The 109748-nt window shown below is 42.6% G+C and overlaps 3 protein-coding genes across 5 annotated transcripts; 2 read left to right on the top strand and 1 right to left on the bottom strand.

Moving 5' to 3' along the window:
* Nucleotides 1-16727: 16727 nt before the first annotated feature.
* Nucleotides 16728-25091, top strand: cyp1b1 (cytochrome P450, family 1, subfamily B, polypeptide 1). The gene is made up of 3 exons (XM_076076797.1): nucleotides 16728-17095; nucleotides 17225-18250; nucleotides 18795-25091. Exons 1-3 carry the CDS (start codon nucleotides 17079-17081, stop codon nucleotides 19399-19401), a joined length of 1650 nt encoding a protein of 549 aa, XP_075932912.1. The 5' UTR covers nucleotides 16728-17078; the 3' UTR covers nucleotides 19402-25091.
* Nucleotides 24064-53141, bottom strand: rmdn2 (regulator of microtubule dynamics 2). Of its 3 annotated transcripts, none has more exons than XM_076076800.1 (11): nucleotides 53094-53141; nucleotides 51168-51625; nucleotides 42285-42462; nucleotides 42085-42187; nucleotides 40069-40129; nucleotides 31036-31111; nucleotides 30387-30464; nucleotides 28810-28908; nucleotides 27808-27861; nucleotides 27607-27687; nucleotides 24064-26482 (listed from the first exon to the last, which is right to left on the bottom strand). In XM_076076800.1, the coding sequence occupies exons 2-11, from the start codon at nucleotides 51614-51616 to the stop codon at nucleotides 26429-26431; spliced, it is 1233 nt and encodes a 410-aa protein (XP_075932915.1). In that variant the 5' UTR covers nucleotides 51617-51625; nucleotides 53094-53141; the 3' UTR covers nucleotides 24064-26428. The 3 variants fall into 3 exon arrangements, with proteins under 3 accessions (XP_075932915.1, XP_075932914.1, XP_075932913.1); XM_076076799.1 differs by having other exon boundaries at nucleotides 53077-53094; XM_076076798.1 differs by lacking the exon at nucleotides 53094-53141 and adding an exon at nucleotides 52349-52816.
* A 21480-nt stretch (nucleotides 53142-74621) lies between these two features.
* cdc42ep3 (CDC42 effector protein (Rho GTPase binding) 3) lies at nucleotides 74622-80669 on the top strand. The gene is made up of 2 exons (XM_076077232.1): nucleotides 74622-74884; nucleotides 78824-80669. Exon 2 carries the CDS (start codon nucleotides 79062-79064, stop codon nucleotides 80133-80135), a length of 1074 nt encoding a protein of 357 aa, XP_075933347.1. The 5' UTR covers nucleotides 74622-74884; nucleotides 78824-79061; the 3' UTR covers nucleotides 80136-80669.
* Nucleotides 80670-109748: the final 29079 nt, after the last annotated feature.

The following is a 109748-nucleotide window of genomic DNA, read 5'->3' as shown; positions in this document are numbered from 1 at the left end:
TGTTCAGTTTTTAGTTGCTTTTAACATCTAATTTCCCATCATTTCCCCTTGAATCTTATCATGAAAGAGATTCATAAGAATAGGAAAAGATCATCCTGACTTTGATCTGGAGACTGTGATCTCTGACAATCTCTCCCTGTGTTGTAATGTTGTAACCTGAGTGTACATAAAGTGATTTTGGGACTTAGATCATTTTCCATGACTAAGGAATGGTGAGTAAGCTCGTAATGATGTGTTGGGACTTGGGTTTGTGAGGGCTGGTATGGTGTGCTAGTATACACTAAAGAGGACCCAGACGATGGTTACATTCCTGGAATGGTGTTGATGACTCAAACTGGCTCTCAGGGGGAACAACGTGTTTGTTGCACAGATAATTGTCGGGTTTTATTGCCTAATTCTGCCACCGGATTACCTTTCTCATGACATGCGTTTGTGTGTTGTACGTAAATATGTGTGTCGTATCAGCCATGGCTTTCTTGCGCCATTACACCTGCAGTCTTATGAATGAAAAGACAGGTCTAACAGTATATCCAAGCTTTGTCTCTGACCAATTCCTACACCTATGGACACAGACACACAGACACACACTCCCCTTGTGCGTTTGACTTCAACAGTATTGTAAATTATGTGAAAGGTCAGTAAGAAGGTAGGGCAGAAGGGACTTTTTTCTCTCCCATCCCCCCTACATCCGAAACCAGGAAGCTGTAAATGGTTTGATAAAAAGAGACAGACAAAATGGCACCACATTGTTGTTTATTCTACCTGGCCTGACGGTTATTTTCCAAACAAACATCAGAGTCACATAACCGGGACAACTGTGCAAACACAATGGTAGCCACAAGCAAATGCATCAGTGTTAAAAATAGAAGCGTGGCAACATCACGTACGGCGTGGGTAGACAATCACTGTTTAGGATATGCAGACCGTGACACACATTGAGTTTCATTGTATCACCGTCGCCCAGGAGGTTTTTTCTCTCTCTTTCACACCAGGTTCCAGTTGAGGTGCATTGCTTTATTCCCCAGGGTGGGACAGAGGTCGCTTTAATACACCTAAATGCTTTTAAAAGCACTCTATTCATGGTGGTGACATTGTTGTATGGAGGTAGAGTCACGTCATACTTAAATGTGCTCTATTCAAACTTATTCGTTGTCAAGCTTTGCAATAAAATAATGTACAGCTATAGATCATGTCAAATTAAGTGTGCTTTTTGAGGATTAATTCTAAATGTATGACCTTTGACCTTTTGTGTCTTTTCTCTCAGGTGTTATATTTAATCTGCGGCGGGTGGAAGAAGGAAAGTAGCAGATGTTGACACCAATTAGCAACGAGTAAACAGACGAAAACAAAGGACTGTCACTAAGATCAGCGGAACGTGTTAAACTCAACACACACATGTCAACACCAAAAAAGGACTTGGCAGGGCTTACGCAACACAAAGGGAAGCTCTCAGTGCCACCAACAGTAGTCCGGTAATTACCGAACACTTATTTCAGTTTAGGGGGAGGCCTGGCTCGAGTACGGCTGAAAAGGCCTCAAACAGGTTACACTTAAGTGGTGGCTCTCAATGGAGCAGCACAAATCTTTAAATTTGGAAATGAAATGAGGACGGATTATGGTTAACAGGGAGGTAAACCCAGCAGGGAAATAACAGAAGTCAACAAATATGTTTCCCATGAAAACCAGTAAAGGCAGGTATGGCACTGTCTCCCGGAGGCATCATCAATCGCTTTCGTTGTGACTGATTCTGCAATCTGTCCTCTTTGCATGTGGTAAACAGGAAGTTGTTCATGTATGTTTGCACTCTATTTACCTTCATATTGTCTTTTGATTTCGTGTGATTTTACTATTGTTATATTGTTCTGTCTACACAGTTTTTTTGTGGAAGTTCCTAATTCAAATCAAGGGTCTATGGATAGAAGATGTGTTTTAAAATATCTTATGATTTTGAACTGTAAAACTACAATGGATTTGACTTTCCATTGACAACAACCCCAATCTTTCTGTAACCTCAAACAATGTAGTCTTAAAATGATGTATCCTGTCCTAAGGGTAAAAATGATCCGTCTTTGCTAATCCCCTAAAATAAAGCAGCTTAATTGAATTTTACATCAAATCTAATATGCACAAACGTAGTGCATATCTGGGTTTTCCCTCTTTACAGTTCAGGAAAACTGAAGGGAAACAATAACGCTTTTTTTGCAATATATATATATTAAAGGATGGATAAGAGAGGAAGATGGGGGAGAGTACAGTTGGGGCTCTGATCTGATGCTTTTGTTGGGGATCTCCAAAAACTGTTGGCTGGTTGCAAATCAGGGCTAAAATCGTGTAGTGTGCAGCTTAACCTTGTCTTATATTAATCTTTTTCAAAGATTTCAAAGACTAGTCTATTTTTGTCCTATCTCTGCTCTCTATTCTGATACTACTACATTTGGACTCATTAAGGCCATGGCAAGATTTGCCTTAAGCATATCACTTTAATACCTCAAATGTAAAGGAGGGAGAGAGACAGCTGTCTTTCATCTGTCAATCAGACAGATGGGATGAAGCCTTTGTTTTTAGGGGTGTGATTTAAAAAAAAAAACTCCTCACACACAGCGTTTCAGCGCCTAGAGGGCCTTTACAAACAGCTGTTGATGATTTAGCCAAGTTTCAAAATGTTGGGTTTGCCATTCACATCATCATGTAGCATGAGGTGTGTCTAGACTGTTTCATAAGATCCTCAGTATTGACTATCATGATATAAACAAGTGTCCTGCGAGACCTTTTGAATAAATAACAACAATCAAATGTTGCCACTTTTCCGCAGAGCTCAACACATTTTCCTCTGCAGGCCCTGTTGACTCTGATATGTGATGCTGCCTTGACATAAGCATTCATCTCAAGTTTCTGTTGTATTGTCACCCTCCCGAGTATGCCAGGAAAACCCATCCAGCTCCGTTCCGCTGAGCTTTCACCGCGATCTTGATACCCGCGCAAGCTCACCGTTTATCTGATGCAACAGACTCTAATAGCAACTTCTGAGAGATCCTTCATTAGATATTGCACTGCGCTAAGATTCCTCCCCTCCCTCGCTCAATCTGTTCGTGAGAAGACGGTGCAACAGAAAGCTGTCAGGGCAGAGCCGCCGCACGTGATGGTTGCGCTGCAACGATAACTCGTCGACAGCTCATCTTACCTCTGAACAACCTCATCTGCTCCTGTCTACTGAGCAGCCAAGGCCAAGTCCTGCTATTCATAAATCACACGGTTGGAAAAGGCAGCTCATAGTATTGACAAAAAAAAAAAGAAAAAAAATCAATGCAACATGAAAGCATTTTAGTCCTTGATCTTTGAAAAATTCCAACCCCCCAAAAATGTTTGCGTGCATACATGCGTGCCTGCAGGACTCTGAAGGTTGCAGAGCGTTGCGTGCTTCTGCCGCTACAACCTTGTCCATCCAGTTTGGTGTGTTCCATTCAGTCTGGCACACTCACACACACACACACACACACTCACACACTCACACTTGCGTAACAAACAGGAATGTAAATGACAAAGAATGTCATGCCAAGAAGAAAAAAAAAGACACACAGGGCAGACCACAGAGACTTTTATGAATGATAAAAGCCTTTCTCGCACGCCATTCATAAATCCAGCTGAATGTACCTGCATCATTTGCTTCGGAGCAAACTGCCTGCACAGAGGGAATAACACACCAAACTGCAATATGTTAAGGTGAGTTAACGCTGATCTTTTCCTCTCTGAAGCTAAAACATGCAGATAGCTCACACAGACAATAGGCTGAAGTTCCTGGAAAAATGTTGCAATGTACAAGTGTCCTGTCCATGGGAGCCAATCCAAACACAGAGAGGAAGCGTATGTTGCTCCAGCTTCTACCTGAGGCTGTCAGTGCACATCAAAGCCGTGCTGAGACACAAGTAATCCAGAGTGACAGGCCAGCCTCTCACCTCTCAGCCAGAGTACCAAAGCCATGACAGCACTTATTTTTCTCTCGACCTTAAATCGGAGAAACAAAACAAACCCACGCGATCCTGGCAGTGCTTTGTAGGCATTGTTAGCGCCCTGGCAACCAAGGGTGCCTGCCGTTAATGCTGGCAGTGGGTATGTAGTGACATATCATGGGAAGGCTGCAGATGGCTCCAAAAAGATGGAGTGTGTGTTTGAAGGCCTCGGCGAGAGAGAAGAATCACCAGAAGCTCTCGGCGGATGGACAATGATGCATCAGGGCCGTGAGAGTTGGCGGTCCCTCTGTCGATCCAGACAAGAGGGAAGGACTCGATCCAACCACATGGAGACAAACCAACGCTTAGATCTAATTAAGAGTTCAGTCTGAGTTATTAGAGCATGTCTGTCTTTGTGCCGTCGACCGTTAGACACACCCAAACAGTGGCTGAGGTCTGGCAACTACATTTGACCTCAATTAGACCTGTCAACATTTGTATCGTCGGTTCCTCAATGTAATGACAATCATAGACGTATATTCAAAATTAGCCCAAGATGGAGAGAAAATGATTCATATGGATTCTGTCTGAAACAGTTACAGTCACAAAAACAATACAATTGTGAGACTTGTGAAGTTAATTCAAAGGACTATTCGGTTAAAGCAGTATTAACCGATTTCTTTGGCCGCTTTGGGGCAACAAAACAAACACAACATTGATTGCCATCTTATAGTTAAGTTGTTATATACAAACACTTGCCTATTAACATATCTAGCAGACACAAAGCAATATTAGCATTCACTCCTTTGAGCTCTGTTTTGGTCTCCACCAGCTCACGAGAAAAAAACTTCGGGGTTTCAAGCTGCGAAATGCTTCTATGCTCACCAGCTAGTTGCTGAGTTTATCTGTCTGCTATTAGCAGAGTAGAGCGAGTTCGTCAAAGCTTTTTCACTAAACAGAGCTGCCGTTGCTGAAAACAAAGCCGGTGAGAGCGTGAGAGTGAACCAGAGTGTGCTGAGAGATGCTAAAACAGTTTGTAAGGTTGAGGGCATTATTCTATCTCATTTCCCATTACATGTACTCTTTTGATCAATGGTTAATACAAAAAAACATATTTAAAAGTGCTGCTTTAATGTTAGAATTATGAAATTTCTTTTCTCCAATTCAAATGAGAGACACCTCACAGTGTGGGGAGACTTTGTGAGGTGACCGTTGCTGCAGAACACCACTACCGGTGAAGAAATGGTTCACCGCCGCTTTTCAGATTGATTGTCCAAGTGTGCCTTTATGGGTTATTTATTTAGCGGGGGCCCTTTTGTCATGTAGGGGCCAAATTGCCACTGTTCTATTAACACATTAACTCCCACAGACATCTGGGGCCTAGTCTGAGTTTGAAATGTGCCAAATCAAATTGGATTTTGAACGACCGAAGCTCGAATTATTTAAGTCTCAGATAAAGTTTTGAAAAGACAAAGAAGTGGTTATAAAAAGCGCTTCAGTCATTGATGTTAATAATTAATAGTTGCTTATTTGTGACAGTTGGTGCTCGGAAGTCCCAACCTGCATCTTAAGACAGCTGGACAAGCACAAGTTCAACAGCTGCACCTTGTTCTGTGCCTTTCATTGTATTGCTAGTGATTATATTTCACTGCTTATTAGAGAACGTGTGTCATCCAAAGTAAACATGCATCTGTGTGCATGACGTCTGTCCTTCTCAATGGGATAAAAATAATAACTTTGGAGACAAGGTTGCTTCACACGGGACTTTTTAACAAACGTACAGCTCACACCCTCTAACCACTGTGACGGTAATGCATATTAAGAGAGATTTAATACTATCATCAACACTTATTAAACTAGTTCCAGTTGGAGCTAATATGTTTTAAAGCTATTTAATGATGAATTTAAAGGGCTGATTTTTGCACCAATATTTAAATCTAAGCATATCTTGTCTGTTTATTAATGAACTGTTCCCCTTGTAGATTGTTTTGATCTAATTAAGTAAATAAAAACAGATTAGAACATGCGCGTGTGTGCGCGTGTGCGTGCACAGTTGTTTTTCAGCTCAGATGATAAGGTATGTTTTGCTGTGTTGCTCTCTCTGTATCCCTCCACCCTTCCTTCTCTCAATAGAATCAGATCCGCTGGGACACTATTTCATTTCTGTACGGGGTTTTTAGTCTTTAGGGGGGGGAAGTTGGATGTGGGTGGAGAGGAAGTAGTTTGTTTCCACGGCAGGTTATTGCAACATATTACACACTGGTATTTATTGCTCTTCATGGCCTTTTCTTTTAGCACAAAGGACCACCCATCTCTCTCCTTCATTACTTTCATTTCTACAATTATTCAGATTTGTCTTCCTACGATATTGTATTTTACATCGACTAAAACATATGAAAGAATACGTAAGATTATGAAAACCTACGAGCGTCGGCTCAAATGAAAGCTGGAGGTTGAGATGAACCACATTTAACTTGAAGAAAAAGATGCCTTAACTGAGTTATTTGATTCATATTCCATTCATAACTATGTTTTTAGAATAAATTATAAATATTATGGCATCATTTTTGGTATTTAAACTTGTATGGAAATAAAAAACAAAACAATTGTTTGAGCATGTTTGTGCTTTTAACAGATGGTCTTCAAAGACTGACTTATTTTTACCATCACTGTCCATGATATCAGTATGATATATATATATATATATATATATTCCAGTGTGAGGAGATGCAATGAAAACAATGTGGCTAATAGACTGTATATACTTTTTCAAATGACAGAGGCTGTGTAATGTCTGCACGATGCCCAGAAGAAAAGCTCACATATTTAAAATCTATAGGTTTGAAACTATTTAGGTTTGATATCGAATGGGTCGAATGAGGAAAAGGGTCAAAGAACGTTCTCTTGATGATGAGAGGGGTCTGAGTTTAATCTCCTTTTTACCTTTTCCTAATCTTTTTGTTGTAGTTGAATGCTCAGAATGTTAAAAACAATGGACACCTTCAAAGAATTCTAGGTCATGTAAAAAATGTTTGCTACAATTTTGAGTTAGTAATTGTTACTTTATTATGATTAAGGAAAACACTGACGTATTCCTATTACTCAATTGTGTACATTGTGTAAAAATAATATATTGTCAAATAAACTACCATCTCCAAACTCCAAATGTTTGTACTTAGTTCATTACACTTTTGCACGAGAGAACAATTAGTAACTCATGCCCCCTCTTATCTTTCTTCTGCCCACAGACATTCAGAGCCATCAAATAGAAAAACAAAATGGCAAAAATGCGTTTACACAGCATTTATCTGATGCCAGAAGGAAACAACAACCTTATTTGACCTCCTCTGCTTCCATATGACTCTATCTGATGGACTATGAATTCCTTAACGGCAGCAACCACGGCCCGAAGGAAATACCAATCCCCCTGTGAAACAATAAGCTGAGGACGTACAGTTCAGAGCCCGAGCAGACGCTCATATGGGACGGTAAGGGAGGGATCTCACGGGGCTTCCTGCTGCGCGACACATTGCCATATGATGCCCTCGATGAACTGCACACAACCTCATTTTGTAGCTGAAAAATTACAGAATCATCCGTGATAAAACCTGGATAATGACTTGTAAAAGGACCGTAACGAAGGTTTTGCATGTTTTACCCCGTTGACTATGAATCACATAATGCTTTAAATGGCAGTGTGTTCAAATTTTGGATGAACATTTCCATTGATTTCATTTCATTTCTAAACAATATGAAAATCCCTTAAAACTTGCTTGAGTAAACTGACATTAAAAGTCTGCATTCATTTACTAGATGTTACGTTATCTGTACTCGGTAATACTGATAAAGGCAAAGTATATCATTTGTTTTTAAGGAGCTAAAACTCACAAAAAAACATGGGAAAGGTCCTTTAAAAAAGCAAATCAATGTTTCTTTGATCACCTTCCTCACCCATTTTACAGTCACAAACATGTGCTCATGCAACACCCTTCCAAAGAGGCATATGATCTACTTGATGACAGCAATCATAAAGATCCGTAAAGTTTCAACCAACGCCATCAAGCAAACATCTTCAAACACAGTCTTTGTCAAATTCAGTCTTACTTCCAACAGACATTTGTCCAGTGTTCCAGTATAATTGTCTGTAGAGGTGCGTTAATCCAAAACACCCAGGGTGAAGTCGATTCACTGTGCCTATCCTGTCCCCCCCCCCCCAATGTTTATATCCAGGATGTCTGGTAGAAGAAGAACCGTCAGAAAGAAACCACGTTGAGTGTAAGCATGCAGTCAGAAGAACAGCTGAAGATCCTATGAACCTCTGGAGGCAAGACTGATATCTGAAGAAACAGCTCAGAACACGATACGGTAGAAGACCTGCGAGTCGACCCTCTTATCAGACAAAAGAGTAAAAAAAACAAAAAAGTACAATCATCTCCGTGAAAACAAATGTGCAGCCTGCAACATTCACTTTCTTGGGCACTGGAATCAGATCATCCCACACTTGTGGCTGGGCATTTTATACACCCTTTGTTTTCACATGACTGGCAAAATAAGTCACAGTTTAATGCTTCAGAGGACTGATGCCGGATTTGTTTGGGGTTTTCCAGCCATGAAGACACAAACACACAAACATAAGACAACAATTTGTTATGTGATACAAAGGCCGAGCGCTTTTGCACAATTGGGAAATCCGAGAGTTGTTAGCCCGTGTAAACAGCTGTACGATGTCTTTCCAAAGCTTGAGGACAAGTCTGAGGACATAACCCTAATGATGTCATCAGGGTTATCTTTGCTTTGGCCAGAAAGCCTGTTCTACAAACAGGCGGGCGTGGACTTTGAAGGAAAGAAGGGCATTTATGAGGCACGGAAGGTATAACGAAGAGATGCTATTTTGTTGCATTATGGGAAATGTAGGATCCAGTGTTTTGGGGGCTTGACCCATACTAGGAACTAAAAGTATGAATATCTCAGCCTCTGCTGCTTTGATTATGACCATTATTATTTTTCAGTTTTGTCTCTTTTGAGCTCCCTAATTTTATGGAAGTAATATATCGCTGAAGTACCTCTTTACAGCAGTTTTTTAATAGTTTTTTCAAAAGTTGGTGTTATGCCAAAGTTTTTAACTTTAGAGTAAGCCTTTGTTTTTACTGCCTGTTGCAAGATAGACAGGTTGTATAATCTGAGGACTTCTCCTTCCTGAGGTCATGTTGCCCCTGAGCTCTCTGCTGGGCTAGTTACTTCTCATCATGCCTCCCTTCTATGTCTTCCAACGTTGCATGTTTCGCTTCATGCGGTGGATGGGAGCTCTGCCTGGGACGCGACGCAGCACCTCGCGTGACTTCCCCCTCTGCGGGCCGCGGTCCATCGCGCATGACTGTCCGTCATCATTAATTTCTTGTAAAAACACGGAAGACAGGCCCGGGGAGGGGGTCGCAGAGGAGAGGCCTCGCCTCCCTATGAGCGCTGCTTCACCTTTGACCTCTCACAGGGGGAGAGAGATAAACACAAGGGGGGAGACAACTAAGCTTCAGTGACTTTTAATGACAGACCTGGTTTGGGTTAGAATAGCAACACTGTCCTCATGCAGAGACCAAATAAGATTAGGGCTCATCAGGCAGGGGAAGGAGAAGCAACGGGCTCTGCTGCTCTGTTCGTCTGTGTGTGAGGTGTAAATTTGCATTTTCATATGCAAAGTGTGCACTAACATCAGATGTGAACGCAGCTCGGTTCAAAGGCTCCATTCTTAAGCACACCGCTGCAGCTTTTGCAAGATCTGCAGTTTGGGACTAAACTCACAAAGGGCAAAAATGTGTCTTCACCAACTTGTTCCCGATCACACTTGTCGTCGACATTCATTTCCACATAATCCTCGGTTCATTCCTTTGACACAGCAATCCGCAAAAAACAAAACACGTCCGCCTTCATCAAAAGCTCTTCACATTCTATTCACTGGTTATTTTCCATGGGCTTCCTGTCAGTCTCTGCAATTAGGCCAATAAAAACAAAGACCGATGACAACAGTCACAAGGAAAGAAGCAGGCAAGGCTTTTTTTAGTTGGCGTGGATTTGAAAAGCGCAGTCATGCGGCTGAACACGTAATAAGCCTCCCATTCTTTCCAAAGAAGTGCAAACAGTTCAACTGGACTCTACGGATCCCTGAAAAGGTTTTCCTCCAGAAAGACAAAACAACAATTCAACATGCACGCCGATTCAGAATTCAGGGGGAAAATGTCCTTTTAGTGTGAGAATGGAGGGGAGACGCCTTCACGGGCTGCTGACTACGCTTTGGCAAGGGCCTCCGTAGCACTTGGCTGGACAAAAAAAAAAAAAGACCCTACAGATAAAGGTACTTCAATGTGCAAGGCCATTAGGATCCTCGAAACACTCATTAGCATCATTCTCATGAACTTAAATGGAGGGCTGTTGTTGTTTTTTTTCAGCGTCGGTAAAGAAAAGAAAAACACAGGATTTGTGGACTTCTGGGAAATATAGTGGCGAGGGTCTGGGGGAGTTGTTATGGGACAGTTCGACATTTGGAGTCACTGGGGTCATTCAGTCGTAATGAGGCGCTCGCGGTCGGACCAAAGTAAAATGGTTTGCCCCAGCGCTCAACTCTCCCTGATTCACCGCCAAGCCAGATGACAGTTCGTTTTGGTGGTAGTCAGACCAATCACACGGCGGCAGGTTGATTCATCTCTAATGGAAAGCAATTAACAAGACGGGGCCAAACGCACAATCCTGATGTGTGTGTCTCTCTGTGTTTCTCCGTGTGTGTGTGTGTGTGTGCACTTGTCTATTTGTACATTTCCTGTCTGTTAAATGTTACAGATGGTAGAACCAGACGAACTGTAGACAAAATGAATGTAAACACCTCGTGATAAAGGACTTTATCCTTGAAGCACAGACTGCTGCAGTGACTGCCGAGCAGCACCATTTATCAACTCATTATGTACATATAGCGTTCATTTCACATCCCTGATCCTGAGTCTCCTTTTGTCTCTTTTTTGGCTACTTGCGGGCAGCTGAACAAAGAAGAACTTGTGCTGTTAGCTGTCTAGGATGGTGGAATGTTCCAGTTAGCAAGGTATGCTAACATATGCTATTTCAGGCAACTTTTGTGTACTTCAAAGCAGTATTATTGATTTTAGCCACTTGGGGGGAGCGGAACAACAACATTGACATATTGTCACCGTATAAAGTCTTTGTGATATATATGCATATAAATACAAATTAATACATTTAAAAAAAGACTGTTTACCTGCATGCAACCAAAGCCCGCTCATACGTGATTGGCCAATACTACTCAGATTACAAACGGAAAACCAGGAGGCGTCCGATGCCAAAATCTTGTCCTGTTACCTATTATGTATCTTTTTATATAAAATAGTTATATGATCCTATTTTTTTCTTCTTTTTTTTTATAAAAACAGTTACAATATATAGATACAGAGTTATGAGCAGTGAGACTAAATCAAGACGTAGCGGGCTGTAAAGCCAAAACAAACACAGATAAAAGATGGAAAGACAATTTGTATGAGGTTAATATTTGTTAATGTAAAATTATTGTGAAGCTTTAAATAATTTTGAATTTGTTTTGATCAATGCACCTGTCATTTTATGCAAATAGTCTGTCACTCTTATCGCTCTGAAAACTCAAAATAAAGCGTCGACTGACAAACGTTATTAGCTGATAACTCTCCTCGCGTCTTTACCCGTGAGTTAGTTAGTTAGGTAGTATTGTGTTGTGTATTGTATTTTTGTTATATCTACTCAAAATCCATAGCAAGTTGTTTGTAAAATACATATTACTCATAAACTTTGTTTGCCTATCTTGAAGCAATGGGATATAAATCATTGTTAATTTTAAAACCTGTCAGATGATTAGAAAAGGGTCATTGTTCCACTATATAATCATGCACACCCTATAATTCATGTTCGTCTTGCATTGGACTTTAGTGCATCCATAAATCAAAATTGCATCCGAAATCTCAACCTATTAAGCTAATTGAGGCTCATTTTTTGTGTTAAATTAAACGTTATATTTAATTTAAATTAAGTGACATATTTGTATTTTTCAATTTTTGTCTCCAAATTACCTTTTTCATCAGTAGTATTTGTCGAATCCTAAACTTCTCCTAATGCCTTATCAATGCCTTAACTTATGATAGCATATAAATATGACCACATTGTTTAGATGCATGCATATTTGAAAGAACCTCTCTGGCACGTCAGCATCTGCCTCGAAAGCTTAACCAAATCGAAGTGGGTTAGCAGCTCTATTCTGTGCCTAACCCTGACAAGCACACGGTGCTACACCTGTATTTAGTCAAGTTGTCAGTGGCTTTCCCTTCAGTTGTCACCCCTATGATGAAGCACATGTGCGTGACTGCTCGGCACCTTAAGAATAGCCTTGGGCTGTCCCCTCTGTTCCTCTGTTTTGCCCAGAAGTGCACAGCATTGATTCTAAGAATAAGATAAGCTCCATGAGTGCTGTAAAAGGCGTGCAGCTCTTCCGAGGTCCTGTGCATGCTTCCACTAATTACAGGCATAAATCAAAGTAATGCTTCATTTATCATTCCTGTTTGCAAGATGACGCAACTTCCTGATATGGCTCACTCTGATTTCCTCTGTGCAAAACTATGCTCTGAATGTGAGAAATGCTGTTGGAATCAGACGTGATCGCTGCCCCGCCGGGCTGGAACTTTACAATGTAACTGTACCTTTACTGTCTGAGCAAATCATCACCTGCACACACCTTCCTGAGCTCCTCCCTGACTTCCAGGCTCTCTCACACGCGATGAGCGTTTGAGCTGTCAGTCACGCAGAAACGGAAACTGGTGTCGAAACTGAACTTGGTAGCAGTGAGGAGCGTTGGGGGCCCGGTTGTTTTGCAGCTGAAGTCACATCACTGCACCTCTGAGGGGATTACCTACAAGGCTCAGCATCCAAACACAAACAAATGTCAGAAGTCATTAATATTTGCATTCTAACAAAAAGGAATTTCAAATGAAATCACGGCAGACATTTGTTCATCTCTTTCTATACAGCTCACAAATAGCGGGAAAAAAAGACAAAAAAGTGAAGAAAAAGAATATCTGAATTTCATTGGACAGAACTCTGTATGATGAGGACTATAGAGCACGACAGGAATGAGTCATCTATCCATTTATTATCCATAACCGCTTATCATATTCAGGGTTGTGGGAATGAGTTTTAAAAGCATTTAAAGCATTTTTGCACTTCCAGTTACCTCGTTTTTTTTGGATGGCTTTTTGGTTCGATGCCTGAAATAAGGTCTGTGGTTAACACAAGCTGAAGAGATTTTAACATTTTGTTCAAAAATTTAAAATACGTCAGTAAGAATTTTGAAGCTTTTAAGTGTATTTAAAGAGCCGGTTGCTAACAAGTGGCTAAATGAGACTATAAAACGGCATGATGCCGACTAATCCGCCTTACAGCCTCGTTGCGTATACGATATATGAGAAGCAGTTTTGAAGCCTTGTGTTCGGTATTTTGGCAATCGCCATCTTGGTTTTTGAAACCAGAAGTAACAACCGAATGCTGAATACTTTTAGGTGACCAGAAATGTTACAATTAACTTTCATGAACTGAAAATGCACTGTGAAAGAGTTGAAATTGTAAGAAGAAAACAAGGACAACTCCCAGACCGGACAACACAGCAATAGTCACCTGTCAATCACAATGCAGCCCCGCCCTAAAGCATACCCTGCTTTACAGTCTATTTGACTCGAAATGGACCATCATTTACTAGATGAACATCATGCTGTATTGAGGAAGACTATAGCGATTGAGACCATAAACTCATGTTCACAGTGTTTACTGAGGTAATAAATCAAGTGAGAATGAGAAGGAGTCATTTTCTCATACACTTCTATACAATCAGACTTTTTTTGCAACCAGAGGAGTCGCCCCCTGCTGGCCATTAGAAAGAATTCAGGGTTAAGGCACTTCCACATTGGCAGCACACTTTTTTACAGTATCAAGTTTAAAACGAGAATGTAATGAAAACTACAAATGGAGGAAGTTGTATTATTGTTCGAGTCAGTCTTTGAATTAGAAAGATGATTTAGGTATTTTCTGAGACAAAGCAGCATTTCCCCGTCTTGCCTTTTAACAATGCAACAAATCTACCTGAGCAGTAGTAAAACAATTAGGGTATTGGGCATAGGGGTATAGGGTATTGACCTGCAGGAGGAATAAAAAACCAAAACAGATTTCCAGCTGTTGTGGATTAAACTGTGGAGTAATTATCACCATTCAAGCACAGAGTATGTGGTCTTTGACAAAACGGAGTTAAACCATAGACTTACTGAGAGGCTAATGAAGGTCTTATGACCATGGGATGTTCAGGTTCATAGTTTGACTACTGACATACTGACCACACTCACACACACACACACACACACACACACACACACACACACACACACACACACACACACACGCACACACACAGACAGCAAGACAGTTTGTGTTTAAGATAAATGCAATAAATACAATTTTGTTCGCTGTTTCCCACCAGTCAATGAATTATCAGTCAGAGATAATTGTTTCAGTAATTACAGATTTCCAAAAGAAAATAAACAAAGTGGATTAAAAAGTTAGAGGGACCTGCTGGGGTTTGGTCTAATAACTGGAGCCAGCCAGTAAAGGAGGCTGGGAGTAGTTTTTATTCTCTAGTTTTTCCTCCACCCTCATGGATCCAGTGATGACTAAAGCTAGAACACATTGAGGGGAGGACAACTGGAGTCAAGACTCAGTAAGTGTCTTTACATTCATTTTACCTTAATCTGATTTACAATTTAAAACAGGGTAAAAATTCATCTTTAATTCTGTAATTAATAATGCATGCATAATATGGTTATATTTGAATTCAAATGCAAATTAGTTATAATATTCTAATGTCAATGCCAAGGCCAAATGCGACCGTTGGCATTTTGTAGAAGCAATAATGTATATTATTATGATTAAATGAGGGGTATATAAAATTGCATAAATTGTAGCAGTGTAATATGGGAAATAATACGTTGTTTGAATGTATTACCGTGCCAAAACGTAGCGCGCATTATTTCTATAGGTTGGGATATTATAGAAGTTAATAAATTATATTATGTACAATAAGATCGTTGTGTTCATGTTCATCATGCTGAGAGATTTTTTTTTAAACTTATTTATTTTTAACCAAAACCCATGAGCATCACCTGTGTCGATAGTTCGTGTTCAAACTTGAAGATGAGAAGGACATCACCGGGTTAATTTGAGCCGCTGTCCGCGGTGCTGAAGCAGGATCCCCGAATCGCATCCCAACCACACCAGACCTGAGCAGGGAGGCCCGAGCAGAGGACAGAGACCCAAATATCACCTGCAGAATGAGCGTAAAACGCATCCAAACGGACAGAAAAGCAAATAAACATGGTGTCTGTTTGCTAAAATGAGGAGGCAGGTCTGAACCCCGATAGCCGAGAGAGTAACAATCATTATTATCATCCAGCCTTGACCGGGGGCACACTGGATAACTATTGATACGATGGATTATAATTATTTCTATAATAGTAATAATAATAATATTAATAATAACAATAATAAGAAATAATAAGAAGTAAAATGTAATTAAATATAAAAATAATAATGTATGTAATGGAATAATGACTGTTCTGCAGGAACAGGTCTGACGATCAGTATGCTTGTTAATTGGGGGAATTAATTAATGAGTTACAGCACGGGGCTCGCCTCCTCCTGGTGGCTTGATAGGAAAGCGCACCCACAATTATAATTTCATTTGAAGCAACTCCAGACTGTCATCAGGGGAAATACAGCACACACACTGCAAGCGTGTGATTCGGCTCGTATTCCAGCAAATACATGCGTGTAGACGTGTAGAGACTTTTCTGTGTTTTTTAATATATATATATATAAATATATACACACAAACAAAATATAGGCATATATACTATATTTAAGCCTGTACAAAAAATAAGAAAATAAAAACTGTATTATGATTTTTTTACTTTTAAAAATCTGATGAGGTTACATTGCCATATTTAAAAAAATAATAATTGCGTCGTCAAACGTACGTCAAAGCAGCCGCTATAAATGGCTGTTTACATTGATCGAAGGTGATCATTTATAGCTTGAACTCCGTTGACTTGTCGGGTGTTACCTTCCCCCAGGCAGAGACGCACGTTGTTAAGCGCTTCGACTTCAAGCCTGGCTTTCTAACACTGCTGAAATCTGCATGTTGATATGGCGCATATGAATTATATGAATATTAATAATACAAATAATAGCCTGAAAACGATTATTATTATTATGTCTGTTTTAAAATGGTTAAGACAAGCAAGATGCACACATAGTACCGATACATATCACCACCATCAATAATACACCCCTCCAATAGTAATAATAATTCAAAATCATCATGATGAATAATAATAACAACAACAACAACAACACGTTGTTTATACTAACTATTAAAGCGTGTATTAACATTTAAAAACATTTTTAAAAGTTTAATTCTACCAGTATAACTGCAGTTGGAAAGTCCGATTGTTTTGTCTCATGAAACGAATATTCAACCACTTCAGTTAACTTGTTTTTCTCAACTTCAAATGCTCCCGTTTACAGGTCGGACAATATCGTCTGTTGCCTGTAGGTAACACACTAAGGGAGGGAGAGGTGGGTGGAGGAGGAGGAGATGATGGTGGGAGGGTGGGTTGACACCCTTTGCAACAAACCTGCCCACTGTAACAAAGCCAGGACACAACCAGACGCTGACGGTGTGACGTGATGCTGCGCTGTTTTTTGGGGGGGATAAATAACTTCACTTGTTGTAGTGGGGCTTCAAAGCATTGCCAGGCAGCGGACTGGGAGCAGGGGGTGCGCGCACGCACACTGCATTACGCACCAGGCTGCACTTGACTATTTGTATCAAGCTGGTTTTCTAGATCTGTTGAGTAAAGGAAACATATTTTAAGACTAAAAGACCTCATATTTTTAAGGTTACAAATGTAGTCCTTCCATTCAGTTCATGGATAAACACATTGAAGTTGGATCCGAAACAGAAACAGCAGTAAATATGTTGGATACGTTGTAAAGCCTGCTATTTCTTCGATGCACAAAGGACATAAGCAAGTATTTAATCACCTTTTGATTCAACTGAATTCATTTTTTTTCTTCACAGCCTACATCCTATACCTAAATATATTAAAAACTGAAATACTATGTGCGTTTAATATTACTGTCGTATCCTCCTGTAGGATCCCCATCATGGATGATACATTGGAGGGAATTAACGCGGCAAATGCAAGAGCTCTGTTACTGGCATGCGTGACTCTGCTGTTCTCCCTCCACCTGTGGCGCTGGCTGCAGCGGCAGCGCTCGAACCCCGGCCCGCCCGGCCCGCCCGGCCCGCCCGGTCCGCTCGCCTGGCCGTTCGTCGGCAACGCACCGCAACTTGGCAACGCGCCGCACCTGTATTTTGCGCGCATGGCGAAGAAATACGGCAACGTCTTCCAAATCAAACTGGGCACTCGGACCGTGGTGGTGCTGAACGGGGACTCCATCAAACAGGCGCTGGTCAAGCAGGGAGCCGAGTTCGCCGGCAGACCGGACTTCACCTCCTTCCAGTACATCGGCGGCGGGGACAGCCTCGCGTTCGGCACCAACACGGACTGGTGGAAGATGCACCGCCGGGTGGCCCAGTCCACCGTCCGCATGTTTTCCACCGGGAACCCGCAGACCAAGAAGGCGTTTGAGCACCACGTCCTCTGCGAGGTCAGGGAGCTGCTGCAGCTGTTTGTGGAGAAAACCAAGGCGCACCAGTACTTCCAGCCCATGACGAACCTCGTGGTGTCCACGGCCAACATCATGAGCGCGGTGTGCTTCGGCAAAAGGTACTCCAACGAGGACGAGGAGTTCCTGCAGGTGGTGGGCAGGAACGACCAGTTCACCAAAACGGTGGGGGCGGGGAGCATAGTGGACGTGATGCCCTGGCTCCAGTACTTCCCCAACCCCATCAAAACCATATTTGACGACTTTAAGTCGCTCAACCTGGAGTTCAACACGTTCATTAGAGACAAAGTCATGGAGCACAGGAAGAACTTCCAGTCGAGTGTCATCAGAGACATGACGGACGCCTTCATAGTGGCGATGGATGCGCTGAGGGATAAATCGGGGCTCGCGCCAAGGAAGGACTACGTGGCCCCCACAGTGGGGGACATATTTGGAGCGAGTCAGGACACCCTGTCGACCGCACTGCAGTGGATCATCCTCTTACTTGTCAAGTAAGCAACATTTTAACGCTCGTTTTTACAGAGCTTTTTAGACACAAGCAGGCAACACCAGATAATAATAAATCATACCGCTGCTGAGGCTGCACAGACTTTAGGAAGTTCAATAGCATGTGTGTTATGTAACAGCCAGGGGGGGGGGGGGGGCACAGGCAGGTATCGGCAGCGTGACATCAGCAGCTGAAACTGCACACCAGTGAAAGTGCCCAGTCAGCATTTTACCGTGCAAGTAGCGAGATACTTTGGCAGTTTATTTTAACTTTTTTTTACACAAGATCATTTTTCTGATCTCACGTGATTGTTCGATCACATTATGATGCCTTGATGTAGTCTTGAGCTATTATTTTTGGTTGTTGATCGCTGTGTGAAACGCTCAATAAATGTCCCCACGCATCACATCCTTACTGTGTTACTGAATGTCAGGCAGCTTTCTACACTTTCACTTATTAGGTCATGATGTAAAGTGAAACATAAATGAGTGTAACCTCCATCAGTGAGGGTGTCGCCATTAAACGTAGCTCTCCACCTGTGAACGCAGGTTCCCTGAGATGCAGGTGCATCTCCAGCGGGAGGTGGACAAGGTGGTGGACCGCAGCCGGCTGCCTTCCATCGAGGACCAGCCGCGGCTGCCGTACGTCACGGCCTTCATCTACGAGGTGATGCGCTACACCAGCTTCGTGCCGCTCACCATCCCCCACTCCACCACCGCGGACACCTCCATCATGGGCTACGCCATCCCGAAGAACACGGTCGTCTTCGTCAACCAGTGGTCCATCAACCACGACCCGGCCCGGTGGGACCATCCGGAGACCTTTGACCCCCAGCGCTTCCTGAGCCCGGACGGAGAGCTGAACAAGGACCTGGCCGGCGGCGTGCTCATCTTCTCCCTGGGCAAGCGGCGGTGCATCGGCGAGGAGCTGGCCAAGCTGCAGCTGTTCCTCTTCACGTCGCTCATCGCCCACCAGTGCCACATCACCGTGGACCCGGCCCGGCCCGTCAAAATGGACTTCAACTACGGCCTGACCCTGAAACCGCACCCTTACTCCATAGCAGTGACTCTGCGGGAAGATATGAGGCTGCTGAATGCGGCTACCAGGCAGGCCGTGCCCGAGGAGGCGGTCAGGGCCCATAAAACAGACTCATAAACAGAAAAACAAAAATAAACACTGTAATAAGCAAAACAAATGAAGGCTGGAACACAAAAGACTAATGAACTCTACCTCATGTTTGTGGGCTGAAAACTATATTTATAAGCTGAAATCTCAGGCAAAATTCTCATCACTGATTACTGACTCATTTTAGAGCATTATAGTGCCAGGAAGGAACAGATGTTGTGTCTGTTTTAGAGGAGACATGGCGTATAAGCCACGCCCCCCACAACCAGCAGTTCACCGTTACCATTTAGCAATTAGCATCTTCTTTTGATCCATCGAGGTGGAATCGATTGAAAAGCAGAAACCATCAAGCAAACATCGACGTCATAGTGTTAGCAGAGCTTTTCTATTAACATTTTCGCTGCCAAATTAAAAGAGACATCACCAAAATGTCAGCTTTTCAGGAATCCTTTCAATTTGGCCACCATTTTAATAATGTTCTTCTTTACAAGGGTCGCAATGTCCAACTTCACGAAATGTGTGTGATAGACAAAAGTAATGTGCCACTTAAGGTCAGACCGATGCAGTGATTCTGCGTGAACAGACGAATAAGCTCATGGAGTGCATCAGCCCTTTAGCCTAATGTCTACTAACATTAATATGTTTCATATATATATACATATATATAGTGTAAAAGCTTAGTTACTCAGGAATAAGGCCTATGAAATGTCGAACACTATTGGAACTGGAAGGCTTTTTATGGAACACATTCTGAATCTACTGTAGATGCCGTTTGAAAAAGGCAAAGGAGCGTCGGGGTACGCCAAGCAGGCCTTCTGCTCGTGTCTGTGAACTGTTGTCCAACGCAAGTATGAAAAGACTAATATTACTTCGGTGTTATTTAGTCATTTATTTCGCGCTTTGTGTTCATGTTAAGGATTTTGTTTAAGTTTGAATGTTGTAGAATGCTGCTCTATGGAAAAACCTTTTTCAACTCCGTAATTGAATGTCCACGCTCAAGATGCCAGTAACCCCGTTCTTTCCTCTTCTTTGTGTTGTTTTTATTCAACAGACATAGTCACACTGTCAGGTTGGGACACAGGGTAAATCATTTTATTGTAGACTCATGTAATCGCTGCTTCAGCATGAGAGACTAATGCACTGACAGTGAAGACTTGGATTTGTTGGCTTCCTGCCGAAGCATTTTGTGAATATTGTAATTCAGATGATTATTTGAAATAACTTTAAGCAAGTAACAGACCAGGTTTATGTATCTGTGTATATCCATCGATGGCCCTCAGTGTGACAACAACCCTGACGCACTGCTTTCTAGAGACAATTAAAAAAATGACAGTCTTGAATGATCGAGTGAAAACATAATCTTAGTGAAATTGCACCACTGATGGCAGAGTTCAGTCAGTAAGATCAGCAATGAATTGCATCAGCCGTGTTTCCTTTTTCCTCAATAAACCAAAAATGATACAATGTTATCTTCCACATACTGGTTTTGTCAAAAGTTTTACTGTAAAATAACAGAGCGATGGCCACCGCTGAAATGACATCATGGGTCAGCGTGGGTCAAAGAAAGTCCCGTCATGAAATACTCTACGTCATGTGTTGCACACCAGGGGCGGAGCCAGGCGTTGTAAACATTCGGGGCTCAGCCCAAACCTAGAGGGGGTCCAGGGGCATTCCCCCCCCCCCTCCCTGGGGAGATTCCCTTTTTTTTCTTTGGTGCCATTTACAACAGCTATATGCACTATTTTACAAGTTATTTCATAACAGAATGCCTAAAAATCATTTCAGAATATCATCAAATAGTAGAAAATCAAATAGTAGTACTAGTAGTAGCATAGAATATATGAGCCCGTCATGACAATGTTAGGGCGGACATAGATGGCGATATTTCACCAGTAATATAACTATTACTTCGTTCATTTGAGGGACTGAGGGCGAAATGACACAAGTTTAAGCTATATTAGTTTAAGATTTTTTTTTTTTTTTTTAAAGCTTCTTCAACCCGCTTGCCTGCACGTTGTTTTGAATGATATTGTACAGTTACATAATAAACAGACACGTGAACTATATCCTTGTTTTTTCACTGTTGTAGTTTTTTTATCTCACCCTGCCAGAACATCCTGTACTCGATCAGCTTGCACCCAGCCGGCCAGACAACTTTTCATGCGTGACAAATTCAGATAAAACTAGATGATTACCGATACGTCTCTGCTCCATTTATTTTCCTCTTTTGACATGTACAAAATAGAACCTGACGTCGAAGCAGAGCCAGTGAAGTCATGCGTGGCAATGCTCCAAGAACAATATTTTTGAGTCGGAAGCAAAACACCTCTGTAAGTTTGCTTCTGCGCCTCTCTGCTGAAATACGGACACATCAAAGACACACGAGCCTCAGATACGCTGACAATTTCACGGGTAATATGCCCGTATCAGCGGGATAATGACTTGAGTTATGATAGCAGACAATATCAGCCTCTAGGGGTTATTGCTTTTGTTGTGTTTCCCTCCTTACATTACAGGAAGCTGCAGGAGGAAGCAAATGTTCCTAATATACAGCACAGCCTGCAGAGCTGCGATATTCTGCACAACTTGGTACATAAACACAACAGAAAACATGAATATCTCAGGTATGTGCCGTTTAGAAAAGTCAGGTCTTACACGGCAAAGCAGGTGCTGCGGTGGGAAAAAAAAAAGCCGACTGAAAAGACGAAATATCGCACAAAGTGGTGGTAAGACGCATCCTTATGTCATTACAGCTTACACCTGTCAAATCTGCATTACAGCAAGATTAACGTGAATCTTTATATTTAAGCTTGAATCCTGCACTGGCCGAGGATAAAACGTGCACGCAGGAAGAGCCGACTGCGAGTTGTGTAACTTAAGACGAGCTTAGATTGGGAATGAGGGGATATATACGGAGACCTGAATGAATGTTTACGAGACTTTAGAGGTGTGGCGTTCAGAGTGGTCACAGGCTGTGGAGATCGACCGACAGGAGCTCAGGAACGGAGGAACAGTGGACTATCTCAGCTGACTCCTAAGCAAGAGCAGCTGTGGACAAGAAGACCTGCGCTACAGGGTACTGAAGATCAAGACGTGAACAGAAGTAATCGATGCACAGACTAGGCAGGCGACTGCCCTGTGGCCCCACAGCCTCAGGGGCCCCAAAGGCTCCGGGCTCACTGTCTGGCAATTAGTTTGTGGTAATTTGATACTTGGTATTTTTTTTCCTTTTGTGGTAATACTACATGCATGCAACGCTAAAGCACTATACAAAGTGAAATGAAAGGGTCTAAAGAGGACACCTGCATTATTTCAGTTCATCTTGTGTTTACATGGCACATGTACCCAGTTAAGTTTGTGGTTAATGAAGTTAGCACAAACTTATTACTAATGCTATCAAATACGCACAGCAAGAGGGAGAAACTGGTGGCCGGCCTCTGGCCTTTAAGAGGGTTAAAGGAACACATGATAAGTTTTGGGAAATATGTTTATTTACTTTCTGCTGGAGAGTAAAAGACTGACACCACTCTGCTATCTTTCTGTTGAATAATAAGGCTACAGCCAGCATCTAGTTAGCTGATGTTAGCATAAAGGCGGGAAACAGCTAGCTTAGCATAGTTTGGTTTTGAATTTCAAATTTTCAAAAAGTGGGAGAATTACAATTAGCCAGATTCCCCAGAACTAGTGAGAAACACAACCCCCCAATAAATCTAGAAAGCGTCTTAAAATGTTTTTTTTTACATTTCTAACTGTTTTCGCACATATTGAACGAATGAGATATACTGTTTAAATTAGTGAGCTTTAGAGGTGCTGGATGTTGTTTACACGGACAAAGCCAGGCTACTTGTTTCAACGGTTTCCGGTAATTGTGCTAAGCTAAGCTAACCCAACCCGCTGCGGCCTGGAATTTAATAAATGAAAGCTATTAGAGTGGTATCCATCTTCTCGTCTAATTCTGCCAGAAAGCTAACAAGTGAATTTGGTATCATGTGAAAGTGGCATTAAAAAAGACAAACTCAGGGGAAAGTGACCTTCTCTTTGGACATCACCAACAAGAAAATGTGAAAGCTGCAGCCTCTGAACTCTTGTGCAAAATCGAGACCTTGGTTTTTTAGGACGGCATGTACAGACATCAGGATCAGATGCAATCACTTACAAAGATATTTTACACGATGCCTGTGAATAAGTAGAAAACACGAATCCTGCAGCTGTTTCAACTGCGGCTTTTAAATGACGTGCGCAGGAGGCTCATGAAATCAGTCAGGGAGAGGTGAAGTTTATACGACTGTATAAACAAACACCTGTGCTCATTTAGAGTGGATCCACCATGATTAAAAAAATTAAAAAAAGAAGGCTACAACATGACTAGACTGGTGGCCTGAATCTGATCCAGTAGCAGATTCCAAATTGCCCTGGCACAAAATGTACGGTCTGGGGGAAAAGGGAAGGGATGCCAGAGAACTCCACAATCACTGGGAGTCATGCAGGAGCCTGCTTCTTACATTTTGACTTGTTTTTGGATTAAGATCAACGTAGTTTATAACCCCCCCAGTAAAAGTCACTGCGCATTTTAATTATAAGTTAGAGATTACAAAGCACAGAGCGAGAGAGCACTCTTAATGACCTGCAATAAAACTAACAATCACACAAACAAGCTCTTAAGCAAGCAACACACGTGACAAACTTGACACCTCGTATTGCACAGATTTTATTACAGACTGTTGTACCATTAATCATTCGGCCTATGACATTGTACAGTATATTCTCCATGTAGTGTATGAGATTTGAGGAATAGTGTACGTGTAATGGCAGTTGAAGGAAATCAAATACATTCGTAGTGCCGGTAGAAAAATCTGTAAAGTGACAAATAAACTTTTTTTTTTGGTTGTAATTTTCATTTCAATTCCCGTAACCTTAAAATACATTAAAAATAAATCACACGCTAAATCCATCTCTAAATGCGACCCCAACTAAACAAAGATGACGCCTCATGGTTTCACACAATGACGCTCCTCTAAAATGCATCACGCTTATCACATTATCCATGGTAACATAATTAGGACTGCATGAGACGGTAATAAAGGGAAACGTTTAAACATTACATCCGTCAGATCGGGTCATATTGTAGTTACCCGACCTGGAATGTAATCGTACAGTATGCACCATCACATCGTGCCTGCATCGTCTACTATAGTATTCCTAGAGAGCCATTGGTCCAACATTTCTGTTGCAGAGAGAAACACAGACGACAAAACCCAAAACGTGCCCCCCACTTTCTCAGTCAGAACTCCATTAACATGCTCACCAGTGACCTTAATGTGATATATGTTACGTGTTCTTCAGTGCGCTGATGAAGCATCTTTTGTCACTTTGTGGATGACAAATTGTGGCCTGTGTGTGTGTTTTTTTTTTTTTTTTTTTTTTACACCAATTGAAACCTGAGCAAAAACCTTAATGGAGCCTTGAGCGGGATAATTAGCTGCTGTGTACTGCGTATGTAGAGTAATCGCAGCCTTCTATAAATATTAAACCATTTGTTTTGCTTTTCTAACTTGGCATACCAAGTTTGGGTGTTGCCACTGTGGATGGCCTCTCCACTTTCTCTGGCATTGGAAAAGTTCACAATGAAACAGATGGCTCGAGGTTACGCCGATTTAAAAAACAATATAAGAACTATAATACACCTATAATGTGGAAAAGCAAAAGGATTCAGGAAGCCCCCCCCCCCCCAAAAGCAAGAGAAACCTCCCTGAAAGGTTGCAACAGGAACTGACTGAAAAAGGGGGAGTTTGTTCCAAAAACACCTCTACAGATGCTTCATATCACCCGTTAGTATGAGTTACAAATAAGGTTCTGTATATATAGTCTTTAAATGATTCATTACTTTCTATACATGCAAATGGAAGTCCCTCAGACTCTGATATATTCTCTTCTGAAAAGTCCCACGGAGAGTTCCCAGTAAAACAAGTCAGTGAGGGTTGTTGACGGGTCCGTATCAGAGGGGTCCGTATCAGAGGGGTCCTGTAAACATATTAAAAACCTACAGGGCTGCCTGAGACTGTACCTCGTCTTCATGCTGGATCGTTAACCGCAGTCATACTAGAGCGACATGACTGTCACAGGAGCTGCACTGTAGCAGGTGGTAACTGAATAATGAATGTCCTCAATGGGCAGATGCCAAAGTCAACAAAAGAAAAGACGCCATGAAATACCAGTGTTAGCGTTAACGGCACGATTAAATAAGAGTCCGCGTGTGGATGTGAGCCGGCAAGCACTGAAGCCGGTCTGAGCGGAGGCAGAGTGAAGAGGGCGACAGGTCGTCCCGTCGTGACCGCATTCCAAGACCGTTGTTTGAGGCGCGCCATTGTCTGGTGTGCTTTTGTTATTGGCACTCGAATGTGTGATGGGAGACGCAACAAAAAACAGGATGGAACAGCGAGTCCTGTGGGTCAATTCACAGAAAAGCGACAGGTCTTTGTTGTCAAGGAAACTTGGTATCCTTGAGACCCACCGGAGAGACTTTCGCTATCGGAGCAAAAGATCACATCGATAAAAAACACACACTAACAATCACACTAAATTTAACTCCAACACATCATCTCAACAACAAAAACCCTCATAGACGTAGTAGAGGAAGTGAAAACCAATTGTCTCACAGGTTTGGTACAACCAGGTGTGGATCATTTGTTTTCCACTATTAAAGAAGAAACATAATTAGAATACAAATCTGATTTTAAACGAGCTAGGATGGTTCTGATTGATGATTTAGTGTCACAGTACACCTCCATCCACTCACAGAGTGAATTAACATGATGGCCTCTCAATATACCCTACACACACACACACACACACACACACACACACACACACACACACACACACACACACACACACACACACACACACACACACACACACACACACACACACACACACACACACACACACACACACACACACACACACACACGCACGCACACACGCACGCACACACACACACACTCCGTAGCACTTGGAAGATACAGTTCCAGAAGAATGTGCTATGTGCATACTGTCGTCACACTCCAAGCGCTGGGCAGAGTAAGTCCAGCTCCTTCTGTGCCTCTTCATCCTGAGGAGAAAAACATTGTTCAAAATAAAATAAAAACAGAAAGGTGCCCTCAGTCCAGTGCAAAATCTCCGCCAGGTGTGTCTGCAACGACCACCGCCGCAACTGAACGAATACAACCCGCCACTGACCCTTCGCTAAGCCCCGCCCCACGCTGTCAGAGCTACAATGGACTGCATGAATATTATGTCGATTTCAGAGAGAAGCAGACAGAAGGGTCTACACACGGACACAGCAGTAAAAACAGGTTAGAAAGATGAAGATAGAAGTCTACAGATCACCTGGTGATGGAGACAGAAGACAACAACGCTGTTCCTGTAAAGCCGTGTTTGTCTTTATTCACGGTTACAATCATTAAAGCAGCGTGTGTATACATTCAGTAGCTAGCTAATAATAACAATAGCTGGCTACGCTATGATTGGCTGGTCTGCGATGGAAGGGCATGGCTTAGTTAAGGGTCAATTGACTAACCCCCCCCTAGACTGCAAGTGCATCAGACAAACGTGTTTTTCACTCGCACATCTCACACAACTAATCTCTCATTTTAATCTATGATGCAGATGTCTGCACCTGCTCCGTGCGTCTCAGCTCCGTCCCATGGGCATAACCGGGAATTGACGTGTTTATTTAGGCTTAAAGTCTACTGAGCAAACTGTTTAAGCTGTTAATATGCTTTTATTAAGTTTTAATATGTTTTCATGAGAGAAAGTCTCCATTTTCATTCCCAATATCTGGTCAGTTTATCCAAATAACGACCGTTTGTAAATGCGCTGCAACGTTTTCCGAGATGTGACAAAGCCGCTCACGGGGTTTCCTTCATACCGGCATACTTCAGTGTGAACAGTGAACTCAGCTGTGTGATCACTAGTGGCCCCTACCGGCAGGGAGCCGGTAAAGAGTCGTGAGTGAGGAGTCAGCAGTTAATCAATGGCCGTATATATCAAACAGGCAATAAAAAGGTACGCGGGCATTAGCCGTGGACGGACAGAGAGATGCGCACACTCTCACACACACACATGACCCATCTCATTATCTACTGGCGGAGATGATAATAAACTTGCAGATGGAATAACCGTGTGAGATGGCTATGAATGAAGTATTGCAATAGTAACAGCGATGAGGTCTACCTCTTTAGTCACAGTGTTCATTGAAGAAGCAGCTTCACACATCTGCCCCGCCTTGTCCCTCTGCCCCAGGTCTTTGTAGCACTGCCAGAGAACGGAAACACAAACTGTCAATGCATTGTTGAGTCTCAGCAGGATCCCCACAGAACAGTGCACAGACTAGTCCCAAAACACACAACGGCGATGGAGGTTTCTGGTACCGACCTTAGCTAGAAACACATAGTTGTTTTTGGAATATCCTGGCTGGATCTCCTCAACCTGAATTAAGAAAAAAGGTTTTTATTCAGCTTTTGAAAGACAGTTAATCTCTTCATAATGCACACGCAGGCACGGTCAACTGTCCTAACTGTATCATTACACTCCCCTCGACTCACTCACTTGCCTCTCTCTCTCTCTCCCCTGCAGCTCCTGCAGCCCAAACATCTCTCCCACAGTTAGTCATGTACAGATAACCACAGGTTAGAGGCCGGGGACCCGTGTAACCTTGCAGGATGTATTTGTTAAAGCTCAACAGCCTCACCTGTGCTCCGAGTCACGGGCGGCATGTTGTAACAGGGACCACTTAAATCAAAATGATGGGTGAGATACGCAAGACATGAGGAAGAGGCACCAACAGGAATATTGGCCAGGAGCATTTCTCTACTAGATAAACATTTGAAATGTGGGAACACGGATTAAGCCGTTCTAAATACGGACGGTTTGCTCGTTGAAAAGGTTAGAGTCAGTTCCCATTTTTCTTGTTAACTGTATTAATATACCTGGCAATGGAAGCATTCCTAAAAGGCACAAGTTAGCTTTAAACAAAGTGCCCATCGGATCGTCAAACAGCATCTGAAAGCCCCAAAACTTTATGAAAACATCGGAATTGAGCAAGTACATCCGACAATTATTGTAACTGTCTGAAACCAAAAGTCACGCCCAGTGTTTTTTTCAGGTGTGTGGAGGTGAGAAAAGAGGCAGGTTTTAAACTCTCAAGTGCCTGCATTAAACACCATGATTACCTCTGAATGCGTTTCACCCTCTCTATGACGCCGGGCTTTCCACACCACGTTTTTAATGTGAGGTGAAACAGCTATAAACACTTTTCACAATGTGAAGGACACCTCGCAAAGACAGTGTGTGTATTTAAGCAGACTCGCACCTTAAGGAGTCACACATATGTTAAATAAAAAGGAGAATGATTGCAGAGTGAATTTTCTAATGTACCTTTAGAAAATTCTTCAGTGCATCTTCGACCGTTGCACTCGGAGGCTCTCCAAATAACGTTGCAGCGACTTTCCTCTCAATCCACGACAACTGAGCCACCTGCAAAATAGTGAGAACACCTCAAAGTCAAAAGGCAACTCTGCACATTAGCTTATCGGTAACTTAACGGCAGGCTAAAAAGCAGTGCATCCCTGCCCTCTCTGGCTCCAATGCTGCCTGTGGCCGGGTGCGGTAAGTAGTGTGCTTTGCGTTTGTAACGACACCCAACGGGGACGTCACACTCGTACATCACTGAAGCAAGGCGGCAAGTGAAACAACTGGAGGTCAGGAAAAACAAGATATTCAGAGGATGTTAAATGACTCTTTAAGACATCACTAATGAGCTGTTGTCAATATGTGTGGCCATCGACTTAAAACACTTTTTAACTGATGCAATTACAAAAAAACTTCCAAAAAGGAATTCCCTCAGGTTTACTAAATAAAATCAACTACTTTTCAATTACATTCAAAGTTCTACAATCAAAATTTGTTGACATCTACGTTTAACATTTCAAAACTTAAAGAGAGTTTCTCATCAGATCTTCTTTGGGCGTATTACTGCTATCTATTGGGATACAAATATATTGTGGAGATTTCTCCTTTTTGCCAATCAAACGTAGTTACATGTGTGAGCAGTGAAAGACATGCATAACTTTAACAGTTAAATGGAAACAAAGCTAATGGATTTTGTGGGTATTCGTTTCCATAAATCTCCAGGCCGGTTTGGTAACATATCATTTTTCTTCACTATTCCAGGCTGGAAGCACACACACACTTTGCCGTCTGCGACTTCTCCAGTGTTTCCATGACCGCGGGTACTCTGTGCACGGATACTTTCCTCCTGACACTCTTCACAGAAGATGATAATGGCCAGGAGAAGTCTTGGTCAAACATGTAATGTTCCCGCCGCGCACCATTCATCAGATCGACGTCTAATTGCAGGTGTAGCGTTGCTGTGGCCTCGTCACGGGACTGAATACAAACAGTAGGTCATTGTTGAACACGAACGCACCGCAGACACCGTAAAACTCAATCCCCGGAAACATCAGGTGTTACCGCTCCGCTTAAATTCGCACAGTCCCTCACTCCTCAGTGTAGGTGAGTGTTATATCATTTAAGTCTGAGCGATCGCTGCAACACCTTCCTTCCTTTTCAGGCAGTTAGTTTGACAACTTCAAATTCACATTTTCACAACGGTGATTGACGGACGAGACGTCATAGAAACAACTACCCGCGCCGAAAAAACACGAGCTGAAAACGTCGCCCTGGTACAATCTGATTTAAAGCTAACAATGGCTGGTGTTAGCCTCCCCGTCACGCTTTCTGCGAATATTGCAGGGGGGAAAAAAACAAACCTCAGGGAAACCTAAACAGAGGGAATGAATGAGGGGAAACCGTGGGAGGGTTAGCAAAAAGGGAGGGGGGAGGGGGGGGGGGGGGGGGGGGTCCCGCAGACATGTCAGCCTCCATAAATTCACAGTTTGTGTATGTGCAGAGAGATATATGTGTTGCGCAGCGTGTCGGGAGGGGTCACATACAGCGTAGCACCAGCGGCCCAGCAGGTAGTAGGACATGGGGTCCTGCGGCTTCAGCTCGATGGCTTTATCCAGATGATCCTGGGAGGGGAAGGCACACAGACACAGAGACAGAGGGGTGAAGATCTGCACTGTTGATTCATGACACGGCTTTTTCATTTCCACCGCCTTCTGTTCTGACCTGATCTGTCCTGCTTCACCAACCCACAAGTATTTCACAAACACCTCTCACACACGCGATCTCGCACAGCGACCACACACTCCTGGCTGTCACACACCCTCCCTCTTCCTCTTTCCATTCTAACTCTCTCTCATTCTTTTTTTTTTTTTGTTGTTGTCATATCTTCCCTCTCCGGCGCTCCACGGCTCTTTCTTTCACCTGTCAAGAGTTTACAGGTACACGGTGTTTTGGGGGAAGCCGCTGACAGAAGATAAAACGCTACGTGCCGTTGTTCCACACTCGGTCATGTCTTATGCAACCGAGTGGGAGTGGCCATTCCCCTCTCCTCGGAGTACATTGGGAGAAGCAATGTTCAACACAGAAATGAGAAATGTACGCACAGAACAGTGCAAGAGTTTCACTAAGTAGTCACAACACGCTTCAGGGCCAGACACAAGATACGACTGGAGTACAGGCTGCTTCAAGACTTACCTTAAAGATGTATCCGTTCTTTATCTTGTTCTGCACTGTGTCGTATTCTGCCATAATTCCACACATGATGGCATACCTGAGGAGGGACAACAAGTATGTTGATCAGCTGTGTGTACAGGTTATACTGCTCATTGTTTTTGTTTTTTACACATTTATTAAAAGAGAAAAATGAAGTTTGAACAGATTTTATGTCCCCAGATCCCAAAATGTGTCCTTCTGCAAGATGGCAATGACCACCATAATTGGCAGTAAAATATATTCTCTTTTTAAGAGCACAACTGACAAAATCAATACATTCACAAGTGTGAGACACAAAGACAAGAAGGCGTTGGTAAACTTCAACCAAAGTGCTTGTTGGATGTTTGAACAGTGTCTGAAACCCCCCCGCTTCTCTGCGACGTGAGTGGACTTATTTCTGGACCTCTGGACCAAACTAATTTCCGCGTGTGGGATAAAAGTTGATCTGAATCTGAAGAAATCGATGGCAGACATATCAACATTAAAAGCTCAAATACTCCCAGCTGGGTGTTTTTAGAAGAGAGTCTGGCGTTTTCAGCTGGGGAAAAATGCTTTGGTGGACAAAGAACTTTATTACTCTTAGTCGATACTGTGCCTGTTCGTTAATGGAAAACCTGAGATCCGACTGGAGCAATATAACATGAATTCAAAGAATTACAATGATCGCAACCAGCACAGTTTTGGGTTTTCCAGTCCGGACCGACTACAGTACAGAAGTCAGGTAGTCAAGTTTTTGCATTTAGTGGGGAGGGCTTTTCAGTCACGCCACCTTTTCTCTGGGTCACTAACAACCAGAAGGACTGGAAAAAAAACACCAACATTCAACCCTCTTTAGCGAGACTCCTCATTAGGGCAACATCAGCAGAGATAAGCCGCTTCACCTTACTCCTTCACACACTAATTAATACGCTGATTTGGACCAGTGGGCAGGTGGAGGGCAAACAAAGAGCGATCTCAGCTTTGGGATCTGTAAGTCAGCATGACGCTGTGGGTTTGGAGAGGAGAGGAGAGAGCTGATCAAAGTCTTTTCACCGCGAGGCCGCTTTAATCCTGCTGGTATTCTGTCAAACACCACCGAGCGACATGAATACCTTTTCATATGAAGGATCGGAGTGTACAAAGGTCATCCGACAGTGTCGTCTGACATGGCGGTGCTGATGGTAGTTGGAATCTGCAACTGTGCGTGCGTGCACAGAGGTGTCTGACATCTGTGAATGGATTTTTTTTTAACAGGGCATGATTTGGCGGCGGGCTACTGTTCTCCGTTGTAGCTCTCACTATTTCTGTCTCGGTCTCTGGACTGTGATCAGCTCACAACAAAAAAATTTAAATTGTTCTACAAGATAGGTTGGTAATTACTAAATCAAGATAACGTTGGTACAGTAATTCAAGTAAGACAAACCGGGGATTTGACTTCAGTTGACAAAGTTCCAACCACGGAAAAAGAACAAAGAACATAACTAGTAGTTGTAATTGGGGGGAAAACATCATGCAAACATTAATCTTTGTGCTAACCATCATCACTCTTATTTAATGTGGGTGGTGTGGAAAATGAACAGTGATAAGACAAGTACTAACCACATCACGTCTGAGTGCCCAGAATACTCTTTGCAAAAGGAAACACAAGCAGATGAATTAACCAAAAAAAGATCGGTTCATCTTCTTACGGCAGCGCAGGGCGCGGCCAGGCTGCCACCGGTTGGCGCTGCATGAGTGGAGAGCTCCGCAACATCACAGGAGCACAGATGCTATCTGTCTGCAGTTGTGCTGCCGAGCCTTCCAATGAAAACAGACTGCTGGATGTGAAGGCTTTGAGCAAATCCATCAACCGGTGACTCAATATTTGCCGCGATGGAAACGGAGCCAGGACGGCAGCTGGTTTGCGCCTGGCCTCCACATTTTAATACGATTTTTCAGAGAGAGTGGTTCCCCGAAGCCACGGCTGGATATCATTTTAAAAAGGTGAGAAAACCAAAGCAACAGCGGCTCAGAATTTGTTCGGGAGAAGTGTGAACAATTGGAGCTGGAGTATTGGATGAACATTTATCAGAAATACACTCAACAGGTAGGGGACCGTTTGCTTGATTAAAAACGGTTTAGCCACGCTAGCTGTTAATAACTATTGGATGGATTGGCGCCGCCATCCGGACACACTTTCACTTTCACCAATACTTTGGTTTATGGCCAAATACTCTCAATGTTTACAGCTTTTAGTGTTTGTTTTACGGTGACTAACAAAGGGTAGCATGCTAACATGCTAAACTAAGATGCTGAACATGGTAAACTTAACCCACACATGAGCCTTACATAAACTTATTGTCTCGTTAATACTTGTAGTAATCCAGTAAATATAGATGAAATAATTAGTCGAATGAATGATTCGTCAATCAACAGAAAATCAATTTCAGAATTTTGGGCTGTTGACTGAACAAAACATGCAATGTGCACACGTCACTTAGGAATGTAGGACATTTTTTGGACACTGCTGATTAAGCTGCAAATGAAAAAGCGAATGAAAAAGAATCATTACTGACAGCCTTATGCAATATGCTGCTTTAATTATACGTAGATGAAAAGAAATCCTAACATATCCTTCCTGATTAGTGAAAAAAGAAGCAGTCCTCGCTTCTCTTACTGTAACAACACCCACAATGTTCTGTGAATCCAACTAGCCAATCCAGCATCACCCAGGTGAGGGCTGTGGGAGAGATTGCTCAACATCCAGGCTACCACAAGACATATTTCTGCTTCCCTTTGATTGGCTAGCTCTCACAGTATTCAGCGTGTAGCAATTCTGGCAGTGTTTGCTGAGAAATATGCGTACCGGAGCGTGCCAATGGCAGATCTGCTCATAATTGCGACGGCATTTGCTAATGTTGGCTCATCTCGGCACCTGGTTTTCCCCCTGTGGAGTTTTGCCTTTGTAATTGTTGTCAAAGTTACTCCTCGGCCCGCGCTTCTATCTTCAATATGAATAATATCCCAAAATGCACCATGCGGGAGGTCGCTTTTGGTCTTACGCAACACCTATTGTCATTGTGTGAAACAGCACCAGGCCTTCAGTGCGAGAGGCGGAGAGAAGTGAGCGTATAAGAAGTGTGGAGGTGTAGAGAGGCGTGCCTATATATATTCCAGTCTTCACCGAGGTGAAATACTATATCTCTACCCGTCCAGAAAAGGAAATATCAAGATAAGGCAGCAAAACATGACGGGGGGGGGGAGAGATGAGAGGAGGACAGAACACTTAATTGCGCAAGGTTAGTCCATGTTTGTACCGCAGCTCATTGAAATCCCCGTCTCTACTGGGCGAAAACAAAAGGGCCTAAGTGTCAGCTGCTCGGGCGGAAACAGCAGATTGATTTCAGCCTTCAAGTTTTAGGTTTCCACGGCTACTGGGAGCACAACGCTGCCACGGTGACACTAACGGTGGCCGCGGCAAACAGAGGCACGTGTTTCAAATTAAAGTTGTCTTTGTGGAGGTCAAAGTGACCCCTGTCCTCCCCCGCCAACAGCCCCCCCCCCCCCCCCGGACTGGCACTGCCACAGGCTCCCTGCTTAATCCGCGGGTCTTTGTACCCTCAGAGAGGCCCTATAGCCAGGGATTTACATGGGCTGAATTCACACGGTGGGATCATTGGAAACGCACCTATAAACAAAGCCGGCGATTCAAGAATGCAATCACATCGTCAGACTGCCGAGATTATACAAATAGGCTTCACACTCACTGTCACGAAAGCACCCCATGTACCGTATTTTCCGCACTATAAAGCGCACCGGATTATAAGGCGCACCTTCAATGAATGGCCTATGTTAGAACTGTTTTTATATATAGGGCGCACCGGATTATAAGGCGCATAGAATAGAATAGCGTCGTAAACGTATCTCTTGAAAGGTGCCATTTTGGGGTCTTTATACACACAAGTGGTGTTGGACTAGGAGTAAGCACAGTACCGGTGTTTACCGCGGTGCGGCTTTGTAGTTTACCAGTCGTACTGAAACATTTTGACAGAGCGCCGTGTACAACCAGTATGGATCAACCAATTAACCAATTGATCCATATATAAGGCGCTCCGGATTACAAGGCGCACTGTCGTTTTTTGAGAAAATTAAAGGCTTTTAAGTGCGCCTTATAGTGCGGAAAATACGGTAACCCCACGCGAGCACACCGCACGCTCTCTTTTAGAAAGTGGTTTGTTAGGAAGCTCTACGGCCGACACGACGGCTACAGTTTACTGGATTTTGCCTTTTGAAGCATGAAAAATGAGGAGATGACAAGTTGAGGAGAGCCGTGGAGATGCTGATAGCGTGTCGCCCGTTGACTACCTCGATACACGTCCAACTTCAAAAGAGTCCTCGTCCACCTCTCCTGGGAATGACAGATTGGGAAAGTATGCGTAATCTCTCGTGAAGTGATGACCGTCATACGGACGGACATCACGCTCGTTCATCACTTCAGCTCTTCAAATGGCCGGTGCACGGGCTGTTTTAGACTGCGTGAGGTTCGCAAATGTGCCGTGCGTGTGGCTGCACATCAGCATTGAGTTATTTAGTGTAATCCCTGGTTCTGTGATAACAGTCGGAGATCTTTCACCATCGACTTGGTGCTATACAAATAAAAACAAACTCGCAGAATGAGCTTCTCAGTTGTTGTTTTTTGTAGTTCGATGGATAAAATGTTGTGAATGTGGACAGGGCACTGGATTTTTTCTTTTTCAAAATTCTGATAACATATCAGTTGATATTGTTGTTTTCACATTGCAGCAAAATAAGAAACACTCAATAAGGATCCCTTACATTTGGTTACTTGTTACTTATATGCGTTACACCAGATTTATATATATATAATAAGCTGATATCGGCAAATAATATGAGGCAGCCATTTATCGGTTGGGCTCTAGTAGACATTATGCACAATAGGCTCCAGGAGCGTTTCAAGTACTGTAAACACCTGACATCAATATCAGCCTCTATTCAGGGTTCCCACTCTTTTGTAGAGATCATTTGCAGTGACAATCTATCTGATGTAACAGACAGGGAATATGCCATACACTAATAAGTTCCTCTTTGTGGAAGCCTTTAACAATGCTAATTACACCCCCTGTGAGCTGCTGCTGCTACAAAGTAAAATATTTCATTTTGTGGTCTATTTTACCTCAATGGAACAGTGTGTAACATTTAGGGATTTAATTGGCAGAAATTGAATATAATTTGCATAACTATGTTTTCACTGGTGTATAATGACCTGAAACTAACAATCAATAAGTTTTTGTCCGCATAGAAAAAGCCATTTATATCTACATAGAGAGTGGGTCTTCTTGGGCCATGTTGCACCGGCATGTTTCTACAGCAGCCCAGAAGGGACAAACTGAAGACTGGCTCTAGCGAGAGCCTTTTGAGTTTTTCCGTTACCTGAAGGTAGGGATGCGCACCAAAACTCAGTATTAAACAGGCCCTGGTGCAAAATTATTGAAGATCGTAGTATTGATAAACCCCGACGTTACTGGTGCTTTGTATAAGTACATTTTAATGTTTTGGTATAGTATATTATCACGCTGCAGCGTGCATCCACTCTGCTTTCTCTGTCGGGTTGAGCTCCTCCAACCACGCACGCACACACACACACGCACAAAACCAGGTGAAGTGAACCAGGTGAAGTGAGGATTATTACCGCCACTCGATGCCACTAAATCTCACACACTGTTACTTTAACACTGCGTTTGAGGAGACGGTGCTAGCAAAGTAAGAAGGTACAGTTAGCCAGTCTTTAGCCGGTGTATGACTCATACAGTTTGACCCCAATCATTACTATCCAACTCTCTCAACAATGCCCAACACACATTTGGAACCATTGCTCCTAGCCACAGTTGAATCACAAACCTTAAACCTTTGCTAGCAAAACAAGCTAGCAAGCGCATTAACTGCAACTGACCCAAACATGCTAAACAAGTGAACATTATCCAACCCTTTAAAACAAGTTGGCAAGAAGTCAATGTTATGCAATGGCATCCGGCCTGCATGTGACCTGACTTGGGGGCGTGTTCGCAGCGTTTCCACAACATAACAGAGAGCAGCCGACTCAAAAGACTCTCATCAATAAACTACCGTTTGAACGTTAACATTATCCTGAACATAACACACAGGTTGTACCAGCATATTAACTAATCTCTGTGACTTGCCCTGCAAGGTACAAATACAACAGGTTTGTTGAGACTGTCCTCCTAACCCTGCCCGCTAAGCCGTCACTCAAAGATCTCTGGGTGACTGTGCATTAAGTCAATTTCTGGATTCGGTATCACCAAAAAAAAAAAAAGAGGCTAATTTACACAAATCAAATACAGATTATTTAAAAATTCATTCGGTGGGAATGGTTATTTTATAATTTGTTCTAAACTCGCACAAAGTCATACACAGTAATTAAGCACTAATTGTAGATGTGCAAAACTGGTTTAACACCACAGAGTTTGTGCGTCATCAAACTTGAAGTTTCAGAATAAAGGTTTTGGTAAGCGTGCAATTAAACCCGCCTTGCTAAGATTTTAGCCAGATTTGTAATGGCACACGGGGAAGCCTAAGAACGAGTCCTTGTTTTGGTAATCGTAATGACATAATGAACACTAACACTAAAGTTGTTAACAACTTTGGTGAACTGGATGAAATGAACATATTACAACAATAATCGTGTTTGTTACAGTGCATCCAACGACGCTGCCCTTCTCTGTGACTTGCAGTACACAGCATGCTGTTCTACCACTTCATCACTATGTACATTCATTTCAGCTTTATCATAATATATATTTTGTTGCACCAATTATTTGCTAGTACTATATATTTTATCAGTGTGTTGCCTGCATATTTCAGTTGTGCCTGCATGTTTTTCTATGTGTGCGTGTAGTTTCACAGATTTAAAGAAGGCTGTTACAAAGATAAACCTTAAAAAAACATTTGTAGATTTTTCACATCCCAAAAAACACATTTGCAACACTTTAGTAAAAATGTAATCGGGGTAGATGGCAATGAACAGGTTTCAAAAAGCCGTCCATTCACGTGTGCTTTGAGAAGAAGACTATGTAAGTAGTTTCGGTGGCAGAGCGTCTAAATATCACAGTCTGCCAAATTGTGACAAGCTGGGCAGCATTCAGGAAAACAGGTGACAAGTTTTCTCACGGCATCGGCGCACTAAGTAAACAGTTACCTCAGACGTAAACTTCCTTGCAACACTGCCTGGCACCGCCCCCAGTCCTCTGCCTCCTCCCCTTCCCGGAGCGCGGCTTTACCTACTTTGCCCTGTCCGTTCAATTTAGACGGCGTTTCTGCTCGGTTTAAGACCCTTACAAATTCCATTAGTGGATATAGGATTAAGCATTAAGCTTTTTCAAAGCTGTTGCTCGTAATCAACTAAACAAACTCAGCCTGCTATTCCCCTTGACGTCTCGAGTGCTGCGGTATGTGCATGAGCTAATGCTAATTATTCCCTAACGAACAGAGCAAACAGGGCGGCTGGCTCGAGCGGGCGGTCTGGGCCGGTTTTCCACGGGAGAACTTCACACGCCTGTCTGAAGAAACCAACTGCATGATCTCCATTACACAGGGAATGTAATTAATGGTAACAAATACACACACTGGGGAAGCAATTACTGTTATATAAGCAATCAAACGCAGCACACTGTTTGCTGTATGGACTTCCTGAATGCTCAGGGCTCGATGTTGAACACGAGTAAAGCAAAGCCGAGTAAAAGGGGCTTTGTATCGGTTCGTTGCAGCTGCATTAGAAGTCTACGTTTGCAGTTGTTTTGATGCAAATTGATCTCGGAGCTGCATCTGGTGCAATCTTCATCTCTCTACTCCAGCCGTGGACTCCGTGTCTAATCAGCAGTCAAGTTTTGACATGAGCGGTGTTTCAGATGAGGAATGCACCACTGGGGCCTGCACAAATACAGACGGGATTCATGCCACCAGGCCCACTCTTCACAACTAATTAAAAAGCAGGGGGATTTTCTCCCGCTGCATCACAGAGCAGCTGGGCAGGTACACAAGGGTTCTCCTGATTTCTTTTGTCTGAGAATCACCTACGGCGGCGTAAATCCCCTCGACTTAATATCCACTCAAAGAGAAAGATGTCGCCATTTTTTTTAAATGTCCACTAGCATCAGCCAGATGCAGAAAATATGTCTTTTATTTATTTCTGTGGGACCAGTCAGACATTGAACCACAGAAACAAGAAGATAGAACATGAAATGCAGACAAATGCAATGAGCTCGACACAAATACACAATACCTCGGCGCCAAACGATCAACAGCAAGACCCCCGGCACTAAATATGCACCGCTGTATATATGTACAGAAGACCATTCATGGCATCGTTCCAGTGGAACCGGCAGTCTATGTGACCAAAGTAAACCGAGGCCGTGTTTACATTCATCAAAATGATTATGGGTGGAGGGGTGATCTGCAGGGAGGGTAAACTGCTTTTATCTCACAAACATGCAAGACTGCAAAGCGTGCAGCGATGCTCTGCTACGATTTCATTCTTTCATTTGACTACATATGCACTTTTCTTTGCATATTCCGGTCCGTGTTGGTTTGGTCCAAAAGTTAAACTGACACAATTCAAACTTGATTCACTCCGTCTCTTACCCCCCTCCATGTGCTTTCTGCGACGTTCCTCTGGATTCATTCAAGTCAAATTCGCTAGAATTGCTCAAAGAAATGCGTGAGTGAACATCCACTCAAATACTGAGGAACGGCTGCTCGAGGCCCGACACGTCACTCAAAAGAACAGCGCCTCTCGTCTGGGGAAAGTACCCGTGTCTACGCTTTCATTCTGTCTCATGGCGTTTTACTGAAACAGTTTAACTGGATTAGAACGCAACCATGGGCGATTCACAAAATGGGGCTCAATGACGGCAAGTCACATGCCATCAAAGTGTATCTTCAAGCAGCCGTGACTGATTTGCTTTTGACATTTTGCAGTTTCAGCTTTTGAATGTGGAAAGGAAGGAAACGAGGCAAACCTACCACTGATGGCTTTCAGCACACGTAGGGTTCAGGCTCACCGCCTCCTCGCCGACCTTCTTCCCTAAGAGCAAAAGGAAAGACGGACAATAGATAATGATGCTCCACTGGAACACAAACTCAACACACTCGATTCACCAAGGACGTTCTCACACAACAAAACGAGAGAGCGTGGATTAGTAAAGACGAACAACAGGGTATTCATAGGTAATGAAACATCACAGGGCACTACATTAAAGAATCCAAATCCAAGGTAAATCCTTCATCCCTCAGTGGAAAGCGTCTCATTCCAGCTGCACTCATAATATCAGAATGAATGTCAAAGTTGATGCCCTGTTGCTTTAAATAGCCCCGTCAAGAAACAATGTCAAATGCATTGACACGGTTGTCTTTTTGGCAAGCACCTGGCCAGCTCTGATTAGAGGCACATTGATGAGGAAGGATTACAGAGAAACAGGTCAGTCCAGTCTGAAGTTCAGTAGAATCACAAAACAGCCTCTGTTTGAGATAGTAGAAGAAAAAGCCTTATGGAGTACGTTACAGAGCACGGGGAGTCCTTGTGAACTGCTTTAAAAGAGCCTGTGGGAGATCAGAGAGAAAAATGTTGACTTTAAGACTGTACGGTGTCCTCTTTGTCGAGTGCATAGTCTATTTACAGTGTGTGGAATATACACACTTTGTAAAGCAATTTCCTGCTGATGGGTCTGGGTGGATTGGATGTCACATTGTTTGAGATGGCTCTAACAAAAACTTCAGTCCATGCAGGACTTTACTTGATCCATCTTTAACCATGTAAGATGAATGTTTGGTAAATTGTAGTGGTAAAATCTGAATAGAGAATTAAAAAATAAACAAAACAAAAAAAATAGTACTTCAATACATTGAAAAGGAATAGGATAGGAAGTGGCTGCCTCCAGGGTAAAGATGGCATCATGAAATGTCAATTTTGCAAAGTTGGTTTTGAGAGAATATATGAAGTATCAAGTCCTTATTGACTTGTGTGTATGTGCGTGCATGCGTAAGTGTGTATGCATGCACGCATTGTATAAGTGTATGGATTTAGATCTTGACAGGTCGCTGCCACTACCAGGCAAAAAAGGCAAGATGGCGACGGCCAAATCGCCGAACTTGAGGCTTCAAAACTGCAGCCCACAAACCAATGGGTGACACCACGATGACTACGTCCACTTCTTATAAACAGCCTATAGTCTGTCTCTGTGTGCTGTATTCATGTTATGTTATGATATTATGTTATCTATGTTGTATTATTTTAAAACTGTATGTGTGTATATGTTCTTTTCTGTCAACGTGAACTGAGATTGTGGTTCTAAACTTCTGACACTTTCAGATCGTTGATGCGGCCTGCTGAAGCTCTACAGTGGAACATTGTTTTTGATCGACAACGATTTCACTGTTTCTCTATTAATCTGGAACAGCCCAAAACCACACAGTGTAAAGAGGCATTACAATCTTCAATTAATGCACAGTGCTCTTTCCACCACAACAGCCAGAGATTCCACTTAATTAAAAGGACATAAATTGGATAAATAACCATGACGTGGGTTTTCTGGTGGAAAGCGTGCTGTACTGTTCACCAATCTAGGATTTGACCCTTAACTTGACTACAAATGTCAGTGTTGAGAACCAATAATCAGAGGGAACAATGTGACGGTTAACACAGGTGTTCATTTAGCGTGAACGAGTAGGGATTATTATGTAATACAATCCGACTAGTATGACATATTAGCACCAATGTGTGCTTTCCTACTAACATCGATGTTAATCCTATCTGGTCCATGTTCATTGTAAATTGCCAAACATCGTTTTTCTGATGAGTCATTGTGGGTCAACAACTCAAACTAAAGTAACTGAAGCCACTGCAGGAATACAGACTTGCATGATACTGACATTTGGGGTTTGGTCAGAACAACAGCTGCGGTCATGACGCTATAGCATCTCACATCCAGAGTGGGGTGCGTGGCAAATGAGGTACAACACAACCAAGGTTTACTAGATTACCAGTTTCCGCATGGGTCTTCTTCTCCTCCAGAGTGCAGCTGATGTCGTGAACATCACAGTAAGCCCGGATTAGCCGCCAAAGAAAGGTTGAGTTCTGTCCGAACTACAGAAGTATATCGAAGTGTTAGGACACACCGTTCCGTATTGGCTGAGCTACAGGATCACATGTGTCAATCGAATGTACGCAGGAGTCAACATACCTCCTCTCTCTGCTCCAGAAGGAGGGCGAGAATTTCCCTTTTGTCCGATTCGGTGGCCTGACGCATGCCGTCGATCCTCTCGAGGAGGACACACAGCCTGTCTGCAGGTTGTTCTTCCTCCCCCTGCTCCGCATCGCTTAGCTCTTCTTCCTCGGAGTCCGTCAGCGCGGTCATATACCTGAAAGCACAAACAATCACAGAGACGTGTACCTTCAGTTTGCTGTCAGCGTGTGCAACTCAACTTTACTGAGGTGGAATTGAAAGGCGAACTAAACAGTGGTTCCAGACACCAGGCCAGACCGTCTCCGTCCTGCAAGATCAGCAAGACATGCCTCAGGAAGCGTCAATAAAAAGTCGAAATGTTAGATGTTTGGCTTGAGCTACCAGTGTCCTGGACCGGGACTCCCGGTAGCTCAATCCAAAGCCATGTCCAACTTGTGAGGTGGAATGAAAACACCTCGGCTGAAGAGCTTTTTCATATCAATAAAAAATCTTAACGAGCATTTTTTACAAGCCGTTTTCTGCCAGGTGCTGATGTAGAAAAGGATCACTCTCCGCTGCCTGTATACACACAAACGGCGGGCGGGTTTGTTTACATAAGTGGGTCACTTAATTGTTTATAAGTTCTAGCTGTTAAGAAACTCTTGACATCTTAACGTGGATACCTAAAGGCTTTTTCACAAAAAAAAACTAAAAACCAAAACACAGGGAGAATTGTTTGTCGGGGTGAGGCACGCAACACTTGCATTAGATGTTTTATGGTGCCTTTTCAACTCCTGTAAGCGTGTACAAACACCCTGAGCCAACACTTAAGAAGCAGCAGTATAAAGAGCTATATTAAAAGGTACAGGGAAAAATGAAAGACAAAATATGAAAAGCCTCTATTAAGTGTTGGCAGCGGCCGCATGTGCGTCATTGGTGGTTAAGGGAAGTATTTTGGGCTGCGAGCCATGGTTCTGGAGGGATGTGTCAGAGCGGGCCACAGACAGAACCAACAGGTGCCCCGAGGCCGCTTCCTGGCTCCGCCCCCACAACTCACACCTTCAAACCCGAGTGCCGCGATTACAGTAGTAACGTGAGGGCATTTGAGCTGAAGAGATTATTTTCTTCTCAGTCGAGAAAGGAGCTGTCAAGAACAATGCGCCACGTCCGACAAAGTCAACAACACAGATGAGGCCGCAACGGTACGCTGAGACCAAAGAATCCCGTCCTGTTTTACAGTGATAATATGTCAGGGTTGTGTTGTTTGAATAGAAATAAATCGGTTTTAAAGCTTATATGTTAAATAGTCTTATATAAACAATGGATCAAATGACTTGTTCCCTCTGCCCCCAAGAGGCCAAAACATTAGTTAATGCCATAGACTGTATATAAGAAGTGGGCGTAGTCATCGTGCCGTTTTGAGTATATCTTGGAATACACGCGGCGCCATCTTGGCTTTTTTTGCAACCGATGAACGGACGTTACCGTATTTGGAATGCGGAGGAGTGGCGTAGAGACATAATTTTAGTAAATGAACATCACGCTGTATTGAAGAAGACGGAAGGAGTCGCCACCTGCTGGCCAGTAGAGAAAACGCATGTTTTAAGACACTTCCGCATCGGCTTCCCTCGGCAGAAACTGGAGGTTGCCGCCTGGTTTAAAGTGAGCCTATTTAACTTTCGCTGAACAGCACTGTGGTCACAAGTGATCACTACAAGACGATGGCTAAAGATACAACGTAGCGTAGCAGCAGCACAAGTTGCCTCACGGTTGTGTACCTCCGGCCAACCAGTCAAGTTGCAGTTTACATCCACGTCTGTCCAAAACATCATCATTTCCTCACTAGACATTTGTGTAAAACTGTCATATTTAGCAGACGACTTCTTGAGTTATGGCCAAATTGTACAACGATTGTACTTCACATCCAGAAACTAGACTTTACAGTGTCTTCACTTTAATCTCTATTTGTGTTTATACCGTCATTTTGAAATAGTGTGCCAAAACTGTTCTACAATCCCCATCTCTGCACTAACCCCTGAGTAAACCCTAAAAACCTGCAGGCAAGGCTCAAACCATTTATTGGCCAACACACCCAAGCTTAAAAAAAAAAAAATCTGAATGCGTGTGCTTTCGTGTTTACTCCGACTGTTGCGGTCTTCCTGTTTCGTCTCGTATCATAGAGCACTGCCTTGCAACAGACAGGCCTGGTGTTTATCTGCAGCGAGGTAAGTCACATTATTGGACTTGTGTCATTCATTCATTCATTTCTTAATTCATTCATCCTTTTGTCCTTGGATTCATTCAGCAGTTCGGTTTGCCTGCCTCCCCGCAGTTATTTACTCAGTGGAGCTGGAGAGACAGGCAGCTGAGTGTTCAGCGCATTCCTGTCACGCCATTCCACGGCGCATGAATCACTTGAGTTGAAAGAAAAATAAGCTAAGGATCTATTTGCATTACTGTGTGTGTGCTGATGTAGTCTGTATATGTTTGTGCAGGAAACATTATTGCCTTTGCAATTTTACCAGCAGTCTAAATATTGTCATTAGCATTTCAACACCGACTAAGTACATCATATCCCAGCAGGCCTTTCTGTGACTCACACGTGAAAAGAAATATCATTTTATACAGATTCAGTTTGGAAGGGCAGAAATAAACTGTTGTGCAAAAAACAATATGATATATTGACGATAGAAAGAACTGCAACATTTGGTTTTGTATTCAGCTACCCATGCTGTGTACCTCGGGGAGGTCGGCCCCTCAGCATACAGACCCAAAGGGGCACTGACGGGATCTCTCACTGGAGCTTAGCGAAGGCGGTCTCCGCGGTTACGCAGCTCAAAACAAACCAGAGTTACCATCCCAACGTCGCCGGGCCTCGGAACACGCAGCGCAGCTTATTGAGCCTGTGTAGCACCGGTGACAGGACCAATGAACGCCTGCTCTGCAAAGCGGGCTGACTGACTGGAGAGAGCCCCCCCACAGACTTTTCAGTTGTTACCCTCCTAAATCATCACTGACCAAGCTGAGAGCATCACTGGGTTTCTAACTATGCCCTCCTCTGTTGTGGCAAGTGGGGAAAAAAAAAAAAACGTCATTCATTTGTCACAGACACATGATGACGATGCAAAAATTGAATGTAGTGATTATTCTCGCGTGTTCATGCCATGACGTTGGTTCAATTCTAAAGGGCGACCTAAATAGCACTTCTGTTTGGATGTTGCAACACATGGTTCCTAAAATAGCAAGAGGAAGAAACAAATTCTACACATGACATCTATTGCACTTCTGTCCATCCTGGGAGAGGGATCCCTCCTCTGTTGCTCTCCCTGAGGTTTCTTCCTCTTTTCTCCCCGTTAAAGGTTTTTTTTGGGGGAGTTTTTCCTGTTCCGATGTGAGGGTCCCGGGACAAGAGGATGTCAAATGTGTACATATTGTAAAGCCCTCTGAGGCTAATTTGTAATTTGTGATTTTGGGCTATACAAAAATAAATTGAATTGAATTGAATTGAAATGTTTATACGTAACCGTATACAAATGACAATTGGCTTGTCACTTCGCCAAAAGGCAAACGGGCAAGAAATAGATCTGAACTGGAGGCGGGATGACACCTAGTCCTGAATGAACCTCATAAGTAAGAAACAAAAATAGAAAATGAAAGAAAAAGAGACTTGCTTGATGAGGGTGACCTAAAGAAAAGTCCTCTAATAATGGCAATAATATATATTATAATAATAGATAAAAAATAATAATGAAGTTGAGGGCAAGAAAACCAAAATGACTAGAAAGGTCCACACACTGCAGTATCTGCAACGACCACTCCTCTAATGTTTGATTAGATGAATACAAACCACAAATGTCAGCCATGTTTTTAATTTATCTCTTGCTCATCTCACGCAATAGATACACTCTCATTCAAATCTATGCAGCCGCCTGCTGCGGCTTCTACCAGCTGGTTAGGAGGAGTGCAGAGTCAGCAGTCTATGATGCTACGAAACAGTCAATAAAATTAGATTTTTCAAAAAGTGTGAATCACCGCAACCACGAGAGGTCCTTGAGCATTCAGCCATGAATGATCCCAAAAATAAATAAATAAATGAGCTGATGGGTCCAGTAGTATGCGAGATTAGCCGTGGACAGACAGATGCACACACACACACACACACGACCGAACACGTAATCTCCACCCAGGCTCACAGCTGGAGATAATGAGCTAACAGATGCTAACAGATGCTAAAACCCTTTGAAAGGAACTGCAGAGTCACTTAGACTGATGGATATTCAGGGAGCAACATTTAATTGTTCCCAAAAATGTACAAAAAGGAGCCTTTTGCAGTCGAGGTTGTGGGATCACAGAAAAGCCAGCGTTGGCCATTAAACTGCGGTATCTTCATCACACTTTCTATCTATTTGTACACAAATCACACACTGTGTGGGTGGTCAGAGTGAGACTCGACAGAGACAGGTCAGAGACAGGCCAGCTGGACCGGTGACACGTCAGACAGCTTAACGTGTGCACGTCATATACATTGTGTGCAATTCAAAATAAGTGTTTGTTTGGCTAAAAGCCTTTTATTGAAGCATGAACCCGAGGATCTAGACGTGAATGTCTCGGATGCGGACAGCTGCGGAGCGGCACGTACCATCGCGTTCACATTGAAGTTCGACTAAAGCTTTTAATCACAAAGCAGACAATGAGCTCCCTTTTCTCTTTCTAAACATTTCTAAACAAAACTCCTGCTCAGATCTGCTTAGATCAACAACCATCCACCGTCATAAATGCTATTTCTTTTTTTTTTTGGGAAAAGGAAGAAAAATAAGTGGTAATGTCCTTGAGCTGCAGCAACATGATGTGAATAACCTCAGTGGGAACTGTTCAAGAAATTACAAGTTCCTACAAGACGCTTTTCGACGAGGCCTCTGACAGCTTGGCACACCGACGGGGTGATGGATGGGTCTCCTCTCTGAGGAAGCCGCCGTGACACACGAGGAGCGAACCGAATAAACAGCTGGAACTTTTCAACCCCTTCGTTCGGCGTGTTTCCCCGTTTTGCTCTATAATTTGGACATTATGTCACACTAATTGTTCCGAGCATCACGCAGACAAAGGCTGGAGCTGCGGCGCTTTATCACACGATTTGGTAACGCCGGTCACACTTTAAACACATCTCTGCAAACACACAGGACAGCTGATTTATAAAAAAAATAATATTTCAACACAAATGTCAGAAAACCATTAAGCTTATAAAAGCAATCATCTCCAGGAGAGAATAAACACAAGCTTTTAAAGGCATCATTTACAGTTGAGAAAGTTGAGTAAACTCTGCCGTTTCAGACACGTTTTACTCCAATTATTATTAGAGACAATAATATTTATAATTATTAGAACTGACCGGCATACAGCTCAAGTTTTTGAGGCGGCAATGTGTTCAACCGAGATGTTTGCAGACTCAACATTTTGCACCGATCGATTAATGCGCTAATCTTGAAAGTATTCTTCAGGCTTTAGATTTCAACAAACATGCAATAACTATGACACAACCCTTAGCATCCCTGCTCTTATGGGGATATCGTGTGGAGATGCTGTACTCCAAAGACCTCCAAGCCGGCAGGGGGGGGGTTTACATTGCCAGTAACTACCCCGCACGCTCTGCTCGTACAAATAACAGAGCGGCAGGACAGGCTCTTCAATTACGGGAGCAGTGTGCGTGATGTGATTTCTTTCAAGGCGGAATAACCCCGGCTGTAATTAAAGAGCATTTGATGTGGCCGACGGCTGTCACTCAAAACCTGCGAACCACATCTGCTGGAGGGCAGTCTTTACACTTCCACCTGCTCCCCCAGCCAATGAGGAGGGCGATGGTAACACAAGTAGAGGTAGGCTGACCTGAAATGTTTAATCCGTCATGAAAGGAGACTCATACGATACAGTGTTATTACCCGCGTATGAGCCGTCTCACTTCCTATGTCTACAAACGTACGGACCAGCAATGCTTTTAGGGCGTTATTAGTCCTTTTCATGCCCTTTTTTGGGCGCTACGTCACACATTTCGCCGAGAAAATAGTGCCAAAAAAGTTTGCAGATCATCTTTTTCAAACGATATATGTTTATGGACGTGTGTATCTGTTTTCTGTTCTTTTTACAAGCACTGTAGAGACACCCTTAGATGACACAGACGGTAAAACACAACACTCATTAATGATCCCGGGTGCACTGGATGTTCGGTTGGCTTGAATTTATGTTGTTATAGTTGTAAAGAAAAAAAAACAGCGCTCCAAGGTAATTGATTAATCATTGCGAGGACAGTAACGGTGATGGGGAGGAGCCGCACAGGTCTAGATCTGAGGCTCACTGTGCACACCTAAAATCTGTGTGGTTAGGGTGTAAAAGCAGCCGAGTCTCAGAACGTCTTCTTGGCACTTCACATGCCGTGCTTCCTCCACCGACGCAGCAAAGGTCAAATCAAGTTGAGTACTCGAATGACGGTCCAACCAAATCCTGGTCCCGCCACATCCAAACAACCCGATGTATTCAGTCGTGTCCAATAAAAAGTCTGTCTGACTGCCCGAAAACGTTAAAGCACAGGCGTAATCACCGTCATGTAACTGTTGGTGTTTTTATGAGATCATGAGATTCAAACGAAACACATCTGTTGTTTATGTTATCTGTGGATGGCACAAGTTCAAGGCATTTGGGCGTGGATGGAGGTGGATGACTGGGCATGTAGTGAATGATTGGTCTGCTGTTCTCTGCATGCACCTGAGGCGAATGTACATACTGTCAGGACTATAATTTAGCACATAGATTGAGCAGAGTTAACGTGGTGAACTCGGAGGGCCACGAGATTGTGGATTCACACACTGATCGCCGGATGAGGCTGTTAAAGTAAAACAACGACCTGAAATCACTTCACGCGTTGCCGCCTGTCGAGATAGTTATCTGCTGCTTATCCATCCTGTGTTTATCTACTGGAATCATTTACATTAAGAAATGACAAGAAGGCTGAAGTCGATGCTGATAGTTGGCAGATTATTGATAGAGATGCATACAGTTTTTGTGATCATAACAAAGACAGTTATTGACAGCTTTTCTGAAACCCCTGACCTTTGTTACATTAATAAGCTGTAAGGCTCACTGTGCAGAAGTGACAGGATCATTCTTTTATGTGTAAGGTGGCATTATGATTATGATTGAACTTGCTTTCCTAACTTCATAAAACTAAAGGCAACAAATAAATAGATCGACATAAATGTACTGAATTGTTATTATTAAAGTCATTAATGGAACAGCAGCAACTTAAACAGGAATTAAAATTGTGCAAATATTTTAAATGCAGCAACAAATTGATCAAAACTTAATGTCAAAGATTCTCTTTATTTATATACAGTTGTGTGAAAAAGTGTTTGCCCCCTTCCTGATTTCTTATTTTTTTGCATGTTTGTCACACTTAAATGTTTCAGATCATCAAACAAATTTAAATATTAACACAAACACAAACACTTTTTCACACAACTGTATATGTATATATATATATATTTATTCTATATACGGATGTTCCTTTTTATCTTCATTTATGTAAAGCACACTGAATTGTCTCCGTGTATGAAACGTGCTATACAAATAAACATGCTTGTCATTTCCTCGTCTGGGTGATGCGATCAAATGTCACTCAATGAGTTTCCATTCGTAAACTCGACAACAGGTGGAGCAACACGGACACACCATCCTCGTCTTACTGGTGACGGTAGTGACGATCGCGTGTCAAGTAATCCAGGAAGTTTTCCGTGAAGCTCGTATCCAGGTGTGTATCGCTTTAGACCAACGACGTGATGGATGACGTCTGAAGCCGAAACACGTTGAGAAATTATTTGATCAATAATTGAATCATGACATATTATATTGGCAGGAGTGGCAATGTCAGTGTTCTAAAACTGTAAAGGATTAATGTACACGCATTTGATGCATTACTCACAAGATAAATAGCCTACTGGCAGAAAATACAGCGGCCTATACCACAGATCACAAGGTAGAGATCATGAAGGAGTGTTGCCTTGTACCGTAATATATCTGCCTGTTTTATACGCCACCAGGTGGCTTTGTGAGCACATGAAGCCTTGAGAAATGAATCCTTTTGCTTTCCAATTTGTTGTAAAGCTTTAATGCTTCATGAAGCTTCATCCTGCCAACACAACTCTCTCTCCGTTGCTGTTGTAGCTGACCAGGAACCTAGAACCTTAGAACCCTTTATGCGCCGCCTTTTTTATTGCCAATCCGCACGTTGTGCTAACCTCAGCACTTGTTGCTAACACCGTACGGCTTAAAGTTTCCGAACTTTGGTTCCACATTACCTGTACCGGCTCCAACACACAGAAAGACCTCAATGCAGATGCATTATGGAGTCCCTAACAGCCGTAGAGGGTGCATGTAATATCAGGGGGAAAAATGTACATTCATCTACAACAGTGTGTGATTTGTGTACAATCAGATAGAAAGTGTGATGAAGATACCGGATTTTGAGCACAGGGTGCTCTGGAAAATGAATGATCGTCATGGGGGCAACGATCCAAAGTACTGGCTGTGATCAAAGGTCCAAGTCTGCCATGTGATATCAATATTTGGTTTACAAGTTAGCCAGGCACAGAGTGTGCGTGTGTGTTCGGTTTGAAAATATTTTGTGTTATTACTTTGTGTGAGCGTGTCTGAATCCTGTAAACTTGAAGGTAGACTTTAAAGTCTTATGGTTGCAGTTCTGACTTTTGGGTGTTGCCCAGAGGGAGGCAACTTAATGAAACACATCACTGACGTAGAATATGTGGCAGCATAGGCGAGTTTGGACAATTTGAAAGAATCTGATGGGAGCGTGGTGAGTTACGCGAGGACACATTTTTGAGAAAAAGTACTCACCCTCCCTCACTCTCTGCTTCCTCTGAGCTCCGCCCACCAGCTCTGGGCCCAGCGATGGTGCCTGCAGCCCTTTTCCTCCGCGTCGGCGTGCTCCTGTGGAGAGGGCTGGCTCGGCGCACCTCGTCACGTCCCCTCAGCTCCTCCCTGACTTGGTCCTGCAGCGTCGGCAGAGCACTCTTCAGCGACTTCATCTCCTCCTTTAGCTCGGACACGCACTGGATCAGGGCCTCGAGGCGCTCCAGCACCTCAGCCTGACCCCCCCAGGGCAGACCTGGGCCGTCCACCACCATGACGCCGGAGCCCGGTGCATTAGTGTGGTTGAGGTTGCACCGCGGCCACGAGCCTCTTCGCCTCGACCTGAAGCCCTGGTAGAACACCACAGCCAAACCGATGCCAGCCGCTCCAGCCAACGCTCCCAGAACTAGCACCTTGCCGTCTGCCTGGGCCATCCTGCAGGCCTGCGGAGAACGGACAGAAATAACAAGGAAGGAAAATGTGGGACTCATATAATGAATTGGTTTAAAGATTACTTTGGCAATTGCCAGAAAATAGTGAAAAGTGCCCATCACAATTTCCCCAAAATTAAATTAATTTCTTTTTTTTTTTAGGAAAATATAGCAATTAACAGTAACAGAACAATGAAAAGCTGCAAGTCCTCACATTTGAGAAGTCATATTAAGTAAATATTTGGCATTTTTGCTGGGGAAATGACTTAAACAATTTATTTATTAAAATGTCGTCTGAGTGTAAATAAAGAGTCGACTGTTTTCAGATTTTTACATTTTTTTTAATCTAATATTAATACTTGACTCTGTATCAACTGATAATCAGTTCTATGAAGATACTATTTGATTTACAAGCTAGCCAGTCTGCGTATGTATGTGTTCAGTTTGACATTTAGCCTTAGGTATTATGGTGCTGGTGTAATGTTTGCTAAGTAGCCATAACTGTTGAATTATAATCAGATGAGAAATGACAACAGTAAAACATGAACACTGAAACTATCTTAAAATGTAACTTGTAGTAAACTGACACCACCACCAACTGATACATTTGTAGTAATTAAAATGAGCAGATAGTGACCTTCCACTTTTAACCCAGTAACACAATGTACTCTCGGTGGCTGACAAAGTTACAGACTTCCCTGTTTTCAGACACTTAGGTTACAAACAGGTTATTACATGAAGAAGAGTCTGTCGACTCAGTGGGAACAAGGACACAGCAACGTGTGGCTTCTCCAAAAATGAAAACATTGTGTCTTTATCTAAGTTAGGACATCATTCTCTCTGTGTGTCCTCGAAATGTGCCTCCTGTCATTTACCCTGCCTCGAAGGAAAAACATAAAGTACTTGTAGTTTAACTTAAACTATGATCTTTTACTAAACCTCACCAACTAGTTTGGTTGAACCTTGGGAGATTCCTGGCAGAAAGCCCTGAAGGCTAACTTCATGCAAACCCTATGCTGATGGAAGGCTAAAGTAAGTTCATAAACGAGAGATAAGAGACCGACTAACTGTTTGAAAATCGACAACTACAGCTAAAGTTAGCTTATATAATTGAATCAACATAATAATCACACAGCGAGGGTGTTAGCCAGAAGTCAGATAGTGACAGCAGCTCTATAAAGCCAGACCACAGTTGTGAGGTTCGGACTGTCGGGGGTCTCAGGCATGCGTCATGCTTATTAACTTCACAATGTCATTATTACGCGTTAATATGTTAATTAGCTGTCATTGACGAAAGTCTTGCTGCTAGCTAAAAGTCGCCAAACCTTGGGCTAACACTCGGAAAGAAAAGTTACTCGCGGAGGTTAAACGGTTTAAACGCATTATATGCTGCGTTTCAGCAATACAGTATCACAACAAGACGTTACGTAAACATGTTCTTTCTAAAATACCACAAAATTGACCATTTTAGAGCCCTTACTGCACAGGTATGAGTGGAGGCACCTCTGTTGACTTGAAAGCGTACTGGTGTAACTGTCAAAACATTCCGTGTGTGCTCAGGCGCCACAATGAAGCGTTCCGGCCTCCTTGGGTATCCTCACAATGAAAATGATTTACGTCTTATTGTAAGTTTGGCGCAAATAAATCGTCAGCAAAAATCAAGTTGACCTAAGTTTATCCTGTTATGTCCTCCAATCTTTTAAATGGCATGTAAATGTCACCTTCACGTCATCACTGCTTCCTCACAGGTGCGTGCTCTCTGTGTGGAGTCTGCATGTTTCTACCAGGTGCCCCCTCCCTCAATCTAAACTGATTCATGTCACCTAAAAACGACTCAAAATTTCCATTAGTGTGGTCTGCCTGTGCGTGTTACTGTAGATCTTGGACCCGAGGACCACCCATCAAATTAATTTCATTTTTAGGGGCTAAAAGTGATCATGAACTCACGAAACTTTGCAAAAGTGGCAAAAATGTAGATCTAATATCGGTCTGGTGTTCCGGGGGGGCAAAATGTCTCGATAGCGCCCCCTACAAAGTTGCTAAAATTAAACCGCTCCTTTATGTTGCAGTGTTGGCAAAAAAGCGCATTTTGCCATTAAAGTTGTAACTTGAGCATACATTTTCCCATCTGCTATAAATTTCTCACACTTGATAACATCTCCATGACCGAAATGACTCATATAGCGTCATCTACTGGCAAGAGGAAGGAAGCCTTCTTTATGTAAGGGATTTACATGAAATTTACATTATGTGGTCTAAAGCATATTTAGTGCGTGTTCTCTAACACTACATTGGACACAGGAGCATTTGCAATACATCATCTCCTGCACCTTGCATTGCGCATCCTGCTAGTTATCCCTGGCGTGCAGGAATATAGGAGGGTTAGTTCATCCCTTCAATTACCTCTTGCTTTCCACCTACTGGGTTAAGGCTCCAGGACCCAGACGTCCTTGTTCTTGAAATTTGGAAGCTCCCATTATATTTCAAGGACCCCACTCTGTATATGTTTAGGAAGAGTTCATGGATTCTATTGCACAAGGAACTTATATTGTTTTTAATGCCACATTGCTTTCTTTTGTCTACTATTGGGGAATTGGGGAAAATACTTCTTCCTCGTGAATATAGCGACTGCAATAGCTTTTGCAAATCTCCGGTAGGCTAAATATTCTTCACTGTAATCTATCACATCTTGAAATATGAAAGCCAATTTTTGAGCTTGTGCTTCCTGTACGGGTTGAACTTTTTAGTCACTGATTCTGCATTCACAGTACAACTTTTACTTGTATATGTCCTACAGGACGTTTGCCCTCACATACTGTATGCTGCCCTATGTATACTGGCAGCATGAGTAGTCCTGTCCTTTATACAAACTTAAGAGAAATCCTGTCTTATTACCTTGATGAAACTACATCTTGTCTTTCTGGACCACAGTCTATCTCATCTCAGAAAACATCATTGGCTCTAAACTGAAATGATAAACAGGCTTGTTCCTCAGATCGTTAAAGCACCCTTTGTAATGAAATGTATGCACGATATAATAAGCTGTGATGAAGCATTTGATTACTGCGCACGTGAGGGTTTGTATTGCACTGGTTGTTAACTACTTGTTATGTTGCTATTTTGACATTTTACCATCAGAGATGTGGATCTAGTGGTACACTTTACCCTATTTTGATCTTTTGTGCCAGAATTTTATTCCTAGAGAAGAGTTCTCATCAACCATATCATCACAACACGTGAGGGAATAATCAGTGAGCAAAGTTGAATACCAGAGCTGCAACAGTGTAAGCAACGTGTTGCATAATACTATTTGTACGAACGGGTGATAATGACTTAAAGGCACTCATTGATCATTATAAGTTAATTCATGAGTTTAATTTCAGATATAATGTTTACAGTGTTGCACCTTTACTTCTGTCTTTACGTAATATCAATACATCATGATTTTACATATTTTAAAATACAAATTATTGCCATGCTGCTCTAAATCATTATTCTAGTTGAAAACAAAGACCTACCTTTACAATTCACTCGTCTCACCAGTGTGTCCCTGCAGGGAGCTTGGACGGAGTGTGCACCAGGATTTAAAAAAGTTACTAAGTAGACGTGTTATCACATCAACAGGACCTTTAGTCAGTGGACATGGAGCTGTCCCTTCCTGGGTTTCTATTCAAGTGTTACAAATGGCATGTCTTTTGGAGGACAGTTAGAATGATAAACTAGTGTTTGACCTTACGTAAATACGTCACTTGTTTAATAGATATTTTGTATTTATTTTAACATTTTTGTCAGATGCTTGTGTTTTTCATTTTCTCATTTTATCTTGTTCGTCCGCTCAAGTTCATGATTAACGGTTTGGGAAACTTTCCCTCTGAAAACATCCGAGCGACAACGATGACCTCGCTGACCTTTAGAGTTAGTCCATTAAGTCACATGAATGGGACGATCAATGTTTAATCGACATGGCGGAGGTATACGTGCGCTCTCTAAAAGGTTATTTCTCTTCGCCTGCAGAGAGGTAGACAGCCAGTCTTGCTTGGAAACAGAGGTGACAGGGAGTTCCCTTTCATAATATGATGTCAGGATTGCTACGTGCAGTTTCTTCCCTGCTCTCTGAACACGGTATTGTTCCTCAGCCCACAGCCTGCATTCTGCCTGCACGGGGAACAAAAAGCCCAGCTGAAACCCGGAGGCATGGCGGTGCAAAAGAAAAAACCAACAAAAAAAACCAACATTGGTCCTGGGTTGGCCCCGCAGACGTAGATATGCCGATAAGGCAGGCGCATCCAGCCATGGCCTTGCTCCCATCGGGTCAAAGCCAGAAGATAAGCAGATATTGTCAACACTGTCGTTTTATCCACCCGCCACACATCTGCCCGAGCTCTCACACGGGGTGGGGGAGAAATCAAAGCAGCCTCAGATTTGCCTTTATCCGCAAGAAACAAGCCCATTGCAGTTGTCAAACAAAACGTGGGAGAAGAATCAGGGTGAAATAAGGCATCACTATCAGGACTATCACTACTGCCAGACCACAGAGTGTGAAGTCCAATTGTCCCCTGTCAATTTTCTACTCATGTGCATGAGACATCTACCTGTCTGCGACAGCTGCGTGACGCATTCACAGATAGTTTAAAGGCTCATTCAGACGTGAATATGTGTTGTGTAACAGGAGGCACAATAGCACTCCGCTGTGGTGCTGATGAGGAATCGGGGAAGTCCAACTCATAGGCCTGCACTTGCTTTCCTGATGTGTATCTCAGCTGCGAGCACTTGGTGCTCTTATCCTTAGGTCTAGCAAGAGACGCACAGCGGGCTACTGTAGTCAGGGCGTTTCGCCAAGGAAACGGAAACTGTTACAAAAAGCAACATAAAATGGTGAAAAGCTCTTGACATTAACAGCTATTCTCTCAACCGGTGAGGCTGAGGCATTTCAGCTTTGTCTTTAAGCAACTTCCATCACAACTCTGATCCGTGCATTCACCTCAGAAACAGGACATTGCAGCTGATTTTCTGTCACTGCATTGGTGATGGACTGCTTTGTCCCTTCAACTAATAACTGAGGATGGTTCGGTTTGAGGCACAGGTCCGGCCAAGGAGACGGATGCTAATTCTCCTGAGGGTAAACCAGGGGGGAGAAAGTTAAATGTATCCGAAATTCAGGAAATGCTGCTTTTAAAACACAAATTCTTGTGGAAACTTGTTTTTCTGAAAGTCTGGATCTGTTGCTGGAATGACAACCAATACTACTCCTGATCCCAAGCTAGTGTTTCAGGCTTCACCTCTCAACCTTGGCGCTCAACAGGTGACTAAACTGAAACGTATCAGTGTGCCGTGTTCCAGGCAGAAGAGCAGTTCTCATCACAGTTAGTTCGTTCACATGTGACCAGAGCTCACTTGACGTGTGTTATACCTCTGATTAAAACCAGTACAGTATATATATATATATATATTTACATATACAAATACATATACATATATATGTATATATATATACATATATAATCCCTTTTTTAAATCATTGTTAATTCAAGTTATATCGAGACAAGTCGAGATCCCGCCGCTTGCTGTCGCTTTTCTTCTTCTAAACACAGAGAAAGAGGTTGAGCAAGAACTGTAATCGTGAGAATACAGCTGATTCGCATGTAGACAATGTGCTTTCTCTCTGTCTGTAAAACACAAGGAACCGCATCCACCTCACCTCCCTTATTAAAATCCTGTTTCCCCTGTCTGACAGTCACTGCACCCTGGTGTGGCACACAAAAACAGCGACGCTGAATATCCTGAAACAAGAATGGTGACAACGATGCTAATGTTTGCAGCTCAGACTTTATTCAAAGGCGGAGTTATAACAATAGTCCAATGATTTTCTTTGTTGTTGGTGAAAACATTGATAAAATGCATGCAGTATCAGCACCATAAATCGCTCGGTGTCCTTACGTCACTCACAGTAGCAGTCACTCACAGTAGTCACTCACCCAGGTGTCCAACTCTTTATGTTTGTCTGGTTGTTGTTTTATTGATGTTACCTTTGACAGCACTCACAGATCTCAAAACCCGCAATGTACAGATTATATTGATGAGATTTCCTGACATTGACTTTTGACATTACAGCAATTATATAAAATGATAAAATGACAATTACAATTTCCAAAATAAATAATCAGCATTAACTTTACAACTTATGCCATGTTTGTGAAGTTTTTACATACAATTTGATCACACTATAAGAAATAAAAGCTAAAGAATGGCGCAACAGTTTGCAGTGTATGGACCTTAGCCTTAACGTTGAAGATTTAGGCTTATAGAGCGCATGCTATTAGTATTTGATGGACATTTGAGTTTCTTAGGTTTTGTGTCAACTGCATCCTAAAATATCTATCTTGCGGTTATGATAAAATCAAATGTTATTACTCCCTGACAAATGATGAATGCTGGGAAAATCGAAGGCAAGCAGATTGCATCAGAGACCTCTCTGTGACTTTTGACATTGTGGTCTAACGATTTCTTCCTTCCTCTCTGCAGTGACTCGGGGACACAATCATGTCATGCCATCAGACATCCTTCATTCCTTCCGAGAGCAGATACACATCACTTACAGAACAAATGTGATGGATCCTTAGAGAGATGCTTGCCCCTCGCAAATACAACATTTTGCTTTTGTTTTCCCCAAAGTCTGAAAAGCTGGTAAGAACACACAGTTCCCTAAAAGAACGTTCATAATAACATCAACACATTCCAGACCATGAACTTTGATCGGCCCTCCCTGTCCTCTCCCTCTACTAAGTAAACAAACAAGCTTATTACACTTATCTCTTCCACGAGATGTATGAACTTTATCGTCAACATTTAGTTTGAACAACAATCGTTTTTTTAAAAAGGTGCTGAAAAGTGGATAAATGTGATCTTAATGAGCATTAAAATTCTTCAGCATCAATGTAATAAAAGTCTGATTGGAGCGTGTGAGGAAAAATCCTTTTAATAGTTGCAGGCAGCTTGTGGCCAGCAGGTGGCGCCTAAAGAATAAGTATTAGGATCCTCCTGAGAGGATGAAGTGTGGGTGATGAGCAGGATATAGGAGACATGACAAGCAGAGATGTTGCTCATTGTCATCCCCGTGCGAGTTTCATCATTAGTCTGCATTGGCCGAGACACAACAGCTCTTTGTGGTTCAGGGTGGAATAAGCCCAAAATCGAGATAATCTGCTCTTATTAAACACAGTCTGGGCTTAACTTCGACAGCTCCAGACACATTACCCAGCCTGCATCTGTGTATGAGAAGGTGAGGAAAGCCTGAGTCACGTCTATTTGGGTAGTTACATTATGTCTCCTCTCCTCAGGTACACCAGAACATGATAATTAGATATTACCAAATGTTCATGTAACACTTAAAAAAAAGCTTTTTATCTATTTTGAAACAAGCAGAAATCAGAAGGTGGAGACCTATGTAGAGCCTCAACATTTTAAATAAAACTGTCTCAGGTGTTGATAAAGCATGCTAACATCCTCACAATAGCAATGTTTATATGCCAATGTGTAGCAGGTATAATGCTTACCATTTTCATCATCTTAGGTTAGCGTGTTAGCATGCTTCAATTTGTTAACGGGGGGCTACGTGTCAGTCAGCTTGGTGAATATTAATTAGTTTTGGTAAGATAGTGTGTTATAAGACCACTTTGAGCCGATTGCCTGCATACATCACCGCTTGTTTTTGGGTTTGAATGAGGTGTGTTTTACGACGCTTTACAGCCCATTATTGTCTAGAGGTGGTGTGTGTGTGTGTGTGTGTGGGGGGGGGGGGGGGGGGGGTTAGCCAGTTGTGGGTTGTATACTTTCAATCACTCAATACTTTCAATCGCTGTGGTTTTTTGCAGACACAACTGGTGGAGGTCTGAACTCTACTGAGTGCACCTTAGTTAGTTTTGAAAGTGTTGAATTTTTTTAATGTTTTTGAAATTTTGACATTTTGAAAAGTCAGAGGATTGCCAAAGGCATTAGGATTCAGCATCTGTGAACTATGAATATCTGTATAAGGTGTTATGCCAATCCAATATTTTATAGATGTTTTAGTCTGGAACAGAATGGTGGACCGGTAGGCCGGCTGCCCGACACACCAACATTGCCTTCCACAGAGCCATGTGTGTGACTGATAAAAGCCTTTGTTTGGGTGCTCTCAAAAACTGTTACGAGACACCTTATAACCAAGACCAAAAAAACAGCGAGAGAGTAAATAACTCCACGTCTGTTGTAGCCCCAGGAGACGCTGTTGTAGAACATCCATCAGCTTCAAAGAGCAACAGAATTTTCTCCTTATTTCTTCATATTCTTTTGATCAATGTTTGATGATTTCTCAAAGCGGGGAACGGCAAATACAAGTGAATAAGGGAGGAATACCAATGAGAGTGTGTATGGCCGTCCCTTCTTTCACAGGTGAGGATGTTACAGAGTTCATGGCTATTAATGCTATCTATCACCCGTCAGTTGTTAAATATATTTTCCATCCTGATGGGAAATGCAGGTGCAGTTCAGAAGGTGATTCATTGCTGAATTGGCTGTAGGCAGAGCTGATTAGCCTCTACAGAGCAGACAAAGGTGAAGGTATTATCATGACCAGAGGGGCTGCGTCACCAAGTTACAGACAGTTCAGTGGGAGGTTGAGAAGATGGTTTATTATCCATGACACGATGGACGGCATCCAGCACAGGCTTGTATTGTCTGAGGCCAGTGAGGCCTCACAGCAAAATCGGAAGTGTGAATTTAACTCGCATAGTGTTAATATTAACAATATGCCGGTGTTTATATAATCCTCACGGGTTCCGAGTTAAATTTACACTTTGGATAGTGTTGATATTTTAACTCTTTAATAGTGTTAAATATTCAACACTCACAGTGTTGTTTTATGACATGTGAAAGTGTATTTTTAACACTAAATTGTGTATCTATACTTACATAAGGTCAAATGTTTTCACCCTAAAGACAACAGTGAACTACAACAAATCATTGATACACATTTCTTTTTATTCAGAAAATCTCTTCCAAGCACCATGGGCACAACTTAACTACATACACACATGCACAAAATTGTTGGTACCATTCCGTTAAAGAAAGAAAAACCCACAATGGTCACTGAAATAACTTGAAACTGACAAAAGTAATAATAAATACAAATTCACTGAAAATTAACTAATACAAATCAGACATTGCTTTTGAATTATGGTTCAACAGAATCATTTAAAAAAACAAACTAATGAAAATGGCCTGGACAAAAATGATGGTACCCTTAACTTAATATTTTGTTGCACAACCTTTTGAGGCAATCACTGCAATCAAGTGATTTCTGTAACTCTCATTGAGACTTCTGCACCTGTCAACAGGTATATTGGCCCACTCATCGTGAGCAAACTGCTCCAGCTGTCTCAGGTTTGAAGGGTGCCTTCTCCAGACTGCATGTTTCAGCTCCTTCCACAGATGTTCAATAGGATTTAGATCAGGGCTCATAGAAGGCCACTTCAGAATAGTCCAATGGTTTGCTCTTATTCATTCTTGGGTGTATTTAGCTGTGTTTTGGGTCATTATCCTGTTGGAGGACCCATGACCTGTGACTGAGACCAAGCTTTCTGACACTGGGCAGCACATTTCGCTCCAGAATGCCTTGATGGTCTTGAGATTTCATTGTACCCTGCACTGATTCAAGACACCCTGTGCCAGATGCAGCAAAGCAGCCTCAGAACACAACCGAGCCTCCATGTTTCACAGTAGGTACAGTGTTATTTTCTCTGTATGCTTCATGTCTGTGAACATAGAGCTGATGTGACTTGCCAAAAAGCTCCAGTTTTGTCTCATCTGTCCAAAGGACATTCTCCCAGAAGCGTTGTGGCTTGTCAATATGCATTTTTGCAAATTCCAGTCTCAATTCCAGTCTCAAAAAAACATGAAATTGAAATGCCCCCTAATAACTATAGGGAACCACCTTTGTTAATTCCCTGCCATGCATTCTGAAAATGAATTACATTCCTTCTTAATATAAACCCTTTCAGTCTGAAATGGTTTAAAATTCTACAATTTATTGAAGAAACACTTACTCATGCATTTCCGTCATATGGCTAGCCAATATGTTGACAAGCTGTCTACGGGTGCGGTGCTTCAGTGAATTTTCTGACTTGTACTCTTCGAGGACATCCTCACCTCCAGGTTTCGTGAGCAAGGCATTTTCTACCATCTACTCACATGAGAGAATTTTTTTTAGTGTACAATTCAGTCTTAATTAAACAACAATAAACACAAATTGGTCTATTCAGACTAGGGGTAAAAAGGAATTCCCTGCATCAGAGGAAGGTTTCAAAAAATAAAAATAAATAAAACAGCAGTGCTGCAAAAGAAGATGAAAAATCAGGTAATGCAGCAACACTTTTTCATGATATGTGGGGCATGTTAAAGCCTAAACAATATAGACTTATATACACTACAAAAGAGAAGGCACCGTTTCATGTATGTATGATATGTATGATAACCTAATTGAATAAATATGTGTGGAAAGAAGAGTTACACAATACAAAGCTACGCAACAGCTAAACCCTGTGTTAATTTTTTACTTGACACTAAATTAAGTTTCTTAACTTTCTCAATCTGGCATTCACCATTCTAAATGTCATTATACTCTGTGACGACCCTCTCACTCTGCTGGCTGTGTTCCTGCACAGGGGTTCCTGGTGGGAGGAGTCACCTGCACCAATCAACCAATCATCCAATCATCTGATTGGAGCCTCCAGGATGGCAATAAAAGACAGCCTTCTGGGAGTCTCTCTCTCTCTCTCTCACACACTCAGCAGGGCCTGCTGCACCAGCCTAATCATTTGTTCGTTATGCGGAAGTTGTGCAGCTAAATAAACTGTTTTGTGTTAGATCTCTGTGTGGCCTCCCTTTTTGTTGCCAGCCTTGAGCCAGGTGGTAACAACTCCGATTGGTGAGAATCTTAATTCAGTTTAACAATTTTCTTGATGATATTGTGAGTATAAATTGTAACTGACATCTACTGCTGTCAAGTACCTCTTTTGCAGCCTCTGAATCCGAAACCTCTGTGGTAGACCTGTTCATGACGCCAGAGCTGGATATATTTCTGCCTGTCAAAATACCCCTTTGTCTTTGACTGGAGATGTCATTGTCACTTGAAGAAAGTGACATGGTATCCGTGAGAGAAGATGGTGTTGAATGATCTAAAGGAAAAACATTAAAATATATTCAGTTACCCGATAGAAATGTGCCATTCCGGGGTGGCACAGCCACTATTGGAGATTATTTGTGATATGGTGATATGAGATAAAATTACTGGAAGTTACCATTTTTAACATAGTAAACTGTGACCTTGGGTATCACAAGCTTGGGACAATTACAACCAAACCCAAATTTTCAAACTGTTTTGGCAATTGGATGCGGATCTGTCTTTTCACGTGTTGCTGCACGTGACTATGAATTTGAACTTCAATCATGTAACGGTACCAGTAACCAAGTTTGTTCATATATCATTCATAGCCTGATTCATCCAACATTTTAGTCCTAAAGCATGGTGAGAATTCAAAAAAAATTTTTTTTGAAGGTTGACAATATTTTATAATTTATGGAATGATACAGAGATATCCAAAATCCCCTCTGTAAAAATCTTTGACTCTAATGTTTCAAGAATTCTGAACCTTGTTTTATCCAATGTTCAGATTTTTTTTGGGGGGGATATGTATGCCACTAGCACATATTTAATAAGTTAATTCCTAATTTGCATATTTAAACATAACATTTGAGAACTTGTAATATAAATAATAATTGCCTCTTAATGTAAGTAATCAAGTGTGGAAGATTCATGGTGACATGTATTGGTTAAATATTTTAACGTTTTCACCTTTAGTGTTTTAGTGTAATAACAACATTGTTCACCACATTTAGTGAAATCACTAAAAAGAAATCCGGGGTTCAATAATCTGGCTAAACCTTTGATTTGATTACAACCTGTCTGACTGCTCGTGTTGCATGCCCCATTGGACTTTGCGGCAGCAGTGTCACCCTCTTCTCATATCTCAACACTTAATTTGATGAGTACAATGTCACCATAACTGACTCAAGCTATAATTAACCAGATTCATCCTTTAAACATTAAACTGCTGGTGATGCTACGGCCGACTTATTGTAAACTGCAGCGGAGTGTCTTTGTTTCTGCGACGCCGCGGCCCCATAAATCGTCCCAGATGCCGCATGATGGCGAGAGATGATGAAAAAAAACAAGACAAACAGTAAACAATGCATCTCCTCCCCTCTTCGCCTGAAGCTTCAATTTCTCATGTTTTTCTCTCCCAGGCTTTTACTCTTTACTCGTGTGGTCGCTGAGGGAAAGCCACCACAGTGGCAGAGAGGCCCAGAATAGCCGAGGGTGGGGAAGGCCAGCGGACTTGCATGTGGGCTGCTGTGCTGCGCGCTCTGTAGTGTCTTCAAACTATCTGCGGGCCTGTGGAATGGAGGCTGCTTCCTCGTGCATGCCAGTGGTCGGAGCCCGGCCTACACACCCTCAACTATTTCTGTCCTCTTCACTCACTCTTTTTTCGCTTTCCCTCCCTCTGTCGCTCCCACTTTCTGTCTCTCTCTGTCTCTCTCTCTCTCTCTCTCTCTCTCTCTCTCTCTCTCTTTTGCCATACAGCTGCCTTTCAGAGTTATAACAGATTTGGAAATGCAGTGGAAGCATACGGGAAGATGACAAGTAGGAGGGAAATTGAGTTTGAGAGGGAAATAGCTAGAATAGATGCTGCACCAAAAATGTAAATATATATCTTTATTCTATGTTTCAATTCCCATTATTCCTATTCAATGATTTGTTATGAGAAAAACTTTTTGAACAAAAAAACAACTTTATTACACATATTCTTGACCATGCACGTCTTATTTTTTAATATTTATCAGATTTTTCCCTTGTCGTGAACTGCTCTGTTGGAAGGAAAAGCTTAAGTAACAGGAAGAAATGACACATGCGATGAGTTAAATGCATGATGCTATTTCTGGAAGTAAGCAGTACGGTTAAAAAGGATAAACACACCCAGTGGAGTTGTTAATCACAGCATCAGTCATCAGTGTGAAATAAAATGCACTTTTAACGATAACACCGACATTCCTGGGGCGTTACTGCCGCTGATCACACAATTATGTGGGGCCGATTGAGCCTAATTCACTGACTAATGAATGTTTAGCTACCTCCGGGCAGGGCAGTGTAATCTGAAAGAAACGTGAAACATTCCATTTGTTCGGTATCTGAATGTGTCGGCGAACTGCACCGCTGGGACGTATAAATCCAAAACAATGTAATGACGGGCTATTGGGGGAATTTTTCCAGCGCGCTGAGACCGGTATTGTTTCAGAGAGGCCTTAAGTTAACATTTGTTATTCTCCGGCTTTCTTTGCTGACTTAAATGTGTGCTATTCAGCAACACAAAGGACCATATGAGTGAAATATTGCCTGTTTGTCCAGAGGCATTCCAGGCACCTGGTGAAGCACAAACACACGGACGCTCACTGTAGAAGAATGCGTCCACTGAAGACAACTGCTGCTGCATCTCCCACTCAAACACTCCCTCTGTCTCTCCCACACTCACACTTACTGTACTTTCGTGGCCTGGGAACATGCCAGCTAAGCCTACTGTATTTCTCTACCGTGCATTATATACTGGAGGCCCACTCTTTATGGTTTACTGACCTATATTACCTACGCTGTCACACAGTAAAGAAAAGCCCTCGCTATCCACCCCCCATAATGCACCCCAGTCTTTTCTTCACAGTATGTATCAGCGTCCTAATGCTCTGATTGATGGCTAGCCTTGGCTCCAGAAAGTGAGAGATAAGCAGGCCCAGATGGGGCGGGTCGGATGTGTCTGCCCTCATGATTTAGCCCCGAGTTTGGGACAGCGGAGGGGACCAGCGCCGAGCTCGCTTCCCCACCCCCCCGGCCTCGGCCCCTTGTCAAATACATACCACATGGGAGAGGTGTAGATCACCATTTGATCTGCCCTGTGGGGGAACCGGCAAATCCAGACTGGTGTGTTGCTGGCGTGTTTCTCTCCTCATCCTCTGTGTGAGCCGCGGGCAGTGAGGTTGAGATAGGCAGTAAACTGTGACGGATAAAATATTTGGCTGCTCGTTATGCCACAGAAGATATCCGGAGGGTTGATCTTGGACATCAGTCTCATCGTTTCACAGTTGCGAGCTCCCTGTGTGACCCCGCTGACTGGTGGGGTTGGGAGGTTGCATTGCATTGTGCTGCCGAAAAAACAGAGCGGGTTGAGAAATGGCTGCTAATCACGGCACACAGGATGAATGATGGGCCAGTAATTGTAGCAGATGTTATCATGTAAGAGTAAGTGCTTCTGTCTGACCTGGGAGAATGGAGGGTTAGTCTCAATAATAATTACCCGTCATTTTGTCGTAAACTATAATGGATAACAACTCACTGTCAAAATTTAGAAGAGACACAATGACAACGCTAACAGGCTGATGATTAGTAGGTAAAATGTTAGGTAAAATACCGCCTTCGCCATGTCAGTTTAGCATGTTAGCATGCTAGCATTCGCAAATTAGCATCAAACACAAAATAAGAAAGTGTTGGACAGATTGCTAGCGTGGCTAAAAAGGAAACGAATATGGCAGTTTAACGTAGATTGTTTTGAATTGAAAAATACAGCTTATAAATAAAACAGTATTTACAGATTACATTATAGCTTTTTAGTGCAATGTACTTTGTAACAAACTGGTAAAAAAAAAAAAAAGCATGCTATTTAATGCTGTATAATTACAACAACATAGGAGGTTTTATTTCATTACTAGCATTGACCTCATATTAAGCTATTCTTTTGGATCTAAGGGCTCAGAACCTCCCAGGCCTTTCATTACCTAAACCTTTAATCCAGAACATTGAACGCTTACGGCAACATTAGATAATAACCACAGTTCAATGATTCAGAAACAACCAATTTGTTAACTGGAAAGATCCTGGAAAGATGCATTCGTCAGTTAATTATCAGCTCGGCTTCCAATCAGCGTCCTCTTTGATGGTCTCTGTGTTGACGCCACACACCGCTTGTGTCCAAGCTATCAAATGGCCGTCCTTTCACATTATCAGCTCTTTTGTGGCCTCTCCTTTAGCTCTGCCTTTTGCACACACTTAGTTTCACCGCACACGCTCGGTGTTTCTGTACTTTTGTACACGCTCGCTGGCTCTGAATACAACAAAGCCTGCAGGCATCCCTGGTATTTGTCTAGCCCCCGCAGCAGCTCCCTCTGCCTCTGACACACACTAGAGTTTCTGAGGAACAGGCCATTATTACAGGCCTCCGCACGATCCTTTCTGAGCAAATTTTTTTGTTGGAGTTGAGAAATGCAGAGTGTGATTCTGTATGTGTGGCATGTATTGATGTTACGTAACATGGAGGGTCATTTTGTGAAGTTGAATTGAGAGGAATGGCAGGGTCAGCAGGCTTCAGTTAGACTAGACTAGTAGACTGGGGAGGTGTCAAGTTAAAATACCTGGAGTGTTCTTGTCTTCTGTGGACAGGTTTGGACAGGACCCCACTGTGTCAGCTTTTAGACTACAATGTCAGCTCTAATTAACAGTCACGGCAGATAGTAGTTGGGAATTTAGAAATATGCTCATCACACCTTGTTCTTTTCCCAGTAGACTTGATTTACCTGCTATTCTTTGAATTCATACTGTTTGTATTTTCCTCAATTTCTACTTTTCTCCAACTCTCACAGCTTCTTCTTTAAGCATCACTGCCGCAGTGTGAAGGTAACCGATTCCAGCTCAATATCTGTGTGGCTGTGGGATCAGTAGCAGCTCAGCTGCTAATCATACAGATTTGAGACCGATAGCTGGTCCCGTTTGGTTTTGTGTCATTACTCGCAGTTTCCAGCCGCAGCAGGCAGCTGTTTTTAGCTAAAAAGATCTGATAATTCTCACTGTACATGAGGACCTAATGGCAGACAGACAGAGTAAACAACCAGCTGGTGAACACAGTGGAGCATTAAGGCGCTAAATAGCCAGATATTTCCTTCAGGAGTTGGTTGAGACTAAAACAGAGCTAAAAGAGGAGTGAATATTGGATATTACACTCATGCTCTGTTGTTAGCTGATACGATAGCATAATAACTTTATCAGGTTAAAAAAACAATTCACACAGTTTTAAAATATCCACTTCCTGTTTAATAAATAAAAGTCACTATGTTACTTTGTATGTAGTTTTGAAAGTTATGTCATCAAGTATAAAGTTTGGAGCTCCTCCATGAAGAATGCAATGGAGTTGTTCATGTTTACTTAAATGTTTGGACTCTCTTAGACCATAGGAAGAACGTGTATGAATGGGTGTAGCTCCTCGTCAGGCAAAGCTAATTATTCTACAACTTTAGTCTGAATGAAGTAAGGATCCATGAGGCTATCTCACTCTGGTCCAAAAGTTTAAATTGTCCAGTTTCCCAAAAATCTCAACGTCAAATAAAGACTATGTATTTTTTTTAAGCTGCTGGCACTCGAGTTAGATTACAGAAAGTTTACAGTACGTGGCCATCATGTACATCGTCAACTGACACAAGGCTTCATCCAATATAATTCTTGTAAAAAAAGAAATAGCAAAAGAGAGATTAATTGGATTAATTTGTGAGAGAAGGGAGTTCACGTTACATACACTGTTTGAAAGAATGAAACTCTCAAATTAAAACTGTTGAAATCCAAAGTAGAGCAGATGGTGTCTGGGTATCTTTAAAAGTCCTGGCTCAAATCTTCTCGTGCCTCTCTGCCATTGCGTGCTCAGCGCTGTTTTGGAACCAATCATATGCTTTACTGTGGGATGCGTGCCATATACATGGAGCTGCGACCAAAATGAGCGATAATGCCCGAGAAATCCTCAAGAATGCGTTTCTTATTTCAAATTACACAATTAGGCAATTTTATAAGAAGTATGAATGCAATCAACTCAAAGTGTTTCTAAGTCGGCAGCTGGAAACCTCCAACACTTCTAATGAACTGAGCCTTTGGAGATAATCTCACCAGATGTTACGAAGCACATTGCTGTTGCTGGAAATGAAACCGCACATACTTCTATCAAAAGCTGGGGGAAAGTAGCCAACACACACTCATTCTGATAATGTACAGTGCTGCAAAACACTCCCAGAGATCATAAATACTCATGATTACTATTGACATTATCTGCTCAGTTCAATGAAATCAAAGGCAAAACTTTCTGGAAGTGATTTGGGACTCTTCGCTTCTGCAGATTTTTTTTAATTTTTTTTAAAGGACACAATAAAATTTTAAGCGTCAGCTACAAAAAGAAATTTTTCCTTGGAATGTTATTTACTGACCAAACAGATAAGAGCTTCATAAACCAAACTGGAGCGACTCATGGATTCCCAGAGGACACAGACATAGAGGAAAACAGGAAGCAATCATTCGATCAGATTGGAGGTAAGCGGACAACGATGGGTTTCAGTTCAGGCGTCATTCCCCTCCCAAAGTTGTCATGTAATGACCATGTAATGTACTCCAGGCTCAAAACTAGAACTGAGCAGCCATTCACCCAGTATCGCACTCGTATCTCACAAAGAATGCTGAATAATTTTCCTCGTGTGAGTCATGAGATCCGCAGCAGAAAACCTAACTGTCTGGGTTGTCGCTCGATAATTGCATCCAAACATCAGTTTACTCACATTATCACCTCACATGAAAAATAATCATATAACCACTGCTGTGTACATTCTCCAAATTCCAACATGGTGGAGCATGTTCCCCGAGACTGGAAAGCATTTCTAATGAGGAACAGACTACGCCAGGGGCCGAAGAATAAATCAGTGATCTGCTAAGGACACCGTTTGTACAGTACAGAGTGCCCCTCAAGCTATCTAAAGATCTCCAGCAGCACAACGTGTGACATCCATGACCGATGTTAGCTCTGGTAGCCTCCTTCCAGCCAATGATGGGAAAACAGCTCAGGTTCAGGCCACCAGCTGGCCTCAGCTTGACTCTACTAGCCGGTGTTTTGCTCCTCTCACCCTTCAAGATATGGGCGAGGGCAGCCTGCCAATTCTCATGGACATAATAGGTCTTTTGGTCGTGCATGAGGCAGGATATAAGTAGGTGGAAATGGACAACTGCGAGCTGATTGCAAGAGGGTGGCCTGTGGCACAGCTACTGGAATTCCAGTGGGAAGACTCACTCCTCACCAAGGGATGTATCGCACTCACTCTCTTGCCTATGAGAGCCAGACACCGGCACACATAGCGAGGATGTGGTCAAATAGGAGGGAGAGTAAGTCTTTACAAGGTTAAGGAGAAATCCCCCACGGATACTCTTACGCTATCATCAATCTGAGATGTTTAATGCATCCCAGGAGTTGTTTTGTGATGAGGTGTTACATTAAGTTATATATACTCATGAATTTCTCCCTCAAAGTCTGTCCTGTTTCCATTTCTGTGAGAACATGCCTCAGTTTGCTGCAATCAGTTGTGGTTTTTTGAGAGGCACAGCGGCAATGATAGCAACAGATAATAGTAATGAGTGAGTTTTCCCCATTTACAAAATTTGATGAGCTGGGATGGACTGCAAAGCCCAGTAATAAATCTCTCTTTTACATGAAATAGTCATTCGATTCAACGGTAATACAAAAATGTTGATGAGTGCGGCATTAAATTAGCTTTAACTGTTGTCAAGAGAGATTTTTTTAAGAGAGCAAAATATACGTGTTGTGACTGGAAATACACCCGCAGCATCTTAATGTAACGTCATATCACCATTGCTACCAGCATTGGAAATCTTGACCTCTTGCAGTCCTTGCTCTTGAACTCCACCTTTCACCTCATGCTAAGTTTGTTCAGTAGCTAAAACAGGCACAGAAGCCGAGGTGCTACCTCTGGTGTGTGTGGTCTGCTGTAATTCACTATTGCGCTTCGCCCGTGCACACACACCTACACACACCTACACACACACACACACACAAAAGACATTTTGGTATACAGCCACAGAGCAAGACGGTGTTTAGACTACCCACAATCCCCTCCTCCCCTCCGCTTGGCTGCACATCTCCTGTACTCAGAACACTGGCCAGTGCCCTCAGGATCGGGTCCCACCATGTGTGCTGCCTGGGGGGCTGAGAAATGTTTTCTGTCAGGATGAAAATAGATGTGAGGACCTTATTAGTGCAACCCTGAGAGAAAAGCTCCGATAAGAATGTAAATGGAGAAATTATGGAATAGGCCGTCAACATATGGCTCCAACTGTTATTGAACATGTCTGCTGAACATTTTCTTAAAAGCTGAGAAAAATGTTGACAAATGCCATCGAAATCCCCTCCAGAGTCGAAGGAGGAATGTTGTTGCTACATATATCTTATTATTTTAGAATTGTTCCCTTTGGAATCAGTTACACTATCATATCATATAATATTACTGTACTATATCTTATATTCAAACCAATATTTCTTCCATATGATAGATGGATTCCAGTACGTAAAGACTGGGCAAACTTTCATCCCACTATCACTTGTTTCAAATAACCGCACTGAAAAGCCAATCTATGTGTTGTGTATTCCAATCCTCACTCATTCATCCTCCCTCAGACAGCAAGTGATAATGATGCAGCTTGCTTCATAATGGGTGTGAACACGCAGCAGCTTGAGGAGAAAAGGGTGGAGGCTGCCGATGTGTCAACTTAGTGAGGCGTTAACTTGAGATTCAAAACTAAAACTGTAAAACAGGAGAAAGCCATCGTTCACACTTACTGCTTGATACAATCTGCTGAGAAAGAACTGAGCGCGCTTCTTTGAATACTGTTTTTCCCCAGTTGATTTACTTTAGCAGGCAAGGACAGGCTTGTTTACCTGACCTGAGATCAGTGCATGTCGTGTCGGATGGAGGAAAGTAACCTCAGTGGAACGGTTTAGACAGGACACCTCAGACTGTACAGCAACCTCCCTTTAGAAAGCTCTCCTTGTGTAAACGGCCACCACACGGGCCAAAGCAGGCCGAGGCAAATTAGTCGTGAACTGGAAATAAAAAACGAGTCTTATTCCTCCAGTGACACAAGTTGTGATGGCAAAACATAAACAAGATGACAAGCATATTCCTGGCAAACACACAGCATTCAACAGAATACACCACACTGTGTGAGTTAATGCTGCAGTCTTGAGTTTGGTGAAAGAATATCTGAGAATATTTGAGGGGAAAAACATTGTAAAACACTGTACAAGTAGACTCATCAAGGAAAGTGACAAAAAAATACTTTCTATTAAGGGGAAATTATTAAAACGTATGTCAGTTGTGGCTTTGTTATAAATGTTATAAATGTACTTAAGATTTAATAGATCGCTAATAACCCATTAATAATGGTGACCTTTGGTTAGCAAGCTGGTGTGTATTCTCCTCCAGTACAACCTGCGAAAACTTATACTAAATTAGTATAAATCAATGGCTAAAAAAAGCCATTGACTTATACTAATTTAGAAGTGCAGACTTATTACAAAGGGAAATGCATTGGACCATGACTTCCAACATGTAACTAAAGGGTTCTTCCTCTAATCTATTAAGTTTGGAGTTGTAAATGGTAAAAAGTTGCTCTTCAATGGCTTTTGTTCCAGACAGAACGATATTTCACAACTTGCCCATCCATATTCTTCTTTTTTTAATGACGTAACTGAACTATAACGCAAACGATTTACTGTTTTATTTGCCTTATTGTGCCCTTTGCTTGTATTTCTGAACCTACTCTTCAATATGCCTTTTTAATGGAGGACATTTTGGCATAACAGTAAGAAAAATATAAGCGGTAAATAATCATATTAACGATGGCTGAATTCCATTTAGCTGCTACAGTGTTGGGGTCCTGGCATTGTGCATGCTGGCTCACACCTCTTCCTTAAGCAAACAAATAATTGTCCTCATATACAACGAGCGATGTTGCTCTCTATGTAATAGAGAGTGATATTGATTAACTCTCAGTTACTGTCAGAGTCGATTTTGGAGGTTGGAGGTGGAGAACAAGGGCGAGTGTTTGTTCAAACAGCCTGTTCGCAGACGCACGGAGCAGGTTAGGACATCTTCATTGGGTAAAACATGAAACAATCGGATGTTTACTCATTCGCGTCACGTCCAGTTAGGAAGAGGTGTTACACTGTCATGGCTTACGGGGACAGTTGAATGAAACAGAGGCATCGTATGTTATTAGTGACTGTACTTTTCATCCTATAACAAGTCGAAATGCCTCCTGTGAAAAAGAGCTGTTGGTTTTAGAACATGTTGCCCAAAGGACCGCAGTTAGCCAGCTGGCTAACGCGGGTATATTTACAGATTAGATGATTAATGTGCATTTTCCATGTAAAAAGTCAATTAAATGATTTACAAACCATTTTTTAAAGTTATTATCTACAACTTAGAAACCCTTTTGACCCATGTTTGCCTTATTAGGAAGTTACCACTGACTCAGAGCTCTGGAGTTTCCAAGGTTTGATGGTCTTCCTAAATGAGAAGACAGTGTTGTGTGTTCTACAACCAGATCATGTGCCGGCCACATGGACGCCGCGATGACATCACCCTGAGGCGACTCCACAACACCATGCTAAAAGAGCTTCACTCACAACTGCTGTTTAACAGCTAAATAACGCCTTTGTAAGTTAAATAGAGGGCGCCTCAGCAAGGCAAGCGGTCCACAAAACAATCACGTATTAATTTCAGCACAAGCCTTTGCAAAGCATTATGTACGGCTAGTTATTACAGTGGTGCATCACATGAAATACAACCAGCCAGATTCATCAGGAAGGAGAGGTGGGAATTTGCGGTGTTTGCAGAAGGATGTGCTGCTTCATAATGCTGGACAAGGCAGGATTATTGTTAAAGTGCTACTACTGCTTGTGAAGACATGCAGTCACCACATTTCTTAACCGCAGACACACACACAACACACACACACACACACACACACAGACACACACACAGACACACACACACACACACACACACACACTGATTGAGACACAAGCACCCCTCCCCCCACATTTTTCTTCTTTGCCCTTTTGTAATACACTGTACAAGCAGAAACCCCCACCTCTACTCTTTGACATCACCTCTGAGCTGCACCGGTTACCAAGGTGATAGATTTTTTTACGACCTTAATGGAACCAAAAAAAAATAAAAAAATTGGGATGCACAGGAAAGGATTGCCATGCCCTTGACTTGAGGGCATCGGGTTAGAAACCTTCACACACACTGTCTTGTGCCTCTGCATTTAACATCATCAGAGAGAAACAGATTCCAACTGAGGAAGTCTATTTTTGCCGCAGCACTACTCATGTGCTGTCCATTAACCTTATCTATAAACGTCCCCTGCATTTGCTGCAGTGCTGCAGTATTCTGCAGCGATTAGTCTCTTCGCACAGTGTACCGCCTCAGCCTGCTGCAGCTTTGCAAAAATATGCGCAACATGAATAGAATTGGTGATTAGGCAGAGTCTTATATAGTTTGAGAAAACAATGTGAGGGTATGGCTGTGCATGTGTGATAGATAAGGATAGAGATGAGAGGCTCAAAAAGAGAGACAGGGGGAGTCCAGTCAAGTGTCTGCCGGCTGCCACAGAACAGCTCTTATCAGATTCGGGCGGTCGCAAAGTCAGACAGGGTGAGGCAGAATAGCAGGAGAGGGAATGAGCGAACGTATACTCAGTGTGCATATCATGAAGGACCGTTTTAGAGAGGGGAGACATCCCATGGGGATGGGAGACATCCCATGAGGCCAGCGCCTTTCTCCGCGAGACCGGAGCTTGTGATCGCTCATCACTGCAGCTCCACCAAGGCGCAGAAAGTAAGGAGGATCCTCAAACACCACAGAGTTGCTAAAAAGAGGAGAGGAGGGAGCGAGAAAGCAGAGAGACAGAGAGAGAGAGAGAGAGAGAGAGAGAGAGAGAGAGGGAGAGGAAGAAGGGGGGAGTGAGGGGAGGCGTAGGAGGAGACTCGCTTCAGAAGGGAATAGGAGCCGGAGAGCAATTCCAAAACAGCTGTCCGGCAGACGTCCCAGTCGACAGAAGTGCAGCCCCGAGGCAGAGACAGGAGGCAGGGCAGTGTCAACAAGCCACAGGAGCAGAACAGCAGCCACTGAACACACACATATACAGACACACAAACACACACATACATCAACCACAGAGGTTGCAGTGTTCAGGAGAACACCAGCAATACCTGGGAAGGATCAAGATCTCCCTTTACCGGAATATCTGAGGTGAGTGAGAGCGGGAGCATGTTTTATTTCACACTCTGCCAGTACAGTGATCTGAATCGGTAGATAGGAGAGTGTCGCCGCAGTGTAGCTGCTGTCATGTTGAGTGTCTTGGTTTGTCTGGAGCAGAACGGGATATTTGATTTGGTGGCAGTGAAACGTGCGAAAAGCATGCGTGGCGAGTTCAGCTTGCACGGTAGCACTTGTCCGGCAGACGCTCTCATACATGTAACACAAGAGCTGAACTGTTAGGCGCAACATGATATCCTGTCGGCTTTCCAAGAGTCTTTTTTAGTCGGGCTACGCGATTTAAGGCATGTTCCTCTGAAAAGCAGAGCTGGCTTTGCCTTTATCTCCGAGGGGAGTTTTTTTGACTTCTTCTTTTTTGTATGTTGACATTCCCTTCATGTTTCATATGCTTTGATTCGGCATCCTGCTCATCACTGCCAAGGATAACTTTGGCATGTGCCGGCCATGCTTGCGGGTGGCACAAGGGGAGCGAAAAAGAAAGAATACCCTGCCATTCACCCTCGTCCCGGCAGGCCCCCGAATGTAAGGCCTTTGCCTATAATTTAGTTTTTTGGTTTTTTTTTATGTAACAAACAGCCCTGTCTATTCTGTAAGGCTGCTATTACCCTCTGTGGTATGTGCATTTGCTTTTTATAACAGCCCCAAAGTGAGGGTCTTTCTGCTATTTAAAGGCGTGACAGAGGTCGAGGCCACGCTTAGATGTCAGAAGAGTATTTGCAGACCTCAAACTTCCACAAAGTTGCTTTGTAGACACAGTGGGAGGACGAGAAGTTTGTCTCCCATACGCTGATGGTGTTACACTCACCACAACCACTACACAAGACCAAGAAAGCGGGGCTATTTTTCAACAGCGCCGATGTGAAATGTCAGCAGAGTAATCCCATCACGGGAGGAATATTTCGGGCTATTTTAAAGAACGACGATGTCATATACAGGTCATATTTTGAACAGCTGCTCTCCTGACCCTCCCTCTCTGTGTATGTCCCTCATCGCAGGCTTTGGAGCAGTTCGTAAAACTGTAACGCATCATCAAACTGTCGGCTACAGTAGAGTTACACTGCCTCTCAGAATACACCGACCCAGTAATATCACACGTGACTTTGAGGTGTCCAGAAATACCCAGACAAATCACGAGCCGTTAGTTTAATTGCCAGATACCAACCCCACATTTATCTTCCCCCACGCTCAAACTTTCATCACCCTCTGCTGCCCCGCTCTCTAATAACCAAACCCACCAAGCACGAGCTGATGAGGCTAAGCTCCATTTTTAAAGAGGCTGGAGTGGCTCCAGATCACTTCATGCACAGACAGATAGCTTTTGCTGACCCAATGACACAGTGGCTTTATCCTGCAGCTCCCCATCATGACAGGATGGCTGCACAGGCAAGTCATTTTAGAGAGGAAGGTGCCATCAGATCCCCACTTCCCCCGAGGTGTAAATGAAACCCGCGACTGCATTCTGTGGCGGCGCCGGGCTTGAAACGGTCAACACGTGCCACGCCGCCTCTTTTTGGATCGGTTCCAAAAGAAGAGTGCAAATCTGGCCCTGGCTTTGAGATACACCAGAATACACCTGCTCAGCTATGAACATCCTGCAGGGGCACAAATGGATATATTGGGTCAGGCCATAAGGATCCATCCTATATCCTGAGCTGGTAATTAATTAATTTCCTCTTGGGCCAACACAAGCTTAACTAACACTGCTATGACTCCTGAGATTCTCTACATACACTTGAATCAATACTAATGCTCTCATTAAAATTGACTCGTACTCGTTCTTCAGCCGATTCCTAAAAGACCCGAAATGAGGATATCGTTTTTCTTCATACTTTGTCTTTGGCCTCTGGAATTCCAGTCATGTTTGCCATATAAGCCAAACTGGGCCACCAGCAGGATGGCTGACGTGAAGGTCAGACCTCCAGGCTTTCATCGTATACCAGCTGACTTCTCACGGGCCACAAGTGTTGACCTTGGGTAGGCTGCACAGCAGATGTCCCCCCCTGCGAGAGGATTTCCTATAAGTACCGTCTATAGTATTGATTCCAACCAACATTATCATCTGTTATAATGCATGAGATGTGTGTTTTCTCATGCCACTGGAGGGAGGGTCCACACAGAGCAGGCCGGCAGATGTTATAATTTCATCAGGGCAGACCAATAATCAATTGGTACGTTTGATAAGAAGTCTTTCAGCCAACAGCGCAGCAGCAACCTTCAGTTCTTGTGAAGAGCATTGTAAAAGTTAATACAGATATAGATATGTGCTCTCTGAGCCCACAGGAAGCAGCTTTTGGCTTGGTGGTGCATTTGTTTCCCACTGCAGTGAGCTGCAGCTGTCAAGGTCAGAAAGGACTGAGGAGCAGCAGCGAAAGGGAGAGAGATTATAAAAAAGAGGAAGAGAAATAGAAGACAAAAAAAGAGAAAAGCTTGACAAGTGAGGGATTTCGCTGCACCCTGCCTCCCTTCATCAGACACCGCAGCGCTCCTCCTCCTTCCCTTTCCCTTTCTCTCCCTCACTGTTAGCAAACAAACACGCTCTCCTTCGCATGGCGTGTGTTCAAAACCGCTATCTCTCACGAGCGCAGTCAGGCACCTCGCGCAAACACTCGAAAGCACAAGGACCCTCGGAGAGAGCGGCGTCGCCATTCTGCACACTCACACATGTTCCGGATGCGGAAGTGTCCGCCTCTCTGGCTCCACACTAATGTGGCTGCTGAATAAACATAGCCATACTTAAAGTGTCTCTGATAAGGCTGATGCAGTGCGTCTCTATGGGGTCGGTTGCTGCAGGAATGTGGATGTTTTCTCGGTGAAACTTTTTTGGGGGGGAGGACTGGGGGGGGGGGGGGGGGGGTGGACCTGACCGCCCAGGCACTTTTGTGCAGCGGTGCACTGTGTCAGACGGTCACTTCTGACAGACCTCTCATAAGTAAATATGTCTATAAATGGGCAAGCTCTCTCCTCACTGGTGCTCACTCCCACCCCCCTGTCACACAACCCATCTCTCACACACGCACGCACACACACACACACATACACACACACACACACACACACACACACACACACACACACACACACACACACACACACACACAGTCAACTCCCTTCCTCCACGGAGTGTTTTTCCCTTTCTCCTCAGTTGCTATGTCATTTCAAACGCTCAAACCGATTCTCTCCTCTCTTTTTTTACATCCTACACTAAGCCGACTGCCTACTTAGTGATTCTAAGTTTCGTAATGGGAAAGCTCTGAGAAGGCAGCATGCAACCAGACGCCTTTTATCAAATCCAATACCCCCTAATAATGTTTGCCCATCCTGATGTATTGTGCAACCTGGCTGGTATCTCAGCCCTTATTAAACTCTCTGCCCATCACAATCTGCATCAATCTTTCTTTAGATCCACTTGCTCTATAATCCCTCACTCTATCGCTCTCCCGCAATCCCCCGAAACCCCCTAAACCTCGTCCCTCCCCTCTTTGTTCCCCTCTGGTGCATCTCTTTTTATCTCTGTGCGTGTCTGAGCAGTAGTTTGTTCGTACAACAGGCTGCCCCGCTCGGATCCTTTTAAAGTCCCGCTTTGCTTCTCCTCTCCCAATCTGCGGTCCAGCTGTTCCACATTAGCACATCCAGAAGTTGTGGAGGCCAAAGGAGGCTCATGTGTGGAAATGTGAATAAAGCCTTAGACCCAGACCTCATCCTCCTCTGCTCTGCCTTCTAAGCTCGCCAGATGCACGATGAAGATCAGATTGTTTTTCTTGCAGCATCCAGAGTTTGTTTGTGGGACTTGTGTTGCAGTCCAGATTTCGTTTTTTCTGTAAGGCAGGACAGGAACATTGAGGAAAGGTTTTAGTGCTGAGTTCATGATTTAAACAAAACGCTGACACATTCTCTGTTCGTCTCTGATTTCAGGAAAGTGGCCATTTGACCTTTCTACACCGGACACCGGTCATCACCAGTCCTGCTTGGAATCCCATTACCTAATCGATGCCACAGTTGCTGAGATTGTTTTTGGAGTCCTGTCTGACCGGTGTGTTACTGAGAATGTAACTGGAGCTTCTACCTCGGGGAACTGTAACGTCCAGAACTCATAGAGCATTTCCGACTTTTCTATCCCTGCATATCTGAGATCTCTTCCGCAGTTACAGCAATGCCAGCGAAAGCACCCATATACCTGAAACCCAACAATAGTAAGAAGGGAAAGAAATGTCGCCTCAGAGATATTTTGTCCCCGGACATGATCAGTCCACCACTTGGGGACTTCCGACACACCATCCACATTGGCAGGGGCGGCGAGAGAGATGCCTTTGGAGACATGTCTTTCCTCCAGGGGAAGTATGAACTCCTACCCGGGAAGCGAGACGTCAACCCTCAGTACGGCATCCAAAGTGAATTTCTGAGAGCTAACAGCACCGGTGATGCTTCCTTTGCGGAGACCCCCTCTCCGGTGCTCAAGAACGCCATCTCCCTCCCAACTATTGGTGGCTGCCAGGCACTTACCCTTCCCCTGATCTCCTCCACTGTGTTCCCAATGCCTCCGGAACCGTTGGAGGACATCTTGGGGTCTCCCATGAAGCCTGACAGCGCAGAACAGGTCGACATCCTGCAGATGGATGCCCTGTTGCGCTCCATAGACGTCTTCAGCAGTGAACCTTCGTCTCCCACCGCAGCTATCCAGTCGAAGCCGGACGTCCTCCTGGATCTGCTGGAAAGCACACATAAGTCCACCTCAAAGGCGGTAGCCAAGGCTAACAAAATAAACAAGAGCGAACCCAGGTTTGACAAGCCATCATCCTATTATATCAACGGTCACAGCAACAGCACCTTCAAAGCTAATGGAAGCCTGAACAGTAACATGAGCAGAGACAGCTTTGACAGCTTGAGCGGAAAAGGGGACTTCCAGAACAAGATCTGCAATGGCAGCAGGCGTCTCAATGGCAATGGCAACTTTAATGGTTATGGACACTTTAACAAAGACATTAATCTGGGCTTTAAGCAGGAGCTCTCAAAGTGCAATGGAGAGTGGGTGGACAGGGACAGTGGGGTGGAGGAGGGCCGCATCTGTGATTTTGACTTTGAGTTTTCCAAGGAGAAGAGCATGTCGCAGGATTCCCTCGCCCAGATCACAGGGTCATTCCTCTCCCTTGAACTCGATCTGGGCCCGTCCATCCTGGACGACGTGCTCAACATAATGGATAAACCCACAGCGAAGAGCAGGCCTTGAGCTGCGTTGAGGCCCAGCAGGAGAAAGGGAATTTCTAAACTATAGCCATGAGGAGAGAAAGACTCAAAAAGCAATCAAAATGGTGTCTGGATATATCATTAAGATGAAAATGAGCTCAATAGATGGAGCTGCTAATGTTTTTATTGTCAAAACACATAACTATTCTGGCTTCTATGGAGTGTTAATTCTTCTTCTTTGTGTTTGCCATGTCAGCCGCATGTTTAAGATGCATGTGCTATTGAGTTAAAGCTAAACCACAGCCATAGTGCCTTTTGATTTTACATAACTGTAAAAATGCTACATGATAGATTTGTGTTCTTGTGTTGATTTCCACCTTATGTATGCACAATAACTTTGAGGCCCTTCGCTTTTTTTACACAGTCTGGAACATATTGCATTTAGTGACTTTAGGTGTGTTTAAAAAAAGCATTATTTTGTCTGTCACATAATTCATTTGCCACGATTCAAAAAAACAGAACACTATGCATATTTGTGTTTTTAAAATTGTAACACAAATAAATTAATTTTGTCCAATTAAGTTTCGGCAGGTGATGTGTGCATACACCCGAACTGAGAGATCATTCCAAAAACTGATTATACAAGATAACGCAAGAGAAGCTGACAATTCGAATAAAGCTGGAGACAGAAGTAGCACAAAAGCGAAAAGGCAAACAGGGCCGATAGCAAGTAAAGAAAGAGCTACAGATTGACAGAAAGACAGATAGAATGGATTTATTTTCTCGCCTCTGACATTCCTTACATTCTGCGTCCCTGCCCTGCAGTGGGAGCACCGGTGGGGCCTTCATCTGCCCAACCAGGCGCCTGCTCCATTTGTTTGCGTGTGGACGGGACAGGCAGAGGAGGAGGTCATTGAAATTCCCTGCATTCCAGCCACAGAGCACAAGTGTCCAGGACCAGACATAAATCAGCTGTTTCAAGTGAGGGGGTGGGCTCCAGCCTCTGAGCCACGCTATCGTAAACCAGAATGTATAGCGAGATGAGGTTGTAAAGCAGGAGCTTACAACCCACAGGCAAACTTTGTTCAGTGCTGAACGATGGATGAGTCCTCTCTCTCGGTCTAGTTACAATAAAGAGGTGTTGATCCAGCAGTGCTAGAGCAACAGTCTAAAAGAGCACGACAGCAGTGATCACCCACACAGGCTGCTTCTTGAACTCAACCACCCACAACTTAATGATTCATCCACACACTATTGTCACAGCGTAGAATATCCCATTGCTACTGCCAGATGAGCTTATTTTCTGTAACCAGTGTAGCATTAAATTATGGTGGAATTAACATGCTAGTTAGCTAACTAGTGGACAGCTGGCTAGTAAGCTAGCTTGCTAATTCCACCATGTTTTTATGCTACACTGGTTACCAAAATTGGGCAAAACATTGGTGGCCGCCTCACTCCCTGCTGCTCCAGAGAATGTCAAGCTAGTTACCTAGCTAACTTGCCAGCCATACGCCTTCGGAGCTCCCAGCGAGCTGCTACCGCACACCACGGACTTGTATGGTCACCATAACAATTACAACAATCGCCATTTTCTTTTGTACCAGTCAAATGACCATGAAAACAGTTCAATGTCCGTTCTTCTCTTATTCTATTTCTATGGTGTAGGCACGGGAAGGTTGAGTCATAGCAAGACCTTATTGAGGCTTATGGCAGGCTTTCCTCAAACACCCACATACCACTGTGTCATGCTTGTCAGGAGAAAACATCTCTCTCCTAACACATTCAGAGTTATATGTACTTGGGCAAGCTAATTTCATATGCAAATAATTATCTGGGTTTGATTTCACTTCTCACATGAAGTGGGCCAATGTGCCGGACCTCCCCGACTCCCTCAAAGGCCTCAGAATGTCCGTAAACAACCGCCACTGGCCCAGCCGAGCCATCTGAAGCCGCCGTGAAACCAGATGTCAGAGGAGAAGAAAAGCCCGGTCATGGCAGATGCCATTGGAAAATCCCAGCATTAGTGCTAGAGTTTGCATGTATGCTGAGCTGAGGCATCCAACCCGGAGTATGAGTAATGAAAACCTTTGCCGTCAAGGTAATTGCTATGCTTATACCTGCAATGGTACATCATTGACTTGATGACAGCTTTTATTTTATTTTGACGGGCATGGACGGGCATTGTAAACCTTTTGGTTTACAAAAGAGCTTGCGACCACTGCACTGTAGTGTGTTGTGTAACATATTACAAGTATTTCTGTGGAGATGCCAAAGCTCTCGGACAGAAAATACCAGGAAATACCAGTGTTTTATGAAATCCAACACAAATACCCGACATATGTTACATCCTGAACTCTGAGTTCAGCGCTCTACTTATAATACAGAGTGAAGCTTTTGGTCGGTTGGCTCTGTGCCCTCATCTCATAAAGGTTTGTCCAATGCAAGTCACTGCAGCTGTATATGAATTGCGCAACTTGCTACTGCTAGACGCAGGGTGTCTTGTCTCGTTTCTGGCTTCTGTGGAGGCCTGAGCGCGGAAGAGAAGATGCCAGAGTCGGAAGGTATGTTCCTGTTGGGCCTTTTCTCGTTACCATAGGCCGAGTTTGAAGTTTGACCAGAAGAGACCTTAAACTCTAACTGCCTCTGCCATTCCATGTTACTGTAACACCACCAATATGCCGTTCAGCAATACAATCAGCCAACTCATTGTGACACCCACCGACACCCACCCACCGACAAGCAGAACAATATTCCACTTGTCTTACTTAGCTTAGCTTTGTGTTTTTCAGTTTGCTTGTATCTCTCTTTGGATGAATTCACCCAAAAATGAATGTTCCTTTGTATCTTTGGTGAAGCCAAACTGGTGTTACTGAAAACAGTGACGTGAGCCAAGAGAGGGAGGTAACGTGGGTGTTGCCACTACCTGCTGCCTTGTAATTTCCCAACCAGTTGCTCTCTTGAAAAAAACAGAAAAAAAGCCTAATTACTAAATTCTATCTCTCTAACTTTGATGCCTTGGTTTAGGAGGATGGTGAAAAACACAAAAAAATCTAACATACAAAATATAAATTATCAAGACAAAAAGGCACACAAAGGCAGTTTTCTCTCAACATCAGCCCTTACATTACAAGTTAATTATTGAAGACCATTATAAATGTTCCCCCAGCAGATCGGTGATCCGGGGGATCATGCTCCTCCGTTTCCTGGGCTAAGGTGAAGCTGTCAGTTCACAGATGAATAAGCTTCGGCCCAGAGGCCACCGGTGCCAAAGAAAGCACAGCTCAGACCCAGCAAAATTTTCCACCCAACCTCCACAACAGGGCTGCATAATGTGCACACTGTCTTTCGCATAGAGGTGTCAGTGAAGGAGCCCCTCATAGCCAGACTTGTAGCTGTGGCATTGCGGATGAGAGGGGAAACTTTAATAAGATGTTTCCCCATGTGCAGCAGGATAAAGCTCCACTTGTCTTCACCTGTAAATGTCCTACAGCACAAAATTACCCAAACACAGATACTTTCCATCGAGCCAACAGACCGAGCAGAAGGAAATATCTGAGGTATGAGCGCAGCTTCTCTTAGAAATATTATTGTAAAATATTTCTCTAGCTTGCTGGAGAGATCTTATTCAACGTCAATACACTTTGTACATGCTCCAAAATTAAATGCCATGACTCTGATAACCGGGGGCCTAAAGTAGAAAGTTTCTTGGGAACATTTACTTTGGGATGCTGAGCATGAAGCTTGGAATCAAGTGTTCTGCAGATCTGCTGATTTAGCAGCGCAGGGCTGCAGCTCCCTTTTCAAAGGACAACAACAGGAGAGAGCAGAGAGAACTAATTCTCAGGGGTGAATAAAATTAGCCCTAGCAGGGTTTGATGCAGTGCAGATATGAGCAAGCTCACATGTAGTTTGGTCTGGCAGGCAGAAAGGTTCACTGCACTGTTGTTGTTTGGCTGACAGTAACCATGGCGAGTTGGAGTTTGTATCTACCGCACGGGAGGGCTGAGCTGAAAAGGAGGGTAGAGAGAGGATGAGAGTTAGCAGCGTCACCTCAGAGGCACCAAAATACCTCTGTGACAAAACCCAGGCCCAGTTAATCGTGGGGCCACGCTATGTAGAGCAAAACAAGAGCTACTGTACGCTAAATCCCACACTTCATTTATCTCTAATTAGCATCATCATGTTGGGGTTATTTGCACCGGGCAGTAATCAGTACAATACCTGGTCTAGTGAGAATAATTTAAAAAGTGTGCAGTTATTAACTGTAATTTAAAAAGTTAATTACAATATTTAATGCTGACATTTTTAATTTGTATACTTTAGAAATTGGTCAATTTTGGAATCAAGCATCACGGACCAGATCTTTAGGGTACATGAGACTTGCCCGGTTAGAGCTAAAGGTAATAAAAACAAAGACCACATTTAAAGCGATACTATAAACATTTGAAAGAAACAACAACCTTCCTTTTACACACATAACTTTAAATTCATAAACAATAAAGCACACTCTTGCACAATTCAATACATTCCAGGATTTTAGTGCTGCAGACTTACGTGGTCTGGAATGACCAGTAATTTATTAGCTAATTTGTTCGCAAACTTAAGATGCATTAGATATAGCTAACTTAGATATTGCTGTGTAATAATATCGCATTCACCATTATTCTTTTTAACTTACTTTTGTGGCCACAGTAGCAACTGTGCTACTCTTAATTCAAGTATTTCTTCTTGCCTTTATCTAGTATTAATTAGGAAAATATTGTGTATCAAACGTAATATGTGTGACACTGCTTAACTAAAGACTAAAGACTAAAACCAATGGAATAAATGAAAATCTAAATGAAACACGAGAATTTAACAAAAATCTATATTTTCCCACTAACTCAAACACACCGGTGACATTGTGTCATAACTGTGTGTTATTATGTTGAGTCATGGTCAGGTCTTACAGTACGGGGCATGTTTCCAGATAGACACCAGATAATGCACGTTGCTGTATTCGTGTCAGCCTGCAGTCAGTGACATTCACTGTCCTCCTCTCAGCTTTATTATAAATACTGCAAGAGCGCTTTGAGACATCGGAATTAGCCAAAAGTCTGTGCTTGCCATTTTAATCGGCTTAATTTACGACAACCCCCACGCTGCAAACAATTCCTGAATTATTCATATTTATTCCAGCCTGGGAAGAATGGGACTGTGACTGAGCCCAGTAGGATGATACAGTAATGTATGCTCTCTGTATCTGAACTCTCCTTCTAAGGCAGCGTGAGGGAATGAAACCAAAGGCAGTGATCATGTGAGTCTTTCTAAGATCACTCTTGTCTATATTTTGTCTCTTTTTAAAATGTCATGCCCCCCAGCAGGGCAGCAACTCCCCATTTGGTTCCTCTCCTTTGGCCAGCAACGTATAGACCCCCAGAGGAGGTATTTATATATTTGCTCTTTGCTGCATTTCCTCCTGACAACCCTCTGAGAATTCCTCCGATGCTATGCAGAGGGAAGGGTGTGAGAGGCGAATGGGCTTAGGGGGGGATCTCCCCTTATAGATTTGGGTGACATCACCTACCATCTTTTCCAGCAGGTCAACAACATCTATGTCACCGTAATGAGATGACTGGACTCAGTCACCTTCTGGGATCGGTTAATGAGGCCAGGTCATCGAGTTGTCCTGGGAGTAGCGTTTATTGGCGGATACATGCCACTCCTAGGAATAGTTTAGAGATTATTTATTAGATTTAAAATTAAAATTAAAAATGTTTTTATCGCACGTCATTTTTAGTGTTACTATCTTTTATATACATTTTTTGATATATTGTATTTGTACTCTGTTGAAAAGGCCCTTATATTATTGTACCATAAACCGTTATGTATAGTTTATATAATCATCATTGTGAAGGAATAGTTATATTATTTCTGCACATACAGTAGCAGTAGCCTACGTCCAACCCATTGCAGCCCAGTATCATGGCAGGCCGTGAAAAAGTCACAAAATGTGCAATGTATTTGTTTTGTGAACATGGATTTAAATTTTTCCGTTTTTTTAATTTGCATTTTGTTACTATTTTACAACTCCCAACTCATCAAATACTGCCACTTGGTCAGTGACCCTTGGGATCGGAAATCAACGCACAAGGTGCCCCTCTAGCCTTAGTTTTCAGTGTGTCGGGACGGTGTGTCAATATATGCTCATTACATGCATAGTGTCCTGTCACAATAAACTTCCATCTTCACAGTAAGTTAGCTTTCGGCAACAAAAACAGTAAGGTTTGAGAAAAATATGTGGTTGACTGACACTACAGAGTGAGTAACTAGTGAGTAACTAGTGACTAAAAAGACGTACGTGATTAACGACACTACCAACTCATGTGACTAATGACTCAGGTGACAAAATGTAAATGTTAACTTATAGTTTTGCACGTGACACGGAAGCCAGTCTCCTGAATGAAAGTCTCGTGTTTGTTTGACCCAACCACCAAACATCCCGCCAGCCCCGAGCAGACTCTCACCCACTTGGTACTACGTCACACGCTCTTACTGCCACTAATGCCGTAGGACGGTTTTCATTGGAGTTAGTTGAAGGCCGGTGCGTCGCATACAGTAGATAAAGGGGGCTACCGTGTGTCAATCGTCGATGCCGAGGGGCACTGACCAATCGACGGTAAACGAGTTGGGAGTGAAATAAAGATTGGTACGTCCATTTGCCTTCTTTTAAAGAGTCAGATGAGAAGTTTGATAGTCTCATGTGCATAGTAATACTGCATTTAAACAACGTCCACAGAATGGGGGGAATAAACGGATAACCTTCCCATTATTTGACTTTGGTGTGTTCACATATGGTTAGCTAGACTTGTAGTCACACCGTTGAAATAGCGTAAATGAGTTGCTTTTGGAGTGTTGGTTATTTATAGCAGCTTGTAAACAAGGGAGACCGAAAACAAACAAACAGTGTAAAGTTCTTTTCACAAAGGGTTCTCCCTTGATATCTCTGGCTCAGAAGGACTAGCTAGGAGGCTGACATGAACGTTTTTTTCTGACTCCTAGCTGGACTAATAATAATAATTACGGTCTAAATAATATGACGTGAATGCGGCATAAGTATGGAGCCGGAGCCGTGACATGGTTAGCTTAGCCGAGTATAAAAACAGCTAGTTCTCTAGAAAGTAAAAAAAAACATATGTAAAAACTACAATTTGTGGTTTAAGGAGGACTCACAAGTAGTATTACTTGACAAAAAACGTACTTCTGTGAAACGTCCCCAGCTATAATGCATGCAGGTTGCTACATGCGGCTGGTAAGCGCAGGTAGGCTACAGGTCTCTGTACGGGCATGATAGTACCAAACCCCAGGGTGGGACCTTGCTAATTGTTTGGCAAGATACAGTAGCACATAACTCCTCCTAAAACCCCAAATTGTCAGTGTGAACTGGCTACACTAATGAAATACAATGTGTGTGTGAGATTGAGCCACTCTCATGTTTGTACGCTAAATATGTAGCCACTGCCAGCAGTCGGTTAGCTTGATTTAGCATAAGGAAACTGAGAAAGCTAGCCTGGCTAACCGACTCCTTGCTACAGCTTCATATCTGGCATGACAGTGGTATCAATCTTCTCATCGAACTCTCGGAAAGAAATAGAACAAGCGTTCCAAAATGTTGAATAATTGTTTCAAAAGCTACATCCTCTAGCTGCTCCACTGACAATGAACAGGACACTGAGTTGATTTATGGCTTGTTACACCCGATGAAAATTATTTAGTACTTTTTACTCACAGAAGGCCTTTGTAAAGCTTTAAGCTCTCACAAAACTAAATCTTACCACATCGCTAGAAAATGACCTTGGCTCTAGAAAGTTAGCCTCCTGTGTATTTTCAGTGGAATTGCCTCTGGTCTCTTGATAACATGCAGAATTCCAGACTTGTATCTACAAGAAGAGGATGACTCATGACTGAACTGTCCAAGACCATCCAGCAGTACCGGCCATTTATGTGTATTTGTCAAGGATATAATGTGAGAACTACCTGCATGGAGTTACACAGCAACAGAAAGTAGAGTGTTTGAAAGCACTGATCGGGTCAGAGGACTACATTCCTGCTGTTATGGCCGACAGCCTTCAGGATTCTGCCTTTTAAGGTAAGCCCCCACTCTGTTTCTCCTTGTCCCCCCACGCAATCCTCCGGAGCTCACTGGTTGCCCCAGAGTCTCCTTTTATAAGTTGTCACCAGCCAGTCATGCGATCACATCTGCAGGAAACTTCCGAGCAGGTTCCTTTCCTCCGTAAAAAGAAACAGCAGCTGGTGGCCATTCACTTTACACTTTGTTTGGAGGGACATTTACCCTTCAGGTTTGCAGAGCTGAATTATGGCCAGGCAGTAAAGTGGGACAACAGAGAGAGAGAGAGAGAGGGAGCGCTAAACACCAGATCTCCGAACTTCCAATCTTCGTCGAGGAAGAGTTATGAATCGTTGCCGACGATTCTCTCATAGTGCTGTGACCTCTGTCCCACTCTCAAGAGCTGCATTGTGCTTCCACCTGAAACACGCAGAGCCACGTCTGCGAAATTCATCTCATTTCCATTTGACACCATGGGGAGTAAAGCAATATAACAGCTTATGCTTCAGCCACTTTCACTGGGTTGTCAATCATCTGAGAGGACGGAGGAGCCATGGCTCTCTTCATAACCTGCATCAATATTACGAATTTCTTGGACGGAGTCCCGGTATGCATCAGAATCAGCGTTAAATGACTACCAAGAGTTTTAACATTTAACAATACAATAGGATCCAATGTCTGGATTTGGACATCACGGAAGATGACTCAATAACTCAAAGCAGAATGTCATATTGTCTCAACGTATTTCCCTGTGTAAATACACCTTTAAGTCCCCCTAGGCCTGTGGTCCATGTGATCAATGCTTCACTGAGCGGACAGACGGATAACAGTAAAGCAAGTTGAGCCATAACACTATGTAGAATATTCGTTTTTTAATGTTCACTTTCCCAGTTTCCTTTGCTGATGGCATGACTTCTCCAACCTTGTTGCCCAAACAAACTCATCAATCGCACCCTCTTAAAGAACTCTTACATAACTGACCTCTGCCAGGGTTCACAGGTCACAGGGTCGTCTTGTTGCGGGAGGGGACAAATACCAGCAACCAAGTCTCCCAGTTTTTCCAGTGAGTTTGAACAACGTGGCATCTCGTGAGTAATATCCCAAACCAAAGACAAATCGCAGAGGTCGGAGTGGACGTCCTCTGAGGACCGGAGTGCTCGCGGCCTCCGGGAGCTGTTCTGCTGCAAACTTTATGAAATATGTCATATTGATGGATTATGGATTATAATGGTCAGATAAGGAGCCCACATGCAGGAGCAGGGATAAAATACTGCTAAATACCAGACACTATACTATACTCCCACTGTTAGTGTCTCAGTGATTGCAAAGTTGGACACGCACGGATACAAGAAACTATCAGGATACTGTAAACACAGAGAAGCTGGTCAGGCTTCTGTCTAAATATGGTGCAAAATTTGACCGGTTAAATATTGTTGGGGAAGTGTATCTTCTTTTCCCTCCTTCTTCTTGGTGAGACTGATCCCTGTATTTCACACAATGTTACTTCTCAAATATGCTTTAGCACTGTAGTTGATTGTGAGCATTTGGAGGCTGATTCATTGTGGGAATGAGTAATATCTGTTACTCTGTGTAACACAGGGGTAGCATTAAAAGCCATTTAAAGGCGCTGAACGCCTTCTTTTTTTTCAATCAGCTACTTATTATGAGTAATGTGATCTTACATGAACATAGCATTTTCTGACAAAGTTGGAATTGTTTTGGCCATTTCACTCCTGTCATTTCTATATATTGTCAATAAAAGCTGATCAAACTACACCTGAACCGCCTTGATGAAGCAGATACAATGATTTTTTGTTAGACTCTATTGAATGATGATGACTATATTTTAAATGTTCCCCCCAAATAAAATCACCCTTCAATTAATTGTTCAACATTCTTTTGTTTCTACTGTAAAACATTTACGTCACTTATTTATTTAATGAACAGTTCCCCCCCCCCCCCCCCCCCCATGTGTGTTTATCTGTTTTTATTTTTCCTCTTTTGTCTTTCTTTTCTCCTTTTCTGTGTCATTGGATTGTTGGATACACACTTTTGTGGAAAGTTACATTTAATTATAATCTATAAATACAAATATAAATATTTACCCTGCACTTGTAAGAATCTGACAGCTACAATCTAGAAAACACAGAATGTTTAATCTAATTCTGGAAAAAATATCCCAAAGCATCACAGTGGTCACAATAATATCAGTGTCAGACAACGGTGAGCAGCACCCTCTGCTGTTATAATAGCTAGTGACTCTCAAGTCCATGATCATTAAAGGACGGCCACATTTAGCCAGAGCTTTAACAATCATAGCTTTGACTTGATTAAGAGGATTGTTTTTAAATTGTTGGCACAAAGCCGATCGGGAGACCACCCATGTTTGTCTCAGCACTTGACGAGAACATTCCTCGCTTATGAATGTCAAACATGATTAGGGCCGAATGTGCTCTCAGTTGTCCTGCAATCTCCTTAGTATGGAGAGATGAGGTTAACAAACTGACTGCTAAGGGACGTATTTCAGCGATCAAAGCGTGTGGATAACAAAACAGATCAACATTTTTTTGTGCTTTAACCTCGTAAATCAGAGGATCTTAAGATGATCACGGCACCTCCGGGGTCCTCCGACTTCTATCCCTCATAGCGGGGTCAGGGGGGTCAAAGGGTCAACACCAGAGAGCCAAGCGCGGCCCGAACTGTTTGGGTGGTGAAGTGGCAAATGAAACGAGAAGATAAAACTGAACCACATCACATGGTGTAAAGACGATCACATGAGGATGATATCATTATAACTTTTAGATCACTCGAGGAAGTCCCATGTGAGATGTGTCAGCGTAGGACGAACAATGTTCAATCAAGGGTTACTCCGAGGCTCTTTTACAAAAGTTATGTTTTACTAATGAGATTATCTGCGTTTCCACTTCCCGGGGAGGGGAGGAATGGAAATGAATCAACTATTTCGTGGTCTGGCCTGATCCCAAGTCCTTTGCATGCAACCTGCTAATTCGGCCGGCTGGCTAACGACCCGCTTGCGTGCCAGTCGATCATTAGCGCCCCGTCAGAAACGGTCACCAAACATGTCACATGCACCCCCCCCCCCCCCCCCTCCAGTCGCTCCATTCAAGGCCGACCGCCATGAGCAGAGACGGCCATGACCCGCGCAGCCGGGATGCTTGGAAAAGAATACGACAATTAGCAGTCAGGGCTATAGTGTTTGTATGAATTATTCCTGTCTTAAACATATTAGACCACTTAAATGTGATTCTAGATTCAAAGCACCTGGTGGATCAAGATTTACAAAATACAGAAGGTTGGACAGATTGAAGCCTGTAAGAGAGCAAATAGATTCTTAAAATATGGAGCTTGAATAAATTGAATACATTTAATAAAGTATAAATATGTTATTTTTATTTCCTAATGCAGGGAAGCTAAACTACTTAGTAATTGTATTCATCGTTATTGTATTACACTTCATATTGCTTGTATGTATTAGATTCTGTTCTTTTTATTTATTATCTTTTATCTCATTTGTGCCTTATCTATTCCTTGTAAATATGTGTGAAGTATTTTAATGCAATTTGAGGTTGATGCAACTGCAATTGCGATGTGCTTGCACATAAAGACAATAAAGTTTTTGATTGATGTATTGCGTGATTGTGAAAGTAAATGCTCTTTTATATAATTGCGATAAGACAGACTATATTTTTTTGTGGCTAAATATTAAAAGAAAATGAGTTGCTCCCCTTGGTATGAAGGTTTCAAGGTGGTTCCTCAAGCACTTCTTATTTTCTGTTGTGCAATTACCATCAGAGTCAACTCCAATCAAAGCTTCATGTCATCAGTCATCAAGTTCCAAGGGGAACTGCTGTAAGAAAAAAAAAGAGGTAACTGTAGCAATAAAAAGACAACAATTTCAGACTGTGCCATATAGCTTAAAGGCAGATGTAGAATTTTTTTTAAACAACAGAAGAAGAGGGAGGGTTGTGGTTTGATGATTGCTGCTCTATGTGCAATTCCCTTCTGCCTCTCTGACGCACTCTGAAGCTTATAAAGTGTCAATCATTCTCTTTCCTGAGAGTCTCTCATAGCAAAGCGCAGCATATGAATCCAATTTCAGATTTTCAGGAAAGAGTGAAAAAATGTAATAATTACTATTTGAGTAATTCATATTTTACAGATTTGGTCCTTGTCATGTGTGAAAAAAACATTATTGTGGTTTGAAATCATATTACTTTGTGGCACTAAGCTTCTTCTTCTTCTTCTTCTTCTTCTTCTTCTTTACCCCCTGCGTTGTGTTTTATTGTCATGTGTGGAACCACTGGGTGGCACCCCGCCATTATGAAATCCTCTGTCAAACTGACAACAGATGATCATTTCTCTCTGCTGTCATGAAATCACAGAGAGCTGTGAACTTTGTGTCCACATGGCACACGACCCCAGAACGCATAGAGCACAGGAGGACTAGATTGACTCTTAGTGGGCTTGTGGTTTTATCAGTGTCCCCAGGTTTAGGACAATGGGGACGCAGCTTTTGGACTTCCCTGTCCTATAAGATCTTTCAACAACTTTGTTAAAGACAGATGTGAATGAATTTAATACAATTTATTCATCAGCAAATGAGCGTCATTTGCTCTTAAGGGTTCTCCACAACAACATAAAGTTGCACTTTAGGACGGTGGTTCCCAACCTATGTGTAACCCTGATACACAGAACTTTTAAAAACATTGTTCTATAGCGCTAGGTCGCTATGGACCATTGTTGTAAAGAGAAGTCTGTGTACAAAGGCCACCATCTTATTTGCTTAAATCAAAACTGCAAGAGGAAATAAAGTTACGTCTCTACTATCTGAGACACTAGATCACCCCGTGTTTCCTGAAGGAGACTGATGGTAAATCTTCTCCGCCCTGAGGAGGAGACAAAACATAAACATAACATCTGCCTTCAACCTTCAACCTTCAGAAAGGAATTACGTTTGTGTTGTGGTCTAACATCCTCACCAGGGCGCAGTCATTTCAGAGTGTTTCATTAAACAACTTCATACATGCCTGTGACTTTACTTTCAAATATAAGTGTACATGTAATTTTGAAGTGTTCGGCGCCATCTTATTGTGACCAGTGTTGTATTAAGAAGGGCCTCTTGCTGGCACTGATACCCACAGTGACTGGGAATATTCCAGCAGCTTAATGCTTGCATGCTAACTGATCCATTAAAGCTCTAAAATGATCGGATCCGAGGAGGCTTTTCTAAATTACATAAACCTTATTAGAGGAGTTTAACAACTCAGAAAATGGAGCGGTCATAATACAGCCGCCATATGACTGAAATCTCACCGGCGAACGGCACAAAATGATGTTGTTTTCTAAATCTGCCCTGTAATCTCTCATGAACCTTTTTTGTGTCAAGTTTAAATCAATTGCGTTGACTTAGCAAGCCATGAGGAAAGTTTTTGTTTGGTCTTATGTGGTCACAGTTCAGTTTGCGGCCTGGACATTGCTGCGACTTCACGTGCTTTTGTGCATTTGTGTGCGCGTGTGTGCTCGCACTGCACAATATTTACACGTGAACAGCAAACATGGTAAAAAGTGATTTGAGGTGACGCATCAGAGAAGCCCAGCAGACATTTGACACATTGACTGACGGCTCCATCTATGACTGCGGTGGCACCACGGTGTGTTTTCTGTCAGACAATTTGTCTCCAAAGAACAGACAGCGCGCCAATCCGCTGAAGTCGAGCGGCTTGTTTCCAGATGAAGAGAGATGAGGAAAAGCTCTTCAAAGCACACTGAACTGTCAAACTAGAAGGGTTCGTTGCCTCCAGCATATACAGTTGGGGGGGGGGGGGGGGGGGGAGGTTGTTAGACTTCAAAAAGTGGTCGAAAACCAAAGGCGTTTAATGCATCACAGTGAGAAAACCTTCCTGAGAAATAGTCTTGTATATCATTGTATTTACTGCAACATAGTGTTGATTATTTAACCTCATGTGCCATCTGGTGTTCAAACCAACACGGTGCAACACCAACCATGAACATTACAAGACATCAATCAATGAAAGAGAGAAACTGTATTCATTCCAAATACTTTTAAATGACTGACATATATGCAAATTGGGTTTTGGAAACTAAGGTTTGGAAAATAAGAAAAAAGTTTGTACGTTTTTTTAAAATCATTAACCAGTTGACACAATCTCCATTCTCTTTGCTGTGTGCTGTAAATCCTTTATTAAACACCCGATCAACATCGTCACATCTTGACAACATAGGTGGCAGAGTGGTTTAATCTAATATTTGTGAGTCAGCCATTAATATTGACACTAAGTAACTCGTGTGGTCGTGCTGTTTGTTGACCGTGCTTGTGTCTGCTGGTGCCTTTCTTTGCATACAGATATCCATCGATCAATAGTGACACAGCGAAGGTCGCGTGTGCAGGACTAGTTAGAGACAACGTATCATTAGATGAAGTAATGGGACTTTAGTTTGATCAGACGTGTGTGTGTGTGTGTGTGTGTGTGTGTGTGTGTGTGTGTGTGTGTGTGTGTGTGTGTGTTCATTAAGGTGTATGCATTAGGATGAATACAGGTATGTGTTTGTGCATCACTGCGGTGTGCAGCGTCGTGTTTAAAATCATTGATGTTGTAAAATATCCAGTTTGGATGCTTTGTGTGTGAACGTACAATATTTGTTTCATGTACCAGAGTACAATATGCAAGTACAAGATAGCCTCATCCTGATTAAATAAAAAACCCACAGTACAATATTGTCAATGGTATTTGAACCTATTATTATTTCCAGCTGATAGCATCATTTATAACCATAAACCCAGAGTGGGTCAGGGATGGATATAGAGCGATAAAACTAAGTGAACAAAATAAATACAGCAGTGTTGTTCAGTAGATTACAGGGAGGAGAAAACAGGGAGCCAATTTCAGAAAACCTTTACAGATTGTGTTTTCATTTGTTTATCATTTGTGGTACTTTTTGGTCCACTTTCTCCTAATTTTACCTTCTTTCTCTGGAATATCTTTTGAGCCTTTTCAAGTTCTCCTGCCAAGATATTATTTTGAACTTTGAGTCTACAACCATCATAGATCGATCTTGGACCAAAAGAGAACAATGTACAAACGTCATAAACGTCATTTTGTAATTTTCCAAACAGAGAAGAAAGAAAGAAATTAAAAACTAAATTAAAATGACATACATATATGAGCCTGACCTTCTGTGAGCGATGGGTAATTATAAATACAGTTATATGATTAAAGGTTTCCCTTTATGCCTCCATCTCTGCTATCTCAGGCAGATGTGACAGGATCCATAGGGGGTCATCACATAATCCCTCTGCACCGCCTCATGAAAGGTCATTAGACGTATAACCACCTCGCGGTCTGATGGTATTAACCACACGGCTACATTCTAATAAATGCTTTTAAAAAAAGGGCTTGCAGGAGGAGTGAGAAAGCACGCTGACACATCATCACTCCGAGGTCGTCCCATCAACCTGGGTAACCTAAGCAATGATGAGACTTCGGTAAGATGTTACACCCACCAGTTCAGTTAGGTTTCCCAGTTCCCGCCTACCCTGCTTTCCCATAATGACTCTGCATCATTAATCACCTTAATCACCGTCATGATGATGGAGGATTTCATTAGTGAGCATGATGGCCCTTTAAAGGTCACATATCATCCTCATTTTCAGGTTCATACTTGTCTTTTGTTTTTCAACTAGAACATATTTAAATGCTTTAATATTTTTTAAAAAAAGCATTTTTCTCATACTGTCTGTCTGAATATACCTGTACTCCCCTGTCTGAAACGATCCATTTTAGCGCCTGACACTTCTTCAGAACGGCTTGTGAGATGGTCGAAAATATTTGAAACCCACTCGTCCCACACCTGTCCGACGCTGGATTAGGTGGGCTTTGTCCCACCAGTCAGCAGATATCTTGCTTCTCAATCTGTGCTATTTCTGTCACTTTTGAAATAGCACACACTGTGAACATCTTCATAGTGAAGAGAAACTCCCTGAAACTCTGGTATGGTTAGCAACAGAAATAACTCCCTTATGAAGCAAATAAGTAATAAATGGTTGTTAGGAGCTGTTTTCCTGTTGAAGTCCTTTTGCAGTTGGCAAAAATAGCTAAACCAAGGGCCTACTTATGTTAAGGTTCGCATTGCTTTGTCTGCACCGGTGAATTGCTGCTGTCACATAGTGGCCATGCTGCCTCCCCCAGGGGAAAAAAAATCAATTAAAGGGATTTCCGCCAGGACGGTGGGCGGCTGAGAGCCTCTGCAGCAATGACAGGCTGAGACAAAGACATAAAGGCCAGCGTGAGTCTTTGACAAGCATTGATCTGGTGATGATACAACTTTTTTTGTTTCCCTCATCCAGTCATCCATTTGCAGTTAATTAACACATGCATTATTCCAACAGACCCCAATATTCTGATCCACTTTGTGACATGCAAGGAAGAAGTAAAAAATAAACCAAGACGAGCAGTTGATTAATTCAGTTTTCAACCCCCTTAATCCTCAAACACGTAAACAGAGAGGCAGAAGCTTTCATACGTTACAGTTTTAGGCACCTCTGCTGAATCCTATTCCAAGCCGGCCTCCTTTAAGTACATGCCTTGAATGTTAATGTAGATGCTCAGTTGCCTGTAAAACAGCTGGAGAGTTCTTAAAATACGATGCACTGTTATTGAATGCTAAGTAAACCCCATGAGCAAGATTTGTATGTTTTACCAGCCAATGAGGACTCAGAACTCAAGACTGTTTTCATTTGTCGAATTATGTATGCTCACAGCTTATTTTAGAGGACAGCAGAACGGTGCAGTCTGTGTCTGGGAGGGTTTCATCCTCTCTTCTGTGGTATAATACGCTTTGTGTGCTCTTTTAGAAGCGGAGTGGCATGTAATGACAACAAGCATTTTTAAAGTGCTCTGGGATTTGAGAGAGAGGCTGCGACCTCAGGGGCGCGATGACAGAAACACGGACACTCAATTACCTAACACCGCTTTCCAACCACAACAAAGCCCTGCCTCTCCACCGGAGATTCAGCTTCTACGTCAACTCCACAAAATGAGAGGAGACAGACGGCTCGAACCCTCTGGGACAGTGTGCACAAGGTGAGGAAGTGAGATAAATCTACAGCGACTCTCCTCTCTGCTGAGGCTACATCACTGCTCTGTAGCGCTATGACGCATTTCAGAGCTGACCACCTGAGCCATTTGGAGGCCTGGGCTGCACATTCGAATGGGTTGGAACAGAGACATGCCAGCGGCGCCATCATCGGCCTGTCAGTTGAGCTCTAAATCCAGCACAGCGGACAGGAGCTTATACCAGGAAATACATTTCATTATTAAGCAAGGAACCTCTGTGTGTCCTTTGCATACCTCCAGAACAATTCACCAGGTTTACTTCACACTTGGCGGGCATATTGCAGGGGACCCAAGGGAGTGCTTTTGTGCAATTTAGACACGTGACATGTTGAGTATTATTAATAAACCCTGAATAAACAAAAGAACAGCTCTCTGTGGAGCAGCATGTCGTCTGCAGCGGGGGGACCGCGGCTTATTGACTGCAGTTCACTTTGCAAGTGAGACTCCCCCATGTGAGACTTGATACTAACTTACAACGCTAATGCCGGTATCACCAGAAAAGTACCCCCACTAATTAAATACATGCTTTATTTCAAATCCGTGTGGTTATGTCAAAGCAAGAGACTAATACACATTTTTGGAAATGACCTCCGACCGGGAGTGTTTTTCATGGGCTGATTTACCGATTTGAGGGGACCGCGCCAAATGGTGTCTTGCTGTACTTTTAACCTTTTCTACAAATGGGAATGTTGGTGATGGCAGTAAAATATTAACTATTGATAGTAAAACTATATTAATACCGCATTCAAATGTTTTGTTTATGTAAATAGTGAAAGAGGTATTATCATGACAATATACTTAAATTAACTCTTTCAATTCTATATGGTGCTGGATAGTTTAATGAACAATGATTGACCTCACGTTAGACTCATTATATGTTTGTTGTTTGTTGGAAGCAATGGAATCAGCGTCTGCAGAGTTCAAGTAACGGAGCCTCGTAACATGGCCCAGTATAGAAGAAGAACAAAGAACAGGCCACCACAATGATGCATCATATTTTAATTGTTATATTTTGTAAATCAAATCTCTAAGTGCTATGGGGGCCTTATGTTATTTTGGGGTGCAATGAGTCAGAATAGAAACATAATTCAATACTTTTCATATCTCAACATTATAATAACTCTATAGCTGGTTAGGGCACTTTTAGTAGGGGGCCCCAGGCCCAGGTTTTTCTCCTGAACCAGACCATAGGCCTATCACCAGTGTGTCGGAGCGTAAGTAGCTGCAAGGTAAAGTAATTGGTCCGTTACAAAACATTCCCTACATCGCCCGGCTTTGCTCTCGTCATGCGACCGCCTTAAAAGCCCCCAAACTCTGAAGGTCCAACACTTATAAAACACTTCACCTCCTGCGCAATTACCTCTCCAGTGCTTGTGCCACAGTTTGCTACACAAAAATGACTTTTTTTTCAAAACCTCAGAAAAGGTGAGAGTGCTGAATCACACTGTCATTATAAATCCCTGCCTAGTGTGGTCTCATTCGAATGCGAGGCGACCGACTGCCGGGCACGTAACCTCCTCGGCGGATTTGAAAGACGGAGAGGAAGACGGACCTCAGATGTGACAGAAATGAGAGGAGGTTTGGTGGCTGCATCTGTCCCTGCTTCTAATCACATGCTGTCATTCTGAACATTGTTGGGTTACTTAAAAGGCTGTGCTGGAGATACCAATCGTTTTTTCTTCTTCCATCACAGCAGGAAGGGCTAAAGATGAGGCTGAAAAGTAGGACTCAAACAAATTAAACTTGTGGCTCCCATGGTGACCACCACTCTAACTGTTCCGCCTTGACTCTTCTTTGTACTTTTCTTAAGATACTCAAATGTCACCCAGTAGCTGAAATGATTCGGATGTTATAATTGTTTGAGGGAATATATTTTTGTCTAGGTTTTTTGGACTAGGACAACCTGTCATAACTTTTAGAGCTGCGTTGCGAAATATAATATTTCATATGCCAGTGGAAATGTGACATTGACAATAACACTCCTTTGTCTTTTCACTGTCATTCAGTGTGATTTTTGACTGCCACTCTCACTCCCCCGCACATCCTACACAGAAGTTGATGTGCATTATTCCCATGCATTATCAGTTTTCTGATGCCAAACCTCGATATGATTATTGCAAAAGGATGGAAAATGCAACAGACTTTAACCCTTTCAGTCCCATGCCAAGGATTGTGTTTGTTTTCCCCTCAAAGTCTCTTCTTAACAGGGAAAATGGAGACGTATTTGATGTGAAGTATTGCATTCCAGATGTATGATGGATTACATACATGTAGACTTTGGGTTTGAATAGTTCTTGTAAAAAACAAGCAGTTTATTTAAAATTCTAAAGGTGACAAACATGTCGACTGATTACAGAACAGTAATCCAACTACTGCAATCAGTTAAATATGTGAGGTCACCAACAAGAGAGAGTGGTATTAAACTTCTCATCTAACTTTTGTCAAAAAGGCAAATAAGCACATTTCCCAAAATTTCTCACTATTCCACTTAAAAGACGTCCAAGTCTTGGGCGATCGGATCACAAGTGAACAGCGTTAAATACAAGTGTAAACGACCGCCAAGACGTTTGAGTGATCCAATCACTCAAGCCACTTGCTGAGGTGGTCTGGGACGCATTTGACCACGTATGTTTTGTAGTGTAAACGCTAATGCGTCTGTCTCCAGTTGGTTCCCAAATCGCGTTTTCTGGCTTTGTCAACAACATCTGAACGAGCCCATAGAGATGTATTACAAATGCCAAGAACATATTGGGCAATTTGGTTTGCCCTAGAACACGCCAAGGAATAGATCCTGTCTGTATTGTTTTGACTTCTTCTTCTAATTTCCCACAAACTAGGCACGGGTATGTACTGTTGCCTTTTGCCAGTTAAAAAACAACCACGCAATTGGTCTTTACAAATATAGCACAAGTGGTCATTCAAGACGCTTGTGGAAACGCGTTCTGATGCCAGGTGTGAACCAGGCAGCAGCCTTCGGGTCTAAAAAGGGAAGTCAATGCGGAACTGCCTTAAACCTGCATTATCTTTAATGGCCAGCAGGGAGCGACTCCTCTGGTTGCAAAAAGAAGTCAGATTGTATAGACGTCTAGGAAAATGACCCTTCTTCTCACTTAATGTATTACCTCAGTAAATATGACTTTATGGTCCCAATAGTTTAAATTCTTCAATACAGTATGATGTACATTTAATAAATTACAGTCCCATTTAGAGTAAAATAGATGATAAAGGAGGGTATGCTTTAGGGCGGGGCTACCTTGTGATTGACAGGTTGCTACCACAGCGTTTTCCAGTCTGGGTTGTCTGTGTTTTTGTCTTATAACCTCAACCCTTTAACAGTGTTTTTTTCACTTCATGAAAGTTCATTGTAACCTAAGGTCACCTAAAAATGTCTTCACCCTTATGTTTGCCAAAAACCAAGATGTCGGCAGTCAAAATGTCAGAATCAAGCCACAAACCAATGGCTGACGTCGCGGTGACGACTTCCACTTCTTATATACAGTCTATGGTGGGAACTGAAGTACTTAGAGCTGTCCACTTGGGATCTGATTACCCAAGATGCATGCCAATACCAGGTCTGAACTGTCGCTATGTGCAAGCAAAGTGGGGTTACAACAAGGATGATGCGTTTGATAGATTGACTGATAGCAAGATACACCACGGGATTTGAGTACTCTAGAGGAAAAACAAGCAATTAATTCACAATGACGATGAGTACGTATCGCTAATCAAAAGACACCCCTCAGAAATTCCATTAAAAAGAATCCTTTGGTTAAAATAACGGCCTTCTACAGAGGCATGAAAAACACTTTTGATGGATTGCTTCCAAAGCAATTTAATGACAGTGTTCCCGGCTCGGAAGGAAAAATGTTACACCCAAAACAAAGAGCGTGAAAATTAGGGTCAAATTAAATTGCTTGCTTTTCTTCTGTGTGACTGTTGGCAATCATTCACTGGTATTCATGCCGAAAATGTGTTCTCGACAAGCAGAGGCTTTCGTACATCAACGGCAAAAAAGGAATAATAAATGACAAAGCGCTGTCATTTTAAAGTGCTCTGAAAAGAAATGCTGTGTTTTTCCACTGGAGCAGGAAAGTGATCATAGCATTTATACTGCTGGGTATCTTATGTATGCTTACCACTCCGTCCTTAATCATATATGCATGTTACATCTTGTACCAGAGGACTTTATTTCTGCTGGTTCAAATGATGAAGAGGCGAGCAGGAAAAGTGGGTAAAGGTGCTTAAAACAAGAGGGCAATGCCCCGGTCTACTTCAAAGACTGAAACAACCCCTTTTAACGGCCTGTCACTGGCTTGCGAAGGGGAACTGCAGAGGAGAAGATAAGATCATTTAATCATAGCTGGGCTGATTCCTCTCTGCCGGGGATTCAGCAGAACAGAGGTTAATCCAGGAGTGATGGGTTCAACGACAGGGGTGAAAGGTTCACACGGAGGTGTGGGACAGTAAGTGGGACCCGTTGACAGTTCAAGGGGAAAATATATAGCCACTCAGCTGCAGAGAAAGTGTGAGACACTCAAAAAAGGGTAAAACGACAACAACTTTAAAATTGGCCTTCAAGAATAATACACAAAATGGTCAAAAGATTTTCCTTGATCCTAAAATGTGTACTTGGAGGCTATATCCTGTCACCAGAGTCATACCAAGGAACAATCGAATTCTTCTGAATATGTGTTTACTCCAAGCAAAGCATTGAAAGAGCTTATCATGGAAGAATATTCAGAGGCCACAGGTGGGCCCCAGGCTTTGGGAAATGAGTAATTGCTGTGCTATGGAGAAGATAATTTATATTCTGAAAAGAAAAAGTAAACCCTTTGATAGGGTTTGGGGCCCTTTCACCCAACTGTTAGGGGATGTTAATATGTCGGATATGCTACGAAGTGATGAGAATGTGAATCCATGAAAGAACTACTTAACAGTCCCAAAGCAGGCTGAGGTCGCTCCGAGCATTTGGTTACAGTCAGAGTGAGTCTGTGGGGGTAACATGGATCATAGATATCCCACTATATGTTTTTAATGAGTATCTTGCTGCCCTGCTAAGCACATCGGTGTCCAACCATTGGGTTGATGGGTTTAGTGGAAGATTGACCTGCCTATGACAAAGTGATGGAGGAGTTGAACCATTATGTGTATTACGTGTCTTTAAAGCTGCACTAATCAATACTTTTATAAGAGGAGCGGGACACATGACCAAGTGTAATGTAAAAGGTCTCACAGAGATTTATCATCCAACTCTGAAGTTTCCCTTATGAAGCATTTTAGAGACTTGTGGCTGATTGTTTTGGTGTCTGACCCGCACCCTTACCGTTGTGGTTCACTCTTACCGTTCTCATCAATCTCGCAACGAAAAAGCTCTATAATCGCTCTGTACTCTTTTTGGCCCTCCCTTGACTAGAGCCCTGTTAGCTTATTGCAGATATATTTCTAACACCGCAGATGCTTTTCCTTACTCATAGGTTTTCTACTCTTATTAGGTTTTAAGTCACTGCAACTCCGGACAGAACAGCACGGTTGAATTTCATCCTGCGTTTAAGTTTTTTCAAGCCTAACTTGAACGTGACGAAGCTCTGTCCTCAGTGAAACACAGAAGAGGAAAAGAGAGAAACTAGCGTGACAGTAAAGACTGAAATAAAACAAGTGCACGTAATTATGTAAATCTTTCTTTAAGACAATGGTAGGGGAAAAACTGAAGTTTATTGTTAAACTGTCAAATATCCTGCCTCTACTACATATTTTAAGTGTTTGATAACCACATTTAACATGTGCACGCGTGTGTGTATATAGCAGATGAAACTCTAGCTGCTGAAGTTAGCGGCTAGCTGGTGAACATAGTGGAGCATTTAGCTGCCGATATTTCTATCAGAACTCGATTGAGACCAAAACAGAGCTAAAAGGAGTAGGAATATATGCTAACATTAGTTATCTCAGCCGCCCAAGTGGCCAGAAAAATCAGTTTCTGCCTGTGTAATCTCTATTTAAAGAGATTGAAATGTGAAAAAAACAGCCTAGCATGAAATCTTACACTTGAGTTGTAGCCAGTTAGCAACACAAAAACTAGCAAGAAAACTTCAGATGAGGATAAAATGGGATGACATTGTTTCTCATTTCGTATTTTGAAATTTAACAGGAGTAGTCACAATTAGGACGAGTAGCATGAATACAATTTATGTAACACATTTTCTGGAACAAAATAAGCTGAAATGGCCCACTATAAATGAATTTATTTGAATAAAGCCAGACACTATGAGTCAACGGTGTAACTATGGATGTTTCAGATGGGGATGCAGCGGAGCAGCACTACATGCTCGGGCTAAGCAGAGCTGTGCCTTGTCAGTTCACCACTTCTCAAGTTGCCGGTCTGTATTGATCTGCAGGCACCGTGGGAATCAGCTGCCAGGGGCCCCGCGGTGCGAACACAGGCTGGCACCTTCAGCATCGTCTCCCTCTGTTTACCGTCCATCTCCTGCCTTCATCTCTGCCTCTCGCTCATGTCCATAAAGTCAGACGATGACAGCATTGTGGATTTTTAATTTCAGTGAAGTTGATGTAAACTGGAATTTTATTGACGACTCAGGTACATGGTCTCAAAACTGTGGTTTAGATGGCAAAAACAACTTTCCCTTAACTCAGCAGGGCTTTGACATCTTGTCTGTGCAAAAACATTGGGAAGCAAAGACACCACAAGCAATGCACTTCAGGCAGGTACGTGTGTGTGTGTGTGTGTGTGTGTGTGTGTGTGTCTGCTTGTGCCAATTTACCACCTCCACTTGAGTGTGATGAAGGAGGAGGATCACAGGAGGAGAAAGTAGGGAAAGAAATGAAAAGCCAAATGAGACAGAGAGCTAGACTAAACTCAAAGGCCAAAAAAAAAAGGGGGAAGTAATGAAAAAAGGAAATGGCATATGAGACTGAGCTAGCTCCTGCTTTGCTGGAGGCTGTCTTATTAACTTTCATCAATGTAGGGATGTTTTGACATTGTATCTACCAGCATGGCATCTTCGCTCTTAGCATGAGGCCGATGAGCTACATAACAAATACGTGTTTACACGCACGAATAATGTTTTTCCTCTGACTGTGTTCTCCCTCCCCCTCTTCCTCTTCCTGCTGTGTCTTCCTCACTGACCTTGGGATACTGTACTCCCATCTACACACCCAAACCCATCCTATCTGCCACTTTCACAGACACACACAAGTCTCCTTCCAACCTATAGGCAATCTGCTGAGAAGGCTGTTGGACACACACTGAAGAGTGACATTAGCAGATAATCTGTCACCCTTTCTCTCAGTTTAACCCACCATTTTTTATTTTAACATCAAGCGTGTCTAAGTTCGACTCAAATCTCTGCACAGGGATGAATAAGTCAACAAAACAGTTCCTTATTGGTATTATTCGGTGTCCCGGGAGATTTACGACCATCCACTCTCATAGCTGTAATCTCACACTGCACTGTAGTTCCTCCCACTTATAGTTGCCGCGTGCATTGTAGGGTTTTAATGTAGCAGCAGTTGTAGCAGCGCTATTGTTTTCTCCTCAGATTACAAAAGCCAGTAAATGTTTTGCCGCCATGCATCAGGATAATAAATGGGGTGCAATCAAAAGCCGGGCGACAGAGAAAAAAAACCCTCAGGGAGATGAAGCAAGCAGACTAAAGTAAAGCAGTGTCTCTTATTGATTACACATAAACAAAGGTATAAGTGTATAAAGGTAATGTTTTCTCAAATGCCAAAGCATTGATTATCCAGGATAAATGAAACTATTGATCAGATGTTATTGTGAACTCTGCCACGTATCGTCTCGGTTAAATATTGCCACTGACGTCAAACTACAAGTAGGTATTATCTTTTTCTAATGTTGTGCTTCTGTACATACATACAAATTAAAGGGAAACACAAGCAGGAATTCCTGTAGCTGTCACACAGTTTTATAAACTAAACTGATAAGCTAAGTACGTAAGTGGCCTTGCTAATGAGCTTCATGCAATACTAAGACAAAATGCTGGATTTAGTGTGTATTCATTGGCTGAAAAGAAAAAAATCACATCAACCAGACATCAAAGAGTGGAAAAGTAAGTAATCAACCGAGCGGCTCTGATGGCAATTACTCTCAGTCAATAAAGTAATACTGTTACTCGCTAGATTCCCCTCTGAGAAATTAAGTCAACACTGCTGATTAGGTTGGTATATTTGTTAGGTCACACAGGTCACAAAGCTACTGACTCTATTTAGCTCTATTTAGCTCTATAGCTAACAGCGCTAACAGTATAAGCTACAGCAAAAGTGCCGACAGAGCTAACAGTGTTTACTTGAAGGAGAACCCGTAAACTAGCCGGTGGGGCAAGCTCACATGTATGTCAACAAAGAAGGGAGAAACTCGAATAACAACACACACAGAAGGAGAGCGACTTCATTCTCTGCCCAGGTAGCCATTTCTCCACCATATCTTTACATAGCTGATAGTTGTTTGCCGTCATATTAATGCTTTGAATGTTGTATATTGCTCCTTTAACAGACGTGTTTCTATTGCTTCGCATCATCTCATTTCTTCATTAAAAGAAACTGAATAAATAGGTCACTATATTCTCCCAAATAGTTCACATCCCAAAGTCGCTGCAAAGAACACAGGTTAGCAGCTCAGTGTCGGAGCAGCTTTAATTCTAATTTCAACCCATACTGTGTGCATTGGGCATTAGCATGTTTTTAAGAGGGAAAACTGTAATGTCAGCCCTCCCACAGAATCGTCTTCCTTTCACCCACTTCCTTTTTTAATATCCCTTCTAATTCCAGAGATTTGTAATCTCTTCACTGTGGCTCCTCTGATCTACTTCCAGGCAGAATTGTAGCACAGCAGCTGGACTCAACGCTTCAGTGGTGCCAGTTCACCGTTGATAGCATTTCCCTGTAAAAAGCCACCTGGGGAACAGATTGTGCTGCCTCACTTGGCCCATGGTGGTTGTTACTGCCTGTTTGGTGTAAACCAGTTGTGTGTTTGGCGAAGTGGGGCTTTGTAGCATCACTTCGCAAAACAAAAAGTATGTTTTCTCCCCAGGAAGCTGTGAGGAGGTATTTAGTTGCATAGAACCTGATTTAATAAAAATGTTGTGTGTATTTGTTGTGAGTCATCGTGAAAGTGAGCAGAGACAGCATTGATCTCGTCACATTTTCTGTGTCAGTTGTTTAGAATAGTTGGCTGACGCAGACAGGCTGTCAGCCTTCACCGTGTTTGAAGCAGAGTCAAGCTAAACTGCTCGTGGCTCTTTAAGTAAAGCTGAAATCATTTGAGCACAAGCTGGGTGGAATGATGCTCCCAATTTCCAATCAAAGTAAATCTGTTTTTTTTTTCTAGCTGTGACAGACTGCATGAGACTGTTATGACAAGTTAAATGGTGGTAGTGTTGTACAATGTGGATACAGATGTAGATGGGACATTGCATCATAAATATGCATAAATTCACATCTATAATACATACCATTATCACATATTCTGCATTCTACAAACACATGTCCGCTCATCATCAGACAGAGATGCATGTATTCTCCCACACATCAGACATGATTAGAATGACAAAGAGGCGTTCACATCTGGGAGGTCAAACACAGCTTTGGCAAAAGTAATTCATGGTAATTCATTTCACGAACAATGGCCCTTAGCTGCCACAGCGGTGAATATAAATCATCCTTGTGGTATTTCACAATTGTATCTGAAGGTAATGACTCATAGATTTTACCTCCACAACAGAGACGGGTACATTGAAATACTGTGTAGTCTATAATGCATGAAAGCAACAAATATCATACTGTTGTGTCACCTTAATAACATCTTTCCTGTATAGGTATTACCACATTCTGCAGGCAGGTAGGCAAAAAATAAATAAACCAAAAGATCCTAAATATAATTGTAATGATAAGAGGGTGAATGTTTCATAGAGTTGAATAGTCATTATAAAAGAATATTTCTGAGTGTAACAATATGGTAATTTATATGGTCAAAATGGACCATAAATTAAATACACAAATAAACAATTTAAAACAAATAAATCATGACTGTAAAATAGGATGGAGCAAGATTGTGCAAGCATGTGCAACAAATAAAATCGGCTGTATGTAAAAAAATAAGCCTACTGTAAAAGTGAGTCTTCAGAGGATATTTAAAAGAGGATAGTGAATTTGCCTGCCTTAGATCTTGGGGAGTTAGCAGATCACAGATAAAGGAAGGAGGCAGGCCGCTCAAGGCTTTAAAAATTAGCAATGAAATCTTAAAATGCATTATGTTGTCGGTCAACATTTTGCAGCTAGGCTTCATCCAGTGCAAACATTTTGTGTCAGATACGATATTTAAAAACTTAATTTCTCTGTTGCCTACAGAGAAGAAAGTGTGACTGGCTCTCTTTGAATTCCATAAACTATATGCAATATGATGAACGTTGGATGCTGATATATTAAAGTTTATTACCTATATTGACTCCTTAAAAAAGTCCCACAGTTCCATACAAGATATGACAGACTTTGAAACTAAATCAAAAGCACAAATAAAGAATGACTTGCCTACAGGCACTGCAGTCACCTTAAAGCTGGATGTATGTTCTTAAAATAAATATATCATTTATTTAAACACTAGCAAATACATTGCCTGCCATTGAGAAATGCTGAAACCTGCTTGTCAGGGTGCACCTGTCCTGGTTGATGACGCCAATAAGGTCTTCAAAGCTTTTGGCAAACTGGAACTGACGAGTTTTACACTGTGTTTGTATTTTCACACATCAAATTCCACAGCGAGCCCACTAATATCACACTTCCCTGGGTAGCAGGTCTTTACATTTTTGCTGGTTTTAGGTGAGGCTTCCACACAACCTTCCGGGACAAATTTCTCACTGCCGCAGAGGGAAACAACCACGGGGAAAGTTACACATTTCAGCTCGGGAAAATGCCACTTTGTTCATGTAACTGTAGTGAATAAATAGCGGGTGGATGGATGCATGATAGAATGTCAGCCGCAGAGGGGATCGTTAAAGGCGTTGCTCGCATCCCTTCAGGTAGCTCGTCGCCTGCTGACAGAAGATGGCAGATTGATGCGGCGCCTAGATTATCTTGATTAATGTCGAAATTGATTTTCAATAGCAATCAACCTCTGTGGCCTGAGTAATTACAGCAGAAAAAAAGTAATCCTTCCTACAGAAGCTAAGGCTCAGTGTGAAATAACACACACAGTCAGAGAACCTTGAGGTGGATCTCTAAGTAGGTTATAAAAGGAAAGAACTTGCAGGGATTATTGTCAATGATAACATAATATGAACAGCTACCACTCATTTAGTGACACCGAAACAAAGCACAAAACATAGCAGGGTGAAATTAAAGGCGACACCACCATAATATTCTGTGTTGTCTTTAAGAACTAATAGATCTCCAAGGTCAAAGAAAACATTCATTGCTTCATTACCACCCTCCGCCTTCATCCGCATTTAACATACAACTGCACTGCATGAAAAAGCAATTTCCTGCACAAACAGCTATTTTTTGTCTGAGCATTAGGAAAATATATCCTTCGCAGTGGCCTTGACAGTAAGCAGGGTATAAATTATATCCTACCCACACTCCAAGGCTGTGCTCACAGCAAGATGCAAACACCTACTGTTAGAGCGTATTACAATAGCCATTACCACAGTATGATACATTTTAGGCAACACAAAATCACACTGACACAGAAACGTGTGCCACCTAATTAAGAGACTGTATTAAAGTTATTGGGAGCTGTTATTATGTCTGCTAGGATCATGCGATCGGTCGCTTGTGTATGTCCGTAGTTGTGTGGCTGCTTAATTATGGCTGCATGCTCAAGGACTTGTGGTTGCGTTGACTCACACGTTCTCAAAATATCTTTTTTTATCCTGTTTTAAACTGACTCCTCACTCACTACTTTTAACCGGCTCCCAGCGCGTAGGGGCCTCTAGTGATAACACAGCTGAGTACATCGCCGACCCCCAGCCGCCACTTTGTGCCCACAGCGGGGGAATAATAAGTGTGCGCTGTGTTTGGCTAACAGCTAACAGCTAACGGAATGGATGGTGTGTTTTGCCAGCAGCTAACAGCTAACAGCTAATGGAACTACCATATATACTCTACTGCGTACCTCTCAGCCGCTGCACTGCTGCTCACTTTCATTGTTTTGGACTAACAGCTAACGGAACGACCAGTACCCACACTGCTGTGCCTCGCCGCAGCGCCTTTCCCAAGGCCCTTGCCTTGAAAAACAATGATGTAACTTTGATGTAACTGTTTGATCTTTATTTGACTTTACAATGAATTTCAAAAGGAATGTATGAAATTAAATATAAATCTGGGATGAGCAAAATGTCATAGGTGTGTTTTGATGATTTTATGG

Source organism: Anarhichas minor, unplaced genomic scaffold (assembly GCF_050575085.1).
Source record: "Anarhichas minor isolate MPS153535 unplaced genomic scaffold, ASM5057508v1 ptg000058l, whole genome shotgun sequence".
Taxonomy (NCBI): Eukaryota; Metazoa; Chordata; class Actinopteri; order Perciformes; family Anarhichadidae; genus Anarhichas; species Anarhichas minor.
Note: the sequence above shows the minus strand (reverse complement) of the source record. Positions and strands in the feature narration are given on the sequence as shown.

What these genes read in the sequence shown, in the direction of transcription:
- cyp1b1 (XM_076076797.1), top strand. An exon ending in ATCATCCTCTTACTTGTCAA is followed by an intron (nt 18,251 to 18,794) that starts GTAAGCAACATT and finishes CTGTGAACGCAG; the next exon opens with GTTCCCTGAGATGCAGGTGC.
- rmdn2 (XM_076076798.1), bottom strand. Translation starts at nt 52,420, where the DNA reads ATGTTTTCATTTTTGGAGAAGCCACACGTTGCTGTGTCCTTGTTCCCA. An exon ending in TGTGCTGAAAGCCATCAGTG is followed by an intron (nt 31,112 to 40,068) that starts GTAGGTTTGCCT and finishes GTCCCTCCTCAG; the next exon opens with GTATGCCATCATGTGTGGAA. An exon ending in ACTATGTGTTTCTAGCTAAG is followed by an intron (nt 27,688 to 27,807) that starts GTCGGTACCAGA and finishes GTTCTCTGGCAG; the next exon opens with TGCTACAAAGACCTGGGGCA.
- cdc42ep3 (XM_076077232.1), top strand. Translation starts at nt 79,062, where the DNA reads ATGCCAGCGAAAGCACCCATATACCTGAAACCCAACAATAGTAAGAAG.